This window comes from Heptranchias perlo, chromosome 1 (assembly GCF_035084215.1).
Source record: "Heptranchias perlo isolate sHepPer1 chromosome 1, sHepPer1.hap1, whole genome shotgun sequence".
Taxonomy (NCBI): Eukaryota; Metazoa; Chordata; class Chondrichthyes; order Hexanchiformes; family Hexanchidae; genus Heptranchias; species Heptranchias perlo.
In genome coordinates this window covers 8,611,879-8,756,057 of record NC_090325.1, presented here as the reverse complement: position 1 = coordinate 8,756,057, position 144,179 = coordinate 8,611,879, and the positions used below count along the sequence as shown (strand labels likewise).

Sequence of the window (144,179 nt, the reverse complement as noted above, 5' to 3'; positions counted from 1 at the left end):
AGTTGATTTATCCCTGGCAATTGAACCTATATAATTTGCATTCACTTACTCCATGGATCTAACATTATTGATGAGCCAGCCAGGAGACAATGAAATTAACATTATCTTTGGACCAGGATCAGCCATCCTGCTAGACTGAAGAGATATTGACAAGGGAGAAAATCGGGAGTGATATCATGGAGACGTTAGGAGAATATGTAGATGGAGGGGGGCACAGTCTAAAAATTAGAGCCAGACCTTTCAGGAGCGAGATTAGAAAACATTTCTACACACAAAGGGTGGTAGAAGTTTGGAACTCTCTTCCGCAAACGGCAATTGATACTAGCTCAATTGCTAAATTTAAATCTGAGATAGATAGCTTTTTGGCAACCAAAGGTATTAAGGGATATGGGCCAAAGGCAGGTATATGGAGTTAGATCACAGATCAGCCATGATCTTATCAAATGGCGGAGCAGGCATGAGGGCCTGAATGGCCTACTCCTGTTCCTATGTTCCTATGATATTTGAACCAACACTAAGGCTCCCCACTGAAAGTTGGACAACTGTTAGGGGCTACAGAACCAGCGTTAGCGCTGGTCGGGATTCTGGGAAAGGATTTTTTCCAGCATTGCCAAAGCTAAGAAGAATAAAATTAAGGCTGCTGTACTGGAAAGGGTTGTTTATGGCAGTGAAAGAGTTAACTGATCAAAAAGTGGAGCAAAATATGAACTGTATTACATGGATCGAAGGGAAAGGCGCTATATGAATGCACGTTGTTGTGTAAAGAAAGAATGTATTCCCTAATCGGTTACAACAATTTGCATTTGGTTTAACGTAGTAAAATGACCCAAAGTACTTCACAGGAGCATAATCAGATAAAATTTGACACCAAGCCATATAAGGAGATATTAGGACAGGTGACCAAAGGATTGGTCAAAGAGGTAGGTTTTAAGGAGTGCCTGAAAAGAGGAGAGATGGGTGGAGAAGTTTACGGAGGAAATTTCAGGGCTTAGGGACTAGGTGGCTGAAGGCACGGCCGCCAATGGTGGGGGCAAAGGAAATCGAGGATGGACAAGAGGCCAGAAATGGAGGAGTGCAGAGAACTGAGAGGGTTGTAGGGCTGGAGGAGGTTACAGAGATAGGTAGGAGCGAAGCAATGGAGGGATTTGAACACAAGGATGAGAATTTTTAAATTTGAGGCATTACTGGACCAGAAGCCAAAGTAGATCAACGGGCTCAGGGGTGATAGGAGAATGGGACTTTTGTGCGAGTCAGTATACGGTCAGCAGGATTTAATCATCTTAAAGCCACATCTGCTTGGTTCGGTGGATGTTAATGAGGCTGAACCAGACTGTTGGCAACCTTGGTGTCTTATTTGACCTGGTGATGAGCTTCTAACCACATATCCGCTCCATCACCAAGACTGCCTACTTTCACCTCCGTAACATTGCCCGTATCCATCCCTGCCTCAGCTCATATGCTACTGAAACCCTCATCCATGCCTTTGTTACCTCTAGACTTGACTATTCCAATGCTCTCCTGGCCGGCCTCCCATCTTCCACCCTCCATAAACTTGAGCTCATCCAAAACTCTGCTGCCCGTATCCTAACTCGCACCAAGTCCCGTTCACCCATCACCCCTGTGTTCGCTGACCTACATTGGCTCTCAGTCCGGAAACGCATCAATTTTAAAATTCTCATCCTTGTTTTCAAATCCCTCCATGGCCTCGCCGCTCCCTATCTCTGTAACCTCCTCCAACCCTACAATGCTCCGAGATCTCTTCACTCTTCCAATTCTTGCCTCTTGCGCAGCCCTGATTTTCTTCACTCCACCATTGGCTGCCGTGCCTTCAGCCGCTCTGGAATTCCCTCCCTAAACCTCTCCGACTCTCTACCTCTCTCCCCTCCTTTAAGACGCTCCTTAAAGCCTACCTCTTTGACCAAGCTTTTGGTCACCTGTCCTAATATCTCCTTATGTGACTCGGTGTCAGATTTTGTTTGTTAACACTCTTGTGAAGTGCCTTGGGATGTTTCACTATGTTAAAGGTTCTAGATTAATGTAAGTTGTTGTTGTTGTTAAAGACCCCATGACACTACTTGAAAAAGAGTAGGGAGTTCCCCCAACAATCTTCCCTCGACCAGAAGATTAACCAGGCGTTCACCTCATTCGCTGTTTGTGACACACTTATGAGGTGTTTAAGATGATTAAAGGAGTTGATAGCGTAGATAGAGAGAAACGATTTCCACTGATGGGGGAATCCAGAACAAGAGGTCATATCCTTAAAATTAGGGGTGATGGCACACAAAGGGTAGTGGAAATCTGGAACTCTCTTCCCCACAAAGCTGTTGAGGCTGGGGATCAATTGAAAATTTCAAAACTGAGATTGATAGATTTTTATTAGGCATGGGTATTAAGGGATATGGAACCAAGGCGGGTAAATGGAGTTAAGATACAGATCAGCCATGATCTAATCGAATGATGGAACAGGCTTGAGGGGCTGAATGGCCGACCTGACGTTCCTATCCGAGCTAGTCGGCAGCCCCTTTTTCGCTTCTCCTGATTTTTATTTAAATTGAAGTCAATGGAAATAAAAATTGGGAGAGACGTAAAATGAGCGGCTGATTCACAACCAACCATTTTACACTATCGCACAAGGTCAAAATTACCCCCAACATGTCTTGACGTTGGTTGGTATTTTCCTGGTAGGGTGTGATGTTTATAACGGTGCAAACAGATAAGAAATAAACGTCACACACATTGCAGTGAGAATGGTGTGTACGTGGTACAACATTGCTATCTGCTGGAGTAGTAGCATATGACACATAGAGATCACATGACAATAATCTCAGAATTGAATGTTCAGAGCAAGTCATCTGACACTGTTCATCGAGGTGTATAAATAGGTTGACTTTCAGTAATTCTTTGGTATTCTGTGCTGGTAACTCACCTGGATTGGTTAGTAGATTGTAAACCAATGGATATCCTACTTGTAAGTATATAGATGTATGAACATGTTCGTACCTTCTGTCAATATTAATAAAACCAACAAGTTGATTTATCTCTAGCGTCCGAACCTAAATAATATCAATTAATCTGCTTGATCCAACAACACAGCAACACAAACTGTACAACTACAGAAATCAGACCCCACACCAATTATACAATTACAGAAATCAGACCGACACCAATTATACAATTACAGAAATAAGACTCACAGCAATTATACAATTACAGAAATCAGACCCCACACCAATTATACAATTATAGAAATAAGACTCACAGCAATTATACAATTACAGAAATCAGACCCCCACACCAATTATACAATTATAGAAATAAGACTCACAGCAATTATACAATTACAGAAATAAGACCCACACCAATTATACAATTACAGAAATCAGACCCCCACACCAATTATACAATTACAGAAATCAGACCCCACACCAATTATACAATTACAGAAATCAGACCCCACACCAATTATACAATTACAGAAATAAGACCCCACACCAATTATACAATTACAGAAATCAGACCCCACACCAATTATACAATTACAGAAATCAGACCCCACACCAATTATACAATTACAGAAATCAGAGCCTGCCACTACCACCCCCCGTCCCCCCACCTCAGTAACTTGGCAAGTATAAAAATCAGATGCCCTTAAGCACCAACATTTCTAACTCCATTAGCAATATTTCTAGCTCCAGTAGCTAATCCTGGGCCACTGCCACTGCACTGTCAGTCCAGCAAACTCCAAGAGCAATCGGCAATAAAACAGCCAGGCGGCCTTGTGTAAAAACCCATGGTAGACTTGCTGGTAATGGTTGCACTAAAAATGGAGCCAATTATAAAGCCAATGCTCCTAATGCCTTTTTAACAGATTGATCAATTTCTGGTCTTAAGTGTCAACATGCTGTGAGCAACACCCGGGAGAATGATCACAGGTGCAATAAAAAAGTGTGGGTTCATGCCGTGGCAGTGGCCCAGAATTAGCAGTTGCTTACTGAGCAAGTGTGGAGAAAACACTTTAAACTCTTGCACATGGCAACATCAGCCACCGTCTTGTTTTAAAAATGTTGTCTGTTTCAAGATCTCTAGGAACCCGTAACATGATGCAGAGAAAATGTTTGGATCGGACCAAGGGTCAAGGTGGAAGGTCGTACAAACACGGCATGGGTGAGTGAAGAAACAGAAGCATTGGGCCAACTTCACGCCAAATTGCTTTCAAGATCTCAAGAGACAAGCTCTTGGTTGGGGGACAGAGGAGAACACGGACTTAAAAAGGGAGCATGATAGTCAGATCTCCTTCAAACAAAAGTGTGCCAGTCGTGCGCACTGGTGACTGTGGAACTGAGGCACAGTTTTGTTCCCCAGTATTAGCTGGACAAGGTTGCCAACTCTGGTTGGACATATTCCTGGATGTGTCATCACTTGACCTCACGCCTCCAATTGCCCCGCCCCCACACTCCTGCCATTGGTCACGCTCGCGATGCCCCTGCTTTCCCAAGCCAATTGGAAAGCAAATAGACTCTTTATTACCCGATTGAACGATTCGTGACTGTCAGTCAAACAGCCTTTTTTTCCCATGTCCAATATTTTTATAACTAATAAATAAAAGGGTTCAAAGAAAATTTAAAAAGAAACCCACAATTTTTTATTGCCCCTGTGATCTTTCTCCCGCGTGTTGCTCACAGCATGTTGACCCTTAAGACCAGAAATTGATCAATCTGATAAAAAGGCATACAGGAGCATTGGGTTTATAAATAGAGGCATAGAGTACAAAAGCAAGGAGGTTATGCTAAATCTTTAAAAATCACTGGTTAGGCCTCAGCTGGAGTATTGTGTCCATTTCTGGCCACCACACTTTAGGAAAGATGTCAGGATCTTGGAGAGGGTGCAGTGGAGATTTACTAGAATGGTACCAGGGAAAATAATCAAATAATCAATAAGGCTAATGGAATGCTGGCCTTTATATCTAGAGGACGAGAGTACAAGGGGGCAGAAGTTATGCTGCAGCTATACAAAACCTTGGTTAGACCACACCTGGAGTTCTGTGAGCAGTTCTGGGCACCGCACCTTCGGAAGGACATATTGGCCTTGGAGGCAGCGCAGCGTAGGTTTACTAGAATGATACCCGGACTTCAAGCGTTAAGTTACGAGGAGATATTACACAAATTGGGGTTGTATTCTCTAGAGTTTCGAAGGTTAAGGGGTGATCTGATCGAAGTTTATAAGATATTAAGGGGAACGGATAGGGTGGATAGAGAGAAACTATTTCCGCTGGTTGGGGATTCTAGGAGTAGGGGGCACAGTCTAAAAATTAGAGCCAGACCTTTCAGGAGCGAGATTAGAAAACATTTCTACACACAAAGGATGGTAGAAGTTTGGAACTCTCTTCCACAAATGGCAATTGCTACTAGCTCAATTGCTAAATTTAAATGTGAGATAGATAGCTTTTTGGCAATCAAAGGTATTAAGGGATATGGGCCAAAGGCAGGTATATGGAGTTAGATCACAGATCAGCCATGATCTTATCAAATGGCGGAGTAGGCACGAGGGGCTGAATGGCCTACTCCTGTTCTTATGTTCCTATAAAGGACTTCAGTTATGTGAAGAGACTGGAGATGCTGAGGTAGTTCTCCTTAGAGCAGAGAAGTGCAGTGCTAAGAGGAGATTTAATAGAAGTGTTCAAAATTATGAGGGGTTTTGACAGAGTAAATGGGGAAAAGCTGTTTCCACTGGATGGTGTCATCAGGGCCCGACTGCAATTTTAACCAGTGGCCTGAGGAACTAGGAAGCCATTTTGGGTTTCCCACCAGGCCAACATTGCAGGGAGAGGAGTCGGGGCCAGAAGAGGCCCAAAAGAGGCAAGTATTTAAATTTTTTTTTGTGACTTTCCTTGTTGGGCCGGGTGGAGTAGGGAGGTGTACCTCCAGGCCCCGCAAGGAAGGTTTGAGCCTCGCCTGCCCCTCGCTTCCTTTCTCTGGCAGGAGACCACCAGAAACCACTGGAAAACAGCAGGGACCTTGTTTTGCTGGGTTTCCGCCATTTCTGTGATTTTCTGGCATGCTTTGTAAAGGGCTTAACCTCTGCCCACCCCTTAGACGGGATATTCATGGGCATGGGGATCAAATCATGTGTTGTTGGGGGGACGGGGGTGGGGTCGAAGCCAGGGTTGGGATCTTCCTATGCCGGGAGTTCCTGCTTCCCCAGCTCATTCGGGACTTGGTGCAGTACTTGATGGTGGCACACCAAGCGAGACGAGATGTACCAGCCTCCAGGCGGGTATGATTGGGTGGGGTTATCTCTCCATGCTCTCTTCCCTTTCCCATGTCTCTTTCTGGTTTCCCTATCAAATTTTTATTTTACTGATACCTTTCTCTCTTTTGTACTCCTCGTTCTCTTTTTTCTTCCATCTCCTTTTTGCCCTGATATTTCTAAACCTGCTTTTTTTTTCCCCCTGTTAAGCTCGTCTCATTCCTTTCTTTCTCTTCCCCTCTGTCTGTCTCTCTTCCTGTTTTCTCTCTTTTCCTTCCTCTCTCTGTCTCTCTTTTATCCTCCCTCTGGTCCTGTCGCTTTCACTCTGTGTCTTTTCATCGCGTTCTTTGGTTCTCTGTCTCTCTCATTCTGTGTGGCTTTGTCACCTCCTTCGGGCATGTCAGCTGTGTCTCAGTGGGCAGCACTCTTGCCTCTGAGGCAGAAGGTCGTGGGTTCAAGTCCCACTCCAGAGACTTAAGCACACAATCCAGGCTGACACTCCCAGTGCAGTACTTAGGGAATGCTACACTGTCAGAGGTGCTGACTTTCAGATCTACCATTAAACTGAGGTCTCAGATGGGCATAACAGATCCCATGGCACTATATGGAAGAAGAACAGGGGAGCTTTTCCTGGCAACTATTTTTCCATCAACCAACATCACAAAAACAGGTTATCTGGTCATTAACACGTTACTGTTTGTGGGATCTTGCTGTGCGCAAATTGGCTGTCACGTTTCCCACATTACAACAGTGACCACACTCCAAAAGTACTTCATTGGCTGTAAAGCGCTTTGGGGCGTGCTGAGGTTGTGAATGGCGTCATATAAATGCAAGTCTTTCTTTTCTTTAGTCTCCCCTTGTCTTTCTCTCTCCCGAATGTTTGATACCTCCCGAGTGATAAGGTGCTGACTAAGTGTCCTGATTGATATTTATTTTGCGGGCGAGTTTATCTCTCTCTGTAATCCGAGTCATGTGAACCTGTTTCATCTAATGGAGCAGGATGTATTATCAGGACAGACCGGGGTAGGGGGGGAGGGCGGTGGAGGGGAGAGGGGGAGGGGGATCTGGTTAAGCTTGAATCCTGTTTACTGTAAATATAGGCCCACAGACGATTGGCGATGCCTGGTTTTGTGTGTGGCTAGATTAAAAGAACTCGGGAAGATCATCAATTAAAACCGGTAAAGTGTTCCGCAGAGATAAGCCATCTGACTCTCCAGGTAGATGATCTCAGGCCTCGCTGTCTGAACGTCATTAACCCTTTCCCTGCCACGCAACAATAGCTCATTTTCTGACTGCGGTTTAGGTTTTGAGAGAGTGAGCTGAGTGCCCTGCTCCTCTGCAGTTACCAGTGGATAGTTTTGTTTCATTATTCATTATTGGGTGATGTAGGCATCGCTAGCAAAGCCAACATTTATTGCCCATCCCTAGTTGCCCCTTGAGAAGGTGGTGGTGGGCCTTCTTATTGAACCGCTGCAGTCCGTGTGGTGAAGGTTCTCCCATTAAAGGCTGGAATTGGAGGAGCGCAGAGTTTTTGGAGGGTTGTCGGGCTGGAGCAGGTTACAGAGATAGGGAGGGGCGAGGCCAACGAGGGATGTTAACATAAGGATGAGGATTTTAAATTCGAGATGTTAGTTGGCGACCACAGGAGCGATGGGTGAACTTGGCATGATTAGTTTACAGAGAGATCATCCCTCCCCCAAATTATTGGCCATTCACATTGACAGCTGAGGACATAATGATATGTTCACAATACAAGCTGTGAGACAATTAATTCATATTATAAGGCACAGAATGTGTTTAAAATAGTCTCAAGTTAGCGCACCATATTTTCAACCCTAGAGCCCATTTCCAATCCAACTCGAACTGATGCGCTGAAATTCTCATCTCCACACTGGTTCCAAGTGAAATGAGTTGGGGGCAGACTCAATCCATATCTGAGGGTCATTTTCCATTAATCCACACAAACTGCCACTAAACTGGGATTCTCAGGACGTCAGCGATGGACACATTATGCTGGGTACATTTATAGGGTGCTCTTTTGACATTGGAGTTAAGATACGTATTACATATACATATACAGCACAGAAACAGGTCATTCAGTCCAACTGGTCTATGCCGGTGTTTATGCTCCACACGAGCCTCCTCCCACCCTACTTCATCTCATCCCATCAGCATATCCTTCTATTCCTTTCTCCCTCATACTTATCTAGCTTCCCCTCAAATGCATCTATGCTATTCGCCTCAACCACTCCCTGTGGTAGAAAATTCCACATTCTTACCACTCTCTGGGTAAAGAAGTTTCTCCTGAATTCCTTATTGGATTTATTAGTGACTATCTTATTTATGACCTCTGGTTTTGGTCTCCCCCACAAGTAGAAACATCTTCTCTACGTCCATCTTAACAAACCTCTTCATAATTTTAAAGACTTCTCTTAGGTCACCCCTCAGCCTTCTCTTTTCTCGAGAAAAGAGCCCCAGTCTGTTCAGCCTTTCCTCTCAGTTCTGGTGTCATCCGTGTGAATCTTTTTTGTACCTTCTCCAGTGCCTCTATATCCTTTTTATAATATGGAGGCCAGAACTGTTTACCGTACTCTAAGTGTGCTCTAACCAAGGTTCAATACAAGTTTAACATAATCTCTCTGCTTTTCAATTCTATTCCTCTAGGACTGAACCATAGTGCTTGGTTTTACTTTTTTATGGCCTTATTAACCTGCTTTGCTACATTTAATGATTTGTGTATCTATACCTCTAGATCCCTCTGCTCCTCTACCCCATTTAGACTCTTATTATCCAAGCAACATGTGGCCCCCTTATTCTTCCTACCAAAATGTAACACCTCACGTTTAGCTATATTGAAATTCAATTGCTAATGACACACTCATTCCGCAGGTTTATTAATGTCTTCTTGCATTTTGTTGCAATCTTCCTCAGTATTAACTACACCTCCCAATTTGATGTCGTCCACAAATTTTGAAATTGTACTTCTGATTCCCGATTCCAAATCGTTTATGTAAATGGTGAACAACAGTGGTCCCAGCACCGATCCCTGTGGAACACCACTTCCCACCTTTTGCCAGTCTGAGTAGTTACCCTTAGCCCCGTTCTGTAGCCAACTTGGGGTTATCCATTCTGCTATTTGTCCCCGAACTCCACATGACCTTAGCCATGAGTCTACAATATGATACTTTATCGAAGATCTTTTGAAAATCCAAATATATTACACCTACTACATTGCCCTTGTCTGTTCTTTCTGTCACTTCTTCAATGAATTCAATAAGGTTGTTCAGGCATGGCCTCCTCTTTTGAAATCTGTGCTGACTATTCTTTATTATATTTTCGGTTTCTAGATGTTTTTCTATTACATCTTTCAGTAAAGATTCCATTATCGTTCCTACCACCGATGTTAAGCTAATTGGTCGATAGTTCCCTGGACTTGTTCCATCTCACATTTTAAATATGGGAATCACATTAGCTGTCCGCCAGTCCTCTGGCACTATTCCCTTTTCTGATGAATTTTTATATATATGTAATAGTGCCTCTGTCATCTCTTCCCTAACCTCTATTAATATGCACGGATGCAATCCATCCGGACCAAGGGTTTTATCTTCTCTAAGTTTGATTAGTTTATCAATTGCCTCCCCCTTTCTATCTTAAATGTCTTTATATCTTTTTTTGATCTCTTCTTCTTCTGTCATGCCCACCATATTAGTCTCCCTGGTAAATACTGAGGCACAGCAACTGTTCAATACTTCTGCCATTTCGCTGTCATTACCTGTGAGTTTATCTTGTGTATCCCTTAGTGGCCCTAGCCCTATCCTGATTTTTCATTAATTATTTATATGTCTGAGAATATTTTACTATTTCTTTTCATATTCCATGATAATTTAACTTCGTAGTTCCTCTTAGCTTTCCGAAATGATTTTTTTACTTCTTTCATAACCTCTTCGTATCCCCTTTTGTCAGCCTGTCCTTTGTTGTATCTAACCCGTGCTGTACCTGCCCTGGGAGCGATTGATGGGACAGTGTAGAGGGAGCGTTACTCTGTATCTAACTCGTGCTGTACCTGCCCTGGGAGTGACTGATGGGACAGTGTAGAGGGAGCTTTAATCTGTATCTAACCTGTGCTGTACCTGCGCTGGGAGCGCTTGATAGAACACTATGGTAGGGAGCTTTATTTTGTATCTGACACATGCTGTACCTGCACCGGGAGTGTTTGATGGGACAATGTAGAGGGAGTTTTACTCTGTATCTAATCCGTATTTAGCTATACAAAACCCTGGTTAGACCGCACCTGGAGTACTGTGAGCAGTTCTGAGCACCACACCTTCGGAAGGACATATTGGCCTTGGAGGGAGTGCAGCGTAGGTTTACTAGAATGATACCCGGACTTCAAGGGTTAAGTTACGAGGAGAGATTACACAAATTGGGGTTGTATTCTCTAGAGTTTCGAAGGTTAAGGGGTGATCTGATTGAAGTTTAAAAGATATTAAGGGGAACGGATAGGATGGATAGAGAGAAACTATCTCCGCTGGTTGGGGATTCTAGGAGTAGGGGGCACAGTCTAAAAATTAGAGCCAGACCTTTCAGGAGCGAGATTAGAAAACATTTCTACACACAAAGGGTGGTAGAAGTTTGGAACTCTCTTCCGCAAACGGCAATTGATACTAGCTCAATTACTGAATTTAAATGTGAGATAGATAGCTTTTTGGCAACCAAAGGTATTAAGGGATATGGGCCAAAGGCAGGTATATGGAGTTAGATCACAGATCAGCCATGATCTTATCAAATGGTGGAGCAGGCACGAGGGGCTGAATGGCCGACTCCTGTTCCTATGTTCCAATGTATTGTACCTGCCCTGGGACTGTTTGATGGACCAGTGTAGAATCATGAAGTCATAGAATCCTAGAAAGGTTACTGCATGGAAGGAAGTCATTCGGCGCCAGCTCTCTGCAAGAGCAATCCAGCAAGTCCCACTCCCCCGCCCTATCCCCATAGCCCTGCAAATTTTTCCTTTCAAGTACATATCCACTTCCCTTTTGAAGGTCACTGGGCTGATGGGACAGTGTAGAGGGAGCTTTACTCTGTATCGAACCTGTGCTTTACCTGCACCGGGAGTGTTTAATGGGACAGTGTGGAGGGAGCTTTACTCTGTATCTAACCCATACTGTACCTGCCCTGGGAATATTTGATGGGACAGTGTTGAGGGAGCTTTAATCTGTATCTAACCCATGCTGTACCTAGCCTGGGAGTGTTTGATGGGACAGTGTTGAGGGAGATTTACTCTGTATCTAACCCGTGCTGTACCTGCCCTGGGAATATTTGATGGGACAGTGTTATAAGAACATAAGAAATAGGAGCAGGAGTAGGCCAATCGGCCCTTCGAGCCTGCTCCGCCATTCAATAAGATCATGGCTGATCTGATCCTAACCTCAAATCTAAATTCATGTCCAATTTCCTGCCCGTTCCCCGTAACCCCTAATTCCCTTTACTTCTAGGAAACTGTCTATTTCTGTTTTAAATTTATTTAATGATGTAGCTTCCACAGCTTCCTGGGGCAGCAAATTCCACAGACCTACTACCCTATGAGTGAAGAAGTTTCTCCTCATCTCAGTTTTGAAAGAGCAGCCCCTTATTCTAAGATTATGTCCCTAGTTCTAGTTTCACCCATCCTTGGGAACATCCTTACCGCATACACCCGATCAAGCCCCTTCACAATCTTATATGTTTCAATAAGATCGCCTCTCATTCTTCTGAACTCCAATGAATAGAGTCCCAATCTACTCAACCTCTCCTCATATGTCCGCCCCCTCATCCCCGGGATTAACCGAGTGAACCTTCTTTGTACTGCCTCGAGAGCAAGTATGTCTTTTCTTAAGTATGGACACCAAAACTGTATGCAGTATTCCAGGTGCGGTCTCACCAATACCTTATATAACTGCAGCAATACCTCCCTGTTTTTATATTCTATCTCCCCAGCGATAAACGCCAACATTCCGTTGGCCTTCTTGATCACCTGCTGCACCTGCATACTAACTTTTTGATTTTTTTGCACTCGGACCCCCAGATCCCTTTGTACTGCAGTACTTTCCAGTTTCTTGCCATTAAGATAATAACTAGCTCTCTGACTTTTCCTGCCAAAGTGCATAACCTCACATTTTCCAATATTGTATTGCATCTGCCAAATCTCCGCCCACTCACCCAGCCTGTCTATATGCCCCTGTAGGTTTTTTATGTCCTCCTCACTCTCCACTTTCCCTCCCATCTTTGTATCATCTGCAAACTTTGATATGTTACTCTCGCTCCCCTCCTCCAAATCGTTAATATAGATTGTAAAGAGTTGGGGACCCAGCACCGACCCCTGCAGAACACCACTGGCTACTGGTTGCCAGTCCGAGAATGAACCATTTATCCCAACTCTCTGCTTCCTGTTAGATAACCAATCCTCCACCCATGCCTGAATATTACCCCCAATCCAGTGATTCTTTATCTTGAGCAATAATCTTTTATGTGGCACCTTGTCGAATGCCTTCTGGAAGTCTAAATACACTACGTCCACTGGTTCCCCTTTATCCACCCTGTACATTATGTCCTCAAAGAACTCAAGCAAATTTGTCAGACATGACTTCCCCTTCATAAAGCCATGCTGACTTTGTCCTATTAAATTATGTTTATCCAAATGTTCCGCTACTGTCTCCTTAATAATAGACTCCAAAATTTTACCCACCACAGATGTTAGGCTAACTGGTCGATAATTTCCAGCCCTCTGCCTACTACCCTTTTTAAATAAGGGTGTTACATTAGCAGTTTTCCAATCTGCCGGGACCTTTGCCGAGTCCAGAGAATTTTGGAAAATTATTACCAAAGCATCCACAATCCCGACTGCCACTTCCCTCAAGATTGAGGATGTCAGCCATCAGGTCCTGCTGTACCTACGCTGGGAGTGTTTGATGGGACAGTGTAGAGGGAGCTTTACTCTGTATCTAACCCTGGGAGTGTTTGATTGGACAGTGTAAAGGGAGCTTTACTCTGTATCGAACCCTGGGAGTGTTTGGTGGGACAGTGTAGAGGGAGCTTTACTCTATCTAACCCTGGGAGTGTTTGACGGGACAGTGTAGAGGGAGCTTTACTCTGTATCTTACCCGTGCTGTACCTGCCCTGGGAGTGTTTGATGGGACAGTGTAGAGGGAGCTTTATTCTGTATCTAACCCGTGCTGTACCTGCCCCGGGAGTGTTTGATGGGACAGTGTTGAGGGAGCTTTACTCTGTATCTAACCCGTGCTGTACCTGCCCTGGGAGTGTTTGATGGGACAGTGTAGAGGGAGCTTTACTCTGTATCTTACCCGTGCTGTACCTGCCCTGGGAGTGTTTGATGGGACAGTGTAGAGGGAGCTTTATTCTGTATCTAACCCGTGCTGTACCTGCCCTGGGAGTGTTTGATGGGACAGTGTAGAGGGAGCTTTACTCTGTATCTTACCCGTGCTGTACCTGCCCTGGGAGTGTTTGATGGGACAGTGTGGAGGGAGCTTTATTCTGTATCTAACCCGTGCTGTACCTGCCCTGGGAGTGTTTGATTGGACAGTGTAGGGGGAGCTTTACTCTGTATCTAACCCGTGCTGTACATGTCCTGGGAGTGTTTGATGGGACAGTGTAGAGGGTGCTTTACTCTGTCTCTAACCCGTGCTGTACCTGCCCTTGGTGTGTTTGATGGGACAGTGTAGAGGGAGCTTTACTCTGTCTCTAACCCATGCTGTACCTGCCCTGGGAGTGTTTGATGGGACAGTGTAGAGGGAGCTTTACTCTGTATCTAACCCGTGCTGTACCTGCCCTGGGAGTGTTTGATGGGACAGTGTTCTTTACTCTATCTAACCCGTGCAGTACCTCCCCTGGGAGTTTTTGATGGGACAGTGTAGAGGGAGCTTTACTCTGTATCTAACCCGTGCTGTACCTGCCCTGGGAGTGTTTGATGGGACAGTGTAGAGGGAGCTTTACTCTGTATCTAACCCGTGCTGTACCTGCCCTGGGAGTGTTTGATGGGACAGTGTAGATGGAGCTTTACTCTGTATCTAACCCGTGCAGTACATCCCCTGGGAATGTTTGATGGGACAGTGTAGAGGGAGCTTTACTCTGTATCTAACCCGTGCTGTACCTGCCCTGGGAGTGTTTGATGGGACAGTGTAGAGGGAGCTTTACTCTGTATCTAACCCGTGCAGTACATCCCCTGGGAATGTTTGATGGGACAGTGTAGAGGGAGCTTTACTCTGTCTCTAACCCATGCTGTACCTGCCCTGGGAGTGTTTGATGGGACAGTGTAGAGGGAGCTTTACTCTGTGTCTAACCCGTGCTGTACCTGCCCTGGGAGTGTTTGATGGGACAGTGTAGGGGGAGCTTTACTCTGTATCTAACCCGTGCTGTACATGTCCTGGGAGTGTTTGATGGGACAGTGTAGAGGGAGCTTTACTCTGTCTCTAACCCATGCTGTACCTGCCCTGGGAGTGTTTGATGGGACAGTGTAGAGGGAGCTTTACTCTGTGTCTAACCCGTGCTGTACCTGCCCTGGGAGTGTTTGATGGGACAGTGTAGAGGGAGCTCTACTCTGTCTCTAACCCATGCTGGACCTGCCCTGGGAGTGTTTGATGGGACAGTGTAGAGGGAGCTTTACTCTGTATCTAACCCGTGCTGTACCTGCCCTGGGAGTGTTTGATGGGACAGTGTAGATGGAGCTTTACTCTGTATCTAACCCGTGCAGTACATCCCCTGGGAATGTTTGATGGGACAGTGTAGAGGGAGCTTTACTCTGTATCTAACCCGTGCTGTACCTGCCCTGGGAGTGTTTGATGGGACAGTGTAGAGGGAGCTTTACTCTGTATCTAACCCGTGCTGTACCTGCCCTGGGAGTGTTTGATGGGACAGTGTAGATGGAGCTTTACTCTGTATCTAACCCGTGCAGTACATCCCCTGGGAATGTTTGATGGGACAGTGTAGAGGGAGCTTTACTCTGTATCTAACCCGTGCTGTACCTGCCCTGGGAGTGTTTGATGGGACAGTGTCGAGGGAGCTTTACTCTGTATCTAACCCGTGCAGTACCTCCCCTGGGAGTGTTTGATGGGACAGTGTAGAGGGAGCTTTGCTCTGTATCTAACCCGTGCTGTACCTGCCCTGGGAGTGTTTGATGGGACAGTGTAGAGGGAGCTTTACTCTGTATCTAACCCGTGCTGTACCTGCCCTGGGAGTGTTTGATGGGACAGTGTGGAGGGAGCTTTACTCTGTATCTAACCCGTGCTGTACCTCCCCTGGGAGTGTTTGATGGGACAGTGTGGAGGGAGCTTTACTCTGTATCTAACCCGTGCTGTACCTGCCCTGGGAGTGTTTGATGGGACAGTGTGGAGGGAGCTTTACTCTGTATCTAACCCTGGGTGTGTTTGATGCTGACCCTGTTGCCTGAAATGGAAAGTGCTCCTTTTCTGTGTCTAAATGCGGAACTTGGCTATCAATTTCTGCTCGACGATTTTGCGTTGTCGTGTGTCTCGAAGGCCGCCTTGGAGTACGCTTACCCGAAGGTCGGTGGATGAATGTCCATGACTGCTGAAGTGTTCCCCGACTGGGAGGGAACCCTCCTGTCTGGCGATTGTTGCGCGGTGTCCGTTCATCCGTTGTCGCAGCGTCTGCATGGTCTCGCCAATGTACCATGCTCTGGGGCATCCTTTCCTGCAACGTTCCTCCTTTTCTGATCATCCCTCACCTTGATGTGCACAAATTCACATCACAATGCAAAATGTTAATGGGAAAATAACCAAGAAATGTGTTTGTTGATGAATCTCTGCTTTTGGTTCTCAAACAGTTAATCAAACAGAAATAAAAACAAACCATATCTTGCTGGAACGGTCCTACCTCACCAGACAACTGTTGCCTTCATGTGTAAATACTATTGCGCACGACACTCTCCAACCAGATGCAGGCTGGCAATGTCACGATGGTGGGGAGGATCTGACTCTCTTTGATTGGGAGCATTCCAGATATGATTAGGGACACTCAGCAGAATATTGTGAGCTTAGACGATGAATGAAAAGTTACAAACAGTTCAGTTTTGGACTGTAGCTGTGCAAACAGTAACATCATGATCTAAGAAAGCACCATTAATGTAGTAAAACGTCCCAAGGTGCTTCACAGGAGCGATTATCAAACAAAATTTGACACCGAGCCACATAAGGCGATATTAGAGACAGGCGACCAAAAGCTTGGTCAAAGAGGTAGGTTTTAAGGAGCGCCTTAAAGGAGGAGAGAGAGGTAGAGAGGCAGAGAGGTTTATGGAGGGAATTCCAGAGCTTCGGGCCTAGGCAGCTGAAGGCACGGCCGCCAATGGTGGAGCGCAGAAAATCAGGGATGCGCAAGAGGCCAGAATTGGAGGAGCGCAGAGATCTCAGAGGGTTGTAGGGCTGGAGGAGGTTACAGAGATAGGGAGGGGCGAGAGACCTGAAAGTTCGATGTAGCCTCCACCCCCCTCACAGTGACTGTCCCTGATGGAATGGGAGTAGGAAAACACTCTTTAAAGAGTTGGAAATAGGGCATGACTGAAGATTTGTCTTTAAAACAATTGCTAGCCCTGAGGTGTCTGCAATTTCCAGAGAACGCCCAGTGAAGCTATGGATTAATTTAACTCCCCAACACCTCCCTGACAGCATCCTTGGATTGTATTAAAGTTAACCCAACTCCTTCACACCAAGAGCTACCAACACTCCTGCTCAAGACCCACCCGGTGCCAACCAATCTTTTTCGGGGTTTGCTGGATTCAGGAGTGAGTCCGAAGGCCCATTCATGACTGGTCAGTGCCTGAATTCTAAGTTGGTTTCGGTCTCCGAGAAAGCTGTCAGCCATCTTCAATTCGAAGAGCACTGGGATCCAATACATGGGCGCTTGATCCATTAAAATGAGCCTGAGAATTAATCTACTAGATAGTGATGACAGCAACTCCCGCCCTGTCCCCAATGGCCTCTTGGAATATTAAACAGTCTGCAGATCTCTCTGCCTTCCCAGCTAACTAAATTCAGATACCTTGCAGGCACTGCCTGTCAAGTCTCACACATGAAGAATGACCATTTGGGTGAGATCGCCATAGGGTAAACAGGCTCCAGTGAAGCTGTACCTCAGCCTCAATTAGGCGTGCGGGGGCATGGCGGGGTGGGGGAGGCAGGGTCGGGGGCAAGTGGGAAGAAAAATGAAGAGAAAAAAACGTTTGGGCATCTTGCTTCTTTACAATAGTAAGAAATGATCTGGGAGGTAGTTGCCTCAGGCCTCAGCGAGGTTCTGTTGTCACTAAACTGATAGCCGTTGCCAAGTCAGCAGGGAGATGAGGCCTGAGATTCCTCGCTGAGTGTTATGGCTCTTAGACTTATGATGGATAGACCTGGTCACTAATGTTGGAATCTGATAAAAAAAATCTTTAAACTCGTTCGCCAGCCAGGCCCAGGCACGCCTGCACTCTCAGTTTCGTCACAAGCTTTGTGACGCTGTGAGGCTCATTTTGGCTCCGCCACCCCCCACCCCCCCACCTCCACCCCAAACCTTATAGAATCTTACAGCACAGAAGGAGGCCATTCGGCCCATCGTGCCTGTGCCGGCTCTTTGAAAGAGCGATCCAATTAGTCCCACTCCCCCTGCTCTTTCCCCATGGCCCTGCAATTTTTTCCCCTTCAAGTATTTATCCAATTCCTTTTTGAAAGTTACTATTGAATCTGCTTCCACCGCCCTTTCAGGCAGCACATTCCAGATCATCACAACTTGCTGCATAAAAAAAAATTCTCCTCATCTCCCCTCTGGTTCTTTTGCTAATTACCTTAAATCTGTGTCCTCTGGTTACCGACCCTGCTGTCAATGGAAACAGTTGCTCCTTATTTACTCTAAAACCTCTCATGATTTTGAACACCTCTATTAAATCTCCCCTTAACCTTCTCTGTTCTAAGGAGAACAATCCCAGCTTCTCCAGTCTCTCCACATAACTGAAGTGTCTCAATTTGCTGATACTAACAGATCTTGGGGGTCAATTTTAATTGGGGGCGTATTCCTCTTGCGCATCCCCGATTTTAATCGCTCCACCATTGGCCGCCGTGCCTTCAGTTACCTAGGCCCTGAGCTCCAGAATTCCCTCCCTAAACCTCCCTGCCTCACTAACTCTCTCTCCTCCTTTAAGATACTGCTTAAAACTTACTTCTTTGACCAAGCTTTTGGTCACTTGTCTTAATATCTCTGATGTGGCTCGGTGTCAAATTTTGAAGTGGCTTGGGACGATTCACAACGTTAAAGGTGCTATATAAATGCAAGTTGTTGTTGTTATTCTCGTTGCTCATTTATTGGTTCTGCCACACTCCAACTCACCCATTATGAATCGTGAGTTATTTCATCGATACAGGATGCTACTGAAGCTGTCTCATCGTAATTTTGTTAAGAATCTCAAAGGATATTTTCAGTTAGGTAGATACCTTTGAAATGCATCAGATATGAAGCAACTGATCAGATAAGGCCCTCATACACCACAAGTTCTTCCCAGGGAGATTTGCTGCTGTGTCTCACATTTCTTCTCCCATTCCCTCCCCCACCTCCCCTGTACAATTTTCTCCTCTCCTCTGAACTGACCAATGCTTGGACAACCAAAAACAAACCCTGAACCTGATCTGTGTCTCACCCGATGATAACACATGTTTAGGTGTCAGCCGTAGCACTCTCACCTCTGAGTCAAGAAAGGTTGTGGGTTCAAATCCCCACTCCAGAGACTTGAGCGCATAATGTAGGCTGACAGTCCGAGTGCAGTACTGAGGGAGTGCTGCGCTGTCGGAGGTGTGTTCTCAGTGTCCCGGCCAACCCAAAACTATCAAAAATCAAAACGCTGAGGTTGGCTGCCGGTTATATTGCACATCTCACGGGCGCTCTGGCCAAGGACAGTCAGGTCGGATAGGCGAAAGCTTTCAAAGCAGATCTGAAGAAAATGGACAGGAAAGGAAGGAAAACGCAAATGGGAAACAAATGGAGGTGCCATCTTAAATCATCTGCCCTCACAAGTGGACGTAAAAGATCCCACTATTCGAAGAAGAGCAACGGAGTTTTCCCCAGAATTCTGGCCAACATGTATCTCTCAACCAACATCACAAAAACAGGTTATCTGGTCACTTATCTCATTGCTGTTTGTGGGACATTTCTGTGCCCAAATACAACAGTAACTACACTTCTAAAGTACTTCATTAACTGAGGATGTGAAAGATGCTATAGAAATGCAAATCTTTCTTTCTTATGTGTATTTTCCAATAGGATGATGTGGAGATGCCGGTGATGGACTGGGGTGTACAAATGTAAGGAATCTTACAACACCAGGTTATAGTCCAACAGTTCGACTCACCTGACGAAGGAGAAAGCCTCCGAAAGCTTGTGATTTTCAAATAAAACTGTTGGACTATAACCTGGTGTTGTAAGATTCCTTACATTTCCAATAGGAGTTAGTGGGTCACGATCAGGAGCCGATCCCTTCCCACTCTGGGAGCACTGGGTCTGGCCAGATTGGCCGCACTGGTCTTTTCCAGTCCTGTACATTCCTACGTTCCACTGACTCCAGTTGTTGCCTCTCAACTGATGTCCTGGCTCAGACCACGACCGTAGGACGTCCCAAAGCGCTTTACAGCCAATGAAGTACTTTTTGAAGTGTAGTCACAGTTGTAATGTAGGACACACAGCAGCCAATTTGGGCTCAGCAAGATCCCGCAAGCAGCAATGAGATAAGTAACCAGATAATCTGTTTTAGTGATGTTGGCTGAGGGATAAATCTCGGCCAGGACGCCGGGGGAGAACTCTGCTATTCTTCTTCGAAATAGTGGTGGTGGGATATTTTACGTCCACCTGAGAGGGCAGACTGGGCCTTGGTTTAACGTCTCATCCGAAAGACATGGAGATGGTACTTCTGTATTATTCACTAACGCTGGGAAAATAAGGAGGGCAATGTTCATATTAACGCTGGAGCATAAAACCAGCGTTGAGAGTCAGGTGACCGTTATTAGAGCCCGCTCAATTTCCCTTTCAATCGAAATTCATGAAATGGAAGCCCGGGCGGCTTCTATAACACGCACGCAACTCGCAACGCTGGTTTTACGTCCCAGCAGTAAGTTGAAAATTACCCCCAAGGATTGCGAAGGCTTAATTTTCAATTCCATTCTTTTTTTTAATTTCCCTTTACCCCTCATCTCCTGAAGGAGAAGCTTAACCTTGGAGAGTTTCATGGGTGGCCGTGGCCAATGGTACCTCACCCAAGTGCCCATTCTTCAAAGAGCCGTATTTTTATGACCTTTGACAGAAATGCTCCAAATTTCTGTGCGGGAGGAGTAGAATCATAGAATCATAGAAGTTTACAACATGGAAACAGGCCCTTCGGCCCAACATGTCCATGTCGCCCAGTTTATACCACTAAGCTAGTCCCAATTGCCTGCACTTGGCCCATATCCCTCCATACCCATCTTACCCATGTAACTGTCCAAATGCTTTTTAAAAGACAAAATTGTACCCGCCTCTACTACTGCCTCTGGCAGCTCGATCCAGACACTCACCACCCTTTGAGTGAAAAAATTGCCCCTCTGGACCCTTTTGTATCTCTCCTCTCACACCTTAAATCTATGCCCCCTCGTTATAGACTCCCCTACCTTTGGGAAAAGATTTTGACTATCTACCTTATCTATGCCCCTCATTATTTTATAGACTTCTATAAGATCACCCCTAAACCTCCTACTCTCCAGGGAAAAAAGTCCCAGTCTATCCAACCTCTCCCTATAAGTCAAACCATCAAGTCCCGGTAGCATCCTAGTAAATCTTTTCTGCACTCTTTCTAGTTTAATAATATCCTTTCTATAATAGGGTGACCAGAACTGTACACGGTATTCCAAGTGTAGCCTTACTAATGACTTGTACAACTTCAACAAGACATCCCAACTCCTGTATTCAATGGAACACAGGCCCTGTGCTCAAGACTCTTCACAGGGTGAGCTCTTCATTCTTAAGTGTCCCATTGAAGACTTACCCTTTCACTTTTTGCTTTTGATGGCGGCTCGTCGGCTGAGGCAAGTGTGCATCCTCGCGAGGGAGGAGTCGATGTCAATGTCGCTGTCAGCACGCTGACGTGGAAAACCACCTCTTTTAAAGCCGCACGTTAATTTGGAATTGGCAAAATCGGAGCCGCGAGTATTGGGCAATGGCCAGAAAAATTGGATGGGATTTTATTGCCAGTATCTAGTAATGATGTTTTGACCCTCGCTGTCCACTTACACCTTTCTGCGCGTAATGCTGTCTTTACTGAACATCAAGAGTTTGGTTAGTCTCAGTCCTGTACCTAGTGAGGTGGACCCACCGCACAAAAACTCCCTCAATTAGCAACCTCACTCAGGGAAGCCCCACGAAGGCTGGTGTGGGAAATGGAAATAAGTCAGGCTGGTGTAGATGTTGTTTTAGGAACATAGGATCAGGAGTAGGCCATTCAGCCCCTCGTGCCTGCTCCGCCATTTGACAAGATCTGTGATCTAAGTCCATATAACTGCCTTTGGCCCATATCCCTTAATACCTTTGGTTGCCAAAAAGCTACCTATCTCAGATTTAAATTTAGCAATTGAGCTAGTATCAATTGCCGTTTGCGGAAGAGAGTTCCAAACTTCTACCACCCTTTGTGTGTAGAAATGTTTTCTAATCTCACTCCTGAAAGGTCTGGCTCTAATTTTTAGACTGTGCCCCCTACTCCTCTAATCCCCAACCAGCGGAAATAGTTTCTCTCTATCCACCCTCTCCGTTCCCCTTAATATCTTATAAACTTCAATCAAATCACCCCTTAACCTTCGAAACTCTAGAGAATACAACCCCAATTTGTGTAATCTCTCCTCGTAACTTAACCCTTGAAGTCCGGGTATCATTCTAGTAAACCTACGCTGCACTCCCTCCAAGGCCAATATGTCCTTCCGAAGGTGCGGTGCCCAGAACTGCTCACAGTGCTCCAGGTGTGGTCTAACCAGGGTTTTGTATAGCTGCAGCATAACTTCTGCCCCCTCGTACTCCAGTCCTCTCGATATAAAGGCCAGCATTCCATTAGCCTTATTGATTATTTTCTGCACCTGTTCATGACACTTCAATGATCTATGTACCTGAACCCCTAAGTCCCTTTGGACATCCACTGTTTTTAACTTTTTACCATTTAGAAAGTACCCTGTTCTATCCTTTTTTGATCCAAAGTGGATGACCTCACATTTGTCTACATTGAATTCCATTTGCCACAGTTTTGCCCATTCACCTAATCTATCAATATCGCTTTGTAATTTTATGTTTTCATCGACACTGCTTACAATGCCACCAATCTTTGTTGTGGAGATGCCGGTGATGGACTGGGGTTAACAATTGTAAACAATTTTACAACACCAAGTTATAGTCCAACGATTTTATTTTTAATCCCACAAGCTTTCGGGGGCTTTCCCCTTCCTCAGGCGGTGTGTTTTCCACACCGCCTGAGGAAGGGGAAAGCCCCCGAAAGCTTGTGGGATTAAAAATAAAATTGTTGGACTATAACTTGGTGTTGTAAAATTGTTTACAACCAATCTTTGTGTCATCGGCAAACTTAGATATGAGACTTTCTGTGCCTTCATCTAAGTCGTTAATAAATATTGTGAATAATTGAGGCCCCAAGACAGATCCCTACGGGACTCCACTAGTCACATCCTGCCAATGTGAGTACTTACCCATTATCCCTACTCTCTGTCGCCTTTCGCTCAGCCAATTTCCTAACCAAGTCCGTACTTTTCCCTTGATTCCATGGGCTTCCATCTGAGCTAACAGTCTCTTATGTGGGACCTTATCAAATGCCTTCTGGAAGTCCATATAAATAACATCCATTGACATTCCCCTATCCACTACTTTAGTCACCTCTTCAAAAAATTCAATCAGGTTTGTCAGGCACGACCTACCTTTCACAAATCCATGCTGGCTCTCTCTGATTAACTGAAAATTCTCGAGGTGTTCAGTCACCCTATCCTTAATTATAGACTCCAGCATTTTCACCACAACAGATGTTAGGCTAACTGGTCTATAATTCCCTGGTTTCCCTCTCTCTCCTTTCTTAAAAAGCGGAGTGACATGTGCAATTTTCCAATCTAGAGGGACAGTTCCTGAATCAGGAGAACTTTGAAAGATTATAGTTAGGGCATCTGCAATGTGTTCACCTACTTCCTTTAAAACCCTGGGATGGAAACCATCTGGTCCTGGGGATTTGTCACTCTTTCGTGCTATTATTTTCTTCATTACTGTTGCTTTACTTATATTAATTTTATCAAGTCCCTGTCCCCGATTCAATATTAGTTTTCTTGGGATTTCCGGCATTCTATCCTCTTTTTCTACTGTAAATACTGACGCAAAGCAATTGTTCAACATGTCCGCCATTTCCCCATTGTCAATGACAATATCCCCACTTTCAGTTTTTAAGGGGCCAACACTGCTCCTGACCACCCTCTATTTCCTAACATAACTATAAAAGTTCTTTGTATTGGTTTTGATATCCCTTGCAAGCTTCTTTTCATACTCTCTTTTTGTAGCTCTTACTATCTGTTTTGTGACCCTTTGTTGATCTTTGTATCTTTCCCATTCGCCAGGATCTGTGCCATTTTTTGCCTTTTTGTATGCCCTTTCCTTATGTCTTATACTGTCCCTTACCTCTTTAGTTGTCCATGGCTGTTTTCATATCATCACACTCTTCCCTCGGAATAGGATGGGCAGTCCTATACGGCGAGTGGATTTGATAGGCTCCCACAATCCATACGATGAGGGGAGGGGCCACCCACACCCACCGGAGATAAGCATCCTCATTGAATGTTAATCCGCAATTCAGAGCCAGAGCTCCGGTCTCCACTCGCCGGGACTGTCGGGAGCGGGGCTCGAACACTACACCTTCTAATTCAGAGGCGAGACCCTCTTACCAATAAGCCAAAGGCTCACTCACTCCACACTGGGGCATTCTACTGGGACTGAGGTACATTGTCGGGGAGGTGCTCTTTAGTGCCAGCCAGACGCAGTTGGTGGCTCTCGGATCTCTGAGTCAGAAGGCTGAGGGTTCAATCCACACCCAGGACTTGAGAATATAATCCAGGTTGACTGAGGGAGGGCTCAATTGTCAGAGGCGCCATCTTTCAATTGCAATGTCAAATTGAGACCAGTTCAGGTGAATGTAAAAGATTTCATGGCACTATGCAAAGAACTGAAGGGGTTTCTCCTGGTGCCCTGGCCCACATTCATCCCCCAGCAACTTGCTGTTTGTGGGGCCCTGCTAGGCACAAATTGGCTGCTGCGTTTGACTAAATAATAACAGTGACTACACTTCAATAACGATGTCCTGGGGATATGGAAGATGCTACACAAATGGAAGTCCTTTCTTACTTACCAAAAATCCCTTTCTATGCTGTACCTGCCCTGGGAGTGTTTGATGGGACAGTGTAGAGGGAGCTTTACTCTGTATCTAACCCGTGCTGTACCTGCCCTGGAAGTGTTTGATGGGACATTGTAGAGGGAGCTTTACTCTGTCTCTAACCTGTGCTGTACTTGCCCTGGAAGTGTTTGGTGGGACAGTGTAGAGGGAGCTTTACTCTGTATCTAACTCATGCTGTACCTGCCCTGGGAGTGTTTGATGGGACAGTGTAGAAGAAGCTTTACTCTGTATCTAACCCGTGCTGTACCTGCCCTGGGAGTGTTTGATGGGACAGTGTAGAGGGAGCTTTACTCTGTATCTAACCCGTGCTGTACCTGCCCTGGAAGTGTTTGATGGGACATTGTAGAGGGAGATTTACTCTGTATCTAACCCCGTGCTGTACCTGCCCTGGGAGTGTTTGATGGGACAGTGTAGAAGGAGCTTTACTCTGTATCTAACCCGTGCTGTACCTGCCCTGGGAGTGTTTGATGGGACAGTATAGAGGGAGCTTTACTCTGTATCTAACTCATGCTGTACCTGCCCTGGGAGTGTTTGATGGGACAGTGTAGAAGGAGCTTTACTCTGTATCTAACCCGTGCTGTACCTGCCCTGGGAGTGTTTGATGGGACAGTGTAGAGGGAGCTTTACTCTGTATCTAACCCGTGCTGTACCTGCCCTGGAAGTGTTTGAAGGGACATTGTAGAGGGAGATTTACTCTGTATCTAACCCGTGCTGTACTTGCCCTGGAAGTGTTTGATGGGACAGTGTAGAAGGAGCTTTACTCTGTATCTAACCCGTGCTGTACCTGCCCTGGGAGTGTTTGATGAGACAGTGTAGAGGGAGCTTTACTCTGTATCTAACCCGTGCTGTACCTGCCCTGGAAGTGTTTGATGGGACATTGTAGAGGGAGCTTTACTCTGTATCCAACCCGTGCTGTACCTGCCCTGGAAGTGTTTGATGGGACATTGTAGAGGGAGCTTTACTCTGTATCTAACCCGTGCTGTACCTGCCCTGGGAGTGTTTGATGGGACAGTATAGAGGGAGCTTTACTCTGTATCTAACTCATGCTGTACCTGCCCTGGGAGTGTTTGATGGGACAGTGTAGAAGGAGCTTTACTCTGTATCTAACCCGTGCTGTACCTGCCCTGGGAGTGTTTAATGGGACAGTGTAGAGGGAGCTTTACTCTGTATCTAACTCATGCTGTACCTGCTCTGGGAGTGTTTGATGGGACAGTGTAGAGGGAGCTTTACTCTGTATCTAACCCGTGCTGTACCTGCCCTGGGAGTGTTTGATGGGACAGTGTAGAGGGAGCTTTACTCTGTATCTAACCCGTGCTGTACCTGCCCTGGAAGTGTTTGATGGGACATTGTAGAGGGAGATTTACTCTGTATCTAACCCGTGCTGTACCTGCCCTGGAAGTGTTTGATGGGACATTGTAGAGGGAGATTTACTCTGTATCTAACCCGTGCTGTACCTGCCCTGGGAGTGTTTGATGGGACATTGTAGAGGGAGATTTACTCTGTATCTAACCCGTGCTGTACTTGCCCTGGGAGTGTGTGATGGGACAGTGTAGAGGGAGCTTTGCTCCGTATCTAACCTGTGCTGTATCTGCCCTGGGAGTACTTGATGGAGAGAGGGGTTTACCTGAAATCTCATTCCCCAACAGTTGATAAGCACAAACGAAACAAAACAAAAAAAAAAAAAATCACAACAACAAACAAAAATGTCAGAAACAATTCTGCCACCGTAGCTCTGTCAATTCTGAGCCGTTTGCGTCCCAAAAGAAAATACCGATTGCTTTCACAGCTGAATTTACACAAGGTGTTCACTGATGTTAACATTAATGTACTTTTATCCGGGGCCACTAACTTTGCCCTGGTTTTATTTGTGAGAAAAGATCTTCGAAAGCACATGGGTCAAACACTCGAGTGTGTGCTCAAGCATGTGAAAAACAAACAGTCAACATCCTAACCGCCCGTCTCTAACGCCGACCAGCTAAGTAAACCTATCCGTGGAATGTGATGCCTGTTCCTTTCGGGAGTGGTGCTGGCCCTCCAGAGGTTGTATAGGAATGTCGGGTTACAAAAAAAAATGCCACAAGATTAAAATAAAAGGATTAAGGAGGAATTCTGTTTGATGTTCAGAGTACTTTAACCTTCATACTCTCATCCAGGTGTTTGAACATTTCTTTTTCTTCTTACTTTAAACCAAATGCAATAAGATGAGTTCATCCCTGAGCACTTTACGAATCAAGCCATGTCTGTGAGACAAGGGGACCTAGGTGCGAACTCGTAAAAGTGCTCGGGATGAGGGCATAATCGAGGGGGCACTTCTTCACACAAAGGTTCATCATTAGCTGCAGTGGTCTCTGGGTAGGGTAGGGGGTATAATAAGTCATGGTGCTGCGATGGGAGGGAGGGTGAGGGGGTGTGCTAGATGGGTCAAATGACCTCCCTCATCTGTACTGATCTTTGTGTAATCATTTCACTTTTTTTTGATGAATGGCTCTGGGATTTTGAGTTTAGGCTTGCAAACCTTAACCAATGCAAAATTGGATGGGGCAGCGTAGAGACAGGATAGGGGCTGAGCGGGATTCAGGCTGGGCAGAGTAGAGGAAGGATAAGGGCGGGGCAGAGTAGAGGTGAGGCAGGATAGAGGGAGGATAGGGCTGGGGGTAGGATATGGGAGGGACAGGATAGGGGTGGGGCATGATTGTGGTAAGATATGGGCACGGCAGGATAGAGGGAGGATAGGGATGGGGGGGTAGGATGTAGATGGGCATAGGGTATGGGAGGGGCAAGATAGGGGTGGAGCAGGATAGAGCTGCTGCATGACAAGAGAGGATCAGAATAGGGGCCAGACAAAATATAGCAGGGCAGTGTAAAAGATGGATAGATACACAATAGGGGATGGGGCAGGATAAATGCAGGTCAGAATAGAGGATAGCTAGGTACAGGATAGGAGTCAGACAGGGTAGGTGTGGGGTAGGATAGGACAAGTCTGGATAAGGGCAGGATAGGATGGGGCAGGTAAAAGGATGACTATTAATCTTCCATGAATAATGTTGAAATAGGTGAAGATAAAGTTTAAAGAGACCCAGGGATCCAAATAGATTCAAAACAACATTCCTATTATCCAAGACACTGGTCCCTAGTGTCTGAGTATTGAGCTATGAGGAAAGAATGGGAAAACTTGAGCTTTTTCAGCTTTGGAAATGAGTTGACTGAGGTGAATAAGATAATGAGTGGGTGATTGAGTGTGTATGGGAATAACAGAGTGAGTGTGTGTAATAGAGGGTGAGTGGGTGATTGAGTGTGTATGGGAATAACAGAGTGAGTGTGTGTAATAGAGGGTGAGTGGGTGATTGAGTGTGTATGGGAATAAGAGTGAGTGTGAAAGAAACAACAACAACTTGCATTTATATAGCGCCTTTAACGTAGTAAAACTTTCCAAGGTGCTATGCAGGAACACAATCAGGCAAAATTTGACACCGAATCACATGAGGACCAAAGACCAAAGGAAATCAGGGACGCGGAAGAGGCCAGAATCAGAGGAGTGCTGAGATCTCGGTGGGTTGTAGGGCTGGAGGAGGTTACAGAGATAGGGAGGGGCGAGGACATGGAAGGATTTGAAAACAAGGTTGAGAATTTTAAAATCGAGGCGTTGCCGGACAGGGAGCCAGTGTAGGTCAGCGAGCACAGGGGGTGATGGGTGAACGGGACTTGGTGCGAGTTAGGATACGGGCAGTGGATGACGGAGTAACAGAGTGAGTGTGAGTTACGGGGGGAGAGATGTTGTAGTGTGTGTGTGTGTGTGTGTGTGTGTGTACCTATGTACCGGTGCGGTGTGAGTCTGAGTGTTAGTTATCACCTTCTGAGCCTCCACATGATGAACACACGGAGAAGCAAAGAAAGATTAAAGTGTGCCTGCATGCTGCGAGAAGATGAAAAGGAATGTAAAAATGAATTCAGTGACAGCGTGATCCATTATTGATGGACTACAAGATATGGGCTCCTTTAATCTGTCCTCAGAGATGGGCCCTGTGCACAAAGCGAGGAGAAAAAAAACGTTCTCGACAGCAATAACCCAGGAGAGCTTCAAAGGCGTCGTTATCTACCGCCGCTTCTTACAATTTATTTCGATGTTCGAGTTGCTTTTTATATTTTTCTGCCGTCTTATTAATCACTTCTGCTTTGATCTGCCGACAGTACTTAACAGAATTGGAGCCAGCGCTAAGTGGTTTCAGATACAATGGTATAAACTGCCCATGTCTTCAGCCTGCCATCGAGTTCATTGTTTGTTCCAGGAAACCCCCCCCCACCTCCCCCACCACCGAGTGCTGGCGGGTGCAGTCGCGTCTCCCTTGCCCTTTGAACCTGACCGCGGGAAAGATAAGGCACGAGAATTCTTGCATTCTGTACAGCGTCTTTATCACATCGTTTGGGAAGAATTAGGAACGGGAGTCGGCCATTCGGCCCCTCGAGCCTGCTCCGCCATTCAATTAGAACATGGAGGATCTGTATCTCAAATCCATTAGCTCCATATCCTTGATACCCTTCCTTACCCAACAAAAATCTATCGATCTCAGTCTTGCAAGCTCCAATTGCCCCCCCAAGCATTCACAGCGTTTTTGAGGGAATGTGTATCAGATTTTCACTTCTGAACGGCCGGCTCTAATTTTAAGATTCCGCCTCCTTGTTCTGGATTCCCCCACCAGAGGAAATAGTTTCTCTGTATCTACCCAATCGAATCCCTTTATCTTTTCAAACATCTCAATTAGATCACCCCTCAATCTTCTAAACTCAAGCGAACACAAGCCCAATCTATCACAATATAACCATTTTAGCCCTGGTATCAGTCTGGTGAATCTCCGCTGCACCCCCTCCAAGACCAAGATATCTTTCCTGAGGTGCTGTGCCCAAAACTTAACGGAGTACTCCAGATTCCACCAAGTCCTGACTTTGACCTATATCGGCCGTTCCTTCATTGTCGCTGGGTCAAAACCCTGAAACTCCCCGATTGACAGCACTGTGGGAGCACCCTCACCGCACGGACTGCAGCGGTTCAAGAAGAAGGCCCACCGCCACCTTCACTTCACCTGACGAAGGAGCAAAGCTCCGAAAGCTTGTGATTTCAAATAAAGCTGTTGGACAATAACCTGGTGTTGTGCGACTCCTTACATTTGTCCGCCCCAGTCCATCACCGGCATCTCCACATCATTCTCGAGGGCAATTAGGGATGGGCAATAAATGCCGGCCATGAATTGCCAGCGACGCCCACATCCCCACAATGAATAAGAAAATGTTTTTTTTTATATAAAGGTGGGGCCTGACCAAGGCTCTGTACAAGTGAAGCATCATTTCCTCCCCTTTGTATTCCAGCCCTCCTCGAGATAAAGCCCGACATTCCATTAGCCTTTTTGATTACTTTTGATTTGTTTAAACCGAGCCAACCTGAGACTCGTGGTGCCGCCTCCCCCTTAAAATCAGCAAGCTGCATCCGTCACATGGGCTACAGAGGAGAGAAAAGTGGTGTCAGTGTATCAATCCTCTCTTTCTTATTCTCTATTTCTCTCACTTATTTTTCTCTCTGTTTCCCCTTCTCCCTGCGCCCTCCCCCTCCCCCCTCCACTCCTCCTCCTCCACCTCCCATTCCCCATTGTGGAATTTTCTCTTTCTGGAGAGCAAGAGAAGCCAGAGAGGTGGCAGAAAGTTCCGGCACAATCCGTAGGCCCGGGGCATCGCAACCTGTGGGCGGGAAATGTTGAGGGAGCGGGAGCGGGGGTGGTGTGGGGGCAGTGAAATTACAAACTCTCTGTGAGAATAACCCCTCACTGTCAATCAGCTGGTAGATCGGGAACGAGCTGCACCCACAGTGACCATTCTTCATATGTGAGCCTGTATGGGGAGGGTTGATGGGCTATTAAACTGCGGGGGGGGGGGGGGGAAATTATCTTACCCTGTGGCATCGAACCCCAGCACCTTCATGAGGGGAGGGCACGGAATTGAGAAAGCAAAATTTAAAAGAAAATCCCCCACAAATATTTGCTCGTTCTTCCACATCCAGAGGCTCCAGCACAAAAAAAATCCAGGCTGACGCTCGCAGTGTCGGTAATGAGGGGGTGCTGCACTGTCGGAGGTGCCGTCTTTTCCGATTAGACGTTAAACCGAGGCCCCGTCTGCCCTCTCAGGTGGATATCAAAGGTCCCACGGCAGTATTTCAAAGAAGAGCAGGGGAGTTCTCACCAGTGTCCTGACCAATATTTATCAACATCATAAACCGACTATCTGGGCATTGTCAGATTGCTGTTTGTGGGATCTTGCTGTGCACAAATTGGCTGCCACGTTTCCTACATCACAACTGTGACCACACTTCAAAAGTGCTTCATTGGCTGAAAAACACTTTGGGACGTCCTGAGGTCGCGAACGGCACTATCTAAATGCAAGTTCTTTCTTTTCTTTCCTATTTATTGTTTTATATCCCCAATCTTTCTTTCCTCAGGTTTCCAAGGAATGCCAGGATTGAAGAGTTACTGAAAGCTCCCACTGGATGGCACTCTAACCACGCATTATAGAATTTGGTAGAACAAGTCTGACTCTTTCCGCCTAATTCTATCGGGCACCTCCCGCTCTTCATCCCTCCTCCCCCCCACCTGTATTAGCAGTCCTCTTGGAACTAAGAAATAAGGCAATCTGACAGGCTATTTATTCTGAACTGTCATTTCACGTCAGGAGTGAGAGGCAGAAAGTAAATGAAACCATTGTGTTTCAACACACTGCCCGTGAATCTCATTCCCTTCACCTTGAAAACTGGCGCCATCAGATGGTCTTCTGGGGAATAACAAAAACTCAGATATTTTCAGCCACAAGAAAGAAAGACTCACATTTATACAGCACCTTTCGCGACCTCAGGATGTCCCAAAGCACTTTACGGCCAATTAAGTACTTTCGAAGTTGTAATGTAGAAAATGTGACAGCCAATTTGCACACAGCAAGATCCCACAAACAGTAATGTGATAATGACCAGACCATCTAGTGATATTGATTGAGGGATGAATATTGGCCAGGACACCAGTGAGAACTCACCTGCTCTTCTTCAAATAGCGGCCGTGGGATCCATTACATCTACCTGAGAGGGCAGACGGGGCCTCGGTTCAACGTCTCATCCGAAAGACGGCACCTCAGGCAGTTCAGCACTCCCTCGGTACTGCACTGGGAGTGTCAGCCGATATTATGTGCTGATGTCTCTGGAGTGGGCCTTGAATCTGCTACCTCCTGACTCAGAGGCGAGAGAGTTACCCACTGAGCCAAGGCTGACATGTGCCGTCAATCTCTGCTTCTCCCTCTCGCAGTGACCAGGAAAGAAGAAATTGTGGGAGGGAGAGGGAACATTCAAAGGGAAGGGCTTTGAAGGTGGGGAGTGAGGTGAAGTATTTTGGGGAGTTTTCCAGAGGGCAGGGGTGCAGTGGCTGAAGGGTCAGCCTGCGAATGCAGGGGGACAAGCAAAGGTGTGGGGAGTGGATGTACAGTAGGATTCTACGGCCCATGCACAGTGGGGCGAGGAGAGGCTGTAGAAGAATTCATGGAGGAGGACAAGGAAGTCAACTCACCGTAGCACGGGGAATCAAAGGAGCTTAGGCAGGATGGGGACAGGGGGAGGGGGGCGATAGATGTGAGGGGCGGTAGCGCAATAGGGGGCGAGGGGCCGATAGGGTGAGAGATGTGAGGGGGCTATAGGGGTGAGGGGCTAAAGGGTTAGAAGTGAGGAGGTTTATAGGGTGAGGGGCAATAGGGTGAGATGTGAGGGGCTATAGGGGTGAGAGGGCAATAGGGTGAGAGATGTGAGGGGGGCTATAGGGTGAGGGGGCAATAGGGTGAGAGATGTGAGGGGGCTATAGGGTGAGAGGGCAATAGGGTGAGAGATGTGAGGGGGCTATAGGGTGAGGGGCAATAGGGTGAGAGATGTGAGGGGGCTATAGGGGTGAGAGGGCAATAGGGTGAGAGATGTGAGGAGGTTTATAGGGTGAGGGGCAATAGGGTGAGAGTTGTGAGGGGGTCTATAGGGTGAGAGGGCAATAGGGTGAGAGATGTGAGGGGGCTATAGGGTGAGAGGGCAATAGGGTGAGAGATGTGAGGGGGCTATAGGGTGAGAGGGCAATAGGGTGAGAGATGTGAGGGGGGCTATAGGGTGAGGGGCAATAGGGTGAGAGATGTGAGGGGCTATAGGGGTGAGAGGGCTATAGGGTGAGAGTTGTGAGGAGGTTTATAGGGTGAGGGGCAATAGGGTGAGAGATGTGAGGGGGTCGATAGGGTGAGAGGGCAATAGGGTGAGAGTTGTGAGGGGGTCTATAGGGTGAGAGGGCAATAGGGTGAGAGATGTGAGGGGGCTATAGGGGTGAGAGGGCAATAGGGTGAGAGATGTGAGGAGGTTTATAGGGTGAGGGGCAATAGGGTGAGAGATGTGAGGGGGTTTATAGGGTGAGAGGCAATAGGGTGAGAGATGTGAGGGGGTTTATAGGGTGAGAGGCAATAGGGTGAGAGTTGTGAGGAGGTTTATAGGGTGAGGGGCAATAGGGTGAGAGATGTGAGGGGGCTATAGGGTGAGGGGCAATAGGGTGAGAGTTGTGAGGAGGTTTATAGGGTGAGGGGCAATAGGGTGAGAGTTGTGAGGGGGGCTATAGGGTGAGGGGCAATAGGGTGAGAGTTGTGAGGAGGTTTATAGGGTGAGGGGCAATAGGGTGAGAGATGTGAGGGGGCTATAGGGTGAGGGGCAATAGGGTGAGAGTTGTGAGGAGGTTTATAGGGTGAGGGGCAATAGGGTGAGAGATGTGAGGGGGCTATAGGGTGAGGGGCAATAGGGTGAGAGTTGTGAGGAGGTTTATAGGGTGAGGGGCAATAGGGTGAGAGATGTGAGGGGGTTTATAGGGTGAGGGGCAATAGGGTGAGAGATGTGAGGGGGCTATAGGGTGAGAGGGCAATAGGGTGAGAGATGTGAGGGGGGCTATAGGGTGAGGGGCAATAGGGTGAGAGATGTGAGGGGGGCTATAGGGTGTTGGGCAATTGGGTGAGAGATGTGAGGGGGGCTATAGGGTGAGGGGCAATTGGGTGAGAGATGTGAGGGGGCTATAGGGTGAGAGGGCAATAGGGTGAGAGATGTGAGGGGGCTATAGGGGTGAGAGGGCAATAGGGTGAGAGATGTGAGGGGGCTATAGGGTGAGGGGCAATAGGGTGAGAGATGTGAGGGGGGCTATAGGGTGAGGGGCAATAGGGTGAGAGATGTGAGGGGCTATAGGGGTGAGAGGGCAATAGGGTGAGAGATGTGAGGGGGGCTATAGGGTGAGGGGCAATAGGGTGAGAGATGTGAGGGGGGCTATAGGGTGAGGGGCAATAGGGTGAGAGATGTGAGGGGCTATAGGGGTGAGAGGGCAATAGGGTGAGAGATGTGAGGGGGTCTATAGGGTGAGGGGCAATAGGGTGAGAGTTGTGAGGAGGTTTATAGGGTGAGGGGCAATAGGGTGAGAGATGTGAGGGGGCTATAGGGGTGAGAGGGCAATAGGGTGAGAGATGTGAGGGGGGCTATAGGGTATGGGGCAATAGGGTGAGAGATGTGAGGGGCTATAGGGGTGAGAGGGCAATAGGGTGAGAGATGTGAGGGGGGCTATAGGGTGAGAGGGCAATAGGGTGAGAGATGTGAGGGGGCTATAGGGTGAGTGGCAATAGGGTGAGAGATGTGAGGGGGGCTATAGGGGTGAGAGGGCAATAGGGTGAGAGATGTGAGGGGGCTATAGGGTGAGGGGCAATAGGGTGAGAGATGTGAGGGGGGCTATAGGGGTGAGAGGCAATAGGGTGAGAGATGTGAGGGGGCTATAGGGTGAGGGGCAATAGGGTGAGAGATGTGAGGGGAGCTATAGGGTGAGGGGCAATAGGGTGAGAGATGTGAGGGGGGCTATAGGGGTGAGAGGCAATAGGGTGAGAGATGTGAGGGGGGCTATAGGGTGAGAGGGCAATAGGGTGAGAGATGTGAGGGGGGCTATAGGGTGAGGGGCAATAGGGTGAGAGATGTGAGGGGGTTTATAGGGTGAGGGGCAATAGGGTGAGAGATGTGAGGGGCTATAGGGGTGAGAGGCAATAGGGTGAGAGATGTGAGGGGGGCTATAGGGTGAGAGGGCAATAGGGTGAGAGATGTGAGGGGGGCTATAAAGGTGAGAGGGCAATAGGGTGAGAGATGTGAGGGGGCTATAGGGTGAGGGGCAATAGGGTGAGAGATGTGAGGGGGCTATAGGGTGAGAGATGTGAGGGGGCTATAGGGTGAGGGGCAATAGGGTGAGAGATGTGAGGGGGCTATAGGGTGAGAGGGCAATAGGGTGAGAGATGTGAGGGGGGCTATAGGGTGAGGGGCAATAGGGTGAGAGATGTGAGGGGGGCTATAGGGTGTTGGGCAATTGGGTGAGAGATGTGAGGGGGGCTATAGGGTGAGGGGCAATTGGGTGAGAGATGTGAGGGGGCTATAGGGTGAGAGGGCAATAGGGTGAGAGATGTGAGGGGGCTATAGGGGTGAGAGGGCAATAGGGTGAGAGATGTGAGGGGGCTATAGGGTGAGGGGCAATAGGGTGAGAGATGTGAGGGGGGCTATAGGGTGAGGGGCAATAGGGTGAGAGATGTGAGGGGCTATAGGGGTGAGAGGGCAATAGGGTGAGAGATGTGAGGGGGGCTATAGGGTGAGGGGCAATAGGGTGAGAGATGTGAGGGGGCTATAGGGTGAGGGGCAATAGGGTGAGAGATGTGAGGGGCTATAGGGGTGAGAGGGCAATAGGGTGAGAGATGTGAGGGGGTCTATAGGGTGAGGGGCAATAGGGTGAGAGTTGTGAGGAGGTTTATAGGGTGAGGGGCAATAGGGTGAGAGATGTGAGGGGGCTATAGGGGTGAGAGGGCAATAGGGTGAGAGATGTGAGGGGGGCTATAGGGTATGGGGCAATAGGGTGAGAGATGTGAGGGGCTATAGGGGTGAGAGGGCAATAGGGTGAGAGATGTGATGAGGTTGATAGGGTGAGGGGGCAATAGGGTGAGAGATGTGAGGGGGCTATAGGGGTGAGAGGGCAATAGGGTGAGAGATGTGAGGGGGGCTATAGGGTGAGAGGGCAATAGGGTGAGAGATGTGAGGGGGCTATAGGGTGAGGGGCAATAGGGTGAGAGATGTGAGGGGGGCTATAGGGTTGAGAGGGCAATAGGGTGAGAGATGTGAGGGGGCTATAGGGTGAGGGGCAATAGGGTGAGAGATGTGAGGGGGGCTATAGGGGTGAGAGGGCAATAGGGTGAGAGATGTGAGGGGCTATAGGGGTGAGAGGCAATAGGGTGAGAGATGTGAGGGGGGCTATAGGGTGAGAGGGCAATAGGGTGAGAGATGTGAGGGGGGCTATAGGGTGAGGGGCAATAGGGTGAGAGATGTGAGAGGGGCTATAGGGGTGAGAGGCAATAGGGTGAGAGATGTGAGGGGGGCTATAGGGTGAGAGGGCAATAGGGTGAGAGATGTGAGGGGGGCTATAGGGTGAGGGGCAATAGGGTGAGAGATGTGAGGGGGTTTATAGGGTGAGGGGCAATAGGGTGAGAGATGTGAGGGGCTATAGGGGTGAGAGGCAATAGGGTGAGAGATGTGAGGGGGGCTATAGGGTGAGAGGGCAATAGGGTGAGAGATGTGAGGGGGGCTATAAAGGTGAGAGGGCAATAGGGTGAGAGATGTGAGGGGGCTATAGGGTGAGGGGCAATAGGGTGAGAGATGTGAGGGGGCTATAGGGTGAGAGGGCAATAGGGTGAGAGATGTGAGGGGGGCTATAGGGTGAGGGGCAATAGGGTGAGAGATGTGAGGGGGCTATAGGGTGAGGGGCAATAGGGTGAGAGATGTGAGGGGGGCTATAGGGTGAGAGGGCAATAGGGTGAGAGATGTGAGGGGGGCTATAGGGTGAGAGGGCAATAGGGTGAGAGATGTGAGGGGGGCTATAGGGTGAGAGGGCAATAGGGTGAGAGATGTGAGGGGGCTATAGGGGTGAGAGGCAATAGGGTGAGAGATGTGAGGGGGGCTATAGGGTGAGGGGCAATAGGGTGAGAGATGTGAGGGGCTATAGGGGTGAGAGGCAATAGGGTGAGAGATGTGAGGGGGGCTATAGGGTGAGAGGGCAATAGGGTGAGAGATGTGAGGGGGGCTATAGGGTGAGAGGGCAATAGGGTGAGAGATGTGAGGGGGCTATAGGGGTGAGAGGCAATAGGGTGAGAGATGTGAGGGGGGCTATAGGGTGAGGGGCAATAGGGTGAGAGATGTGAGGGGGGCTATAGGGTGAGGGTCAATAGGGTGAGAGATGTGAGGGGCTATAGGGTGAGGGGCAATAGGGTGAGAGATGTGAGGGGGTCTATAGGGTGAGGGGCAATAGGGTGAGAGATGTGAGGGGGTCTATAGGGTGAGGGGCAATAGGGTGAGCGAGATGTGAGGAGCCATAGGGCTGAGGTGGCAGTAGAATGAGAGATGTGAGAGGGCTATAGGGTCAGAGGGCAATAGGGGGAGATGTGAGGGGGCTATCGGGTGAGAGATGTGAGGGGCCGATAGATGTGAGGAGGCCATGGGTGTGAGGGGGCAATGGGCCGATTGATGACGGGATGACAGCTGTGAGAGGGCAATGGGCGAAAAGCATAAAGGGTCAATGGGCCTGAGAGGACGATAGAGGTGAGGGGGCAATAGGGGTGAGTGATAGGCATCAGGGGATTGGTGGAGGTGAAGAGATCAATGGGTATATGGAGATTTGGACAGGAGAACAAAGCCTGGCATTTACACGGCACCATAACGCATCTCAGTAACATCCAAAACTACTTCTGGAGCTGAGTGGTCCTGGCAGAACCCAAACTGAGCATCAGTGAACAGGTTATTGGTGAGTAAGTGCCACTTGATAGCACTGTCAATGACACCTTCCATCACTTTGCTGATGATTGAGAGTATGCTGATGGGGTGATAATTGGCTGGATTGGATTTGTCCTGCTTTTTGTGGACAGGACATACCTGGGCAATTTTCCACATTGTCAGGTAGATGCCAGTGTTGTAGCTGTACTGAAACAGCTTGGCTAGAGGCGCAGCTAGTTCTGGAGCACAAGTCTTCAGCACTACAGCCGGGATGTTGTCAGGGCCCATAGCCTTTGCTGTATCCAGTGCACTCAGCCGTTTCTTGATATCACGTGGAGTGAATCGAATTGACCGAAGACTGGCTTCTGTGATGGTGGGGATATCGGGAGGAGGCCGAAATGGATCATCCACTCAGCACTTCTGGCTGAAGATGGTTGCAAACGCTTCAGCCTTGGCTTTTGCACTCACGTGCTGGGCTCTGCCATCATTGAGGATGGGGATGTTCACAGAGCCTCCTCCTCCCGTTAGTTGTTTAATTGTCCACCACCATTTCACGACTGGATGTGGCAGGACTGCAGAGCTTTGATCTGATCCGTTGGTTGTGGAATCGCTTAGCTCTGTCTATAGCATGTTGCTTCCACTGTTTAGCATGCATGTAGTCCTGAGTTGTAGCTTCACCAGGTTGGCACCTCATTTTTAGGTACACCTGGTGCTGCTCCTGGCATGCTCTTCTACACTCCTCATTGAACCAGGGTTGATCCCCTGGCTTGTTGGTAATGGTAGAGTGAGGAATATGCCAGGCCATGAGGTTACAGATTGTGCCGGAATACAATTCTGCTGCTGCTGATAGCCCACAGCACCTCATGGATGCCCAGTTTTGAGCTGCTAGATCTGTTCTGAATCTATCCCATTTAGCACGGTGGTAGTGCCACACAACACGTTGGATGGTATCTTCAGTGCGAAGACGGGATACTGTCTCCACGAGGTCACTCCTACCAATAGCTGTCATGGACAGATGCATTTGCGACAAGTAGGTTAGTGAGGACGAGGTCAAGTAAGTTTTTCCCTCATGTTGGTTCACTCACCGCCTACCGCAGGCCCAGTCTGGCAGCTATGTCCTTCAGGCCTTGGCCAGCAGTGGTGCTGCTGAGCCACTCTTGGTGATGGACATCGAAGTCCCCCACTCAAAGTGCATTCTGTGCCTTGCTTCCTCCAAGTGGTGCTCAACATGGAGGAGGACCGATTCATCAGCTGAGGGAGGGTGGTAGGTGGTAATCAGCAGGAGGTTTCCTTGCCCATGCTTGACCTGATGCCATGAGATTTCATGGGATCCAGAGTCAATGTTGAGGACTCCCAGGGCCACTCCCTCCTGACTGTATCTCACTGTACCGCCACCTCTGGTCGGTCTGTCCAGCCTGTGGGACAGGACATACCCAGGGATGGTGATGGAAGAGTCTGGGACATTGGCTGAAAGGTATGATTTTGTGAGTATGGCTATGTCAGGCTGTTGCTTGACTAGTCTGGGACAGCTCTCCCAATTTTGGCACAAGTCCCCAGATGTTCGTGAGGAGGACTTTGCAGGGTCGACTGGGCTTGGTTTGACCTTTGTCGTGTCCGATGCCTAGTGGTCCGTCCGGTTTTATTCTTATTATGACTTTTTTTAGCGAGATTTTACAACTGAGTGGCTTGCTAGGCCATTTCAGAAGGCAATTAAGAGTCAACCACATTGCTGTGGTCTGGAGTCACATATAGACCAGACCGGGTAAGAACGGCAGGTTTTCTTCCCTCAAGGACATTAGTGAACCAGATGGCCACCATTACTGATACTGATATTTTAATTCCAGATTTTATTTAATTAATTGAATTTAAATTCCCCAGCTGCCGTGGCAGGATTATGAACCCATGACTCTAGATTATTAGTCCAGTAACATAACCACTATGCTACCGTACCCTTCTGTGCACGCAGAGGTCACTGAACAGCAACGTAGAGTGCAACCCATGGCTGGTTGTTCCCCTCCTTAGTACAAGGAACTCTGAAGCAAAATGTAGAGTCTGGTGATCACCTCCCTCCTGCACTCAGTCACCTCAAGTCGGTCGCCCAGATTCCAATCCGTGTTTTGTGAGTCAGAATGATACCAGTGCGTAGAGAATTAAATTATCAGGACAGATTGCATGGACTAGGCTTGTTTTCCCTAGAGTATAGAAGATTAAGGGGTGTTCTGATTTAGGTGTTTAAGCTGATTAAAGGATTTGATAGGGTAGATGGAGAGAAACTATTTCCTTTGGTGGGGGAATCAAGAATGAGGGGAAATAATCTTAAAATTACAGCTAGGCCATTCACGGGTGATGTCAGGAAGCACTTATTCACACAAAGTAGTGGAAATCTGGAACTCTCTCCCTCAAGCTGTTGAGGCTGGGGGTCAATTGAAAAATTCAAAATGAAAATTGATAGATTTTTGTTGGGTAAGGATATTAAGGGATATGGAACCAAGGCAGGTAAATGGAGTTAAGATACAGATCAGCCATGGCGGAAAAGGCCCGAGGGGCTGAATATCCTCCTCCTGTTCCTATGATTGATGCATCCATTCCATGGTTTTCTGAATGCTCCGGTCCATATTTTACAACAGATGCAATCAACCCGGGTGATTGAGACAGGAAGAAGCTGTTCAGAGAATGTGTGAGCTACAGCATGGATGAGGAAGTCCAGGTATCAGAGCGAGCACAGTATGTGGGAGCTGAACAGCAGTGTCAACCAAGCCCTTCATTGACTTCAAGTCCCTTTCCAAGGGCTACAGATGGAATGGTCCATTCTAAGTTTCCAAGTCCCATTAAAATCGCCCAAGAGGTCAGTATTATCAACATCCCAGTAATTTAGTTGGCAAGTATGATGGTTAAGGAATTAATTCAACTCTCCCCATCTACCTTTCACTAAATCCCTCCTCTCCAGAAGCACATTGAATTGCCTCTTGACCCCATATTTAATGTCCACTTCAATGTATTGAATGTTCCTCAAACTCCCTTGTTTTTAACTTGTGGTATTTGAACCCATCATCATAATAACCATCATTGATTTTCTTCCCATCTAACTAATAACCTCTTCCTGGAAATTTTTTGTCCCCGTTTGAAGCACTTTGCATTTCTTACATAGAATGTACAGCACAGAAACAGGCCATTCGGCCCAATGGATCCATGCCGGTTTTAATGCTCCACACCAACCTCCTCCCTCCCTACTTCATCTAAACCTATCAGCATATCTTTCTATTCCTTTCTCCCTCATGTGTTTATTCAGCTTCCCCTTAAAGTCATCTATGCTATTCGCCTCAACTGCTCCTTGTGGTAGCGAGTCCCACATTCTGACCACTCTCTGGTTAAAGAAGTTTCGCCTGAATTCCCCATTGGATTTATTAGTGACTATCTTACATTTATGGCCCGTAGTTTTGGTCTCCCCTGCGAGTGGGAACATCTTCTCTACGTCTACCCTTTCATAATCTGAAAGACACTCAATTAGGTCACCCCTCAGCCTTCTCTTTTCTAGAGGAAAGAGCCCCAGCCCGTTTAACCTTTCTTTACATGGAATTTCACTTGCCGCCTGCCTGCCCAATTCCCAAGTATATTCAAATCCTCCTGTAACTTAATCCTGTTCAGCTTTGGAGTTTACCACCTTCATAAGCTTTGTATCATCTGCACATTAGCCATTGTGCTTGTGACTCCTAGCTCCAGATCATTTATGAAGATATTAAACAAATAACGTCCCAAAACATATCCCTGTGGGTCTGTTTATGTAGGGCAGAGGACAGTGAGAGGGGCATCGAAAGAATTGAGTCTGGAGTTTCCACATGGGATGGATGAGGGTTTCAGCAACAGCAAATGGTATGTTGGCCTTTATTACGAGAGAATTAAGTACAGGAATAAAGATGTCTTACTGCAATTATACAGGGCCTTAGTGAGACCTGGAGTATTGTGTACAATTTTAGTCTCCTTACCTAAGAAAGGATACACTTGCCATAGAGGGAGTGTAAGAAAGGTTCACCAGACTGATTAGTGGGATTGTCATATCAGAGATTGAGTAGACCAGGCCTGTATTCTCTGGAGTTTAGAAGAATGAGAGGTGATCTCATTGAAACATACAAAATTCTTACAGGGCTCGACAGGGTAGATGCAGGGAGGATGTTTCCCCTGGCTGGGGAGTCTAGAACCAGGGGTCACAGTCTCAGAATAAAGGGTAGGTCATTTAGGACTGAGATGAGGAGAAATTTCTTCACTCAGAGGGTGGTGAATCTTTGGAATTCTCTACCCCAGAGGGCTGTGGAGGCTCAGTCATTGAGTACATTCAAAACAGAGATTGACAGATTTCTAGATATGAAAGGCATCAAGAGATATGGAGACGATGCAGGAAAATGGCATTGAGGTAGATCAGCCATGATCTTGTTGAATGGCAGCGCAGGCTCGAGGGGCCGGATGGCCTACTCCTGCTGCTATTTCTTATGTCCTTAGTAAGGATGAGATAGGGACAGAAACAGGTGATGTGTCGGAGGTGGAAGTAGGCAGTGTTGGTGCAGACTGAATGTGGGATTTGAAGCTCAGGTCAGGGTCTCAAAAGACACCAAGGTAATGTATCGCTACCACAAGGAGTAGTTGAGATGAATAGCATTGATGCACTGAAGGGAGAAAGGAATAGACAGGTATGCTGATAGGGTTAGATGAAGAGGGGTGGGAGGGGGCTCATGTGGAGCATTAATGCCAGTGTAGACCAGTTGGGCCGACTGGCCTGTTTCTGTGCTGTAAATTCTATGTAACTATTGGGCTGAGCTTGAGCAGGCATTGAGGGAGGGCAGGATCATGGGCTAGGGTGCAGAGATTTTGATGAAGGTTGAACAAGATGGCCTTAGTGCTGCTAACGTTAGAACCATAGAAATTTACAGCGCAGAAGGGGCCCGTTTAGCCCATTGTGACTGCTGGCTGTTTGCTAGAGCAATCCAAAATTAGTCCCTCAGCCCCACTCTCTCCACATCGCCTTATATCTTCCTCTGCTTCAATTATTCATCCAATTTGTCCTTAAAAGATGAAGTGATCTCTGCCTCAGCGTTCAATGGTCCAAAGATATCTCTCCTAACCTCATCACTCTCTTAATGACAATATTAAATTGATAATTCCTCATCACTGAATCCCCAAACAGCAGAAATAGGCTTTCCCTAGTAAAACCTTTCATGATTTGGATAAAGCTCCAACAAATCTCCTCTTGGGTCTTTGCTACTCCTCCCAGCATTGAGTCTCTCCTCGTAACTATAGTTTCCAACAGATGGTATCAACCTCGTGAATCTATGTTGTATATCTAATTCAATGATGCTAAGGTGCGATATATACAATTGTATAGTGCTGTATATCTAATTCTAGAGTGTTATGGTCCTGTATATCTCATTGCACCATTCTCCGATGCTGTGCCTGACTGCACTGAGCATCTGATTGCAACTTGCTCCAGTGCTGTACATCCAGTTGCACCCTCTTTTGTATGATTATGTGCAATTGCATTAGTACATTATGTCTCCTTGCATCTAAGGAGGGCAGGATCATGGTCTAGTGTGCAGAGTTTATTGGACGGAAGGAGCCCATTTGGCCCGTTGTGTCTGTGACAGCTCTTTCCTATATATCTGATTGCACCGTGCTTTTCATTAAAGAGTCAACTACTTTGGTGTGGGAGAGGAGTCACATATAGGCCAGACTGGGTAAGGACAGCAAGATTCCTTCCCAAAACAGCATTAATGAACCAGTTGCGTTTCTATGACAATCTGACAGCTTCATGGACACTTTTACTGATACCAGCTTTTTATGTCCGGATATTTTGATTGCACCGTGCGCCGCCTCCTGATTGCACCGTGCTCTATATCAAAGGCGAAATACTGCAGATGCTAGAAAGCTGAAATAAAAACAAAATATGCTGGAAAAGCTCAGCAAGTGAGGCAGCATCTGTGGAGAGAGAAACAGAGTTAACGTTTCAGGTCATAGAATCATAGAAAGGCTACAGGACGGAAGGAGGCCATTCGGCCCATTGAGTCCGCGCTGGATCTATGCAAGAGCAATCCAGCTTGTCCCTTTCCCCGTAGCCCTGCAAATTTTTTCCTTTCAAGTGCTTATTCAGTTCCCTTTTGAAGGCCACGATTGAATCTGCCTCCACCACCCCCTCAGACAGTGCATTCCAGATCCTAGTCACTCACTGTGTAAAAAAGTTTTTCATGATGTCACCTTTGGTTCTTTTGCCAATCACCTTAAATCTATGTCCTCTGGTTCTTGACCCTTCCGCCAATGGGAACAGTTTCTCTCTATCTACTCTGTCTAGACCCTTCATGATTTTGAATACCTCTCTCAAATCTCCTCACAACCATCTCTGTTCCAAGGAGAACAACCCCAGCTTCTCCTGCCTATCCACATAACTAAAGCCCCTCATCCCTGGAATCATTTTAGTAAATCTCTTCTACACCCTCTCTAAGGCCTTCACATTTTTCCTGAAGTGCAGTGCCCAGAACTTCACAATACTCCAGTTGTGGCCAAACCAGTGTTTTATAAAGGTTCATCATGACTTCCTTGCTTTTGTACTCTATGCCTCTATTTATAAAGCCCAGGATCCCGTATGCTTTTTTAACCACTTTCTCAACCTGCCCTGCCACCTTCAACAATTTATGCACATATATCCCCAGATCTCTCTGTTCCTGTCCCCCTTTTAGAGTTGTGCCCTCTAGTTTATATTGCCTCCTTGTTCTTCCTACCAAAATGTATCACTTCGTATTTTTCTGCGTTAAATTTCATCTGCCACGTGTCTGCTCATGCTACCAGCCTGTCTGTATCCTCTTGGAAGTCTATCACCATCCTCCTCACTGTTTACTACCCTTCCAAGTTTCTGCAATTATTGAAATTGGGCCCTGTACACCCAAATCCAAGTCATTCATATAAATCAAGGAAAGCAGTGGTCCCAGCACCGACCCCTGGGGAACATCACTGTACACCTCCCTCCAGTCTGAAAAACAACCGTTCACCACTACTCTGTATCCATGTTGCTACTGCCCCTTTTATTCCATTGGCCGCAATCTTGATAATAAGCCAACCGTGCGGCACTATATTAAACGCCTTTTGAAAGTCCATATACATCACATCAACTGCATTGCCCTCATCTACCCTCTCTGTTACCTCATCAAAAGACTCTATCGGGTTAGTTAAACACGATTTGCCTCTAACAAATCCATGCTGGCTTTCCCTAATCAATCCACCCTCATCCAAGTGACTGTTAATTCTGTCCCAGATTATCGTTTCTAAAAGTTTCCCCACCACTGAGGTTAAACTGGCCTGTAGTTGCTGGGTTTATCCTTAAACCTTTTTTTGAACAAGGGTGTAACATTTGCAATTCTCCAGTCCTCTGGCACCACCCCGGTATCTACGGATGTTTGGAAGATTATGGCCAGTACTTCAGCAATTTCCACCCTTACTTCCCTCAGCAACCTGGGACCCGGACCGGGTGATTTATCTATTTTAAGTACAGCTAGACTTTCAAGTACCCTTTAATAAAGCTGCGGACCAAGATAACTCTAAAATAGTGCTGCTGAAGAGAGAGGTCGAGAATGTGCATGTTACGCCGCATGGCGTTGAGTGTGGATCTCTTTAACATCTTCCAGTTCTGATGAAAGGTCATCGACCTGAAATGTTAACTCTGTTTCTTTCTCCACAGATGCTGCCTCACTTGCTGACCTTCTCCAGCATTTTATGATTTTATCTCTGGTGCTCTATGTCTGAATGCACCGTGCTCTGATGCTGTATTCCCCATTGTCCAGGCTCTGGTAATCTATGTCGCATTTTCACTGATTTTTTTTATTCGTTCATGGGATGTGGGCGTCGCTGGCAAGGCCAGTATTTACTGCCCATCCCTAATTGCCATTGAGAAGGTGGTGGTGAGCCACCTTCTTGAACCGCTGCTGTCCATTTGGTGACGGTTCTCCCACAGTGCTGTTAGGTAGGGAGTTCCAGGATTTTGACCCAGCGACGATGAAGGAACGGCGATATATTTCCAAGTCGGGATGGTGTGTGACTTGGAGGGGAACGTACAGCTGATGTTGTTCCCATGTGCCTGCTGCTCTTGTACTTCTAGGTGGTAGAGGTTGCGGGTTTGGGAGGTGCTATTGAAGAAGCCTTGGCGAGTTGCTGCAGTGCATCCTGTGGATGGTACACACTGCAGCCACGGTGCGCCGGTGGTGAAGGGAGTGAATGTTTAGGGTGGTAGATGGGGTGCCAATCAAGCGGGCTGCTTTGTCCTGGATGGTGTCGAGCTTCTTGAGTGTTGTTGGAGCTGCACTCATCCAGGCAAGTAGAGAGTATTACATCACACTCCTGACTTGTGCCTTGTAGATAGTGGAAAGGCTTTGGGGAGTCAGGAGGTGAGTCACTCGTCACAGAATACCCAGCCTCTGACCTGCTCTTGTAACCACAGTATTTATGTGGCTGGTCCAGTTAAGTTTCTGTTCAGTGGTGACCCCCAGGATTTTGACGGTGGGGCATTCGGCAATTGTAATGCCGTTGAATGTCAAGGGGAGGTGGTTAGACTCTCTCTTGTGGAGATAGTCATTGTCCAGCACTCGTCTGGCACGAATGTTACTTGCCACTTATGAGCCCAAACCTGGACGTTGTCTCCGTCTTGCTGCATGCAGGCACGGACTGCTTCATTATCTGAGGGGTTGCGAATGGAACTGAACAATGTGCAATCATCAGCGAACATCCCCATTTCTGACCTTACGATGGAGGGAAGGTCATTGATGAAGCAGCTGAAGATGGTTGGGCCTAAGACACTGCCTTGAGGAACTCCTGCAGCAATGTCCTGGGGCTGAGATGATTGGTCACCAACAACGACTACCATCTTCCTTTGTGCTAGGTATGACTCCAACCACTAGACAGTTTTCCCCGATTTCCATTGACTTCAATTTTACTAGGGCTCCTTGGTGCCACACTCGGTCAAATGCTGCCTTGATGTCAAGGGCAGTCACTCTCAATGGAGATTGTACCATACTGCTTTGCTGTTTTGGTGCTGGATACCTGCACCATGCTCTAATGCTCCATTCTGATGCTGAATATCTCATTGATGCATGATCTATGTTTGATTGCACCATGCTCTGGTGCTGTATGCCTGATTGCAAGAAAAAATACTTGCACTTATATAGTGCATTTCATGGCCCCAGGATGTCCCAAAGCACTTTGCAGTCCATGAAGTACTTTGGAAGTGCAGTCACTTGTAATGGTCGGAAACATGGCAGCTAATTTTCACAGCAAGATCCCACAAACAGCAATATGGTAACGACCAGATAATCTGTTTTAGTGATGTTGGTTGAGGACATATTGGGACAAGCGCCCCTGCTCTTTTTTGAAATAGTGCCGTGGGATCTTTTACGTCCATCTGAGAGAGCAGACAGGGGCCTCGGTTTAACGTCTCATCCGAAAGATACCTGACAGTGCAGCACTCCCTCACAACTGGAGTGGAGTTTGCACAGGGTTCTGATGCTGTCTATCTGTTGCTGTATGTCTAGATTGTAACATGCTATGCTATCCTGCTCTGTCCCTGATTACGATGGTGTTCTATATCTGATCTCACATTTACTAGTGGCTCTACCTGATTGCACCGTGCTCTGGCGCCCTGTGTCCGATTGCACAGTGCTCTGGCGCCCTGTGTCCGATTGCACAGTGCTCTGGGTGCCCTGTGTCCGATTGCACCGTGCTCTGGGTGCTCTGGTCTCTAATTGCACCGTGCTCTGGGTGCCCTGTGTCCGATTGCACCGTGCTCTGGGTGCCCTGTGTCCGATTGCACCGTGCCCTGGGTGCCCTGTGTCCGATTGCACCGTGCCCTGGGTGCCCTGTGTCCGATTGCACCGTGCCCTGGGTGCCCTGTGTCCGATTGCACCGTGCCCTGGGTGCCCTGTGTCCGATTGCACCGTGCCCTGTGTCCGATTGCACCGTGCCCTGGGTGCCCTGTGTCCGATTGCACCGTGCTCTGGTCTCTAATTGCACCGTGCTCTGGGTGCCCTGTGTCCGATTGCACCGTGCTCTGGGTGCCCTGTGTCCGATTGCACCGTGCTCTGGGTGCCCTGTGTCCGATTGCACCGTGCTCTGGGTGCCCTGTGTCCGATTGCACCGTGCTCTGGGTGCCCTGTGTCCGATTGCACCGTGCTCTGGGTGCCCTGTGTCCGATTGCACCGTGCTCTGGTCTCTAATTGCACCGTGCTCTGGGTGCCCTGTGTCCGATTGCACCGTGCCCTGGGTGCCCTGTGTCCGATTGCACCGTGCTCTGGGTGCCCTGTGTCCGATTGCACCGTGCTCTGGTCTCTAATTGCACCGTGCTCTGGGTGCCCTGTGTCCGATTGCACCGTGCTCTGGGTGCCCTGTGTCCGATTGCACCGTGCTCTGGTCTCTAATTGCACCGTGCCCTGGGTGCCCTGTGTCCGATTGCACCGTGCTCTGGGTGCCCTGTGTCCGATTGCACCGTGCTCTGGGTGCCCTGTGTCCGATTGCACCGTGCTCTGGGTGCCCTGTGTCCGATTGCACCGTGCTCTGGGTGCCCTGTGTCCGATTGCACCGTGCCCTGGGTGCCCTGTGTCCGATTGCACCGTGCTCTGGGTGCCCTGTGTCCGATTGCACCGTGCTCTGGTCTCTGAATGCACCGTCCCTTCCATTCCCAATCCCACAGCTGCTTTCGCGCGGCGCTCTGCAAGGCACGAGCGGTACGTGATGACGCACGGCTGCGGGGGGGGGGGGGGGGGGTGCAGGGTGACGCAGCGCGATGGCGGTTGACGCTCCGATGGCGAACGCGATGCGGCTCCGGAACCAACTGCAGACCGTCTACAAACTGGACCCGCTGCGGAACGAGGTGTGAGCGGGTGGCGGTGGTGGGTCAGTGTACAACAGAGCCGGAATCTGCGTTACCAAGTCTCCGGCGATCGGATCGGAGGCCGCCCGTCCGGTTCCGCTCCCCTCACGACCATCGTGATGAAGTGTGTTTGGAGAGGGGGGGGGGGGATTCTGGGAGAATGCGCATGCGCCGTTACCTGGGCAACTCGGTGCCCGGCCCGTAACGCGCATGCGCCTGGTCTCCAGCACTGGAACAGTGCCCATGCGCCGTTGGAAACAATGCGCATGCGGCTTCTTGGTATTGCAGCTGTTTATCTAGTAGCTGATTATCCAGTAGCAAACACAGCTGGAAGCAATGTGGGCTCTGAACAATCTGTGTAGTTTTTAACAAAAAAACCTGACGGCTGCATGCACTTCCTGCCCACTTTTCTGTTATACATTTATGTGCCCACATTTAGAATGACAATTGCCTATGTAAACTTGTCACGCTGCAATTACCTAATCCTGCCACTGTTGGCACTGCAGCACCTCCACTGGGGAAGCTGTAATTACGGCATGGAACACAGGAACAGGAGGAGGCCATTCAGCCCCTCGAGCCTGTTCCGCCGTTGGAACATAGGAAGAACACAGGAACAGGAGTAGGCCTTTCAGCCCCTCGAGCCTGTTCCGCCATTAGGAACATAGGAAGAACATAGGAACAGGAGTAGGCCATTCAGCCCCTCGAGCCTGTTCCGCCATTCAGTTTGATCACGGCTGATCTGTATCTTAACTCCATCTACCCGCCTTGGTTCTGTAACCATTGATACCCAACAAAAATCTATCAATCTCAGTTTTGAAATTTGCAATTGACCCCCAGCCTCAACAGCTTTTTGTGGGAGAGAGTTCCAGATTTCCACTACCCCTTGTCTGAAGAAGTGTTTGCTGACATCATCTCTGAATGGCCTAGCTCTAATTTTAAGGTTATGCCCCCTTGTTCCGGACTCTCCCAACCAGAGGAAATAGTTTCTCTCTATCTACCCTATCAAATCCTTTAATCATCTTAAACACCTCGATCGGATCACCCCTTAAACTTCTATATTCAAGGGAATACAAACCTGTCCTCATAATTTAACCCTTTTAGCCCCGGTATCATCTGGTGAATCTGATAAGGGTATATAAGTTGCCATTATAAATTTGGACATAGGAATTTGTAATGGAAATAAAATCTTTAAAATAGAGTATGACTTTAAAATAGAGACTGAATTATGTCTGCATGCCCTGGTCCAATCTTGGCCATGATGTGGGAGAATTTCTTACTCTTTTTGGAATAGTGCATAGGGATCGTTCCTGTCCAGCAGAACCAGGCAGCTTAGGCCTCAGTTTAATGTTTCACCCCCAATAGACTGCAACTCTGGCAATTCAGCACTCCCTCAGTATTGCCCTGGGAGTGTCAGTCTCAGATTATGTTTTCAAGTCCTGGTGAGTGGCTTCAACCCACAGTAGCTGAAAACTGGATCAAGATGATATAGTCCATGGAAAGGCCCTTCCCCACTGTTCTTTAGGGAAGGAAACCTTACCTAATCTGGCCTATATGTGACTCCAGTCCCACACCAACAGAGTTGAATCTTAACCAAATTGGCCTAGCAAGCCACTTCAGTTGTATCACAACCACTTGGGTAACTAGGGATGGGCAATAAATGTCGACCTTGCCAGCGACACCCACACCCCGAGAATGGAAAAAAATGTTATTTTGGCTATTACTTTCATGTCGCTGCCCTGAAAGACCTTCCCTTGATATCGGGGATGGTCTGCAGCCAGAATGGTAAAGTCAGAAACGCAAATGGCTGAGTTTGCACAAGACCTCACATGCACAGTCGTTTTAGTGGTGCTGTCTGTGTCTCAAACTACCCCACAGGCAGTATTCAGCAGAACTCCTGCTGCTGGGAAATAAATGCTGCATTGAGGAGAAGTCTCGAGGGGCATTTTTGGTGTCGTAGGCAGTCTGTGGTCTGAATTTCAAAATTCGTTCCCTGCGAGTCTCGTTATGGGTATTTTCTATTTTTTCATTAATCTTCTACCCTCCGCTGCTCTCCCTCGCAGAGGTGCAGTTCCTTGGACGCTGGGTGCCCTCCCCGAGGAGTCACTGTTCAGTGACAGCCTTAACAGTGAGTGGCGGTGGGCTATTTGACACTGGAGGCCATCACATTCGTGCTGATCCCCTATCCTGAGGGCACTGCCTCATGCTGGGGTGCGGCTCCATGGGCGCTCTCTGGTACCATGCCAAAGTGGTCATTCTTCACGTGTGAGTCTAGATCGCGAGCGTTGGAAAGGTGTTCCACCATGATTGATTCTGCCCTCACCTGATGTCCACTGCCAACAGGTTGGTGATCACGAGCATGAATCCTGGCTGGCTCGTCCTTTCCTAACCCGGGTGCTGCGGCCAGTTGTAGCACCCTTACCACCACTCCGGTCTGTGGTGTCATAAAAACATAGAATGATACAGCACAGAAGGCCATTCGGTCCACCGTGCCTATTCTATGTCTTTGAAAGAGCTCTCCAATTAGTCCCCCTCCCCTGCTCTTTCTATGCAAATTTTCCTTCTCAAATTCCCAATTCCCTTTTGAAACTTACCATTGAATCTGCTTCCACCACCCTCTCAGGCAGTGAGTTCCAGATCATAACAATTCGCAGCGTGAGAAGATTTCTCCTCATCTCCCCTCTGGTTCTTTTGCCAATTACCTTAAATCTGTGTCCTCTGGTTACCAACAGTTTCTCCTTGTTTACTCAATCAAAATCCCTCATGATTTTGAACGCCTCTGTTAAATCTCCTCTTAACCTTCTCTGCTCTAAGGAGAACAATCCCAGCTTCTCAAGTCTCTCCTCATGACTGGTGCTAACTAACTAAGACAGACTGGGGATCAAACCTAGGACCTCGTGGTCTGTTCGGCTCAGAGATGGGGACTTGAGCGCTGTGAATGCGATTGTTACGGTATTGGCCGATGAAAAGGTGATGGTTCACTTCTGGAGGATGGCAGTCTTCATACTGGGGAGTATGAAAATGAAGGTGCAAACTGAAGCTTTGAGAGAAGGCTGACTGCTGGCATCATTTGGGAGCGCCTGCTGTGTGTTTTATTCTGTGTGCCGTTCTGACGATTTGCTGCTGCCTGTGTGATTTGGGATTTCTGAATCTTAACAGCTCTGCAGCTTCCCCCTTTGTCCAGTATGGTGCTGAGGGAGGCTCCGAGTTCAGACCTTCACCCGTGCTGTTCTCAACTGGAGTGACAGTCGTGGCACTCCGACTGACCTCAACACACCTGGGGCAATGGAGAGGCAAACATCAGCTAGGCTCCTGGTAGTTATCCAGTGTCCCCCCGCACTAGTATATGCAGGTGCGCACACATTCGGTGAGAGACAGGGCCGGCTGTTATTTCCCCCTGCACCCCATAGTCACATTGATTGGCTCACAGACGGAGAATAGCCATTTCAACAAGGTACTAGAGTGAAGGCAGCACCTGAGGGGGGCTGTACCCGAGCACAGATCACCACCTTCAGGAGAGGAGGGGCACACTGCCAGCACCTGAGGGGGGCTGTACCCGAGCACAGATCACCACCTTCAGGAGAGGAGGGGCACACTGCCAGCACCTGAGGGGGGCTGTACCCGAGCACAGATCACCACCTTCAGGAGAGGAGGGGCACACTGCCAGCACCTGAGGGGGGCTGTACCCGAGCACAGATCACCACCTTCAGGAGAGATGGGGCACACTGCCAGCACCTGAGGGGGTCTGTACCCGAGCACAGATCACCACCTTCAGGAGAGGAGGGGCACACTGCCAGCACCTGAGGGGGGCTGTACCCGAGCACAGATCACCACCTTCAGGAGAGATGGGGCACACTGCCAGCACCTGAGGGGGTCTGTACCCGAGCACAGATCACCACCTTCAGGAGAGGAGGGGCACACTGCCAGCACCTGAGGGGGGCTGTACCCGAGCACAGATCACCACCTTCAGGAGAGATGGGGCACACTGCCAGCACCTGAGGGGGTCTGTACCCGAGCACAGATCACCACCTTCAGGAGAGGACAGGCACACTATGCATGTGCTCCCTTTCTCCGTTTCCTGGCACAAGGCCCTGCTAGGGGTGAGTCTGTGCGGGGGAACTGACTGGTCCAATTTCAGTACTCTGTGGCCTGGCTGGGCGGAGTGCATTTTGAGTGGGCTGGACCTGCCCGGTACCTGGGAAAGGCAGGGGTGGAGGGGGGAGGTTAAAGCCAGTAGAAAGTCTCACTCGCTATGTCTGGAGACGTCAGTGAGGAGGTGCTGGGAGAGCAAAGGTGAAAACATATTGCTGGTCTAGGCTGGGAGGTCAGCCCTCTCTTGGCCAAAGCCCAGATGGCATGTAGGAGTCGAGCGCGTGTATGAGATCCGGTTAAATCCATGGCCTCTGCTGGTAAGCTGGTCTCAGTTAACCAATCTCCTCTGCTGTTTTTAACTGTCGTCATAGAGTCATAAAATAATAGAAATGTACGGCACAGAAGGAGGCCATTCAGCCCCTCATGTCTGTGCCAGTCGAAAAAGAGCTACCCAGCCTAATCCCACTTTTCAGCTCTTGGTCCGTAACCTTGTAGGTCGCGGCACTTCAAGTGCATATCCAAGTACTTTTTAAAGGCAATGAGGGTTTCTGCCTCTACCACCCTCTCAGGCAGTGAGTTCCAGACCCCCACCACCCTCTGGGTGAAAAAATTTCTCCTCAACTCCCCTCTGATCCTCCTACCAATTACTTTAAATCCATGCCCCCTGGTCACTGACCCCTCTGCTAAGGGAAATAGGTCCTTCCTATCCATTCTATCTTGGCCCCTCATAATTTTATACACCTCAATTAAATCACCCCTCAGCCTCCTCTGTTCCAAAGAAAACAACCCCAGCCTATCCAATCTTTCCTCATAACTAAAATTCTCCAGTCCTGGCAACATCCTCGTAAATCTCCTCTGTACCCTCTCTCGTGCAATCATATCTTTCCTGTAATGAGGAGGGGGTAACACTGGCCTGCGATACGATCCGTCGCATGACTAGCGGTGCTGTGCTTTATCATTGGCAGGAAGAAGTGAAAGTGAAGATTAAAGACCTGAATGAGCACATCGTCTGTTATCTGTGCGCTGGCTACTTCATAGACGCGACCACTATCACAGAGTGTTTACATACATGTGAGTTTTTGAAGCGAGTACTTTTATACAGTGAGATGCTGCCTCGGTGGAACCTTAACATTAAAGGGTGTGATTAGAACCACCCACGAAACGTTGGCTGGAAAATCTCGGGAGAAGGGGGAAGAGGGGTGATGCAAAGAATCTTTCTGTTCACTCATTTTCAAGTGAGGGATACTGTGCCACTGTACTTACTGATCGCATCACCTGGTCAATGTTGAAGACTCGAATACTGCTCCCACGTCTGGGGATGTTCAACTGACACTTCTCTTGTACTCCTGTGTAGGCGACAGAAAGTCGCTTACAGCCTGCTAGTCATCTATCTCTCACCCCTCAAGCCTTTCTCCATCCCCTTCTCTCTCTCTCTCTTCCTCCTCCCTCCCCCCCCCTCCAATCATATCTTGTTTCTGTCCGTTTTATTATTCCACCACAGTCAATGCTTGTTCCTTCTAAGTTCCAAATCCCCCGTCCTACACACTCTTCCTCCTCCCAGTATTCTCAGTTTTGAAATCAAGACTCATTGCACTATCTTCTGCTCTAACCCGCTCTTCTCCAGGCCTTTAAAACAATGGAGCTCCTTATCTCCCTCAGTCTTCCCTTCCTGCTGCAACCTACAAACACTTGGGATGTCCTGAGGACTTGAGAGTCCCCATGTCAATAAAAGTTCTTTTTCTTTCTTTTAAGATTTAGGCCATGCAATCAGTAACTTATGACTTACCCTTTTTTTAAAAATTCATTCTCGGGATGTGGGCGTCACTGGCGAGGCCGGCATTTATTGTCCATCCCTAGTTGCCCTCCTTGAGAAGGTGGTGGTGAGCTGCCGCCTTGAACTGCTGCAGTCCGTGTGGTAAAGGTGCTCCCACAGTGCTGTCAGATCGGGAGTTCCAGGATTTTGACCCAGGCGGTGTTAGTTAGAGTGTGAGATGGTGCGATGAGTTTTGATTTAAACAGTGAGGATGTATGGAGGAGAGAGGTATGTAGAACATTGCAGTTGGAGCTTGGAGAGAGGAAATTTCACAGTTGTGCGTTTATGAATGCACTTTGATTTCAGAAAAATGTTTTTAAACACAATGGGGTTGAGTTTCTGCTTTGGGCGCAATCAGGAAATTGAGCCCAAACTGAGCCCGAAATTGCTGGTGACGTTAAAGTTTAGGTTTCCGCTAAAGGGTATTTGCATAACCACAAACGTAAAATCTTCCATGAACCAGTGCAATCGGGCAGGGTAATAGGACGAAATCGTTTCGTTTTTTTTCTTTGCATTAAAAAATATTCATTAATGTATTTGAGAGTGGTAACCTGGTGCAGTTTTATTAAATACAGCTGAAAATGGGTTTATCACAAACAATAAGCATTTTTAATAAGTGTGTCCAGTCCTCCACCTGTGAGTAACCCGATTTTAAATCACTGAAAATGACTTTAAAAAAACTATACTGAACCATTTACTAGTTTCGTTGGTGCACACTAGTCAGTTTCTTAGTAAATTAAACATTTTTTGTATGTAAAAACTTTAAAACGTGCCCACAAGTGCCTGAGCGCCTGAAAAAATTAGCGTAATTTGAAGAGCATTCCCCAACCAGCGCAATCAGCAGAATCTCGCAGTTTCCACCCGGGGGCTTGGCCAGTTTTGTGGGCGGGGCTTGATCCGGGCGAATTGAATCTTAAACAAGGGTAAAAGATCGAGGAAAACACGAGCGTAAGTGGTTTTGGGCGTAACTCACTTACGTTTAAAATTCCCCGATCTTTTGCGCTGGAATCTGGGCACGAAACAAGCGTCACTCGACCCCAGTCTATTCTTAACTCAAATGATCTGATAATTCAAATTATTTTTAGCATTGAGTTCCCACTTTGCTGTGTTATTTATGTTCTTAATTCAAATTATTGGATCATTCATTTTTTAGTACAAAAAAACCATTGAATCTATCAGACATAGGCTGTATAAAAAGAAGGGAAAGAAAGAACTTGCATTTACATAGCGCCTTTCATGACCTCAGGACGTCCCGAATATACGAATTAAGAGCAGGAGTAGGCCATTCGGCCCCTCGAGCCTGCTCTGCCATTTGATAAGATCATGGCTGATCTGATTGTGACCTCAACCCTACTTTCCCGTCTCCCTTGTTAATCAGGAATCTATCTAACTCGGCCTTAAAAATATTCAATGACCCTGCCTCCACCACAATCTGGGGAAGGGAGTTCCACAGACTCACGACCCTCTGAGAGAAAACATTTCTCCTCATCTCCGTCTTATATGGGAGGCCTCTTATTTTTAAACTGTGGCCCCTAGTTCTAGTCTCTCCCACAAGGGGAAACATCCTCTCAGCATCTACCCCTTCTAGTCCCCTCAGGATCTTATATGTTTCAATAAGATCACCTCTCATTCTTCTAAACTCCAATGTATACAGGCCCAACTTGTCCAACCTTTCCTCATAAGATAACCCCCTCATCCCAGGAATCAGTCGAGTGAACCTTCTCTGAACCACCTCTAAAACAATTATGTCATTTCTTAAATAAGGAGACCAAAACTGCACACAGTATTCTAGATGTGGTCTCACCAATGCCCTGTACAACTGTAGCAAAACATCTCTACTTTTATATTCCATTCTCCTTGCAATAAATGACAACATTCCATTTGCCTTCCTAATCACTTGCTGTACCTGCATACTAATTTTTTGTGATTCATGTACGAGGACACCCAGATCCCTCTGTACCTCAGAGTTCTGCAATCTGTCTCCATTTAAATAACATACTGCTTTTCTATTCCTCCTGCCAAAGTGGACAAGTTCACATTTTCCAACATTATACTCCATCTGCCAAATTTTTACCCACTCACTTAACTTATCTATATCCCTTTGCAGACTCCTTATGCCCTGTTCACAACTTACTTTCCTACCTACCTTTGTGTCATCAGCAAATTTAGCAACAATACATTCGGTCCCTTCATCCAAGTCATTGATATAGATTGTAAATAGTTGAGGCCCAAGCACTGATCCCTGTGGCACTCCACTCGTTACACCTTGCCAACCTAAAAATGACCCATTTATGCCTACTCTCTGTTTCCTGTTAGCTAACCAATCCTTTATTCATGTTAATATATTACCCCCTACACCATGAGCTCTTATTTTGTGTAGTAGCCTTTGATGTGGCACCTTGTCAAATGCCTTCTGGAAATCCAAGTACACAACATCCACAGGATCCCCTTTATCCAAGTTGCTTGTAACTTCCTCAAAGAACACTAATAAATTAGTCAAACCCGATTTCCCTTTCACAAAGCTGTGTTGACTCTGACTGATTGCATTGAGATTTTCTAAGTGCCCTGCTATAACCTCCTTTATAATAGATTCTAGCATTTTCCCTATGACAGATGTTGAGCTAACTGGCCTGTAGCTTCCTTCTTTCTGTCTCCCTCCTTTCTTGAATAGAGGAGTTACATTCGCTATTTTCCAATCTGATGGGACCCTTCCAGAATCTAGGGAATTAATACCAATGCGTCTACTATCTCTGCAGCCACTTCTTTTAAGACGCTAGGATGAAGGGTAATTAAGTACTTTTTAAGTGTAGTCGCTGTTGTAATGTGGGAAATGCAGCAGCCAATTTGTGCACAACAAGGTCACACAAACAGCAATGTGATAATGACCAGATAATCTGTTTTAGTGATGATGGTTGAGGGATAAATATTGGCCAGGACATTGGGGAGAACTCCCCTGCTCTTCTTCGAAATACGTCCACCTGAGAGGGCAGACGGGCAAGTTTGATTTAAAGTCTCATTCGAAAGACGGCACCTCCGACAGTGCAGCACTCCCTCAGTACTGCACTGGAATGTCAACCTAGATGTTGTGCACAAGTCTCTGGAGTGGAACTCAAACCCACAGCCCTCTGACTCGGAGACGAGAGTGCTACCCACTGAGCCACAGCTGGCATCGAATATATAGTTCATAATGCAATGAATAGAAGTCTCCAGTGTACCTAACATTTTAGAAACCACAGTTCTGTTGAGGGCACTGGGTGGCAAAGTGAACTTGACGATTGCTACTGCCTCTGGGACCTGGTACAAATTCAGCTCAGACTGATTAAGTTGCATCTGTATGCAAGGATCCTATGTGAAATGAGCTTGGGCAGTCTCAGACTAGTCCCCACTGGATTTGGTTCCATGGTACATAAGTGACCTTCATTTTGCCATCTCACGCACAGAGGTCAGAAGATGTCACACTGGTGTCTTAGAAGGCACCTTCTGAGGTTGGGACAGCTGGGGAAGAGTAGGCAAAACTGTGGCAGATGGATTTCAACGCAGGGAAGTGTGAGGCCATCCATTTTGGATTAAAAAAAGATAGATCCGAATATTTTTTAAATGGTGAAAAGTGAGGAACAGTGGACTTCCAAAGAGATTTAGGGGCTCATGTACACAGATCACTAAAATGTAATGGTTAGGTACAAAAAAAAATCAAAAAAGCTAGTGGAAGGATTGCTTTTATATCTAGAGGGCTAGAATATAAAGAGGTGGAAGTTTTGTTACAGCTATATAAAGCCCTGGTTAGACCACATCTGGATTATTGTGTACAGTTCTGGGCACCGCACCTTAGAAAGGATATATCGGGCTTGGAAGGAGTAAGAACGTAAGAACATAAGAAATAGCAGCAGGAGTAGGCCATCTGACCCCTCGAGCCTGCTCCGCCATTCAATAAGATCATGGCTGATCTTCTACCTCAACGTCATTTTCCTGCACTGTCCCCATGTCCCTTGATGCCTTTAATATCTAGAAATCTGTCAATCTCTGTTTTGAATGTACTCAATGACTGAGCCTCCACAGCCCTCTGGGGTAGAGAATTCCAAAGATTCACCACCCTCTGAGTGAAGAAATTTCTCCTCATCTCAGTCCAAAATGGCCTACCCTTTATTCTGAGACTGTGACCCCTGGTTCTAGACTCCCCAGCCAGGGGAAACATCCTCCCTGCACCTACCATGTCGAGCCCTGTAAGAATTTTGTATGTTTCAATGAGATCACCTCTCATTCTTCTAAACTCTAGAGAATGCAGGCCCAGTCTGCTCAATCTCTCCTCATACAACAATCCCGCCATCCCAGGAATCAGTCTGGTGAACCCTTTGAATATCAACATTTCCCAATCTCTCACCATTTAAAAAATACTTTGCATTTATGTTTTTCCTACCAAAGTGGATAACTTCACATTTTTCCACATTATATTCCATCTGCCATGTTCTTGCCTCACTTAGCCTGTCTATATCCCCTTGAAGCCTCTTTGCATCCTCCTCATAACTCACATTCCCACCTAGTTTTGTGTCATCAGCAAACTTGGAAATATTACATTTGGTCCCCTCATCCAAATCATTGATATAGATTATGAACAGCTGGGGCCTAAGCACCGATCCCTGCAGTACCCCACTAGTCACAGTCTGCCAACCTGAAAAAGACCCGTTTGTTCCTACTCTCTGTTTTCTGTCTGTTAACCAATTCTCAATCCATGCCTGTATATTACCCCCAATTCCATGTGCTTTAACTTTGTTCACCAACCTCCTGTGTGGGACTTTATCGAAAGCCTTCTGAAAATCCAAATACACCACATCCACCGGTTCCCCCTTATCTGTTCTACTAGTTACATCCTCAAAGAACTCCAATAGGTTTGTCAAACATGATTTCCCTTTCATAAATCCATGTTGACTCTACCAAACCCTATTATTATTTTCTAAGTGTCCTGTTATCACATCCTTTATAATAGATTCTAGCATTTTCCCTACTACTGATGTCAGGCTAACAGGTCTGTAGTTCCCTGTTTTCTCTCTCCCTCCTTTCTTAAATAATGGGGTTACATTTGCTCCCCTCCAATCTGCAGGAACCATTCGAGAATCTATAGAATTTTGGAAGATGACAATCAATGCATCCACTATATAGCCACCTCTTTCAAAACCCTGGGATGTAGATCATCGGGTCCTTGGGATTTATCGACTTAAGAACATAAGAACATAAGAAATTGGAGCAGGAGTAGGCCAATCGGCCCCTCGAGCCTGCTCCGCCATTTAATAAGATCATGGCTGATCTGATCCCAACCACAAATCTAAAGAACACAAGAAGTCGGAGCAGGACCCGGCCACATAGCCCCTGGGCCCTCTCCGCCACCCACAGGGCATTGACCGATCCGAACTCAGCTTCATGTCCAATTTCCTGCCCGCTCCCCATAACCCCTAATTCCCTTTACTTCGAGGAAACTGTCTATTTCTGTTTTAAATTTATCTAATGATGTAGCTTCCACAGCTTCCTGGGGCAGCATATTCCACAGACCTACCACCCTCTGAGTGAAGAAGTTTCTCCTCATCTCAGTTTTGAAAGAGCAGCCCCTTATTCTAAGATTATGCCCCCTAGTTCTAGTTTCACCCATCTTTGGGAACATCCTTACTGCATCCACCCGATCAAGACCCCTCACAATCTTATATGTTTCAATAAGATCGCCTCTCATTCTTCTGAACTCCAATGAGTAGAGTCCCAATCTACTCAACCTCTCCTCATATGTGCGCCCCCTCATCCCCGGGATTAACCGAGTGAACCTTCTTTGTACTGCCTCGAGAGCAAGTATGTCTTTTCTTAAGTATGGAGACCAAAACTGTATGCAGTATTCCAGGTGCGGTCTCACCAATACCTTATATAACTGCAGCAATACCTCCCTGTTTTTATATTCTATCCCCCTAGCAATAAAAGCCAACATTCCGTTGGCTTTCTTGATCACCTGCTGCACCTGCATACCAACTTTTTGATTTTCTTGCACTAGGACCCCCAGATCCCTTTGTACTGCAGTACTTTCCAGTCTCTCGCCATTAAGAAAATAACTTGCTCTCTGATTTTTCCTGCCAAAGTGCATAACCTCACATTTTCCAATATTATATTGCATCTGCCAAATCTCCGCCCACTCACCCAGCCTGTCTATATCCCCTTGCAGGTTTTTTATGTCCTCCTCACTCTCTACTTTCCCTCCCATCTTTGTATCATCTGCAAATTTTGATATGTTGCACTCGGTACCATTAATTTCTCTAGTACTATTTTTTTACTAATACTAATTTCTTTCAGTTCCTCATTCTCTCCAGACCCTTCTGGAAGGTTTTTTGTGTCTTCTTCCGTGAAGACAGACACAAAGTATTTATTTGTTTAATTTCCCTGCCATTTCCTTGTTCCCCATTATAATTTCTCCCGTCTCTGTCTGTAAGGGACCCACATTTGCCTTTGCCAGTCTTTTCCTTTTTACATACCTACAGAAGCTTTTACAGCGCAGATTTACCAGAATGTCACCAGCGCTCCAAAGGAGAGATTACATAAACTACGCTGGTATTCCCTGGAATATTGAGGTTAAGGGGTGATTTGATTGAGGTATTTAGGATTTTGAAAGGAATTGATAGGGTAGATGGAGAGAAACATTTTCCCGCTGGTGGGGGAATCTAGGACGGTGACATAAACTTAAAATCAGAACCAGGCCATTCAGGGAGAAGCTAGGAAACCCTTCTTCACACAAAGGATGGTAGAAATGTGGAACGCCAACGAAAAGCAGTAGATGCTAGCTCAATTATTAATTTTTAAATCTGAGATCGATAGCTTTTTTCTAGCCAAGGCCATTAAGGGATATGCAGCCAAGGCGGATTAATGGAGTTAGGATTCAGATCAGCCATGCTCTCATTGAATGGCGGAACAGGCTCGAGGGGCTGAATGGCCTCCTCCTGTTCCTATGTTCCTATGTTCCAATTACTCTTCAACTAACCGTGCAGAGTCCGACCTGAAAGTGCTTGGTATTGAGACTCATTGCTTCAAATGCAGTGTCTGTCCTCAGCACTAATGTCCCTCACCTTGTTGAGCACAAAAATTTCATGCAAACATTAAAAAAACTTTTCTGTAAATCAATTAATATGTTCTCCATATGTGAACTTAACCTCCCATATTAAATGCAGCTGATATTGTTATGTCTTAGCAGTAACTGAATACATTGTAAATCTTAATGTAATTGTGCCTTTTATTGGTGCACTTAAATCTCCATATTTTTCTATAGAAAAGAGATGACTGTAGCAGATTTTGGGAGAGTGGTTGTGAAATTTAATCATGGTCTGAGTTGTAGACTGTAAAAGTTCTTGTGGAGAAAACGCTGAGTAATGCTTCAAAAGAACTGTGTGGGAGAGTCCGGGGGCAGAGTTCCTGGGCCAGAGTGACAGTAGATGGGCCACAACTTGTTTCAACGCCCCCCCCTGAGTTAGCGGAGAAATCGGCCAGGGTTCCCGCTCGCGATTGCTATCAACTGAGCCCTGCGTGTGCACATTGGGTGAGGACAGGTCCGCGTTCAGCACAGACTTGTGACGTCACGATGCATGCACTAATACGTCAACACAGACTGCTGCCGCCTTTAAACGCGCGCGCACCCACACACACACACACACACACACACACTGTAAACAGCCTGCAAACACCACATCAATCTGTTACACCCCATCACCATAGCAACACCCGGAGCAACGATTGCCAAATGACTACATCACAGTTCCTGAATCGCCTGCCGCTAATCTGTCTAGGCTCGTACTTGGAAGAATGAACACTTGGGTGAAGCACTGGGAGGTTGCTGGTATTTATGTATCCCTAGCCCAGTAAAAGGGGATGAGAGAAAATTGGGGAGGTCGGGGGGGGGGGGGAGGAGACGATGTCTCTCCCTTTTTATTTGCCTTTCCCGCCCATCGTCCTTAACTGAGAATTCAGGCAGCCCAGCTCAGTACTCCAGCAGCGCTGTTGCCTGATGGTTAGACGAAGATTCATGAGACCGGACAGTGGTGACTGACTTAGAATAATAGGAGGTCATTTTAACCAAACTCGCTGGGCGGCACATCCACACAATGGGGACAATTTTAACCTAACCCGCCCTTCGGGAAACTGACGAGATCGGGTGCGTCACTGGCTTTATACCCCACCCGATTTTACTCTCCGTTGAAGCTGGTACGTTAGGTTAAAATTACCCCCATAGAGTCACAGAACATTCCAGGGCAGAAACGGACCTTTCGACACAGAGGTTTGCTCCATGTGAGCCACCAAGTCTAATCTCACTCACCCGCTCACTCCCCATACCCTTTCATATTTTTCTCTTACAGGCCAATATTTAATTCCCTATTAAAGGAATTTTTGGAGTCTGCCTCAATATGTTTGTGGCAGAGAATTCCACATTCTAACCACCCTCTGTTTAAAGACATTTTTTCTAGCCTGGTCTGTAATTCTGACTGGCCCCGATTAACTCAAGTCTCTCCAAAAGTTTAGTAATTTCACAGGAGCATAGGAATTGCTAGTCGAAAAAAGACCAAGGTCCATCTAGTTCGCCCTCTACCATCCTGGTAGTCGCATAAAGCAACGATAATGGAGTTGTTGACAAATCATAGCAATCAATCTCTATCAATTAGTCTATAACAGACTCAGAAATGACACAGGGAAAACCTTCCCAGTGCTGGAGAGCTTTGGGAACCATAGATCCAAAATCACCTTTTTCCTCTCAAGCCTGCTACACTTACCACACATTATGTCTCAAATTACTCGTACACTGTATCCCAGAATCCCATATTATAGACTCTAGTAGTTTATCAGAAGTAAGATTATCTGGCCTATAATTACCTGGCTGGTCCCTATTGTCCAGTTTGCTTATTTTTCTCCCTTGCCCTGGGAAAGGCAGCTTGGTCCCTGCTCCCCTTCTTACCCATGCCATGGCACTCTTCATGGAGACCGAAGGACACTGCATTTATGGGGACACGAGAAACAACGTACTGGATGGCTGCTCCGCGCAAAATGGCCGACCTCTACTTCGGGCCATCCAATCAACAGGACAGCTGATGAGGCGTTAAGGTTGACATCAGCGCCCCCCGGCCTACCTGGACATTAAGGACATAGTACCTCAAAAGTCTCTACACTCCACCTGGCCAGCACTGAAAACTAATACCCCTCATTGCCCACTCCCTCAAATATCTATCTAATTCTCCTGTCATTTTTTTGCACTGTTGCCCATATCAGCTGCCCGCATTAACCACCTTTTACGTAAAGTCTTTGGGGGTAATTTTGACTTCGGGCGATAGTGTAAAACGGGCGATATCAGATCAGCCGCCCGTTATCCATCTCTCCCGATCTCCCATTGAAGTCAATCGTCCGTTATCCATCTCTCCCGATCTCCCATTGAAGTCAATCCCCCGTCATCCATCTCTCTCGATCTCCCATTGAAGTCAATCCCCCGTCATCCATCTCTCCCGATCTCCCATTGAAGTCAATCGGCCGTTATCCATCTCTCCCGATCTCCCATTGAAGTCAATCGGCCGTTATCCATCTCTCCCGATTTCCCATTGAAGTCAATCGCCCGTTATCCATCTCTCCCGATCTCCCATTGAAGTCAATCGGCCGTTATCCATCTCTCCCGATTTCCCATTGAAATCAATCCCCCGTTATCCATCTCTCCCGATTTCCCATTGAAATCAATCCCCCGTTATCCATCTCTCCCGATCTCCCATTGAAGCCAAGCACCCGTTATCCATCTCTCCCGATCTCCCATTGAAGCCAAGCACCCTTTATCCATCCCTCCCGATCTCCCATTGAAGCCAAGCACCCTTTATCCATCTCTCCCGATCTCCCATTGAAGCCAAGCACCCGTTATCCATCTCTCCCGATCTCCCATTGAAGCCAAGCACCCTTTATCCATCCCTCCCGATCTCCCATTGAAGCCAAGCACCCGTTATCCATCTCTCCCGATCTCCCATTGAAGCCAAGCACCCGTTATCCATCTCTCCCGATCTCCCATTGAAGCCAAGCACCCGTTATCCATCTCTCCCGATCTCCCATTGAAGCCAAGCACCCGTTATCCATCTCTCCCGATCTCCCATTGAAGCCAAGCACCCTTTATCCATCCCTCCCGATCTCCCATTGAAGTCATTGGAAATGAAAATCGGGAGAGATGTGCAACGGGCGACTAATCCAATGGCCCTTTGTACAATATCGCCCGAAGTCAAAATGACACCCTTTAAATCTAAACTATCTGTGCACCATCGCTCTCCTAAACTTAAGCCCGCGCACCCTGATACTAGAGTGTATGACAATCTCAAACATATTGTTAGACGCGGGGGGAAATGAAAATCAGCCAGCGTTCCTGCTCCCCACTAGAAAGTGTGTGTGTTTGGACATGCAGCAAGGACTTGGTTGGGTTCAGCCTTACAGTCGAACAGCCAGCCCCTGCTCACCATCCGGGCTCATACATAAAGAACGACCACTAGAGGGTGCCCGGTACCCGCTGAGCTAGGCCTTCAGAAGAGTAGAGAAAGAATATTTAAAAAGCACTCTCTCAATAAAACTTTGATTCATGTTTAACAGCATTCATTGCGGAAGCCCAGTGAAATATGCTTTACAGGTGCATGGCATATGAGTGGGTGGAGAAGCGATACAGAGAAGGGCTCAAGTAAGGCACAGCTGTTCATTGTTCAATTGTTCTTAGTGCAAGGAGTGTTCTGTATACAATGGCAGAATTTCCCCCGGGACAGTTGCTAGCAATACAACACTGCTGTCTTACATCTGTGTGTCATTCCTACATTACAACAGTGACTACACTTCAAAAGTACTTCATTGGCTGTGAAGCACTTTGGGACATCCTAAGGTCATGAAAGGCACTGTATGAATGCAAGTTTTTTTCATTCTTTCTTTTGTATGATCCATTTGTACGATGGCTGTATTTTTCAGCAGCTGCCTGTCTGTACTGGGCAGCCCAGTGCCAAGTCTGGGCATCGTAGGGGTGAATTCTTAGGCTCGTCAAAGTGAGGGACGTTACTTCTGGGAAATGGCAAACCTTTGAGTCTCCTCTGAACAACTACAACATAGGTTAGACAGAAACTAACGCTCCCCCCTGTATTTATCTCCTCCAGAAACCACCCCCCCCTCCAGGTGAATGCAGAGTAAAGCTCCCTCTATACTGCACCAGCAACCACCTCCAGGTTAGGTCCAGCTTCCGTTAGATACAGAGTAATTATGAAATTATGAAGGGATTTAATAGGGTAAAAATATAATGTGAAACTGTACAAACGAGAGGAGAAAATCTCAGATCGGAAATAAACCGGAAATTCTGGAAATAGGCAGCAGGTCTATCAGCAGCTCAGAGAGAAAGGACACTATTTTATATGGAGACCCTTCCGGTTAGGAGCAGGGGTAGGGGTAGGCCATTCAGCCCCCCCCCGGGCCTGCTCCGCCATTCAATCAGATCATGGCTGAACTGCACGTACACTCCATTTTCCCGCCTTTGCTCCATCTCCCTTGGTCCCCTTACCTAACAGGCGGTTCTGACGAAGCATCCACCTGAAACATTAACGCATTATTCTTTCCTTCAGGTGCCGACTGATCTGCTTATATTTCCAGCATTTTCTGCTTCCCGTTTCCAGTATTCATGTGGTCTTTAAATTTCAGTTCTGGTTGCTTGCAGTTCTTGATGATGACACCGGGTGATGCTGTTTCTCCAGAAATGGTTTTGTTTTTACTGGTGCAAGAAGCAGAGGCGGATCGTGTCTGGGGCCAGGTTGCGGGTGTTGTACTAGGGCGGGGAGCGAGGGGCATTCGATCACCAATTCACTGTGCTGCACACAGGGAGTTTTGATCAAGCGCTTGGACAGGTGCTGCCATTCAGTGGCATTGGTCTTCCCCTAATGTCTTTTAAAATTATGATGGGGTTTGATAGGGTAGATGTAGAGAAGATGTTTCCACTTGTGGGGGAGACCAGAACTAGGGGCCATAAACATCAGATAGTCACTAATAAATCCAATAGGGAATTCAGGAGAAACTTCTTTACCCAGAGAGTGGTGAGAATGTGGAACTCGCTACCACAAGGAGTAGTTGAGGCGAATTGTATAGGTGCATTTAAGGGGAAGCTAGATAAACACATGAGAGAGAAAGGAATAGAAAGATATGCTGATAGGGTGAGATGAAGTAGGGAGTGAGGAGGCTCATGTGGAGCATAAACACCGGAATGGACCTGTGGGGCCGAATGGCCTGTTTCTGTGCTGTACATTCTATGTAATGTCTCAGCCTAGGTTGGTACTGAGTCATACAGGACACTTAGTCCCCGGTTCGATTCTAGGCCCACAGCCGAGTTAGTTGATCTCAGCCCCGCCGTAGGAAAGGCCTCGCAGTTGGTCTCAGTGCCCCCCCACCTCCCCACCACCCGACGAGGGGAGGACACGGTCAGAGTTCCAGCTCCTGACGACTGTTCATTTATCTGTGCTGGAAAGTCAGCGTGTGGATGCCAGACGGGGACAGGAGCCCGCTCGGCTGTGATGCCTTCCACAGTCTAACAACCTACGGGCGCTTGCTGTCGCGGCTCAGCTCTGGCGAGGGAAGAATGTTGGGGGGGCGGGGGGGGGGTGGGTACGGGAGGAAATGAGAAGCGGCGGTGGTTGACTGAGACCCTGACACCAGCTCTCCCGCCCCGTCTGGGGAATGGTGCAGAGCCGCAACAACCTGAGGAAAGAAAGATCGGGGGGGAAAGAAAATGATAAATATAAAAGAAAAGAAAGAACTTGCGTTTATATCACACCGTATCTACCTGTCCTGCTACCTTCAGGGATCTGTAGACATACACTCCAAGGTCCCTCTGTTCCTCTACCTCAGGGTGTCCCAAAGCGCTTTACAGTCAATGACGGACTTTTTGAAGTGTCGTCGCCGTTGTGATGCAGGAAACGCGGCAGACAATGTGCGCACAGCAAGATCCCACAAACAGCGATGTGATAATGATCAGATAATCTGTTTTTAGTGATGTTGGTTGAAGGATAAAGGTTGAAGAACTTCCCTGCTCTTCTTCGAAATAGTGCCGTGGGGTCTTTTACGCCTATTTAAGAGGGTAGATGGGGCCTCGGTTTAACATTTACAATCGTCAGGGAAAGGGTTCTGAAAAAAATATTAGAACTAAAAGCTGACAAGTCCCCAGATCCTGACGGACTTCATCCTAGGGTCTTAAAAGAAGTGGCTGCAGAGATTGTAGATGCATTGGTATCAATTTTCCAAAATTCCCTAGATCCTAGAAGGGTCCCTCTATTCAAGAAAGGAGGGAGACAGAAAGCAGGAAACTACAGGCCAGTGAGCTTAACATCTGTCATAGGGAAAATGCTAGAATCTATTATTAAGGAGGTTATAGCAGGGCACTTGGAAAATCTCAATGCAATCAGGCAGAGTCAACACGGCTTTGTGAAAGGGAAATCGGGTTTGACTAATTTATTAGTGTTCTTTGAGGAAGTAACAAGCAACGCGGATAAAGGGGATCCTGTGGATGTGGTGTACTTGGATTTCCGGAAGGCTTTTGACAAGGTGCCACATCAAAGGCTACTACACAAAATAAGAGCTCATGGTGTAGGGGGTAACATATTAGCATGGATAAAGGAAACAGAGAGTAGGCATAAATGGGTCATTTTCAGGTTGGCAAGATGTAACGAGTGGAGTGCCACAGGGATCAGGTTGGACAAGTTGGGCCTGTTTACACTGGAGTTTAGAAGAATGAGAGATGGTCTTATTGAAACATATAAGATCCTGAGGGGAACGGGTAGATGCTGAGAGGATGTTTCCCCTTGTGGGAGAGACTAGAACTAGGGGCCACAGTTTAAAAATAAGAGGCCTCCCATTTAAGACGGAGAGGAGGAGAAATTTTTCTCTCAGAGGGCCGTGAGTCTGGAACTCCCTTCCCCAGAGAGCGGTAGAGGCAGGGTCATTGAATATTTTTAAGGCTGAATTAGATAGATTCCTGATTAACAAGGGATCCAAAAGACTGTACCTCTGACAGTGCAGCACTCCCTCAGTATTGCACTGGGAGTGTCAGCCTAGATTACATGCTCAATTCCCGGAGTGGGACTTGAACCACGACTTTCTGACTCAGAGGCGAGAGTATTTACTGAGCCAAGGCCAATAGCACATCAGAAAACCCTCCATCATTCGCAAACGTCTCCCATTGTTAAAAATGAAATCGGTTAAGGTAAATTATCACCTATTAGAGGCCAACTGGCAGAGCACCAGGACAATTTCAAGCCCAGAACAATGAGCCTTGGCTGCCCTCGGAGACTTAACACTAGGCCTGCCTGTTCAGAGTACATCCGCAGGTGAGTGAATAATAGGACACAGGCAGGCGATGCAGCATTGGGCGCAGGGATTCGAGGCAGCAGCCAACAGCTGTCAAAGGATGAGAAATGAAGTGAAAATTAAAAGACCGAAAATGCTGGAAATGCACAGCAGGCCTGTTAGCATTTGGTACAGAGAAAGCAGAGAGTTCAGGCGAAGGGGTCTCCACCCAAAAACATTAACCCGTCTTTTCAGGTTCTGACAGATAGTGAGGAGGAAAGCTGTAGACTGCAGGAAGATATCAATGGACTGGTCAGGTGGGCAGAAAAGTGGCAAATGGAATTCAATCCAGAGAAACGTGAGGTAATGCATTTGGGGAGGGCAAACAGGGCAAGGGAGTACACAATAAATGGGAGGATACTGAGAGGTGTAGAGGAATAAAGGAACCTTGGAGTGCATGTCCACAGATCCCTGAAGGTAGCAGGACAGGTAGATAAGGTGGTTAAGAAGGCATACGGGATACTTTCCATTATTAGCCAAGGCACAGAATATAAGAGCAGGGAGGTTATGCTAGAACTGTATAAAACACTGGTCAGGCCACAGCTTGAGTACTGCATACAGTTCCGGTCACCACATTACAGGGAAGATGTGAATGCACTAGAGAGGATACAGAGGAGATTTACGAGGATGTTGCCAGGACTGGAGAATTTTAACTATGAGGAAAGATTGGATAGGCTGGGGTTGTTTTCTTTGGAACAGAGGAGGCTGAGGGGAGATTTAATTGAGGTGTATAAGATTATGAGGGGCCTAGGTAGAGTGGATAGGAAGGAGCTATTTCCCTTAGCAGAGAGGTCAAAAACCAGGGGGCATAGATTTAAAGTGATTGGTAGAAGGATTAGAGGGGAGCTGAGGAGAATTTTTTTCACCCGGAGGTTGGTGGGGGTCTGGAACTCACTGCCTGAAAGGGTGGTAGAGGCAGAAACCCTCAATGCATTTAAAAAGTACTTGGATATGCACTTGAAGTGCCCTAACCTACAGGGCTGTGGACCAAGAGCTGGAAAGGGGGATTAGGCTGCATGGCTCTTTTTCGGCCAGCACAGAACACAATGGGCCAAATGGCGGCCTCCTGTGCCGTAAATTTCTGTGATTCTAAGATCTGCTGTGTATTTCCAGCACTTTCCGTTTTTATTTCAAAAGTTGGGTATTGAGAATCACTCACAAAGTGATAATGCCTGTGGATGGAGTGACTTACCTCAGAGAGGGTGCAGAGGAGATTTACCAGAATGGTGCCAGGGATGAGGGACTTCAGTTATGTGGAGAGACTGGAGAAGCTGGGATTATTCTCCTTGGAGCAGAGAAGGCTAAGGTAAAATTTAATAGAGGTGTTCAAAATTATGAAGGGTTTTGATAGAGTAAATAAGAAGAAACTGTTTCAACTGGCAGGAGGGTCGGTAACCAGAGGACACAGATTTAAGACAAATGGCAAAAGAACCAGAGGGGAGTTGAGGATAATTTTTTTTACGCAGTGAGTTGTTATGATCTGGAATGCGCTGCCTGAAAGGGCGGTGGAAGCAGATTCAATAGTAAATTTCAAAAGGGAATTGGATAAATACATGAAAGGGAAAAGTTTGCAGGGCTATGGGGAAAGAACAGGGGAGTGGGATTAATTGGATAGCTCTTTCAAAGAGCTGGCACAGGCACGATGGGCCAAATGGCCTCACTTTGTGCTGTAAGATTCTATGCCTCATGAGCAGCTTTCACTGCGTGCTAGTCCTGTGTGTTCACTCTCTCTCCCACTGTCTCAAAATTACCCTTTCCTTTCCAGTCTGTAAGAGTTGCATCGTGAAGTACCTGCAGACCAGCAAATACTGCCCAATGTGCAATATAAAAATCCACGAGACACAGCCTCTTCTCAACCTGAAGCTCGATCGAGTGATGCAGGACATCGTTTACAAACTAGTGCCAGGTCTACAGGACAGTAAGTTCATTCACCAGCTAACCACTAGAGGATTGTGTATTTGAGCCCCTCCAACCTAGAGATCAGATGTTATGTCAGGGGGACCCTGGTTGAGATATATATATATATAAGACCATAAGAGATAGGAGCAGGAGTAGGCCATTCGGCCCCTCGAGCCTGCTCCGTCATTCAATGAGATCATGGCTGATCTGATTTCTACCTCAACTCCACTTTCCCGCCTTTTCCCCATATCCTTTGACTCCCTTGCTGATCAAAAATTTGTCTAACTCAGCCTTGAATGTATTCAATGACTCAGCCTCCACAGCTTTTTGGGGTAAAGAATTCCAAAGATTCACGACCCTCTGGGAGAAGAAATTCCTCCTCATTTCCGTCTTAAATGGGCGACCCCTTATTCTGAGACTATGCCCCCTAGTTTTAGATTCCCCCATGAGGGGTAACATCCTCTCAGCATCTACTCTATCGAGTCCCCTCAGAATCTTGTATGTTTCAATAAGATCTCCTCTCATTCTTCTAAACTCCAATGAGTATAGACCCAACCTGTTCAATCTTTCCTCATAAGACAACCCTTCCATACCCGGAATCAACCCAGTGAACCTTCTCTGAACTGCCTCCAATGCAAGTATGTCCTTCCTTAAATAAGGGCACCAGAACTGTACGCAGTACTCCAGGTGTGGTCTCACCAGCACCCTGTACAGTTGTAGCATGACTTCCCTGCTTTTAAAGTCCATCCCCCGAGAAATAAAGGCCAATATTCCATTTGCCTTCCGGATTACCTGCTGCACCTGTATGTTGACTTTTTGTGTTTCATGTATGAGGACACCCAGATCTCTCTTTACCGCAGCATTTTGTAGTATTTCTCCATTCAAATAATATTTTACTTTTTTATTTTTCCTCCCAAAGTGGATGACTTCACATTTTCCCACATTATATTCCATCTGCCAAATTTTTGCCCATTCGCTTAACCTGTCAATATCCCTTTGCAGACACTTTGTGTCCTCATCGCAACTTGCTTTTCCACCTGTCTTTGTATCATCAGCAAATTTGGCCACAAGACACTCTGTTCCTTCATCCAAGTCATTGATATATATTGTAAATAGTTGGGGTCCCAGCACTGAGCCCTGCGGCACCCCACTCGTTACAGATTGCCATTTTGAAAATGACCCTTTTATCCCGACTCTTTGTTTTCTGTTAATTAGCCAATCCTCTATCCATGCCAGTATATTACCCCCAACACCATGAGCTCTTATCTTGTGCAGTAATCTTTTATGTGGCACCTTATCGAACGCCTTTTGGAAATCCAAATATACTGCATCCATTGGTTCCCCTTTATCCACCCTGCCTGTTACTTCCTCAAAGAACTCTTAATAAATTTGTCAGACACTATTTCCCCTTCATAAAACCATGTTGACTCTCCTTGATTGTATTATGAGTCTCCAAATGTCCTGCTACTACTTCCTTAATAATGGATTCTAGCATTTTCCCAATAACAGATGTTAGGCTAACTGGTCGATATAAATTATGAAATGGCTTAGAGAGGGTAAATTCCGAATATTCGACCTCAAAACTAGCAGGATAATAGAGTCAGAGGTCGGAAGTATAAACCAGTGAAAAGTAATTTTCAATCAGATTTCAAAAGGAACTACATCATGCAAAGAGTGATAAATATCTGGAAGAATGGGCTGGGGAGAAGAGACCGAAGCCAATTTTACCGTCCCTCTCCCCCCTCCCATTGCCGGACAGGAATGGGGCGCCGGTCCCAAAATCCAGGAGCGGGGTGCCGGTCCTTTTTTATTGTTCATTCATGGGGTGTGGGCGTCGCTGGCGAGGCCGGCATTTATTGCCCATCCTTAATTGCCCTTGAGAAGGTGGTGGTGAGCCGCCTTCTTGAACCGCTGCAGTCTGTGTGGTGAAGGTTCTCCCACAGTGCTGTTAGGTAGGAAGTTCCAGGATTTTGACCCAGCGACAATGAAGGAACGGCGATATATTTCCAAGTCAGGGTGGTGTGTGACTTGGAGGGGAACGTGCAGGTGGTGGTGTTCCATGTGCCTGCTGCCCTTGTCCTTTTAGGCGGTAGATGGTGGAAAGGCTTTGGGGAGTCAGGAGACGAGTCACTCGCCCAGAATACCCAGCCTCTGACCTGCTCTTGTAGGGACAGTATTTATGTGGCTGGTCCAGCTAAACTGTTCCAGTACAGCTACAACGCTGGCATCTACCCAACAATGTGGAAAATTTCCCAGGTATGTCCTGTCCACAAAAAGCAGGACAAATCCAATCCGGACAATTACCGCCCCATCAGTCTACTCTCAATCATCAGCAAAGTGATGGAAGGTGTCGTCGACAGTGCTATCAAGTGGCACTTACTCACCAATAACCTGCTCACCGATGCTCAGGTTGGGTTCTGCCAGGACCACTCGGCTCCAGACCTCATTACAGCCTTGGTCCAAACATGGACAAAAGAGCTGAATTCCAGAGGTGAAGTGAGAGCGACTGCCCTTGACATCAAGGCAGCATTTGACCGAGTGTGGCACCAAGGAGCCCGAGTAAAATTGAAGTCAATGGGAATCAGGGGGAAAACTCTCCATTGGCTGGAGTCATACCTAGCACAGAGGAAGATGGTAGTGGCTGTTGGAGGCCAATCATCTCAGCCCCAGGACATTGCTGTAGGAGCTCCTCAGGGCAGTGTCCGAGGCCCAACCATCTTCAGCTGCTTCATCAATGGCCTTCCCTCCATCGTAAGGTCAGAAATGGGGATGTTCACTGATGATTGCACAGTGCTCAGTTCCATTCGCAACCCCTCAGATAATGCTGCATGCGGGCACGGACTGCTTCATGACCTGTACAACATCGAGGCTTGGGTTGATAAGTGGCAAGTAACATTCGTGCCAGACAAGTGCCAGGCAATGACCATCTCCAATAAGAGAGAGTCTAACCACCTCCCCTTGACATCCAACGGCATTACCATCGCCGAATCCCCCACCATCAACATCCTGGGGGTCACCATTGACCAGAAACTTAACTGGACCAGCCATATAAATACTGTGGCTACAAGAGCAGGTCAGAGGCTGGGTATTCTGTGGCGAGTGACTCACCCCCTGACTCCCCAAAGCCTTTCCACCATCTACAAGGCACAAGTCAGGAGTGTGATGGAATGCTCTCTACTTGCTTGGATGAATGCAGCACCAACAACACTCAAGAAGCTCAACACCATCCAGGACAAAGCAGCCTGCTTGATTGGCACCCCATCCACCACCCTAAACATTCACTCCCTTCACCACCAGTGCTGCAGTGTGTACCATCCACAGGATGCACTGCAGCAACTCACCAAGGCTTCTTTGACAGCACCTCCCAAACCTGTGACCTCGACCACCTAGAAGGACAAGAGCAGCAGGCACATGGGAACAACACCACGTGCACGTTCCCCTCCAAGTCACACATCATCCTGACTTGGAAATATATTGCTGTTCCTTCATTGTCGCTGGGTCAAAATCCTGGAACTCCCTACCTAACAGCACTGTGGGAGAACCGTCACCACATGGACTGCAGCGGTTCAAGAAGGCGGCTCACCACCACCTTCTCGAGGGCAATTAGGGATGGGCAATAAATGCTGGCCTCGCCAGCGACACCCACATCCCATGAATGAATTTTTTTTTTAAAGTTTCTGGTCAATGGTGACCCCCAGGATTTTGATGATGGGGGATTCGGCGATGGTAATGCCATTGAATGACAAGGGAAGGTGGTTAGACTCTCTCTTGTTGGAGATGGTCATTGCCTGGCACTAGTCTGGTGTGAATGTTACTTGCCACTTATCAGCCCAAGCCTGGATGTTGTCCAGGTCTTGCTGCATGCGGGCACGGACTGCTTCATTAACTGAGGAGCGGGGCGCGCGGTCCCAGTTCCAGGAGCGGGGCGCGCGGTCCCAGTTCCAGGAGCGGGGCGCGCCGGTCCCAGGTCCGGGAGCGGGGCGCGCCGGTCCCAGGTCCAAGAGCGGGGCGCGCGGTCCCAGTTCCAGGAGCGGGGCGCGCGGTCCCAGGTCCAAGAGCGGGGCGCGCGGTCCCAGTTCCAGGAGCGGGGCGCGCGGTCCCAGTTCCAGGAGCGGGGCGCGCCGGTCCCAGGTCCGGGAGCGGGGCGCGCGGTCCCAGTTCCGGGAGCGGGGCGCGCCGGTCCCAGGTCCGGGAGCGGGGCGCGGCGGTCCCAGGTCCGGGAGCGGGGCGCGGCGGTCCCAGGTCCGGGAGCGGGGCGCGGCGGTCCCAGGTCCGGGAGCGGGGCGCGGCGGTCCCAGTTCCGGGAGCGGGGCGCGGCGGTCCCAGGTCCGGGAGCGGGGCGCGCCGGTCCCAGGTCCGGGAGCGGGGCGCGCCGGTCCCAGGTCCGGGAGCAGCTCTATTTCCCGTTCCGGGCCATCAATACGGCCTGGGGGTCACCCCAGCACAGGCCAAACCACCTGGCAGGGCCTAATGTCACCAAAAAGGGAAGGCCAGCAGCTGCGTTCCCAGCTGACGACCTTGGGGTCTTCTCGCAATGCAGGCCCATCTCTGCTCCCCTCCCTCGGGACAATGGAAGGGGGCGGTTGTGGGCAGAGATCCAGGAATAAGGTAAAGTTCAAATCACTGTGTGGATGCTGATCTGGGAGAGTCGGTATACTGGAGGAGAGAGCTTTGTCCGACTCCATGGCCTTTTCACTTCTCTAATTATCACCGTCTGATTAAATTTGCCGTGTTGACTCCCTCTATCCTCCTCCCCCTGTGGGGTTGGGGAGGTACCACAAGCAGTGCCATTAATATCTCTTAAGATTCTTGGTCTCTCCTCTGCACAGACACTGATTCCCTTGAGAGGTGGGGGGGGGGGGTTTCAGTTCCCCCCCTCCCCCCCACTTGGTGAGAATGCTGCCTCGTTTATATTCCGTAAATCGGCATTAATCTCCCACCCCTAATTCCGCAATACTGCTTAAACTGCGTGAAATGTGTTCCCTTTCGCAGGTGAGGAGAAGCGAATTCGAGAATTCTATCAGTCTCGAGGGCTGGACAGGGTCATTCAACCAGTTAATGAAGGTATGGGAACTAGAGAAACGGATTGCGGATGCTTTTGCTGCGCAGGGCTTGGCCCAGAGTAGGGCGTGCGCGCACTCACGGTCAAATGTTGGGATATACCTGGGGACTCATTCACCTCGATGGGCAGTGCTGCCTTGTGTTTTGTTTTTTTCCCCCCCCCCCCAGGGTTGGGTCTGTGGTTCTTTTTTTCTCCCCCCTCCTTTCCCGGAGGTGCTGACTCTTGATCGGACGCAGCTACACCTACGTCGGTACCTCTTTGGTCCGCTGGCACTGGCTTCGAAGATGCAGGGGCTCGATTTTAAAAGTAAAAAATGGGCGGGGAGGGGCATTGAAAATTGCCACCATTTCAGACCCCACCACCCAACCCACCTCCAACCCGCCCATTTCCGGTTTTCACAGGGACAGGACGAGGGGCGGGCGGCCAACCCGCTCGCAGGAGGCGGGGTCGGGCCTTAAGACCTTTCAAGGAGGCTTCAGGCCTCCACTTTTAATTAATTCCCCATTTCAACCCCGGGGGGCCGGGATTTCCGGGCCTTCTGTTTTACGCCTCGAGAAGGCCCGAGACTAACAGGTAGGTGCCTAGAAAGGCACAGCTTGTGGGCCTGGAATGCTTCCCCCAGGCCCAACAAGGCTACCAGCTCCAACCAACCCCCCCCCCCCCCACCCCGAACACGGACCCCCGATCCTACGACCCTCTCCCTCAACGGTTGTGGACCCCTACGATGATCCCCGATCCCGCCTCCCCCCAATGACTGCCCCCCGATCCCATCCCCCATGACTCGCGACCCCCATGCCCACCCGTGGCCCTATCCACCCATGCTCCCCGCACCCCCCCCTCCACCCCCCACCCCCCCCGAATCCATACAAACAAAGACTTACCTGCAGACTTACCTGCAGATGTCCTCTCCCTGGCCGGTCCTCCGTCTGACTGAGACCAGCCTGTCAATCAGGCCGCTCAGTCGGACGGGAAACCGACAAAAAAAAATAAAAGACGTCCTTATGTCAAAATCAAAAGGAGGTCCGGGAACCCGTACTAATTGGTTTCCTGATCTCAATTTGACCCCCCACCCCTTCCCAGCTCCATTTGAAAATTGAGCCCCAGGTGAGGATTAGGGGGCCAACTCTACAGGATTGTCCTGGAATCTCCGTGAATTAGAGATTAATCTCCTGCTCACTGCTGCCAGCGACACCCGGGAGAAAAACCATTGAACAAAAATAGTGTGGGGTATTTTTTTTTTCATTTTCTTTTGAGCACTTTCATTTATTAGTTATAAAAATATTTGAGTCGGCGTAAAAGGTCGTTTGACTGGGCGGGGCGGTTGGTGGCGGGAGGTTATGTGATAAAACCTCCAGGAACTCCGAGTTGCCAACCCTAGGTGAGGACTGGATGGGGGGATCAGCCGTGCTCTCCCCGCAGTTGAAAAGCCCCATTCCCCGCCCCCCCCCTCCTCCGTCGACACGCCCTGTCTGGGATTTCACGTGAAGAACAGGCCACAAACGGCAGCAACCGCTGGAACAATAACCCAGCAAGGTCGGCACCTTCAGGAGCAAAACTGGGACGAAGGAGGTGAAAATGTTCAGAAGGGGACAGAGTGCGTGCACCAAAGCAGGGTGTACGGTGGCAGGGTGGGAAATGCCCGGGCGTGTGAGTGACCAGAAAACACGAAAAAAAAACACCAAGGCAATAACAGCAGGCTTTTCAATATTGAAGGAAGGCCCAGGGGAGGGCTGAGGAAAACTGCGTCCATTCATCGTTTTAAAAAAAAAATAGCTTGCTATCTGAGGGGAGCAGCGCGCTCTCCCAGGACAGTCTCAGGACTGGAGTAAGGGGAGAGCGGGGGTTGGGTTGAGTGTGCGGGAGGTAGGGGGAGGTGTTAAGTGCTAGACTTTGTGCACCGGTTGTTGTTATCTAAAGAAAGAAAGGCTGGCATATTTATACAGCACCTTTCACGACCTCAGGACGCTTTACAACCAATGAAGTACTTTTTTTTAAAGTGTAGTTACTGTTGTAATTGGAGATGGTAGGGTCGCCAACTCTGGTTGGACTTACTCCTGGAGGTTTCAACACATGACCACCCACCCTGTCAAACAGCCTTTGTTTTCTCCCCCCGCGCCCCCCCCCTTTTTATACCTAATAAATAAAGAAAATGAAATAAAAAGCACAATTTTTTTTAATGCCCCCTCTACGATTTTCGTCCTGGGTTGGTCGCAGCAGTGTCCAGGAGAAGAATCTTAAATTCCTGGAGACTCCAGGGCAATCCTGGAGGGTTGGCAACCCTAGGAGTTGGGGGGGAGGGAGGCATAGTTAAGCTCAGAATGTGACCGCAGGGAGGCACTTCCTCTCCAGGTCGGTCTCCTTTAACGCGCTGGCCGAAGAATGAAATGTGGTACTTTTATTTTAAAACTAAAGTAAAAGAACAGAAACTTCTGGAAGCGCGCAGCAGGACAGTCAGCATCCGAGAGAGAAAAGGCAGCTTAACGTATCGGCTGGAACCCCTCGGGCATCCTGATGGGCCGTCCCACTCGGAAATGTTAACCTGCCTTTTTTGTTTTCAGGTGTGGGGGTGACCTGCTGTGCTTTTCCAGCAATTTCTCTTTTTAAAAAAAAACCTAAATATTGGACTTTAGTGGCTGCCAAATACCAGGGTGGGGCTTACAGGCTTAGTGACTCCCGCCCCCACCACACAGAGTATGCATTTAAATCTAAAACTGAACAATTAGCCATGAAGGCTTTGAGAATTTACTGTGGGTGTATGTGTGTTTGTGTACATATGTGTGCATGTGTATGTGTGCATATGTATGTGTAGGTATGTGTGCATGTGTATATATGTGTATGTATCTGTGTATATATGTGTGTGCATATCTATGTGTATATATGTATCTGTGTATATTTGTGCGTGTATCTGTGTATTTGTGCATGTGCATCTGTGTATATATACATATATATGTATCTGTGTGTATATATTTGTGTGTATTTGTGCATGTGTCTATGTGTATATATATATATGTGTGTGTGTGTGTGTCTGTGCCTATTTGATCAATTTTTGCTCGTGTCTGTAAAGGTGATGTAAACCTTTTTCTGATTTTCCTTTCCTCCTTTAGCTCTGACACCGGATCTGGCCAGTTCTCCCTACACGACCTTCGATCACTCCAAAGCCCACTACTACAGATACGATGAGCAGGTTTCGCTATGTTTGGAGAGACATGGGTGAGCTTTTGAAAGGATTCACTGATAATAGGATCCCACCTCTTTCTTTTTCCTTTCCCACCATATCAGCAGGGAACATTTTTACTTGGGAGATGGTGAAATGGGTGACGTGGGGTGAGGTGCAGTTTGCCTGCCGCTCCTCCTGAGGAGTCGATCTAGCCTGGCGAGGCTTTTCTCCTGCCAGCCTCAGAAACCACCCGTGTGAACATAAGAACATAAGAAATAGGAGCAGGAGTAGGCCAATCGGCCCCTCGAGCCTGCTCCGCCATTCAATAAGATCATGGCTGATCTGATCCTAACCTCAAATTTAAATTCATGTCCAATTTCCTGCCCGCTCCCCGTAACCCCTAATTCCCTTTACTTCGAGGAAACTGTCTATTTCTGTTTTAAATTTATTTAATGATGTAGCTTCCACAGCTTCCTGGGGCAGCAAATTCCACAGACCTACTACCCCCTGAGTGAAGAAGTTTCTCCTCATCTCAGTTTTGAAAGAGCAGCCCCTTATTCTAAGATTATGCCCCCTAGTTCTAGTTTCACCCATCCTTGGGAACATCCTTACCGCATCCACCCGATCAAGACCCTTCACAATCTTATATGTTTCAATAAGATCGCCTCTCATTCTTCTGATCTCCAATGAGTAGAGTCCCAATCTACTCAACCTCTCCTCATATGTCCGCCCCCTCATCCCCGGGATTAACCGAGTGAACCTTCTTTGTACTGCCTCGAGAGCAAGTATGTCTTTTCTTAAGTATGGACACCAAAACTGTATGCAGTATTCCAGGTGCGGTCTCACCAAAGGTGAATGCACCTGGGAACTCCCCATTGTGCCAAGTTGGGATAGGGCTGACTGTACCGGGGAGACTTACGACGAGAAGCAGTCCTGTTTCCAGGCTCATGCAGTCTGTTATTAATGGCGGAGGCCTTTCCTTCGCGAGGGGGAGAATCTGTGAAGGGCAGCGTTTGCTGGGAGGCTCTGGTTTCAAGTATCCGTCCTGGATCGTGGAGAGGGGCCAGATTGCAGGACACGATTCGGATTTGGGCCGTGGATTAGAAACCCCAAGAAACGCTGGAAATACGCAGCAGGTCGGTCATTGTTTGTAAAGAGAAACAACAGGGTTAGTGTTTCGGGCACAACAGTCTTGCTGAGAATGAAGAACAGGTTCCACCCCAAACTTTACCCTGTCTGTTCTTGCTTAATAGTAATGCTCAGTTACATTCTGCCAAATGGAAACCACAGAACAAGAGTCACTCGTTGCCACCAGTTTAAAGTAAAGATTCCGGTGACAGCGCCCCCCGTGGCTCAGTGAGTAAAGGCACCGCCCTGTGCAGCGGTAAACTATTCCTGGCCGGCACTAAATTGGCTGATCTTAGCCAAGGTATCAGTCTGAAGTGTTGCCAAGGGTCTCAACAGCCCCTGGGCTTCGGACGGCTAAAAAAAAAATTCAGCCATATTCCCCCTGACTGATCACTAGCCACTTACCTCTACTGGAAGGTGAACAAATGTGGATTCTGGGTCACCGACAGGGTCATGCTGCACTGTGATGTTCCCTAAGGTCGAAAAGCTCACCACCACTCACAGGCTGGGCTCTCACACAAGGAGCGGGTACTTGGATGAAACGGCAGAAGATTGCTGGCCCCCATGGAACTGGACCCCAGCACAAGCCAGTGTACCCAGGAAAGCACTGGCATTACTCCCCTCAACATGGTTATCACCTGCACTGGCATTATTTCCCTCAACATGGCTATCACCTGCACTGGCATTACTCCCCTCAACATGGTTATCACCTGCACTGGCATTACTCCCCTCAACATGGTTATCACCTGCACTGGCATTACTCCCCTCAACATGGTTATCACCTGCACTGGCATTACTCCCCTCAACATGGTTATCACCTGCACTGGCATTACTCCCCTCAACATGGTTATCACCTGCACTGGCATTACTCCCCTTAACATGGCTATCACCTGCACTGGCATTACTCCCCTCAACATGGCTATCACCTGCACTGGCATTACTCCCCTCAACGTGGCTATCACCTGCACTGGCATTACTTCCCTCAACATGGCTATCAACTGCACTGCCATTACTCCCCTCAACGTGGCTATCACCTGCACTGGCATTACTCCCCTCAACATGGTTATCACCTGCACTGGCATTACTCCCCTCAACATGGTTATCACCTGCACTGGCATTACTCCCCTCAACATGGTTATCACCTGCACTGGCATTACTCCCCTCAACATGGTTATCACCTGCACTGGCATTACTCCCCTCAACATGGTTATCACCTGCACTGGCATTACTCCCCTCAACATGGCTATCACCTGCACTGGCATTACTCCCCTGCACTGGCATTACTCCCCTCAACATGGCTATCACCTGCACTGGCATTACTCCCCTCAACGTGGCTATCACCTGCACTGGCATTACTCCCCTCAACATGGCTATCACCTGCACTGGCATTACTCCCCTCAACGTGGCTATCACCTGCACTGGCATTACTCCCCTCAACGTGGCTATCACCTGCACTGGCATTACTTCCCTCAACGTGGCTATCACCTGCACTGGCATTACTCCCCTCAACGTGGCTATCACCTGCACTGGCATTACTCCCCTCAACGTGGCTATCACCTGCACTGGCATTACTTCCCTCAACGTGGCTATCACCTGCACTGGCATTACTCCCCTCAACGTGGCTATCACCTGCACTGGCATTACTCCCCTCAACATGGCTATCACCTGCACTGGCATTACTCCCCTCAACATGGCTATCACCTGCACTGGCATTACTCCCCTCAACGTGGCTATCACCTGCACTGGCATTACTTCCCTCAACATGGCTATCAACTGCACTGGCATTACTCCCCTCAACATGGCTATCACCTGCACTGGCATTACTTCCCTCAACGTGGCTATCACCTGCATTTGCATTACTCCCCTCAACATGGCTATCAACTGCACTGGCATTACTTCCCTCAACATGGCTATCACCTGCACTGGCATTACTCCCCTCAACATGGTTATCACCTGCACTGGCATTACTCCCCTCAACATGGTTATCACCTGTACTGACATTACTCCCCTCAACATGGCTATCACCTGCACTGGCATTACTTCCCTCAACATGGCTATCACATGCACTGGTATTACTCCCCTCAACATGGCTATTACCTGCACTGACATTACTCCCCTCAACGTGGCTATCACCTGTACTGACATTACTCCCCTCAACGTGGTTATCACCTGCACTGGCATTACTTCCCTCAACATGGCTATCACTTGTACTGACATTACTCCCCTCAACATGGCTATTACCTGCACTGACATTACTCCCCTCAACGTGGCTATTACCTGCACTGACATTACTCCCCTCAACGTGGCTATCACCTGTACTGACATTACTCCCCTCAACATGGCTATTACCTGTACTGACATTACTCCCCTCAACATGGTTATCACCTGTACTGACATTACTCCCCTCAACGTGGCTATCACCTGTACTGACATTACTCCCCTCAACGTGGCTATCACCTGTACTGACATTACTCCCCTCAACGTGGCTATCACCTGTACTGACATTACTCCCCTCAACATGGTTATCACCTGTACTGACATTACTCCCCTCAACATGGTTATCACCTGTACTGACATTACTCCCCTCAACGTGGCTATCACCTGCACTGGTATTACTTACCTCAACATGGCTATCACCTGCATTTGCATTACTCCCCTCAACGTGGCTATCACCTGTACTGACATTACTCCCCTCAACGTGGCTATCACCTGAACTGACATTACTCCCCTCAACGTGGCTATCACCTGAACTGACATTACTCCCCTCAACGTGGCTATCACCTGCACTGGCATTACTCCCCTCAACATGGTTATCACCTGCACTGGCATTACTCCCCTCAACATGGTTATCACCTGCACTGGCATTACTCCCCTCAACATGGTTATCACCTGCACTGGCATTACTCCCCTCAACATGGTTATCACCTGCACTGGCATTACTCCCCTCAACATGGTTATCACCTGCACTGGCATTACTCCCCTCAACATGGCTATCACCTGCACTGGCATTACTCCCCTGCACTGGCATTACTCCCCTCAACATGGCTATCACCTGCACTGGCATTACTCCCCTCAATGTGGCTATCACCTGCACTGGCATTACTCCCCTCAACATGGCTATCACCTGCACTGGCATTACTCCCCTCAACGTGGCTATCACCTGCACTGGCATTACTCCCCTCAACGTGGCTATCACCTGCACTGGCATTACTTCCCTCAACGTGGCTATCACCTGCACTGGCATTACTCCCCTCAACGTGGCTATCACCTGCACTGGCATTACTCCCCTCAACGTGGCTATCACCTGCACTGGCATTACTTCCCTCAACGTGGCTATCACCTGCACTGGCATTACTCCCCTCAACGTGGCTATCACCTGCACTGGCATTACTCCCCTCAACATGGCTATCACCTGCACTGGCATTACTCCCCTCAACATGGCTATCACCTGCACTGGCATTACTCCCCTCAACGTGGCTATCACCTGCACTGGCATTACTTCCCTCAACATGGCTATCAACTGCACTGGCATTACTCCCCTCAACATGGCTATCACCTGCACTGGCATTACTTCCCTCAACGTGGCTATCACCTGCATTTGCATTACTCCCCTCAACATGGCTATCAACTGCACTGGCATTACTTCCCTCAACATGGCTATCACCTGCACTGGCATTACTCCCCTCAACATGGTTATCACCTGCACTGGCATTACTCCCCTCAACATGGTTATCACCTGTACTGACATTACTCCCCTCAACATGGCTATCACCTGCACTGGCATTACTTCCCTCAACATGGCTATCACCTGCACTGGTATTACTCCCCTCAACATGGCTATTACCTGCACTGACATTACTCCCCTCAACGTGGCTATCACCTGTACTGACATTACTCCCCTCAACGTGGTTATCACCTGCACTGGCATTACTTCCCTCAACATGGCTATCACTTGTACTGACATTACTCCCCTCAACATGGCTATTACCTGCACTGACATTACTCCCCTCAACGTGGCTATTACCTGCACTGACATTACTCCCCTCAACGTGGCTATCACCTGTACTGACATTACTCCCCTCAACATGGCTATTACCTGTACTGACATTACTCCCCTCAACATGGTTATCACCTGTACTGACATTACTCCCCTCAACGTGGCTATCACCTGTACTGACATTACTCCCCTCAACGTGGCTATCACCTGTACTGACATTACTCCCCTCAACGTGGCTATCACCTGTACTGACATTACTCCCCTCAACGTGGCTATCACCTGTACTGACATTACTCCCCTCAACATGGTTATCACCTGTACTGACATTACTCCCCTCAACATGGTTATCACCTGTACTGACATTACTCCCCTCAACGTGGCTATCACCTGCACTGGTATTACTTACCTCAACATGGCTATCACCTGCATTTGCATTACTCCCCTCAACGTGGCTATCACCTGTACTGACATTACTCCCCTCAACGTGGCTATCACCTGAACTGACATTACTCCCCTCAACGTGGCTATCACCTGAACTGACATTACTCCCCTCAACGTGGCTATCACCTGCACTGGCATTACTCCCCTCAACGTGGCTATCACCTGCATTGATTTTAATTACTACATGAAGCACTTGCGGTGTGTTACCTTGACAGCAGCGAGTGGATGGGGAAGAGAGAGAATGGTGAGCTGGCTTTGTACAGTGCAGAAGGCAGAGAGCATGTTCAATCAATACACCAAGGGGAAAAAATGAAAAATTCCTATCGAGCGGCTTGTCTGAGTCCAGATTCATCACTCAATCTGGTGAATTTGCAGCAGCTGGAAGGCACTGGGGTCGATACTAATTTTAAAGCAATTAGTTTGGATGTGTTGCTATCAGCAAAGCTCTCGCACAAAGCTGTTGGAAACTCTTATAAACAGTTTACCAGCAGTGTTTAAGGAGGCTGGTCCTTTTTCTGCTTGCCTGCCAATAATTTTAAAATTTGTTTTTCTCTTTCCTTTTGGAGGGGAGAAAAACTGATCCCATTGAACGTCCTCTAAAATAGCGCAGCCTTCCTCAAAATCAATTAATTACCAGTTTTCCTCATGTGTAAGATGAGCCGGGTTAGAAGAATCCCCTCTTCATCTCCCCCGCGCCTGCCATTTTCAGTCAAAAACCTGGAGAAAGAAAATGTCCAACGTGCATCGCCCTCCGCAACCCCACAGGGTGTGGGAAATTAGTTTCAATGCATTGCAGATTGTTCGACATACTTCCAACCCGAGACAAGAGCAGAGGATTGGGAGCTGGAAAGAATGGAACAGCAAACTGGGAGCGGGCGAGAGGGGGGAGTGTGGGAGCGGGCGAGAGGGGGGAGTGTGGGAGCGGGCGAGAGGGGGGAGTGTGGGAGCGGGCGAGAGGGGGGAGTGTGGGAGCGGGCGAGAGGGGGGAGTGTGGGAGCGGGCGAGAGGGGGAAGTGTGGGAGCGGGCGAGAGGGGGGAAGTGTGGGAGCGGGCGAGAGGGGGGAGTGTGGGAGCGGGCGAGAGGGGGGGGGTGTGGGAGCGGGCGAGAGGGGGGAGTGTGGGAGCGGGCGAGAGGGGGGGGGGTGTGGGAGCGGGCGAGAGGGGGGAGTGTGGGAGCGGGCGAGAGGGGGGGGTGTGGGAGCGGGCGAGAGGGAGGGGTGTGGGAGCGTAGAAAAGGAGAGTAGCCCGGGAGCCAAAGGGAGGGAAGTGATGCTGGAGTGCCCAAAATGTAAAAGAGGGCAGGACCAGGTGAGTGTGCTCCCCAGAGCGACATGCAGCACAATGATTTGCATTTCAGACCTTTCAATACATAAACAGTGATCTTCATTTCCAGTCTTCTGTGAGGGTACATACAACAATTCCTTTGCTGTTTTAATACAAAGGCTGGATTGTGACGCATGCTGACAATTGCTGAGGATAGGGTTCCACAGGTTCGACGTAGAAGCGGGAGGGAGCGTAGGAGCGGGAGAGAGAGGTGGAGCGTAGGAGCGGGAGAGAGAGGTGGAGCGTAGGAGCGGGAGAGAGAGGTGGAGCGTAGGAGCGGGAGAGAGAGGTGGAGCGTAGGAGCGGGAGAGAGAAAGGACTTAGATTTCTATATCTTCTTTCACAACCTCAGGACGTCCCAAAGCGCTTTATAGCCAATGAAATACTTTTGAAGTGCAGTCCCTGTTGTAATGTAGGAAATGCAGGCAGCCAATTTGCATACAGCTCCCACAAACAGCAATAAGATAATGGCCAGATAATTTTTTTTTAAGTGATGTCGGTTGAGGGGTAAATATTGACCAGGACACCGGGGAGAACTCCCCTGCTTTTCTTCAAATAGTGGCCGTGGGATCTTTTACGTCCACCTGAAAGGACAGACGGGGTCTCGGTTTAACGTCTCATCTGAAGGATGGATGTCCATTCTTCATGTCTGAGCACAGACATGCAGGCCCATTCCCCTCCAAGTCACACACCATCCCGACTTGGAAATATATCGCCGTTCCTTCATCGTCGCTGGGTCAAAATCCTGGAACTCCCTTCCTAACAGCACTGTGGGAGAACCTTCACCACACGGACTGCAGCGGTTCAAGAAGGCAGCTCACCACCACCTTCTCAAGGGCAAATAGGGATGGGCAATAAATGCTGGCCTTGCCAGCGTCGCCCACATGCCATGAAGGAATTAAAAAAATAAGACAGCACGTGTCAACAGGCTATTGGTCTACGGACAGCATCACAGCTGAGACTTATCCTCTTCTCACCTGCTGTTCAAACACGTGCATTTTCCAGTAGGGTCACTGGTGCAGGAATCCTGGCTGAATTTTTAATATATATATCCCACCTAGCCCAGGAGCACTGAGGCCAGTTATAGTGGCCCCTGGCTGAGCAACTAACTCAACACAGACTGATCTGTATGCCTTAGTATCACACTTGGTGGTGCATTTACCTACTGAACTATGGATGGGACACAGGATCTGTGTTTCCTCCACTCGGTGACTGTCTCAGTTCTTAGCTGTCATTTTGTTGCTGTGCCTCGATCCTTAAACTTGTTTTGGATTTTGATAGAAGGCAAAAGCACCAGAGGGAAGATGAGGAGAATTTTTTTTTACGCAGCGAGTTGTGATCTGGAATGCACTGCCTGAAAGGGTGGTTGAAGCAGATTCAGAAGTAACTTTCAAAAGAGAATTGGATAAATACTTGAAAAGGACAAGTTTGCAGGGCTGCGGGGAAAGAGCGGGGGGGAACTGGGACTAATTGGATAGCTCTTTCAAAGAGCCGGCACAGGCACGATGGGCCGAATGGCCTCCTGTGCTGTAAGATTCTATGAATTAGGGTGCTGTCCTCAAGAGAGAAAATCGGCCTTTGACTTGCTGCAGTTTTCAACCAGCGATTTACATTACCTCTTCCAAACCCGATCTTGCTTCCTGCAAATCAGTTTCAAGTCTTTAAGGGATGCCCCCCCACCCCACGAAAGTACTGTGCACTTTTGGCCTTGAATTGCCAAAGATCGCGTTTACACTGCTGAGACTCTCACTTCCACTGTTATTTTCTAAAAATATGTATTTTTTTTTCTTGAGATGTGGACCACACGACAAAGCAGTATTTAATACCCATCCTTGTTTATCCTGAGGGTATTAAGAGTCTACCACATATATGGGACTGGAGAAGCGTGTAGACCAGGTCAGGGTTAGCAGGTCCCTCCCTGTGGGACATTAATAAACCAGTTGGGTTTATACATTGCAACGGTGACTACACTTCAAAAAGTACTTTGTTGGCTGTAAAGCTCTTTGGGACATCCTGAGGTTGTGAAAGGCACGATATAAATGCAAGTTCTTATTTTTATACGACAATCCAGCAGTTTTCATGGTCATTTTTCTAGTGCCAACTGCCAAGTTACCAGATTTATTGAATTCAGTTTCATAGCTTGCCTTGGTGGGATTTGGACTCACAACCTATGGGTTGCTCGTCCAATAACCATAACCACTACATTACCGTACCCACAATCTGTAGTCAAATAAAGAAAGTAGTGCATTTCTATAGCGCCTTTCACGACCTCAGGACATCCCAAACGTTTTACAGCCAATGAAGTACTTTTGAAGTGTAGTCACTGTTGTAATGTAGGAAAGGCGGCAGCCAATTTACACACAGCAAGCTCCCACAAACAGCAATGAGATAACAACCAGATAATCTGTTTTTTTTTAGTGATTTTGGTTGAGGGATAAATATTGGCCAGGACGCTGGGGAGAACTCCCCTGCCCTTCTTCGAAACAGTGCCGTGGGATCTTTTACGTCCACCTGAGGGAGCCTCGGTTTAATGTCTCATCCAAAAAAAGAATCCTTGTTCACAGGCCAGCCTGCTTCGCTGTGGTGCTGAAGTTGTGAGCCTTGGCTCAGTCTCAGCTTTGGTTTAGTGGTAGTCAGAAGGTCAAAGCTCCACTTTCTTTCTTTCTTTCTTTCTTAAAGTTAGCGTGTAAATGTACCCTTGATTCCATCCAGATGCCACAGCCAACTAGCACAAACAAAAGCACGGGTTATAAGGGGTTGATAAGCGCGGAAGTGAGGGAATAGCTCAGTACCAAATTTCATCAAAGATATCGAGTTAACACTTCGACCGAAATAATGAGAATTGATGCTGGCTGTTTTATTCATGAAATCGGGTAACCTTGTTCCGACTCAGACATTCTGATGTAAATCTGCTTATTATTCAACCATTGCACATGGGATAAAATTTTAGTGCAAAAAAAACAATTAGGGGGTCACCGTGGTCTGTCTGATCAGCCGCATTCTGAGTTTATTGTGAGTGTATTAAGAAAATAATTCACTTTGTAACCGTTTCTGCTGCAGGTGCTGCACCAGGAGGTGAACCTCATTTGAATTTTTCTCCTTCTTCCCTAGGCGCGCGACGATTGCAGCCTGACAGAGTGACCCAGCTTTCAAGCCGCTGCTTTCTTAATTTTTTTTTTGTGTGCATTTTTAAACCTCCCGCCCCCCCCCCCAACCCCGACTCTGATTTTCTCCCTTATTTTTGCTCCCGAAAATGCCATCTATTACCTGGGATGCGTTCCCCCACTGAGTGCCAGCAGCCTCGCACGAGTGTCCATTAGACCTACGCACAGCGCATCGTTACCCGGGCGCTCCCGATCCGCTGCCGGGACCGGGAGCTCCTCGTCTGCCTTGTAAAACGTACTGGTTTCGTGGGTTAGCATTAAATCGTGATGCAAAGTAGCACCGAAATGTGCAGATGCACGGGACCTGCTCGGCTTCAAGATTTCCAGGCACACCAGCAGTGCCAGCATTAGGGACTCGTGCACATGCAGGGGCAGCAGGTTTTTAATCAGACGCTGGTCTAGACCCCATAACCCCAGGGCACCTGCGCACGTAGATCACTCTCCGAAGACCCAGACACACCTCAGTGCCAGTCAGATTGTCCTGGTGGATGCTTAGAACGTACAGCTTGCTAAAGGTGTGGGACTTTTGTTTGTATTGAGTGCAGTAGTGCAGTCCCTTGAAAGGCGCTGTGCTATTATGAACGATGTGACCTGCACGTTTACTGATGTGTTTTTTCCTTTTTGGATCCTGCAGCTCTTCCCTGGGAAAAGAGAAGGGGAAGCTGGTATTACAGGTAAGACACCGAGCTTACTTCAACTGGTCCCCATTCAGAGTTGGACCGTACCCTTGTGTGCTGCATTTACCTCACATCGAACTCGCACCAAGTTCCACTCACCCATCACCCCTGTGCTCGCCAACCGACACTTGCTCCCGGTCTGGCAATGCCTCATATCATAGTATAATAATAGGTACAGCACAGGAGGAGGTCATTCGGCCCATCGTGCCTGTGCCGGCTCTTTGAAAGAGCTATCCAATCAGTCCCACTCCCCTGCTCTTTCCCCATAGCCCTGTAAATATTTTCCCTACAAGTATTTATCCAGTCTCCTTTTGAAAGTTACTATTGAATCTGCTTCCACCGCCCTTTCAGGCAGTGCGTTCCAGATCATTACAACTCTTTACGTTAAAAAAAAATTCCTGATGTTGCCTCTGGCTCTTTTGCCGATCACCTTAAATCTGTGTCCTCTGGTTACCAACACTTCTGCCACTGGAAACAGTTTCTCCTTAATTACTCTATCAAAACCATTCACAATTTTGAACTCCTCTTCACCTTCATAGAAATTTACGGCACAGAAGGAGGCCATTCGGCCCATCATGTCTGTGCCGGCTGAAAAAGAGCCATCCAGCCTAATCCCACTTTCCAGCTCTTAGTCCGTAGCCTTGTAGGTCATGGCACTTCAAGTGCATGTCCAGGTACTTTTTAAATGCGTGAGGGTTTCTGCCTGTACCACCTTTCAGGCAGTGAGTTCCAGATCCCCACCAACCTCTGGGTGAAAACGTTTCTCCTCAGCTCCCCTTTAATCTTTCTACCAATTACTTTAAATCTATGCCCTCTGGTTATTGACCCCTCTGCTAAGGGAAATAGGTCCTCCCTATCCACTCTATCTAGGCCCCTCATCATTTTATACATCTCAAAACTCCCCTCAGCCTCCGCTGTTCCAAAGAAAACAACCCCAGTCTATCCAATCTTTCCTCATAGCTAAAATTCTCCAGTCCTGGCAACATCCTCGTAAATCTCTTCTGTACCCTCTCTAGTGCAATCACATCTTTTGTGTAATGTGGTGACCAGAACTGTACACGGTACTCAAGCTGTGGCCTAACTAGTGTTTTATACAGTTCCAGCATAACATCCCTGCTTTTATTCTCTGCCTCAGCTAATAAATGAAAGTATCCTGTATGCCTTCTTAACCGCCTTATCTACCTGTCCTGCTACCTTCAGGGATCTGTGGACATGCACTCCAAGGTCCAAGGTCCCTCTGTTCCTCTACACTTCTCATTTATTGTGTACTTCCTTGCCTTGTTTGCTCTCCCCAAATGCATTGCCTCACACTTCTCTGCTCTAAGGAGGACAACCCCAGATTCTCCAGTCTTTCGATATAACAGAAATCCCTCATCCCTGGTATCATTTTAGTAAATCTCCTCTGCACCCTCTTTAAGGCCTTGACATCTTTCCTAAAGTGTGGTGCCCAGAATTGAACACAGTACTCCAGCTGTCGCCTAACCGCACGTACGTTTACGGTCTCGAATTAAAACATTTAATCCTTGCGTTCGTATCCGCCCATGGCTTTGCCCCTCCCTACCTCTGTAACCTCCTCCAGCTCTACAACCTTCCGAGATCTCTGCGCTCTTCCAATTCTGGCCATTGCGCATCCCCGATTTCCTTCACTCCACCTTTGGCGGCAGTGCCTTCAAGCTGCCTAAACTCCACACTCTGGCATTCTCTCCCAAAACCTCTCCGCCTCTCTACCTCTCTCCTCTCCTTAAAACCAACCTCTTGGTCACCTGTCCTAACATCTTTACGTGGTTCGATTTCAAAGTTTGTTTGATAACCCTCCTGCGAAGCGCCTTGGGAAGTTTTATTACATTAAGGGCGCTATCTAAATGCAAGTTGTCGTCGTTGTACATTGCCAGCAGTCGGCCTACTGGGAGCAACAGTGCTGCAGGTTAATTGAGGTTGAGCCTGGTAACCTTCCTGGTCGGCATGGCTCAGTATTGGAGCAGGTGGTGCATTTACCAACTGATCCATCGGAGGATGGGTTAAGTGTATTTTTGTGAGGCGGTTTGTGGCTGACTACCGTTAGTACCTTAGACAGCTAGTGAGGGCTCTGTACTATCCTAATAGTCTAATTAGTGGCTAAGGGCACTCTGCTGTATTGACCATCTCATGTACTGAGGAGAAATGTATACTCGGAAGATCCCCTGTATTGCTATCAGCCAAGCATTGGCGGGGGCGGGGGGGTTGCACTGGTTTAGAAAGAGGAGGTGGGGGGGAGAGGAAAATCAGCCCAGGTTCTTCCTCCTAAGAGGCTGTTCATTGACCCCCCTTGGGCATCAATGGTTCATTCTCGGACTGGCAACCAGTAGCCAGTGGTGTTCCGCAGGGGTCGGTGCTGGGCCCCCAACTCTTTACAATCTATATTAACGATTTGGAGGAGGGGACCGAGTGTAACATATCAAAGTTTGCAGATGATACAAAGATGGGAGGGAAAGTAGAGAGTGAGGAGGACATAAAAAACCTACAAGGGGATATAGACAGGCTGGGTGAGTGGGCGGGGATTTGGCAGATGCAATACAATATTGGAAAATGTGAGGTTATGCACTTTGGCAGGAAAAATCAGAGAGCAAGTTATTATCTTAATGGCAAGAAACTGGAAAGTACTGCAGTACAAAGGGATCTGGGGGTCCTAGTGCAAGAAAATCAAAAAGTTAGTATGCAGGTGCAGCAGGTGATCAAGAAGGCCAACGGAATGTTGGCTTTTATTGCTCGGGGGATAGAATATAAAAACAGGGAGGTATTACTGCAGTTATATAAGGTATTGGTGAGACCGCACCTGGAATACTGCATATTTAAGAAAAGACATACTTGCTCTCGAGGCAGTACAAAGAAGGTTCACTCGGTTAATCCCGGGGATGAGGGGGCGGACATATGAGGAGAGATTGAGTAGATTGGGACTCTACTCATTGGAGTTCAGAAGAATGAGAGGCGATCTTATTGAAACATATAAGATTGTGAAGGGGCTTGATCGGGTGGATGCGGTAAGGATGTTCCCAAGGATGGGTGAAACTAGAACTAGGGGGCATAATCTTAGAATAAGGGGCTGCTCTTTCAAAACTGAGATGAGGAGAAACTTCTTCACTCAGAGGGTGATAGGTCTGTGGAATTTGCTGCCCCAGGAAGCTGTGGAAGCTACATCATTGAATAAATTTAAAACAGAAATAGACAGTTTCCTAGAAGTAAAGGGAATTAGGGGTTACGGGGAGCGGGCAGGAAATTGGACATGAATTTAGATTTGAGGTTAGGATCAGATCAGCCATGATCTTATTGAATGGCGGAGCAGGCTCGAGGGGCCTATTGGCCTACTCCTGCTCCTATTTCTTATGTTCTTATCAAGTGAGATCAGTGCCACGACTGACTAGCCTTCTGAGGCTCCCTCTCTAGAGTGGCCACTTTATTCATGGGATGTGGGTGACACTGGCAAGGCCAGAGTTATTGCCCACCCCTAGTTGCCCTGAGAAGGTGGTGGTGATTGATTGTCTTCTTGATAGTAATTGTCCTTACAACTGAGTGGCTTACTAGGCTGCTTTCTAAGCACATTCTAAGATCAAATTCAGTTTCACAACTTGCTAAGAGTGGGATTTTGAACTCACAACCTCTGGGTTGCTAGTCCAACACCATAACCACTAAACTACCCGTACCCTTCGAAGTCAGTGCCTTCTGGTGGGTGAGTGGCGGAGGGGGCATGGGGGGATGGTGGGGGTGATTAACCAGATGGCTGATTTAGTTTTAATGCAACCCTCTCTGTAATCAGACTCTGTTTTTAGAGCATTCAGAGTGTCCGCTCCTCTGACACAATTCCCAGATGCACAAGGCGTTTTTTTTGTGTGAGTGCGTGTGTGTGTGTGTCTGTTCTAATAGCCAGACCCTCAGTAAATCCGAAACATATTTAACATGAAGTAGATACAAAGCCTGCAGTTAATGTGAGGGCTCAAGGGTCACGAATCATTTCACATCGCTACACTGCAGCAGATGGGGTCTATTGATTTTTTTTTTTGTCCTGTGTTCTCAGATCATTGAAGTAAAATTCAATTATTCCCACTCTTGTCAGAAAGCAGTCTGAGCCCCCCGTCCCCCTCCCCCCTGCAGTGGGCACGTGCGTAGAGTAAATAACATGGGAGCTGCTAAATCATGCAGCACGGTGTCAGGTGGAATTCAGACATCACCTGCTTCTTGTTGGTAAATGTCAAGGTTGTAAAACTTTTCTTTTTAATTTGTTGCAAAACTTTTTTTTTCCTCTCCAAAATCTGTAATCCAGTCACGTGCCTTCAAAGTGTAAATTGAGACTGCTGCGTTGCAAGCAATTTTAAAAAAGACTGAGCTCTCTTTCCCATCCCCCCACCACCCCCACCACGCTCTCTCCCCCCTCCGTTGGCACCACACAATGTACAACTAAGCTGCAGCTCAGTCTCACAATCAGTCTCAGTCTCACTCTCGCCTCTGAGTCAGAAGGTCGTGGGTTCAAGTCCTAGGTTCAAAATCCAGGCTGACAACTCCCAGTGCAGTGCTGAGGGAGTGCCGAACTGTCGGAGGTGCCGTCTTTCTGATGAGACGTTAAACCGAGGCCCCGTCTGCCCTCTCAGGTGGATGTAAAAGATCCCATGGCACCATTGGGAGAAGAACAGGGGAGTTCTCCCCGGTGTCCTGGCCTACATTTATCCCTCAACCAACATCAATAAAACAGATTATCTGGTCATTATCACATTGCTATCTGTGGGACCTTGCTGTGTGTAAATTACATTACAACACCAGGTTATAGTCCAACAAATTTATTTTAAAATCACAAGCTTTCGGAGATTATCCCCTTCGTCAGGTGACGAAGGGGATAATCTCCGAAAGCTTGTGATTTTAAAATAAATTTGTTGGACTATAACCTGGTGTTGTAAGACTCCTTACATTTGTCTACCCCAGTCCATCACCGGCATCTCCACATCATAAATTACATTACAACTGTGACTACACTTGAAAAGTAGTTCATTGGCCGTAAAGCATTTTGATACGTCCTGAGGTGGTGAAAGACTCGGTATAAATGCAAGTGTTTCTTTCTATAACAGAGCAGGAAGGTCCTGGGTTCCGTCCCCGGACTGTGCTCACTTAGCTTGAAGAGAATCGTAAAAGGCACAGAAGGAGGCCATTTGGCCCGTGCTGACTCCCTGAAAGACCTGTCCACTTAGTCCCATTCCCCTCCTCCTTCCCTCCATACCCGTTTATGTTTTTTGTTCAGTTACTGTTGTGGGGTCTACAAATTCCCTGGACATGACAGGGGGGGGCAGGTTTGGGGAGATGGGGAGGGAAATCAGCCTTGGTTCCCGCTCCCGATCGCCGTCTATCCAGGGTCACCCGTGAAGACTGGCACTTGAGTGAGGTTCTGAAGGGCAGCCAACGCTCACCCCAGCAAAAGGGAACAAAAACCAAAGCAAAATACAACATTGGCAAATGTACAAAGTTCAGCACAGAAGGAGGCCATTAAAAAATTCCTTCACATGTGTGTGTGGTTCCCCCTCCTGGGGTGGTGGGGTGGGGGGGGGAGCTTCTAGAATATTCTCTACTTTTTATCCTCCTTTCCTGACGGTAGTGACTGCTTGCCTGAAATATTGTTTCACAGGCACTGATTGCCCACCCCCGCGTGACCGCCATTCCCACATGGGTCTAGATGGTTCGTATGGGCAGGGTGTGTGATCACAGAGGGGCACCACAGCTCACCCCCCCATTCGGTACTCGCCCACTGCGCAATTGTATGTCTGTGTGTGTGGAGGAGGGGTTCTCACTGAATAATGATCAGGAGCGAGAGCTGCAGTTTATCTATTATGGCCTCAAGATTCCTGGGCCTGGAGGACGATGCAAGTCCGGCCTGGGGAGTGGGAGGAATTTGGGTTGGGACCTGGTCCTCAGTTTCAGCCTCTATTTTTAGCATCTGGCGGGGAGGGGGCAGGTGCTTCTTGTGCCCCCCCCCCCCCCCCTCCTTTCCACCCTGACATCATCGAAAGAGGTGGGACTGGCAGGAACTGCCTTTACCACTGCCAACTTATCGTGCGCCTGCATGAAGCAGAGGTACTCACTGCACCAGTGTGGTGCCAGGGGTCCAGTGCTGACTTCCCTGGTCGAATGCCACTGAGAAAGTGGCAACGGAGTATTACTAGCAGCTTTGGTCCCCCGCCTCCCCCGCCCCCCCCCCCCCCCCCTCCTTTCCACCCTGACATCATCGAAAGAGGTGGGACTGGCAGGAACTGCCTTTACCACTGCCAACTTATCGTGCGCCTGCATGAAGCAGAGGTACTCACTGCACCAGTGTGGTGCCAGGGGTCCAGTGCTGACTTCCCTGGTCGAATGCCACTGAGAAAGTGGCAACGGAGTATTACTAGCAGCTTTGGTCCCCCGCCCCCCCCCCCCCCCCCCCCCGATGGAGCAGCAAGGTGCCGCTCCGAAATTCTTGGCTCCCTACGGTCACGGATGCCGTAAATGACGCGAGTGCCCCCCACCACCCTAATGCTAACGAAACGACTCCCTCCTTGGGATTAGGGACGGGGTCAATGACGCGACTCGCTGGCGGTCAAAAGCCTCGTCCAGCTGCACCTCAGGCGGCACCGTGCAGCCTGACGAGTTCGGGCCCCGACGTATTTTCCCTCCCTTTTCCTAACCCGGAGGTTTGGAGTGAGCCAGCACCGGGCCATCAGCTCACTCAACACAGCCGAGCGGTCAAACCCGGGACCTTCCAGAGCGAATAGCTCAGCGTGTTTGAATCACTGACAGAGTTTTTTGAATTGAAGGGTGTTGAGTGTGGGTCTAGTGCAGAACTGATCAACACCCCCTTTAAAAAAAAATTGTTTATTTTTTTAACCCTTGCAGCAAAAATATGTTCGATGTTCAGTCCGAGCAGAGATCAGGCATTTAAGGAGGGTTCTGTGCCACAGAATTAATGTGCTGGATCAGCAACAGGTAAGCTGGGATGTGGTGGGGGGGGGTGTTGTTGTTGGTGGGGGGGCGCGGTGGTGGTAGGGGGCCCAGGGGAGACAAGTACTGCATCTGTTTGTTGCTTTTGGAGAGCTTTGTGGAAATATAATGGGTGTTCTTTCCGCAGGTACAAATACTGTTTGACAACGAGCCTCTACCGGAGCACATGACCATGAAACAGCTCTGGCTCTCGAGATGGTACGGCAAGGTGAGTGATGAGTGCGCAAGTAGCTGGATAAGTACATGAGGGAGAAAGGTATGTTGATGGGTTGAGATGAAGAGGGGTGGGAGGAGGCTCATGTGGAGCATAAACACCGGCACAGACTTGTTGGGCCGAATGGCCTGTTTCTGTGCTGTAAGAACTATGTAATTCTATGTCATGTAGCTGCAAATTTTTTTTTTTCCCTTTCACTTTTTTTTTACCATTTATCACAGAATCAATCATACAGCACAGGAGGCCATTCAGCCCATCGTTCCTGCACTGGCTCTTTCAAAGGACTATCCAATTAGTTCCACTGCCCTGCTCTTTCCTCATAGCGCTGGAACTTTTTTCCTTTTCAAGTATTTATCCAATCCCTTTTTGAAAGTTATTATTGAATCTGCTTCCACCACCCTTTCCGACAGTGCATTCCAGATCATAACAACTCGCTGTGTAAAAAAATTTCTCATCTCCCCTCTGGTTCTTTTGCCAATTATCTTAAATCTGTGTCCTCTGGTTAGCGACCCTCCTGCCAGTTTCTCCTTATTTACTCTATCAAAACCCTTCATAATTTTGAACACCTCTATTAAATCTCCTCTCAACCTTCTCTGCCCTAAGGAGAACAACCCCAGCTTCTCCAGTCTCTCCATGTAACTGAAGTCCTTCATCCCTGGTACCATTCTAGTAAATCTCCTCTGCACCCTTTCTAAGGCCTTAACATCCTTCCTAAAGTTTGGTGCCCAGAATTGGACACAATACTCCAGCTGAGGCCTAACCAGTGATTTATAAAGGTTTAGAATAATTTCCTTGCTTTTGTACTCTATTTATAAAGCCAATGATCCCGTATGCTTTTTTAACAGCCTTCTTAACTTGTCCTTCCACCTTCAAAGATTTGTATACATAAACCCCCAGGTCTCTCTGTTTCTGCACCCCCTTTAAAACTGTACCATTTAGTTTATATTGCCTGTCCTCATTCTTCCCGCCACCCCCCCCCCCCACCAAAATGCATCATGCCCGTGTCAGCTGTGGCTCAGTGGGTAGCACTTTTGTCAGAAGGTCATGGGTTCAAGTTCCGCTCCAGAGACTTGAGCACATAATCCAGGCTGACACTCCCAGCGCAGTACTGAGGGAGGTGCTGCACTGTCAGTACTGTCGGAGATGCTGTCTTTTGGATAAGACGTTAAACCGAGGGCCCATCTGCCCTCTCAGGTGGATGTAAAAGATCCCCTGGCACTATTTAGAAGAAGAGCAGGGGAGTTCTTCCCGGTGCCCCGGCCAATATTTATCCCCCAACCAACATCACCAAAACAGATTATCTGATCATTATCACATTGCTGTTTGTGGGATCTTGCTGTGCACAAATTGGCTGCTGCGTTTCCTACATCACAACAGTGACTACACTTCAAAAGGACATCATTGGCTGTAAAGTGCTTTGGGACGTCTTGAGGTTGTGAAAGGAGCTATATGAATGCAAGCCTTTCCTTTTGAGAAGAATAGCTCAGTCAGGAAGAATGGCCACGTGGGCGAGATACCGAGAACATTCCCAGCAAGGACCAGCCTTCAGCAGAGGGGGGGAGAAAATTCCTTTATCATTCTGGTAACTCTCCTCTGCACCTTCTCCAAGGCCTTGACGCCTTGACATGCAGTCCAGACGTAAAGAAGAGGAGAACCAATTGGAAAATGAATCTAGAACCCAGATTAACAGAAATGTACAGTAACATAGCAAATTTAAAGATCATTCCTGCTACAGGTTTGTGGAATAGATAAGGCCTCAAAGGAATTTACTCCCCACCTCTGCTGAAGTCCGGTCTTCAGTGGGATACGGTTCCGCAGGCATTGTCACTCCTCGGTACCTCACCCAAGTGCTTCATTCTCCCTGACTGAGCTATTCTTCACGGGAGGGCATCACAGCAGAGCCTGTCCTTGTCCAACATTCACACGTGTCCGTGGGAAACCAGTGATAATTCCCTCCCGCACTGGTCATAACCCTGTCCCGAGGTAGCTCTACACCGACTGCCGATCACGAACACGGGGCATTCTGCTCTGTACGGCTTAGTGCCTTCAAACACTCGGACACTTTTGCAAGTGAGGAGCGAGGAAGTGAGGCGGCCAGGTTCAGAGTGTGGGGTGCAATGGTTGAAGGCTGTGCTTCGTCACACTTTGTAATGAGTCACCCAATTTTTGGAACAGTGAGCAGCATATGTTGAGAAGCCTGGATAGTGACATTGATGAATAACTATAGGAGTTATATTTTCTGTTATTTTGCATTATACGCGTCGAGCCAGTGTTTTCAGAGAACGAGTACGATCATTATCAAAATGTAACTTCCTCTGACGGCTCACAGTTTCTCTGGGGGAGAGAAGGTTTGCATTAGTAACTGGCACCGTATTGCAAAAGGACTCCCACCAGTAATTATGCAACTCACTGCAGCTGCTCCCCATTCACTTTAGTGAGAGCTGGCATGACTCAGTTTCTATAGTAGCTCCTGCTGCTAGGTATTTTTATAACCTTCCTTATCCGTCTCAGTCTCTCCAAGCTCTTACAATCTTCAACAACAACAACTTGCATTTATATGAACGCCTTTAACGTAGTAAAACGTCCCCAAGTCGCTTCACAGGTGCGTAAATCAGATGAGATTTGACACCGGGCCACGTAAGGAGGTATTAGGACAGGTGACCAAAAGCTTGGCCAAAGAGGCAGGTTTTCAGGAGCGTCTTAAAGGAGGGGAGAGAGGTAGAGAGGCGGATAAGATTTAGGGAGGGAATTCCAAAACTTAGGGCCTAGGCAGCTGAAGGCACGGCCGCCAGTGGTGAGGTGAAGGAAATTGGGGTTGCACAAAAGGCCAGAATTGGAGCTCTCAGAGGGTTGTAGGGCTGGAGGAGGATACAGAGATCAGGGAGAGTTGTAGGGCTGGAGGAGGATACAGAGATAGAGAGGGTCGAGGCCATGGAGGGATTTGAACAAAGGATTTTAAAACCCAATCTTGGCGTCACCTAGTCACCTCGTCTTTTCTTTCTTACTTTTCTCAACTTTGGTGGTGTCCTGCACTATGGGCCCTGGCCCGTTACCCAGGTTGCTTAATTCCAAAAAGCAAGTGCAGAGGAGTTACACCCAATATAACCCTGTTTGGACAGGAGCATTATACTCGTGTAACATGGTGTGGTTACATGCGGGAATATTCTATGCACATAACACTCAATGTGGCATTATATGTTATGTACATGAGTGTTACCGTTTCATATGACGGGGCCTAGCCTTCACACAGCACTTCATGTTGCCTTTATTCCCATGAAAGCATTGCTAAGAACAGATCTTGTTATCTGGAGACTAATGGACAGAACACGAGCAGTCTGCTTTTCAGTTCCCCATCTCCATGCTGCTTAAACAGGTATTCTTGCTCCGCTGATGGGCCAGCTACTAGGGCAGTGATACAAGAGCTATAGAGAGACCAGGACTGCCACTGCTTCCAACCCCACAGTGTGTTGATTTAGCCGTTTGTTTCAGCAACAGGAGTGCTGTGGATGGCCTCAGCCCTGCCAGAAGAGGGAGGGGAAGATAGACCAGGGCTCCTGTGTCCTATGCAGTGACCCCTCGCAGGAGTGAGTGTGTGGATACGCTGCATGTACAGGATCAGGCTCAACTGTGATGTCCACTTCATGGTCGAATAGTCTGCAGGCACTGCCAACATAGAATTTACTGCACAGATGCAGGCTCCACATGAGCCTCCACCCACTCTATTTACTTCATCTCACCCTATCAACATATCCTTCTATTCCTTTCTCCCTCATGTGTTTATCCAGCTTCCCCTTAAATGCATCTCTGCTAATCGCCTCAACTACTCCTTGTGGTAGCGAGTTCCACATTCTAACTTTCTCAAGTTTCTCTTGAATTTCCTATTGGATTTATTAATGACTATCTTATACTTATGGCCCCTGGCTTTGGACTCCCCCACAACAACAACAACTTGCATTTATATAGCGTCTTTAACGTAGTAAAACATCCCAAGGCCCTTCACAGGAGCTTTGTAAGACAAAATTTGACACCAAGCCACATAAGGAGATATTAGGACAGGTGACCAAAAGCTTGGTCAAAGAGGTAGGTTTTAAGGAACGTCTTAAAGGAGGAGAGAGAGGTGGAGAGGTTTAGGGAGGGAATTCCAGAGCTTGGCAGTTGAAGGCACAGCCACCAATGGTGGAGCAATTAAAATCGGGGATGTGCAAGAGGCAAGAATTGGAGGAGCGCAGAGATCTCGGGAGGTTGTAGGGCTGGAGGAGGTTACAGAGATAGGGAGGGGCGAGGCCATGGAGGGATTTGAAAACCAGGATAAGAATTTTTAAAGCGAGGCATTCCCAGACCGGGAGCCAATGTAGGTCAGCAAGCACAGGGGTGATGGGTGATCGGGACTTGGTGCGAATTAGGATACGGGCAGCAGAGTTTTGGGTTTTGGATGAGTTCAAGTTTATGGAGGGTACGAGATGGGAGGCCGGCCAGGCGAGCATTGGAATAGTCCAGTCTAGAGGTAACAACAGCATTAATGAGGGTTTCAACAGATGAGCTGAAGCACGGGTGGAGGCCGACGATGTTACTGAGGTGGAAGTAGGCGGTCTTGGTGATGGAGCGGATATGTGGTCGGAAGCTCATCTCGGGGTCAAATAGGACACCAAAGTTTCAAACGGTCTGATTCAGCCTCAGACAGTGGCCATGGAGAGGGATGGAGTCGGTGGCTAGGGAACAGAGTTTGTGGTGGGGACAAAAGACAATGGCTTCCGTCTTCCCAATATTTCGTTGGAGGAAATTTTTGCTCGTCCATTACTGGATGTCGGACAAGCAGTGTGACAAATGAGAGACAGTGGAGGAGTTGAGAGAGGTGGTGGTGAGGTAAAGCTGGGTGTCATCAGCGTACATGTGCAATCTGCCGTTGTGTTTTCGGATGATGTCACCAAGGGACAGCATATAGATGAGAAATAGGAGAGGGCCAAGGATAGATCCTTGGGGGACTCCAGAGGTAACAGTGTGGGAGCGGGACGAGAACCATTGCAGGTGGAAACATCTTCTCTACTTCTACCCTATCGAACCCCTTCATAATTTTAAAGACCTCTATCGGGTCGCCTCTCGGTCTTCTCTGACAGGGTCTAGGCTCACACAAGAGGAATGGGCACTGAGGCGAGATGTCGGAGGGCACCGTACTGCAGCAGGGATCACCACCTTCAGGGGCGGAGGGGAGACATTCTGAATTAGGAAGGACGAGGGAGGAGAAAGTCCTTTCCTCCCATCATCAGCAGAAGTGCTGAAATCTACATTCATAAAAACTATATATAGGAATATAGAATGGCATTATACTTGAGGAAAGATTTTTTCTTTGTCCTTACCCTCTGGCAGTACTTCCTGGCTGCTCACGTTGGTCTTTTTTTCTCTACTGCACTTCTTACTAAGTGGGTTAGAGTTATTTTGTGTTGACAGCAGTGTATTCCTGGAACGATTCCACTTTTCCTCTGCATTCCTCCCTTCTAAAAGTCTGGTCCATTCTGTCTCACTCAGTTCCCCCTTCATTCCCTCAAAATCCACTTTCTGAAAATTAAGAGTTTATGTAGAATGCCTCTCCTTCTCTAACACAGATCCAACACTGAACTCTACCTTATTGTGGTCCCTATCTGCAACCAGCGCTTGTGCAGTAACCTGCTCCAGTATAACTTGGTTACTACACGGTATCAAGTCCAATGTCGCCTCCCCCTCTGTAGGTTCCTCAATCATTTGGATCATGTAATCATGAAGTGTAGTCACTGTTGTAATGTAGGACACGCTACAGCCACTTTGCATACACCAAGATCCCTCAAACAGCAACAGGAGAATTTTTTTACATAGTGTGTTGTTATGATCTGGAATGCACTGCCTGGAGGGGTACATAGGAACAGAGGAACAGGAGTAGGCCATTCAGCCCCTCGTGCCTGCTCCGCCATTTGATAAGATCATGGCTGATCTGTGATCTAACTCCATATACCTGCCTTTGGCCCATATCCCTTAATACCTTTGATTGCCAAAAGCTATCTATCTCAGATTTAAATTTAGCAATTGAGCTAGTATCAATTGCCGTTTGCGGAAGAGAGTTACAAACTTCGACCACCCTTTGTGTGTAGAAATGTTTTCTAATCTCGCTCCTGAAAGGTCTGGCTCTAATTTTTAGACTGTGCCCCCTACTCCTAAAATCCCCAACCAGCGGAAATAGTTTCTCTCTATCCACCCTATCTGTTCCCCTTAATATCTTATAAACTTCTATCAGATCACCCCTTAACCTTCAAAACTCTAGAGAACAAACCCCAATTTGTGTAATAGTGGTGGAAGCCGATTCAATAATAACTTTAGAAAGGGAATTAGATAAATACTTGAAGGGAAAAAAATTACAAAGCTATGGGGAAAGGGATTAATTGTATAGCTTTTTCAAAGAGCCGGCACAGGCACGATGGGCCAAATCCCATGTTGTACTTGCTATGATAATGACCAGATCATCTTTTGTTTTTGGTGATGTTGGTTGAGGGATAAATATTGGCCCAGGACACAAGGGAGAACTCCCCTGCACTTCTTTGAAATAGTGCCATGGGGTCTTTTACGTCCACCTGAGAGGGCAGACAGGGCCTCAGTTTAACCTTTCATCAGGAAGACGGCACCTCCAACAGTGCAGCACTCCCTCAGTATTGCATTGGGAGCGTCAGCTTGAATTTGGTATTTAATTCTCTGGAGTGGGAATTGAACCCAAGACCTTCTGCCTCTAAGGCAAGAGTGCAGCCCACTGAGCCACAGCTGACATAGATAATAGGATTAGAGGAGACAGCTCCAGTGTGGAGCTAACATGGGCACCGTAGCCCGAAATTTCTTCAGCTCTGTGAATGGATAAGTAACGGCCCTAGGGTCAGTATTGATCTCAGAACCAATAATAATAGATAATCAAGGGGCAAAGGGGAGGGAGGAACTAAAAACAATCACTATCACTAGAGAAAAAGTACTAGGTAAACTAATGGGTCTAAAGGCTGACAAGTCCCCTGGACCTGATGGCTTGCATCCGAACTTCTTAAAGGAAGTGGCTACAGAGATAGTGGATGCATTGGTTGTAATCTTCCAGAATTCACTAGATTCTGGAAAGGTCCCAGCAGATTGGAAAACCGCAAACGTAACACCCCTAATTCAAGAAGGGAGTGAGACAGAGAGCAGGTAACTATAGACCAGTTAGCCTAACGCCTGTCATTGGGAAAATGCTAGAATCCATTATTAAGGCAGTAGTAGCAGGACATTTGGAGACTCATAATACAATCAAGGAAAGTCAACATGGAAATCGTTTCTGACAAATTTAGAGTTCTTTGAGGAAGTAACGGGCATGGTGGATAAAGGGGAACCAATGGATGCAGTATATTTGGATTTCCAAAAGGCATTCGATAAGGTGGCACATAAAAGATTACTGCACAAGATAAGAGCTCATGATGTTGGGGGTAATATACTGGCATGGATAGAGGATTGGCTAACTAACAGAAAACAAAGAGTTGGGATAAAAGGGTCATTTTCAAAATGGCAATCTGTAACTAGTGGGGTGCCGCAGGGATCAGTGCTGGGGCCTCAACTATTTACAATATATATCAATGACTTGGATGAAGGAACAGAGTGTATTGTGGTCAAATTTGCTGATGATACCAAGATAGGTGGAAAAGCAAGTTGCGATGAGGACACACAGTGTCTGCAAAGGGATAGTGACAGGTTAAGCGAATGGGCAAAAATTTGGCAGATGGAGTATAAAAAGTGGGAAAATGTGAAGTCATCCACTTTGGGAGGAAAAATAAAAAAGCAAAATATTACTTGAATGGAGAAATACTACAAAATGCTGCGGTACAGAGGGATCTGGGTGTCCTCGTACATGAAACACAAAAAGTCAACATACAGGTGCAGCAGGTAATCCGGAAGGCAAATGGAATATTGGCCTTTATTTCTAGGGGGATGGAGTATAAAAGCAGGGAAGTCATGCTACAACTGTACAGGCTGCTGGTGAGACCACACCTGGAGTACTGCGTACAGTTCTGGTGCCCTTATTTAAGGAAGGACATACTTGCATTGGAGGCAGTTCAGAGAAGGTTCACTAGGTTGATTCCGGGTATGGAAGGGCTGTCTTAATGAGGAAAGATTGAACAGGTTGGGTCTATACTCATTGGAGTTTAGAAGAATGAGAGGAGACCTTATTGAAACATACAAGATTCTGAGGGGACTCGATAGGGTAGATGCTGAGAGGATGTTACCCCTCATGGGGGAATCTAAAACTAGGGGGCATAGTCTCAGAATAAGGGGTCACCCGTTTAAGATGGAAATGAGGAGGAATTTCTTCTCCCAGAGGGTCGTGAATCTTTGGAATTCTTTACACCAAAAGGTTGTGGAGGCTGAGTCATTGAATACATTCAAGGCTGAGTTAGACAAATTTTTGATCGGCAAGGGAGTCAAAGGATATGGGGAAAAGGCAGGAAAGTGGAGTTGAGGTAAAAATCAGATCAGCCATGATCTCATTGAATGGCGGAGCAGGCTCAAGGGGCCGAATGGCCTACTCCTGCTCCTATCTCTTATGGTCTTATGGACCGCCCTCTCCTCCGCTCACCCCAAGCATCGTCTGACCTTCCCGTTTTTTTGTTTTCCCCTCCAGCCCACCCCGATGGTCCTCCAGTACAGCGTGAAGGAGAAGCGAGGAAGGTGAAAGGGCGAGGCGAGCGAGACGGACTCATCCGGCGCAACGAATCGCGCCGTCGCGCAGATCTTTAAAAAGAGGCGGGCGTGGCGGGGACGTTGATTCCTTCTCACAGCGTACAGTCCCAGAGTATCTCCACCTCCCGAATAGACTGTGTAAAACCAGCTTCGATCTGCAGCAACGCTAGTAACTTTAAAGCAGCCCCTTCTCCGTATTCTGGCGGCAGCATGTTAAAGAGCCAAGCCCGCTGCTATTGTTGCTGTGCCTTTCCCCTCCCCCCTCCCCCCTCCCCTCCCGAAGGTGCTAACTCTCGACGGGTGTTCGGCCCCGGCACCCGGCAATCCTCTGATCAGCGTCCGCAGCGACTACTGGCCGGCCATTTGATCAACGGAGAGAGGATTAAAGCTGAACCCTTCCCCCTTTACACACGCAGACGTCCCAGCTCACCTCGTGTCCATCCCTCCCCAAAAAAAACTAGCCCCCCCCCACTACTGCGGGGAACTCCCCCCCCCCCCCCCCACCCCCCCCTGCACAAGGCAATCACATCAGCTGATGCAGCGCGGACCGGTGGGGGTTGGGGTCGGGTGATGGAACCTGGGGCCTGTCCTGCTCTATGTGGCTCAATGCAAAAAGCCATCAAGGGGAGTCTGCCCCAGCTCCTGAAATACAGGACGGCTGGTTTACTCACTTATTTATTTCCTTATTTGTGGGGTGTCAATGAAACTTTGTGAGATTTGCACGAACAGAATGATAAAAGGTGATACTCGATATGAAATGGATATCTGCATTCGAGTCCTGAGCAGGTGTTGGGTTCCACGGCGTTCTGTTTAAGGGGAGGGAATACAAACGTGATTTTAAAACCCCCTGCTACGGGTGGAAGCTGAAAGCTGTTTCTTTTGCCTCCAACACAGTTACATTTTTGCAAGTTTTGCAATATCGATAGTCGCTCCACTTCAGTATATTCCTTTATTTTTAAAGGGCATTGAGGAATGTGTGCTTTTGTGATTCGTGTAAAGGTTTGCTTTGTATTGTAAAGTTCCTTGAAGCGTTCAGTGCCTCCATGCAAACGGCAAAAGTAAAAATGGAATCGACCTCATAATCTAACGGATGGAGCTGTGAGTCTCATTTTCTTCCCAGCCTCTCCTCCCTGACCGACCAACCACCGCCCCCCCCACCCCCCCTCAAACTGGGACGCTGACTCCAGCCGAAATATGGCCAGACACACACGGTAAATGGTCATTCTTCAAAGGTGCACCTTCGCAGTTAGAGAGTGTCGGCACAGGACTGAACTACCGGGGGGGGGGGGGGCGATGGTGACGGAGGGGGAGGGGGAGGGGGAGGGGGAGGGGGGCGATGATGACGGGGTGGGAGGGGGAGGGGGAGGGGGAGGGGGGCGATGATGACGGGGTGGGAGGGGGAGGGGGGGCGATGATGACGGGGTGGGAGGGGGAGGGGGAGGGGGGGCGATGATGACGGGGTGGGAGGGGGAGGGGGAGGGGGGGCGATGATGACGGGGTGGGAGGGGGAGTGGGCGATGATGTGGGAGGGGGAGGGGGCGATGGTGACGGGGTGGGAGGGGGAGTGGGCGATGAGGGGGAGGGGGGCGATGGTGACTGGGTGGGAGGGGGAGGGGGGTGACGGGGTGCGAGGGGGAGGGGGGCGATGGTGACGGAGAGCGAGGGGTAGGGGGGGCGATGGTGACTGGGTGGGAGGGGGAGGGGGGCGATGGTGACGGGGGGGAGGGGGCGATGGTGACGGGGGGGAGGGGGGCGATGATGACGGGGTGGGGGGGAGGGGGGGCGATGATGACGGGGTGGGAGGGGGCGATGATGACGGAGGGGGAGGGGGTTGGCGATGATGACGGGGTGGGAGGGGGCGATGATGACGGGGTGGGAGGGGGAGTGGGCGATGATGGGGGAGGGGGAGGGGGCGATGATGACGGGGTGGGAGGGGGAGGGGTGGGGGGCGATGGTGACGGAAGGGGAGGGGGTTGGCGATGATGACGGGGTGGGAGGGGGCGATGGTGATGGGTTGGGAGGGGGAGGGGGCGATGGTGATGGGTTGGGAGGGGGAGGGGGCGATGGTGACGGGGTGGGAGGGGGAGGGGGCGATGGTGACGGGGTGGGAGGGGGAGGGGGAGGGGGCGATGGTGACGGAGGGGGAGGGGGGCGATGGTGACGGGGTGGGAGGGGGAGGGGGCGATGATGGGGAAGGGGGAGGGGGCGATGGTGACGGGGTGGGAGGGGGAGGGGGCGATGGTGACGGGGTGGGAGGGGGAGGGGGCGATGGTGACGGGGTGGGAGGGGGAGGGGGAGGGGGGCGATGGTGACGGAGGGGGAGGGGGGCGATGGTGACGGGGTGGGAGGGGGAGGGGGCGATGATGACGGGGTGGGAGGGGGAGGGGGGCGATGGTGACGGGGGGAGGGGGCGATGATGACGGGGTGGGAGGGGGAGGGGGTGATGGGGTGGGAGGGGGAGGAGGCGATGGGGTGGGAGGGGGAGGGGTGGGGGCGATGGTGACGGGGTGGGAGGGGGAGGAGGGGCAATGGTGACGGGGTGGGAGGGGCAATGATGACGGAGGGGGAGGGGCGATGATGATGGGGTGGGAGAGGGAGGGGGTGATAATGGGGTGGGAGATGGAGGGGGTGATGATGGGGTGGGAGAGGGAGGGGGTGATGATGGGGTGGGAGAGGGAGGGGGGTGATGATGGGGTGGGAGAGGGAGGGGGGTGATGATGGGGTGGGAGAGGGAGGGGGTGATGATGGGGTGGGAGAGGGAGGGGGTGATGATGGGGTGGGAGAGGGAGGGGGTGATGATGGGGTGGGAGAGGGAGGGGGGTGATGATGGGGTGGGAGAGGGAGGGGGGTGATGATGACGGATGGGGAGGGGGTGATGGGGTGATGATGACGGGGTGGGAGGGGGGCAATGATGATGGGGTGGGAGAGGGAGGGGGGTGATGATGGGGTGGGAGATGGAGGGGGGTGATGATGGGGTGGGAGAGGGAGGGGGGTGATGATGGGGTGGGAGAGGGAGAGGGGGTGATGATGGGGTGGGAGAGGGAGGGCGATGATGATGGGGTGGGAGAGGGAGGGGGGTGATGATGGGGTGGGAGAGGGAGGGGGGTGATGATGACGGAGGGGGAGGGGGTGATGGGGTGATGATGACGGGGTGGGAGGGGGGCAATGATGATGGGGTGGGAGAGGGAGGGGGGTGATGATGGGGTGGGAGATGGAGGGGGGTGATGATGGGGTGGGAGAGGGAGGGGGGTGATGATGGGGTGGGAGAGGGAGAGGGGGTGATGATGGGGTGGGAGAGGGAGGGGGGCGATGATGGGGTGGGAGAGGGAGGGGGGCGATGATGGGGTGGGAGAGGGAGGGGGGCAATGATGGGGTGGGAGGGGGCGATGATGGGGTGGGAGAGGGAGGGGGGCGATGATGGGGTGGGAGAGGGAGGGGGGCGATGATGGGGTGGGAGAGGGAGGGGGGCGATGACGGGGTGGGAGATGGAGGGGGGCGATGATGATGGGGTGGGAGAGGGAGGGGGGCGATGATGGGGTGGGAGAGGGAGGGGGGCGATGATGGGGTGGGAGAGGGAGGGGGGCGATGATGGGGTGGGAGAGGGTGGGGGTGATGATGGGGTGGGAGATGGAGGGGGGCGATGATGGGGTGGGAGAGGGAGGGGGGCGATGATGGGGTGGGAGAGGGAGGGGGTGATGATGGGGTGGGAGAGGGAGGGGGGCGATGATGGGGTGGGAGAGGGAGGGGGGCGATGATGGGGTGGGAGAGGTGGGGGTGATGATGGGGTGGGAGATGGAGGGGGGCGATGATGGGGTGGGAGAGGGAGGGGGGCGATGATGGGGTGGGAGAGGGAGGGGGGCGATGATGGGGTGGGAGAGGGAGGGGGGCGATGATGGGGTGGGAGAGGGAGGGGGGCGATGATGGGGTGGGAGAGGGAGGGGGGCGATGATGGGGTGGGAGAGGGAGGGGGGCGATGATGGGGTGGGAGAGGGAGGGGGGCGATGATGGGGTGGGAGAGGGAGGGGGGCGATGATGGGGTGGAGAGGGAGGGGGGCAATGATGGGGTGGGAGGGGGCGATGATGACGGGGTGGGAGATGGAGGGGGGTGATGATGGGGTGGGAGAGGGAGGGGGGGTGATGACGGGGTGGGAGATGGAGGGGGGCGATGATGATGGGGTGGGAGGGGGGTGATGATGACGGAGGGGGAGGGGGGTGATGGGGCGATGATGACGGGGTGGGAGGGGGCCAATGATGATGGATGGGGAGGGGCGATGATGATGGGGTGGGGGGGGGTGTGATGATGATGGGGTGGGAGATGGAGGGGGGTGATGATGGGGTGGGAGGGGCGATGATGATGGGGTGGGTGAGGGAGGGGTGTGATCGGGTGGGCAGGTAGTTGGGATGGGGGGGTGCGGGGTCGTTCTAGCCGAGCCCGATGCTGTGCCCCTGCTGTCCACATCCCGTGACCTTTCAAGTAGGGTCACTGGATAATGATTAGCACAACAACAACAACAACTTGCATTTATATAGCGCCTTTAAAGTAGTGAAACGTCCCAAGGTCCTTCACAGGAGCGATTTTCAAACAAAAATTGACGAACGAGGAAATAACATTGAAATAGAAGCCCATGAGATGCTGCCTGTTGATTTTAAGAACCAACTTTTCTTGCAAGCCCCCTACGTGAAACTTCGGGGCAAGTCCTGGACGGTTTGGTGCCGTGGATTCATGCGCTCTGTGGCCTGGGTTGAACTGCCCCTGGATTCATTTTACCCACGACCATCATAGTTGGAAGAGTCTGGCCTGGATTCGACCGGAGGACACAGTGTGATAACAAGAACAACAACTTGCATTTATATAGCATCTTTAACGTAGTAAAACGCCACCAAGGCCCTTCACAGGAGCGTAATCAGACAAAAATTGACACCAAGCCAAAGAATATTAGGACAGGTGACCAAACGCTTGGTCAAAGAGGTAGGTTTTAAGGGGCATCTTAAAGGAGGAGAGAGAGGTGGAGAGGTTTAGGGAGGGAATTCCAGAGCTTAGGGCCTTGGCAGCTGAAGACACGGCCACCAATGGTGGGGGATGCAGAAGAGGCAGAATTGGAGTAATGATGTGATTATAGAAAATAATAATAGGATTTGGCAGAGTCAACATGGATTTATGAAAGGGATATCATGTTTGACAAACCCATTGGAGTAACATTGTAACTAGTAGAATAGATAAGGGGGAACCAGTGGATGTGGTGTATTTAGATTTTCAGAAGGCTTTCGATAAGGTCCCACACAGGAGGTTGGTGAACAAAGTTAGAGCACATGGGATTGGGGGTAATATACAGGCATGGATTGAGAATTGGTTAACAGACAGAAAACAGAGAGTAGGAACAAACAGGCCTTTTTCAGGTTGGCAGACTGTGACTAGTGGGGTACCGCAGGGATCAGTGCTTGGGCCCCAGCTATTCACAATATATATCAATGATTTGGATGAGGGGACCAAATGTAATATTTCCAAATTTGCTGATGACACAAAACTAGGTGGGAATGTGAGTTGTGAGGAGGATGCAAAGAGGCTTCAAGGGGATACAGACAGGCGAAGTGAGTGGGCAAGAACATGGCAGATGGAAAAATGTGAAGTTATCCACTATGGTAGGAAAAACAGAAATGCAGGGTATTTTTTAAATGGTGAGAGATTGGGAATGTTGATGTTCAAAGGGACCTGGGTGTTCTTGTACATGAGTCACTGAAAGCTAACATACAGGTGCAGCAAGCAATTAGGAAGGCAAATGGTATGTTGGGCTTTATTATAAGAGGATTTGAGTACAGGAGTAAAGATGTCTTACTGCAATTATATAGGGCCTTGGTGAGACCACACCTGGAGTATTGTGTACAATTTTGGTCTCCTTACCTAAGAAAGGATATACTTGCCATAGAGGGAGTGCAACAAAGGTTCACCAGACTGATTCCTGTCGTATGAGGAGAGATTGAGTAGACTGGGCCTGTATTCTCTAGAGTTTAGAAGAATGAGAGGTGATCTCATTGAAACATGCAAAATTCTTACAGGGCCCGACAGGGTAGATGCAGGGAGGATGTTTCCCCTGGCTGGGGAGTCTAGAACCAGGGGTCACAGTCTCAGAATAAAGGGTAGGCCATTTAGGACTGAGATGAGGAGAAATTTCTTCACTCAGAGAGTGGTGAATCTTTGGAATTCTCTACCCCAGAGGGCTGTGGAGGCTCAGTCATTGAGTACATTCAAAACAGAGATCGATAGATTTCTAGATATTAAAGGCATCAAGGGATATGGGGATAGTGTAGGAAAATGGCGTTGAGGTAGAAGATCAGCCATGATCTTGTTGAATGATGGAGCAGGCTCAAGGGGCCGGATGGCCTACTCCTGCATCTATTTCCTATGTTCTTATCTCGGAGGGTCATAGAACTGGAGGAGATTACGGAGACAGGGAGATGGCGGTGGGGGTTGGAAGTTGCTTTTGATTGGGCTTCATAGGGTGCCGGATTCTGATGACGCAGTGGTCACGTGTAGCCCCAGAATAAACTTGCCAGATTCATCAACGTAGGGTCTCCACTCCCCCGACCCCCCCGCCCCCCCCCAGATCGTGAAGGGAGCCTGAGAAAGTACACTCGGAGCACGGCATAGCGCAGGCTACAAGAAGAGCAACGCCATTTTATTATTGGGTGGTCAAGAATGTACGTTCTCATTTTATGTAGTTATTATACATCTAGATATTTTATAAAGTCATTGTATTTTTAGGCCGCTCCACGAAGGCGCCCAATCCCCCTCCCGAATCCTGGTGCTTCTGCCCCCAGATAGGTGTAACCCCCTCAGCAGAGGCCAGGGAGCCCACCTCTCATGTTAATGACCCCGGGGTCGGACTTACAGCTAGGGGTCAGAGGGGCATCTCTGGGGTGTGGCCAGAAGTCCCACCCTGCTGGAGATGATGGACAGCAATTCTTGGGAGGCGGGAGAGTGTGATGGAAAGACAAGGCCACCAGCTCCTGTCAGCAGGAAGACCCCGTTTAAAAACCATGTCGAAAAGCAGCTACTTGTGTCTGGAGAGGGTATTGTGAGCTGCACTACACTGGGTGAGGGTGAAGTACAATTGGGTATGGGTCTGTCACTCGGGGAGGCAGTGGTGGGAGCAATTTGAGGCAATGAATTAGGAGAGGAGCCCAAAGCCCATCTTTACAGCGATTATTTTATTGAGTGTTTCTCTGTGCTCATCAAGGTTAGTGCTGGGCAATGGAACACTATTTTTGGCACAAAGCGTCAACACCAAACACTCCCAGGGTTAGATACAGAGTAAAGCTCCCTCTACACTGTCCCATCAAACAGTCCCAGGGCAGGGACAGCAAGGGTTAGATACAGAGTAAAGCTCCCTCTACACTGTCCCATCAAACACTCCCAGGGCAGGTACAGCACGGGTTAGATACAGAGTAAAGCTCCCTCTACACTGTCCCATCAAACACTCCCGGGGCAGGTACAGCACAGGTTAGATACCGAGTAAATGTTGCCTCTACACTGTCCCATTAAACACTCCCAGGGCAGGTACAGCACGGGTTAGATACAGAGATAAAGCTCCCTCTACACTGTCCCATCAAACACTCCCAGGGCAGGTACAGCACGGGTTAGATACAGAGTAAAGCTCCCTCTACACTGTCCCATCAAACACTCCCAGGGCAGGTACAGCACGGGTTAGATACAGAGTAAAGCTCCCTCTACACTGTCCCATCACACACTCCCAGGGCAGGTACAGCACGGGTTAGATACAGAGTAAAGCTCCCTCTACACTGTCCCATCACACACTCCCAGGGCAGGTACAGCACGGGTTAGATACAGAGTAATGCTCCCTCTACACTGTCCCATCAAACACTCCCAGGGCAGGTACAGCACGGGTTAGATACAGAGTAAAGCTCCCTCTACACTGGCCCATCAAACACTCCCAGGGCAGGTATAGCACAGGTTAGATACAGAGTAAAGCTCCCTCTACACTGTCCCATCAAACACTCCCAGGGCAGGTACAGCACGGGTTAGATACAGAGTAAAGCTCCCTCTGCACTGTCCCATCAAACACTCCCAGGGCAGGTACAGCACGGGTTAGATACAGAGTAAAGCTCCCTCTGCACTGTCCCATCAAACACTCCCAGGGCAGGTACAGCACGGGTTCGATACAGAGTAAAGCTCCCTCTACACTGTCCCATCAAACACTCCCAGGGCAGGTACAGCACGGGTTAGATACAGAGTAAAGCTCCCTCTACACTGTCCCATCAAACACTCCCAGAGCAGGTACAGCACGGGTTAGATACAGAGTAAAGCTCCCTCTGCACTGTCCCATCAAACACTCCCAGGGCAGGTACAGCACGGGTTAGATACAGAGTAAAGCTCCCTCTGCACTGTCCCATCAAACACTCCCAGGGCAGGTACAGCACGGGTTAGATACAGAGTAAAGCTCCATCTACACTGTCCCATCAAACACTCCCAGGGCAGGTACAGCACGGGTTAGATACAGAGTAAAGCTCCCTCTACACTGTCCCATCAAACACTCCCAGGGCAGGTACAGCACGGGTTAGATACAGAGTAAAGCTCCCTCTACACTGTCCCATCAAACACTCCCAGGGCAGGTACAGCACGGGTTGGATACAGAGTAAAGCTCCCTCTACACTGTCCCATCAAACACTCCCAGAGCAGGTACAGCACGGGTTAGATACAGAGTAAAGCTCCCTCTACACTGTCCCATCAAACACTCGCAGGGCAGGTACAGCACGGGTTAGATACAGAGTAAAGCTCCCTCTACACTGTCCCATCAAACACTCCCAGGGCAGGTACAGCACGGGTTAGATACAGAGTAAAGCTCCCTCTACACTGTCCCATCAAACACTCCCAGAGCAGGTACAGCACGGGTTAGATACAGAGTAAAGCTCCCTCTACACTGTCCCATCAAACACTCCCAGGGCAGGTACAGCACGGGGTTAGATACAGAGTAAAGCTCCCTCTACACTGTCCCATCAAACACTCCCAGAGCAGGTACAGCACGGGTTAGATACAGAGTAAAGCTCCCTCTACACTGTCCCATCAAACACTCCCAGAGCAGGTACAGCACGGGTTAGATACAGAGTAAAGCTCCCTCTACACTGTCCCATCAAACACTCCCAGAGCAGGTACAGCACGGGTTATATACAGAGTAAAGCTCCCTCTACACTGTCCCATCAAACACTCTCAGAGCAGGTACAGCATGGGTTAGATACAGAGTAAAGCTCCCTCTGCACTGTCCCATCAAACACTCCCAGAGCAGGTACAGCATGGGTGAGATACAGAGTAAAGCTCCCTCTACACTGTCCCATCAAACACTCCCAGGGCAGGTACAGCATGGGTTAGATACAGAGCAAAGCTCCCTCTACACTGTCCCATCAAACACTCCCAGAGCAGGTACAGCATGGGTTAGATACAGAGTAAAGCTCCCTCTACACTGTCCCATCAAACACTCCCAGGGCAGGTACAGCATGGGTTAGATACAGAGTAAAGCTCCCTCTACACTGTCCCATCAAACACTCCCGGGGCAGGTACAGTACGGGTTAGATACAGAGTAAAGCTCCCTCTACACTGTCCCATCAAACACTCCCGGGGCAGGTACAGTACGGGTTAGATACAGAGTAAAGCTCCCTCCACACTGTCCCATCAAACACTCCCGGGGCAGGTACAGTACGGGTTAGATACAGAGTAAAGCTCCCTCTACACTGTCCCATCAAACACTCCCAGGGCAGGTACAGCACGGGTTAGATACAGAGTAAAGCTCCCTCCACACTGTCCCATCAAACACTCCCAGGGCAGGTACAGCACGGGTTAGATACAGAGTAAAGCTCCCTCCACACTGTCCCATCAAACACTCCCAGGGCAGGTACAGCATGGGTTAGATACAGAGTAAAGCTCCCTCTGCACTGTCCCATCAAACACTCCCAGGGTAGGTACAGCACAGGTTAGATACAGAGTAAAGCTCCCTCTACACTGTCCCATCAAACACTCCCAGGGCAGGTACAGCATGGGTTAGATACAGAGTAAAGCTCCCTCTGCACTGTCCCATCAAACACTCCCAGGGTAGGTACAGCACAGGTTAGATACAGAGTAAAGCTCCCTCTACACTGTCCCATCAAACACTCCCAGGGCAGGTACAGCACGGGTTAGATACAGAGTAAAGCTCCCTCTGCACTGTCCCATCAAACACTCCCAGGGCAGGTACAGCATGGGTTAGATACAGAGTAAAGCTCCCTCTACACTGTCCCATCAAACTCTCCCAGGGCAGGTACAGCATGGGTTAGATACAGAGTAAAGCTCCCTCTACACTGTCCCATCAAACACTCCCGGGGCAGGTACAGCACGGGTTAGATACAGAGTAAAGCTCCCTCTACACTGTCCCATCAAACACTCCCGGGGCAGGTACAGCACGGGTTAGATACAGAGTAAAGCTCCCTCTACACTGTCCCATCAAACACTCCCGGGGCAGGTACAGCACGGGTTAGATACAGAGTAAAGCTCCCTCTCCACTGTCCCATCAAACACTCCCAGGGCAGGTACAGCACGGGTTAGATACAGAGTAAAGCTCCCTCTACACTGTCCCATCAAACACTCCCAGGGCAGGTACAGCACGGGTTAGATACAGAGTAAAGCTCCCTCCACACTGTCCCATCAAACACTCCCAGGGCAGGTACAGCACGGGTTCGATACAGAGTAAAGCTCCCTCTACACTGTCCCATCAAACACTCCCAGGGCAGGTACAGCACGGGTTGGATACACAGTAAAGCTCCCTCTACACTGTCCCATCAAACACTCCCAGAGCAGGTACAGCACGGGTTAGATACAGAGTAAAGCTCCCTCTACACTGTCCCATCAAACACTCCCAGGGCAGGTACAGCACGGGTTAGATACAGAGTAAAGCTCCCTCTACACTGTCCCATCAAACACTCCCAGGGCAGGTACAGCACGGGTTAGATACAGAGTAAAGCTCCCTCCACACTGTCCCATCAAACACTCGCAGGGCAGGTACAGCACGGGTTAGATACAGAGTAAAGCTCCCTCTACACTGTCCCATCAAACACTCCCAGGGCAGGTACAGCACGGGTTAGATACAGAGTAAAGCTCCCTCTACACTGTCCCATCAAACACTCCCAGAGCAGGTACAGCACGGGTTAGATACAGAGTAAAGCTCCCTCTACACTGTCCCATCAAACACTCCCAGGGCAGGTACAGCACGGGGTTAGATACAGAGTAAAGCTCCCTCTACACTGTCCCATCAAACACTCCCAGAGCAGGTACAGCACGGGTTAGATACAGAGTAAAGCTCCCTCTACACTGTCCCATCAAACACTCCCAGAGCAGGTACAGCACGGGTTAGATACAGAGTAAAGCTCCCTCTACACTGTCCCATCAAACACTCCCAGAGCAGGTACAGCACGGGTTATATACAGAGTGAAGCTCCCTCTACACTGTCCCATCAAACACTCTCAGAGCAGGTACAGCATGGGTTAGATACAGAGTAAAGCTCCCTCTGCACTGTCCCATCAAACACTCCCAGAGCAGGTACAGCATGGGTTAGATACAGAGTAAAGCTCCCTCTACACTGTCCCATCAAACACTCCCAGAGCAGGTACAGCATGGGTTAGATACAGAGTAAAGCTCCCTCTACACTGTCCCATCAAACACTCCCAGGGCAGGTACAGCATGGGTTAGATACAGAGTAAAGCTCCCTCTACACTGTCCCATCAAACACTCCCGGGGCAGGTACAGTACGGGTTAGATACAGAGTAAAGCTCCCTCTACACTGTCCCATCAAACACTCCCGGGGCAGGTACAGTACGGGTTAGATACAGAGTAAAGCTCCCTCCACACTGTCCCATCAAACACTCCCAGGGCAGGTACAGCATGGGTTAGATACAGAGTAAAGCTCCCTCCACACTGTCCCATCAAACACTCCCAGGGCAGGTACAGCACGGGTTAGATACAGAGTAAAGCTCCCTCCACACTGTCCCATCAAACACTCCCAGGGCAGGTACAGCATGGGTTAGATACAGAGTAAAGCTCCCTCCACACTGTCCCATCAAACACTCCCAGGGCAGGTACAGCACGGGTTAGATACAGAGTAAAGCTCCCTCCACACTGTCCCATCAAACACTCCCAGGGCAGGTACAGCACGGGTTAGATACAGAGTAAAGCTCCCTCTACACTGTCCCATCAAACACTCCCAGGGCAGGTACAGCACGGGTTAGATACAGAGTAAAGCTCCCTCTACACTGTCCCATCAAACACTCCCAGGGCAGGTACAGCACGGGTTAGATACAGAGTAAAGCTCCCTCTACACTGTCCCATCAAACACTCCCAGGGCAGGTACAGCACGGGTTAGATACAGAGTAAAGCTCCCTCTACACTGTCCCATCAAACACTCCCGGGGCAGGTACAGCACAGGTTAGATACCGAGTAAATGTTGCCTCTACACTGTCCCATTAAACACTCCCAGGGCAGGTACAGCACGGGTTAGATACAGAGATAAAGCTCCCTCTACACTGTCCCATCAAACAGTCCCAGGGCAGGGACAGCAAGGGTTAGATACAGAGTAAAGCTCCCTCTACACTGTCCCATCAAACACTCCCAGGGCAGGTACAGCACGGGTTAGATACAGAGTAAAGCTCCCTCTACACTGTCCCATCAAACACTCGCGGGGCAGGTACAGCACAGGTTAGATACCGAGTAAATGTTGCCTCTACACTGTCCCATTAAACACTCCCAGGGCAGGTACAGCACGGGTTAGATACAGAGATAAAGCTCCCTCTACACTGTCCCATCAAACACTCCCAGGGCAGGTACAGCACGGGTTAGATACAGAGTAAAGCTCCCTCTACACTGTCCCATCAAACACTCCCAGGGCAGGTACAGCACGGGTTAGATACAGAGTAAAGCTCCCTCTACACTGTCCCATCACACACTCCCAGGGCAGGTACAGCACGGGTTAGATACAGAGTAAAGCTCCCTCTACACTGTCCCATCACACACTCCCAGGGCAGGTACAGCACGGGTTAGATACAGAGTAATGCTCCCTCTACACTGTCCCATCAAACACTCCCAGGGCAGGTACAGCACGGGTTAGATACAGAGTAAAGCTCCCTCTACACTGGCCCATCAAACACTCCCAGGGCAGGTATAGCACAGGTTAGATACAGAGTAAAGCTCCCTCTACACTGTCCCATCAAACACTCCCAGGGCAGGTACAGCACGGGTTAGATACAGAGTAAAGCTCCCTCTGCACTGTCCCATCAAACACTCCCAGGGCAGGTACAGCACGGGTTAGATACAGAGTAAAGCTCCCTCTGCACTGTCCCATCAAACACTCCCAGGGCAGGTACAGCACGGGTTCGATACAGAGTAAAGCTCCCTCTACACTGTCCCATCAAACACTCCCAGGGCAGGTACAGCACGGGTTAGATACAGAGTAAAGCTCCCTCTACACTGTCCCATCAAACACTCCCAGAGCAGGTACAGCACGGGTTAGATACAGAGTAAAGCTCCCTCTGCACTGTCCCATCAAACACTCCCAGGGCAGGTACAGCACGGGTTAGATACAGAGTAAAGCTCCCTCTGCACTGTCCCATCAAACACTCCCAGGGCAGGTACAGCACGGGTTAGATACAGAGTAAAGCTCCCTCTACACTGTCCCATCAAACACTCCCAGGGCAGGTACAGCACGGGTTAGATACAGAGTAAAGCTCCCTCTACACTGTCCCATCAAACACTCCCAGGGCAGGTACAGCACGGGTTGGATACAGAGTAAAGCTCCCTCTACACTGTCCCATCAAACACTCCCAGAGCAGGTACAGCACGGGTTAGATACAGAGTAAAGCTCCCTCTACACTGTCCCATCAAACACTCGCAGGGCAGGTACAGCACGGGTTAGATACAGAGTAAAGCTCCCTCTACACTGTCCCATCAAACACTCCCAGGGCAGGTACAGCACGGGTTAGATACAGAGTAAAGTTCCCTCTACACTGTCCCATCAAACACTCCCAGAGCAGGTACAGCACGGGTTAGATACAGAGTAAAGCTCCCTCTACACTGTCCCATCAAACACTCCCAGGGCAGGTACAGCACGGGGTTAGATACAGAGTAAAGCTCCCTCTACACTGTCCCATCAAACACTCCCAGAGCAGGTACAGCACGGGTTAGATACAGAGTAAAGCTCCCTCTACACTGTCCCATCAAACACTCCCAGAGCAGGTACAGCACGGGTTAGATACAGAGTAAAGCTCCCTCTACACTGTCCCATCAAACACTCCCAGAGCAGGTACAGCACGGGTTATATACAGAGTAAAGCTCCCTCTACACTGTCCCATCAAACACTCTCAGAGCAGGTACAGCATGGGTTAGATACAGAGTAAAGCTCCCTCTGCACTGTCCCATCAAACACTCCCAGAGCAGGTACAGCATGGGTTAGATACAGAGTAAAGCTCCCTCTACACTGTCCCATCAAACACTCCCAGAGCAGGTACAGCATGGGTTAGATACAGAGTAAAGCTCCCTCTACACTGTCCCATCAAACACTCCCAGGGCAGGTACAGCATGGGTTAGATACAGAGTAAAGCTCCCTCTACACTGTCCCATCAAACACTCCCGGGGCAGGTACAGTACGGGTTAGATACAGAGTAAAGCTCCCTCTACACTGTCCCATCAAACACTCCCGGGGCAGGTACAGTACGGGTTAGATACAGAGTAAAGCTCCCTCCACACTGTCCCATCAAACACTCCCGGGGCAGGTACAGTACGGGTTAGATACAGAGTAAAGCTCCCTCTACACTGTCCCATCAAACACTCCCAGGGCAGGTACAGCACGGGTTAGATACAGAGTAAAGCTCCCTCCACACTGTCCCATCAAACACTCCCAGGGCAGGTACAGCACGGGTTAGATACAGAGTAAAGCTCCCTCCACACTGTCCCATCAAACACTCCCAGGGCAGGTACAGCATGGGTTAGATACAGAGTAAAGCTCCCTCTGCACTGTCCCATCAAACACTCCCAGGGTAGGTACAGCACAGGTTAGATACAGAGTAAAGCTCCCTCTACACTGTCCCATCAAACACTCCCAGGGCAGGTACAGCATGGGTTAGATACAGAGTAAAGCTCCCTCTGCACTGTCCCATCAAACACTCCCAGGGTAGGTACAGCACAGGTTAGATACAGAGTAAAGCTCCCTCTATACTGTCCCATCAAACACTCCCAGGGCAGGTACAGCACGGGTTAGATACAGAGTAAAGCTCCCTCTGCACTGTCCCATCAAACACTCCCAGGGCAGGTACAGCATGGGTTAGATACAGAGTAAAGCTCCCTCTACACTGTCCCATCAAACTCTCCCAGGGCAGGTACAGCATGGGTTAGATACAGAGTAAAGCTCCCTCTACACTGTCCCATCAAACACTCCCGGGGCAGGTACAGCACGGGTTAGATACAGAGTAAAGCTCCCTCTACACTGTCCCATCAAACACTCCCGGGGCAGGTACAGCACGGGTTAGATACAGAGTAAAGCTCCCTCTACACTGTCCCATCAAACACTCCCGGGGCAGGTACAGCACGGGTTAGATACAGAGTAAAGCTCCCTCTCCACTGTCCCATCAAACACTCCCAGGGCAGGTACAGCACGGGTTAGATACAGAGTAAAGCTCCCTCTACACTGTCCCATCAAACACTCCCAGGGCAGGTACAGCACGGGTTAGATACAGAGTAAAGCTCCCTCCACACTGTCCCATCAAACACTCCCAGGGCAGGTACAGCACGGGTTCGATACAGAGTAAAGCTCCCTCTACACTGTCCCATCAAACACTCCCAGGGCAGGTACAGCACGGGTTGGATACACAGTAAAGCTCCCTCTACACTGTCCCATCAAACACTCCCAGAGCAGGTACAGCACGGGTTAGATACAGAGTAAAGCTCCCTCTACACTGTCCCATCAAACACTCGCAGGGCAGGTACAGCACGGGTTAGATACAGAGTAAAGCTCCCTCTACACTGTCCCATCAAACACTCCCAGGGCAGGTACAGCACGGGTTAGATACAGAGTAAAGCTCCCTCTACACTGTCCCATCAAACACTCCCAGAGCAGGTACAGCACGGGTTAGATACAGAGTAAAGCTCCCTCTACACTGTCCCATCAAACACTCCCAGGGCAGGTACAGCACGGGTTAGATACAGAGTAAAGCTCCCTCTACACTGTCCCATCAAACACTCCCAGAGCAGGTACAGCACGGGTTAGATACAGAGTAAAGCTCCCTCTACACTGTCCCATCAAACACTCCCAGAGCAGGTACAGCACGGGTTATATACAGAGTGAAGCTCCCTCTACACTGTCCCATCAAACACTCTCAGAGCAGGTACAGCATGGGTTAGATACAGAGTAAAGCTCCCTCTGCACTGTCCCATCAAACACTCCCAGAGCAGGTACAGCATGGGTTAGATACAGAGTAAAGCTCCCTCTACACTGTCCCATCAAACACTCCCAGAGCAGGTACAGCATGGGTTAGATACAGAGTAAAGCTCCCTCTACACTGTCCCATCAAACACTCCCAGGGCAGGTACAGCATGGGTTAGATACAGAGTAAAGCTCCCTCTACACTGTCCCATCAAACACTCCCGGGGCAGGTACAGTACGGGTTAGATACAGAGTAAAGCTCCCTCCACACTGTCCCATCAAACACTCCCGGGGCAGGTACAGTACGGGTTAGATACAGAGTAAAGCTCCCTCTGCACTGTCCCATCAAACACTCCCAGGGCAGGTACAGCATGGGTTAGATACAGAGTAAAGCTCCCTCCACACTGTCCCATCAAACACTCCCAGGGCAGGTACAGCACGGGTTAGATACAGAGTAAAGCTCCCTCCACACTGTCCCATCAAACACTCCCAGGGCAGGTACAGCATGGGTTAGATACAGAGTAAAGCTCCCTCCACACTGTCCCATCAAACACTCCCAGGGCAGGTACAGCACGGGTTAGATACAGAGTAAAGCTCCCTCCACACTGTCCCATCAAACACTCCCAGGGCAGGTACAGCACGGGTTAGATACAGAGTAAAGCTCCCTCTACACTGTCCCATCAAACACTCCCAGGGCAGGTACAGCACGGGTTAGATACAGAGTAAAGCTCCCTCTACACTGTCCCATCAAACACTCCCAGGGCAGGTACAGCACGGGTTAGATACAGAGTAAAGCTCCCTCCACACTGTCCCATCAAACACTCCCAGGGCAGGTACAGCACGGGTTAGAGACAGAGTAAAGCTCCCTCTACACTGTCCCATCAAACACTCCCAGGGCAGGTACAGCACGGGTTAGATACAGAGTAAAGCTCCCTCTACACTGTCCCATCAAACACTCCCAGGGCAGGTACAGCACGGGTTAGATACAGAGTAAAGCTCCCTCTGCACTGTCCCAATGATGTGCCTCAGCCCAAACCTTAGAAGAGCGCCCCCTACTGCACCAGGGTGACATTATATCCTGTGGCTTGTTGGAAAGAGGTTGCCAATTGGTGCCCAAATTAACTCTGGCACTGTGGATTCATGCTCACTCGCAGCTGGACTGAGACTGCCGATAGAGACAAGGGTGAAATGGTCAGAACGATCAGGAGCAGGGCGTTCGGCCGATTTTCCTTCCCTTCCCTTTCTTGCCCGGAGGTTCTGCTGCCTATTGTTGCTCGGGTGGAATGGGATTTATTCATTCACAGTAAATCAGTGACACCACTGCTGAAAAATATTACAGTCCCAAATAGGGTTGCCAACCCTCCAGGATTGTCCTGGACTCTCCAGGAATTAAAGATTAATCTCCAGGATGCTGCTTTGAGCAACACCCAGGAGAAAAATCATGGGGGCAATAGAAATTGTATCCTTTTTAAAGAAAAATAAATTCTTTGAACACTTTTGTTTATTATCGGACGTGGGGATAAAAGGCTGTTTGACTGACAGTCAAGAAACATCGGAACGAAGGGTCGGTTTGTTTCCCAATTGGCCATGGGAAGGCGGAGCCCTGTGAGAATGGACATGTTGGACGACCAATGGCAGGAATGTGGGAGACAGGATGGTTGGAGGCGGGGAGTCATGTGATGAAACCTCCAGGAATACGTCTGACCAGAGTCGACCCTCGTCCCAAATGATGCCCTGAACCAATTAATAATCTGAAATGTTCTAAAAACTCTGTGTACGTGCAGTTCTGGGCTGCCACATGTCAGGTGACGCACACCGCCTCATGCAAATATCCATGTTACACTGGACAAAAGAAAGTATAAAGAAACAGAGGCAGCATTAGAAAGGTGCAGACCAAACTCATCGAGAGCAGGCAATAAGGGAGCCACAGTGTGCGGCCCTCCGACTGACCTGTGCATGAATTCACCCAATGTTAGACTTTGTAAAAAGAAGAAATGATTTGCATTTATTTGGCGCTTTTCACGGCCTCAGGACGTCCCAAAGCGCTTTAGAACCAACAAAGAATTTTTGTGGTGTAGTCACTGTTATAATGTAGGAAACACGGCACAGCAAGATCCCATAAACAGCTACGTGATAACGACCAGATAATCTTTTCTTTGTTGATGTTGGTTGAGGAATAAATATCGGCCGGGACACCGGGGAGAACTCCCCTGCTCTTCTTCAAAATATCGCCATGGGGTCATTTCCGTCCATCTGAGAGGGCAGATGGGGCCTCGGTTTAATGTCTCACCTGAAAGACGGCACCTCTGACAGTGCAGCACCTCCCTCAGTACTGCACTGGGAGTGTCAGCCTAGATTATGCGCTCGAGTCTCTGGAGTAGGACTTGAACCCATGACCTTCTGACTCAGAGGGGAGAGTGCTACCCACTGAGACAAGGCCGACACACACCTGCATGTTAGCTGAACCTGGGACCTTCCTGCCCTGGATGGCTCTGTCCTGCACCGGGCAATGTCCTCTAACATTGCTGGTTAATTGTAAGGAGTCTCACAACACCAGGTTACAGTCCAACAGCTGTCCACCCCAGTCCATCACCGGCATCTCCACATCATTGCTGGTTGACATAGCTGTCAATGAGAGTTTCGAGCTTAGATCCTTAATGGGAAACTGTTACCAACAATAAGCACGGTGCTCCTTCTTCGTTTCATAAAAAGCAGAAGCAGAAAGAAACAAAGAAACGGGCAGTCTGTGGTTTATTGGTGCCCAGGTATTATTTCATTGTTTTGCTTATGATGCTTCCAAGTGCACAGAACCCACACGTGGCCTGCTGGACAGCAGCGCCATCTGGTGGACAGGCAAAACTTCAGTGTGTGACATCTTACTCTTCAAAAGTTACTTTTAAGGCAATTATTTCCCTTCATATTCTCTTTTCCTCTCTAATAACAATTATATAATACATAGCCACTGTCTATTTAACTTATAGTAACACTATCTGTACAATGGATACTGTGTACATGTAATCACTGTTTATATAACAGATGTAAGGAATCTTACAACACCAGGTTATAGTCCAACAAATTTATTTTAAAATCACAAGCTTTCGGAGATTATCCCCTTCGTCAGGTGAATGAGTGAAAAGGTTCTCAAATCGCATATCTTATACTAGGCTGGGACAGCATCACACCAATCAAAAGGTGTCGTTGTTATTCAAACAGGCCAGTCACGGAGAACAGCACGTCCCAGTACACTGGATATACATTGTGTCAATTACACAGGCAGGCAGAAAGAAACCCAAAATGGCAGAGAGAGAGAGAGAATATTAAAAAACATAATTTTTTCCCCCCTTTTTGCTGGTGGGGTTACGTGTAGCGTGACATGAACCCAAGATCCCGGTTGAGGCCGTCCTCATGGGTGCGGAACTTGGCTATCAACTTCTGCTCGACGATTTTGCGTTGTCGTGTGTCTCGAAGGCCGCCTTGGAGAACGCTTACCCGAAGATCGGTGGCTGAATGTCTTTGACTGCTGAAGTGTTCCCCGACTGGGAGGGAACCCTCCTGTCTGGCGATTGTTGCGCGGTGTCCGTTCATCCGTTGTCGCAGTGTCTGCATGGTCTCGCCAATGTACCATGCTCCGGGGCATCCTTTCCTGCAACGTATGAGGTAGACAACGTTGGCCGAGTCACAGGAGTATGAACCATGCACCTGGTGGGTGGTGTCCTCTCGTGTGATGGTGGTGTCTGTGTCGATGATCTGGCATGTCTTGCAGAGGTTACCGTGGCAGGGTTGTGTGGTGTCGTGGACGCTGTTCTCCTGAAAGCTGGGTAATTTGCTGCGAACGATGGTCTGTTTGAGGTTGGGTGGCTGTTTGAAGGCGAGTAGTGGAGGCGTGGGGATGGCCATAGCGAGGTGTTCGTCGTCATCGATGACATGTTGAAGGCTGCGGAGAACATGGTGTAGTTTCTCCACTCCCGGTACAGCAACCGAAGAGGAAAGAGTCAAACTGGACTCCTCCGGAGGGTCGCTGCCCTCAGCTTGACATGTATGCCCAAGCTGACAGGAAATGCGTCAATGCCAGATTCATCAGGCGCACTCAGAAGACAGTCCAGAATGTCACCCAAGCACAACGCAACGCCATCAAAGCTCTCGACCAACCGCAACACCGTCATCAAACCAGCGGACAGAGGAGGAGCCATCGTCATACAGAACAGAACGGATTATTGCAAAGAAGCATACCGACAACTGGACAACCAGGAACACTACAGACGGTTACCCGCAGATCCAACCAAAGAACACACCCACCAGCTCAACAAACTGATCAAGACCTTCGATCCAGACCTTCAAAGCATCCTACGCACTCTCATCCCACATACTCCCCGTGTGGGAGACTTCTACTGCCTCCCAAAGATACACAAAGCCAACACACCCGGACGTCCTATCGTATCAGGCAACGGAACCCTGTGTGAGAACCTCTCTGGATACATCGAGGGCATCCTGAAACCCATCGTACAGGGAACCCCCAGCTTCTGTCGCGACACTACAGACTTCCTACAAAAACTCAGCACCCACGGACCAGTTGAACCAGGAACACTTCTCACCACGATGGACGTCTCGGCACTATACACCAGTATCCCCCACGATGACGGCATCGCTGCGACAGCATCAATACTCAACACCAACAACAGCCAATCTCCAGACGCCATCCTACAACTCATCCGCTTCATCCTGGATCACAATGTCTTCACCTTCAATAACCAGTTCTTTACCCAAACACACGGAACAGCCATGGGGACCAAATTCACACCCCAATACGCCAACATTTTCATGCACAAGTTCGAGCACGACTTCTTCACTGCACAGGACCTCCAACCAACACTATACACCAGATACATCGACGACATTTTCTTCCTATGGACCCACGGCGAAGAATCACTGAAGAGACTACACGATAACATCAACAAGTTCCATCCCACCATCAAACTCACCATGGACTACTCCTCAGAATCGGTTTCTTTCTTGGACACACAAATCTCCATCAAAGACGGGCACCTCAGCACCTCACTCTACCGCAAGCCCACGGACAACCTCACGATGCTCCACTTTTCCAGCTTCCACCCCAACCACGTCAAAGAGGCCATCCCCTATGGACAGGCCCTGCGAATACACAGGGTCTGCTCAGACGAGGAGGAACGCGATGGACACCTACAGACACTGAAAGACACCCTCGTAAGAATGGGATATGATGCTCGACTTGTCGATCGACAGTTCCGACGGGCCACAGCGAAGAATCACATAGACCTCCTCAGAAGACAAACACGGGACGCAACCAACAGAGTACCCTTCGTCGTCCAGTACTTCCCCGGAGCGGAGAAACTATGCCATGTTCTCCGCAGCCTTCAACATGTCATCGATAACGACGAACACCTCGCTAAGGCCATCCCCACGCCTCCACTACTCGCCTTTAAACAGCCACCCAACCTCAAACAGACCATCGTTCGCAGCAAGTTACCCAGCTTTCAGGAGAACAGCATCCACGACACCACACAACCCTGCCACGGCAACCTCTGCAAGACATGCCAGATCATCGACACGGATACCACCATCACACGAGAGGACACCACCCACCAGGTACATGGTTCATACTCCTGTGACTCAGCCAACGTTGTCTACCTCATACGTTGCAGGAAAGGATGCCCCGGAGCATGGTACATTGGCGAGACCATGCAGACGCTGCGACAACGGATGAACGGACACCGCGCAACAATCGCCAGACAGGAGGGTTCCCTCCCAGTCGGGGAACACTTTAGCAGTCAAGGACATTCAGCCACCGATCTTCGGGTAAGCGTTCTCCAAGGCGGCCTTCGAGACACACGACAACGCAAAATCGTCGAGCAGAAGTTGATAGCCAAGTTCCGCACCCATGAGGACGGCCTCAACCGGGATCTTGGGTTCATGTCATGCTACACGTAACCCCACCAGCAAAAAGGGGGAAAAAAATTATGTTTTTTAATATTCTCTCTCTCTCTCTCTCTCTGCCATTTTGGGTTTCTTTCTGCCTGTCTGTGTAATTGACACAATGTATATCCAGTGTACTGGGACGTGCTGTTCTCCGTGACTGGCCTGTTTGAATAACAACGACACCTTTTGATTGGTGTGATGCTGTCCCAGCCTAGTATAAGATATGCGATTTGAGAACCTTTTCACTCATTCACCTGACGAAGGGGATAATCTCCGAAAGCTTGTGATTTTAAAATAAATTTGTTGGACTATAACCTGGTGTTGTAAGATTCCTTACATTTGTCCACCCCAGTCCATCACCGGCATCTCCACATCATATATAACAGATAACGCACTGTACTGTGACAGAATGTATACAATATGTAATCAGTGTGTACATATTACACAGTAACACTGTCACTGTACAGTGATCTCTCTCTTACCTCTCTCATTTTTCCTTGTGTTGTTTCTCAATATTGATCACTGTTTCTGTTTTTTGTCGTCGTCTTTCTCTTGTCTTTCACTTTTGACTCTTCGTTCACTGCAGTACTGAGGGAGTGCTGCACTGTTGGATGTACTGTCTTTCGGATGAGGCTTAAAACCGAGGCCCCGTCTGCTCTCTCAGGTGGATGTAAAAGATCCCAAGGCATTATTCGAAGGAGAGCAGGGGAGTTCGCCCTGGTGTCCTGGGCCAATATTTACCCCTCAACCAACATCACTAAATCAGATTTTCTGGTCATTATCACATTGCTGTTTGTGGGATCTTGCTGTGCGCTTCCTACATTACAACAGTGACTACACTTCAAAAAGTACTTCATTGGCTGTAAAGCGCTTTGGGACGTCCTGAGGTTATGCTAGGTGCTGTGTAAATGCAAGTCTTTCTTTTTTACCTCATATTTAGGACATGGGAGGGGCATAGAGTGCCATCCGTTCCTGCTGCTACCCCACTCCCCGTTTCCTCTTCCTCTTCCCATTCGTGCTTTTCCTCTCCCATAGAACCGTGAAAACATAGAATCTTACAGCACAGAAGGAGATCATTCGGCCCATCGTGCCAGTGCTGGCTCTTTGAATGAGCGATCCAATTAATTCCACTCCCCCTGCTCTTTCCCCATGGGCCTGCAATTTTCTCCCCTTCAAGTATTTATCCAATTTCCTTTTTGAAAGTTACTATTGAATCTGCTTCCACCGCCCTTTCAGGCAGCGCATTCCAGGTCATTACAACTCGCTGCGTAAAAAAAATTCTCCTCATCTCCCCTCTGGTTCTTTTGCCAAATACCTTAAATCTGTGTCCTCTGGTTACCGACCCTCCAACAGTGGAAACAGTTTCTCCTTATTTATGCTATCAAAACCCTTCTTGATTTTGAACACCTCTAAAAAATCTGCTCTTAGGAGAACAACCCCAGCTTCTCTAGTCTCTCCGCATAACTGGTACCATTCTAGTAATCTCTTCTGCACCCTCTCCAAGGCCTTAACGTCCTTCCTAAAGTGTGGTGCCCAGAATTGGACACAATACTCCAGCTGAGGCCTAACCAGTGTTTTATAAAGGTTTAGCATAACTTCCTTGCTATTGTACTCTATGCCTCTATTAATAAAGACCAGGATCCCATATGTTTTTTTAACAGCCTTCTCAACTTGTCCTGCCATCTTCAATAGATAGAATCATAGAATCATAGAAGTTTACAACATGGAAACAGGCCCTTCAGCCCAACATGTCCATGTCGCCCAGTTTATACCACTAAGCTAGTCCCAATTGCCTGCACTTGGCCCATATCCCTCTATACCCATCTTACCCATGTAACTGTCCAAATGCTTTTTAAAAGACAAAATTGTACCAGCCTCTACTACTGCCTCTGGCAGCTCGTTCCAGACACTCACCACCCTTTGAGTGAAAAAATTGCCCCTCTGGACCCTTTTGTATCTCTCCCCTCACCTTAAATCTATGCCCCCTCGTTATAGACTCCCCTACCTTTGGGAAAAGATTTTGACTATCTACGTTATCTATGCCCCTCAATGATTTGTGTATGTGCACCCCCAGGTCTCTCTGTTCCTGAACCCCCTTAAAAATTGTACCATTTAGTTTATATTGCCTCTCCTCATTCTTCCTGCCAAAATGCATCACTTCACACTTCTCTGCGTTAAATTTCATCTGCCATGTGTCTGCCCATTTCACCAGTCTGTCTCTGTCCTCCTGAAGTCTGTTACTATCCTCCACATTGTTTACTACATTTCCAAGTTTCGTGATGTAGAAGTTTACAACACAGGAGGAGACCTTCGGCCCATCTTTGCTGGCTCTTTTCTGGTGCATAAGAAAAACGCCACATAACTCAGTGCTGGGAGAGCGGTGGAGGCGACAGCATCGGGCAGGGAGGCGATGGCGACAGGAAGCGTGCAGGTGGGCCCCAGGGAGGGCAGAGACCTATAGTCCCGAGAAGCAGGCAGAGCCTGGAGAACCTGGTGAGACCAAGAGTAGGAGGATGCTTGGGGGGGGAGGGGAGGGGAGGGGAGGTCTGTGGTGGCAATGGGCATTGGGCAAGGAAACCTAGAATCTCCTCTGATTTCACTACTGAATGGCCTCGCTCTAATTTTAAGACTGTGCCCTTCTGGTTCTGGATTCCTCCACCTGTGTTGGTCGATACTCATTAAATAGTTAGCCGGGGGCCGATGGGGGGGGGGGTGGGCAGCAGGGGGTGATGGGGTGTATAGTTTCTTCTGAGGTTCTCCTCCTGGTCTACGGGTATTTTGGCAGAAGAACCACGGCAACCCCGGTGAAATGGGGGTAAACACCAAGGTCACGCCAACATGAAACCACCGCAGAAATTCGCCCCCCCTCAAATGTCAAAGTCTGGGGGAGTGGGTGTTGGGTACAAAGGTGCAGAGGTCTCTCCTGAGCTGGAGAACCAGAGCTGTGACCCATCGGTTTAAACAGGACACTGCCTTTCTAAAACCCACACCGAACAAATACGGTCATCGACTGAAAACCATCTCCTTCTCGAGGTTTCCCATCACTGATTTTTTTTTTTTGGTCGTACTGTGCTCGCAGAGAGTTTCATGTTTATGGTGCTTTTTGAAAAGCATTTCCTGGTAACATATAGGATCTGAAGCCAGGAGGATACTGCACTCACGGTGGGGTTGCCAACCCTCCAGGATTGTCTCTGGAGTCTCCTGGAATCAATGATCTATCTCCTGGACACTAGCTGCGAGCAACACCTGGGGTGGGGGGGGGCGGGGAAATCACATGGGCGTTGTGATTGTGTGTTTTTTCATTTTCTTCGAACGCTTCTGTTTAAAAAATATTGGAAATGGGGAAAAAGAAAGGCTGTTTGACCGGTCGAGGCGGTTGGAATGCAGGAGTTAAGAACATAAGAAATAGGAGCAGGAGTAGGCCATTCGGCCCCTCGAGCCTGCTCCGCCATTCACTGAGATCTTGGCTCATCTTCAACCTCAACTCCACTTTCCCGCCCAATCCCCATATCCCTTGATTCCCTTAGTGTCCAAATATCTATCGATCTCGGTCTTGAATATACTCAACGACTGAGCCTCCACAGCCCTCTGGAGTAGAGAATTCCAAAGATTCACAATCCTCTGAACAAGGTTTTCCTCATCTCGGTCTTAAATGGCCAATCCCTTATCCTCAGACTATGCCCCCTAGTTCTAGACTCTCCAGCCAGAGGAAAAAAACCTCTCAGCATCTACCCTGTTAAGCCCTCTAAGAATTTTATACATTTCAATGAGATCACCTCCCATTCTTCTAAACTGCAGAGAGTATCGGCCCATTCTACGCAATCTCTCCTCATAGGACAACCCTCTCATCCCAGGAATCAATCTAGTGAACCTTCGTTGCACCCCCTTTAAGGCAAGTATATCCTTCCTTCGATAAAGAGACCAAAACTGTACACAGTACTCCAGGTGTGGTCTCACCAGAGCCCTATATAATTGCAGCAAGACCTCCTTACTCTTATACTCCAACCCTCTTGCAGTAAAGGCTAACAAACCATTTGCCTTCCTAATTGCTTGATGTACCTGCATGTTAACTTTCTATGATTCGTGTACAAGCGACACCCAATTCCCTTTGACTACCAACATTTCTTAGTTTTGCAGCTTTTAAAAAATATTCTGCTTTTCTATTCTTCCTACCAAAGTGGATAATTTCATATTTCCACACATTATACTCCATCTGCCACCTTCTTGCCCACTCTCTTAATCTGTCGATAACCCTTTGCAGACTCTTTGTGTCCTCCTCACAGCTTACTTTCCCACCTAGCTTTGTATCATCAGCAAACTTGGATACTTTACACTCGGTCCCTTCATCTAAGATTGTAAACAGCTGAGGCCCAATCACTGATCCCTGCGGCACCCCACTAGTTACAAACTGCCAACCCGAAAATGACCCGTTTATTCCTACTCTCTGTTTTCTGTCTGTTAACCAATCCTCCATCACACTAATATATCACCCCCAATCCCATGAGCCCTAATCTTGTGTAACCACCTTTTGTGTGGCACCTTATCGAAAGCCTTTTGAAAATCCAAATATACTACATCCACTGGTTCCTCTTTATCTACCCTGCTAGTTACATCCTCAAAAAACTCTAATAGATTTGACAAACATGATTTCCCTTTCATAAAACCGTGCTGACTTTGCCTAACCATATTCTGATTTTTATTAAGTGCCCTGTTACTACGTCCTTAATAATAGACTCTAGCATTTTCCCTACTACTAATGTCAGGCTAACTGGTCTGTTTTCTCTCTCCCTCCTTTCTTGAATAGTGGGGTTACATTTGCTACCTTTCAATCCACGGGGACCGTTCTAGAAGCTAGGGAACTTTGGAAGATCAAAACCAATGCATCCACTATCTCTGTAGCCACCTCTTTTAAAACCCGAGGATGTAGGCCATCAGGTCCAGGTGATTTGTCGGCTTTTAGTCCCATTACTTTCTCCATTACTTTTTCTTTACTAATAAAATTACTTTAAGTTCCTCACTCTCGTTAAATCCTTGCTTCCCCACTATTTCCAGCATGTTTTTTGTGTCTTCTACTGTGAAGACAGATACAAAATATTTATTTAACGTCACTGCCATTTCCTAATTCCCCATTATAATTTCTCCTGTCTCAGCCTCTAAGAGACCAATGTTTACTTTCGCTAACATACTTCTAGAAGTTATTACAATCCGTTTTTATATTTCTTGCTAGTTTACTTTCATATTCTATTTTCTCCCTCTTTATCAATTTCTTTGTCATCCTTTGTTGTTTCTAAAACCTTCCCAATCCTCAGGCTTAATTCTCTTTTTGGCAACATTGTAAGGCTCTTCTTTTAATCTAATACTATCCTTAACTTCTCCAATTAGCCACGGTTGGATCATTTTTCCCACGGAATTTTTATTCCTCAAGGGAATGTATATTCGTTGAGAATTATGAATTATTTCTTTAAATGTTTGCCATTGCTTATCTGCTATTATATCTTTTAATCTAATTTCCCAATCTACCTTCACCAACTCGCCCCTCATACCTACACAATTGACTTTGTTTAAATTTAAGACCCTGGTTTCGGACTTAACTACATCACTCTCAAACTCAATATGAAATTCTTTCTTATTTTTGCTCTTGTGATGAAATCTCCAGGAATACGTCCAACTGGAGTTGGCAACCAAAACTCGCAATACAAAAACAATTGGGATTGCAATAACTTTTGTCACTGTGCCCGAGGGCCAAGGGGGTAGCGTCAATCTCCCGCCAACAGAGGGAGCACTTGCACCATGTAAGTATGAGCTTTGTGCCGTAATTGTTGTGAACGGCACTGATTAGGTTTTAATGACTCACGGCCCTGTGTAAGTTACTTACGCCCGGAATTTCCTCGGGGATTGTCCCGGCCGACCACCGTCACTTCAGCGGAAGATCCCGTTTACGCCATTTATCCGGGGGGGGGTGGTTCTGCCGAAGTTACGGTGGCTGATCGGGATGACCTATTGCCGAGATAAGCTTCAGTCTCTTTCTTTCTCTCGCACTCTCCGCCTACCCTCCTGTTATGTTTGTGGCTTCTCCGTAATTTTGTCACTTTCTGCTCAGCGGGCAGCGCACTCGCCTCTGAGTTAGAAGGTCGTGGGTTCGCGTCCCCACTCCAGAGACCTGAGCGCAATATCTAGTGCTGACACTCCCGGTACTGAGGGAGTGCTGCACTGTCAGGGGTGCCGGATAAGATGTCAAACCGAGGCCCCGTTTGCCCTCTCAGGTGGACATGGGGGTGGTGGGGGTGCTGCACAAGGTCACAAAGCTGGAGGAACGCAGAGTTCTCGGAGGGTGGTAGGGCTGGAGGGCGTTAAAGCAGCTGCATGTGGCCTCTCTTCATGGCTGAGGAGGAGAAAAAAATTAGCTAGGATTGGTGCTTCTGATCGCTATTCAGTGACTCTGCAGATAGAGATGTCGGGTGAGGGCACGATGAGACTGGGCTGTGATACCCACAACTTGACTAGCCCGTCAATCTACTGTCTAGGTTCACTAGAATGCTGCCTGGTGTGAGGAAATACAAACAAAACATCTGATGCATTAGGTCAGAGGAAATGATGGGCTGATTTGACAAGCGGTGTTTTAAATTATGAAGGGATGGGATAGAAACAGACTGTTTCCAGTGTTTGAGAGGTCGAGAACGAGGAGCTATAGGTATAAGATATATTACACACCATCTCGACTTGGAAATATATCGCCGTTCCTTCATCGTCGCTGGGTCAAAATCCTGGAACTCCCTTCCTAACAGCACTGTGGGAGAACCTTCACCACACGGACTGCAGCGGTTCAAGAAGGCGGCTCACCACCACCTTCTCAAGGGCAATTAGGGATGGGCAATAAATGCCGGCCTTGCCAGCGATGCCCACATCCCATGAACAAATGAAAAAAAAAGATTCAAAATGTAAGAGATTTAGAACAGAGAGTAGGAGAAATATTTATGACACAGTCGTTTGTGAGGCTGTGGAATGTACTATGAGCGTTAATGATTGAAGCAGAGACCATGAATAGGGTAGATAGGTGGTTGAAGAAAAAGGAAGGTGAACGGACAGAGGAACAGGGCAGGCACATGGGAGACAAGCGGTGATTCAGTGTAATCGGACCAGAAGCTGAGGGAGTGATCAATGGTAATCCAGTGTGATAGGACCAGAGGGTGTGGGTGTGATGAATGGTAATCCAGTGTCAGGAGCAGAGGGTGAGAACATAAGAACATAAGAAATGAGAGCAGGAGTAGGCCACACGGCCCCTCGAGCCTGCTCCGCCATTCAATAAGATCATGGCTGATCTTCGACCTCAACTCCACTTTCCCGCCTGATCCCCATATCCCTTGATTCCCTTAGAGTCCAATAATCTATCGATCTCAATCTTGAATATACTCAACGACTGAGCATCCACACTGGATTTCCATTCATCGCTCCCTCACTGCAGAGTGTCTAGCCCATTCTACTCAATGTCTCCTCATTGGTCAACCTTCTCATCCCAGGAATCAATCTAGAGAACCTTTGTTGCACCACCTCTAAAGCAAGTATATCCTTCCTTAGATAAGGAGTTAAATCATCATTATATGATTAGGCAGAGTCAGCATGGTTTTATGAAAGGGAAATCGTGTTTGACAAATTTATTAGAGTTTTTTGAGGTTGTAACTAATAGGGTAGATAAAAGGGAACCAGTGGATGTAGTATATTTGGAATTTCAAAAAGCATTGGATAAGGTGCCACATAAAAGGTTGTTACACAAGATAAGGGCTCATGGGATTGGGGGTAATATATTAGCATGGATTGAGGACTGGTTAACGGACAGAAAGGAGAGTAGGGATAAATGGGTCATTTTCAGGTTGGCAGGCTGTAACTAGTGAGGTACTGCAAGGATCAGTGCTTGGGCCTCAGCTATTTACAGTCTATATTAACGACTTAGATGAAGGGACCGAGTGTAACGTATCCAAGTTTGCTGATGATACAAAGCTAGGTGGGAAAGTAAGCTGTGAGGAGGACACAAAGAGTCTGCAAAGGGATAGAGACAGGTTAAGTGAGTGGGCAAGAAGGTGGCAGATGAAGTATAATGTGGGGAAATGTGAGGTTATTCACTTTGGTAGGAAGAATAGAAAAACAGAATATTTTTTAAATGGTGAGAAACTATTAAATGTTCGTGTCCAGAGAGACTTGGGTGTCCTTGTACACGAAACACAAAAAGTTAGTATTCAGGTACAGCAGGCAATTAGGAAGGCAAATGGTATGTTGGCCTTTGTTGCAAGGGGGGTGGAATACAAGAGTAAGGAAGTTTTACTACAATTGTCCAGGGCTTTGGTGAGACCTCACCTGGAGTACTGTGTACAGTTTTGGTCTCCTTATCTAAGGAAGGATATACTTAACTTAGAGGCGGTGCAATGAAGGTTCACTAGATTGATTCCTGGGTTGAGAGGATTGTCCTAAGAGGAGAGGTTGAGTAGAATGGGCTTATACTCTCTGGAGTTTAGAAGAAGGAGAGGTGATCACATTGAAACATATAAGATTATGAGGGGGCTTGACAGGGTAGATGCTGAGAGGTTTTTTCCCCTGGCTGGAGAGTCTAGAACTAGAGGACATAGTCGCACAATAAGGGGTCGGCCATTTAAGACTGAGATGAGGAGGAATTTCTTCACTCAGAGGGTTGTGAATCTTTGGAATTCTGTACCCCAGAGGACTGTGGATGCTCAGTCATTGGATATATTCAAGGCTGAGATCGATAGATTTTTGGACTCTAGGGGAATAAAGGGATATGGGGATCGGGCGGGAAAGTGGAGTTGACGTTGAAGATCAGCCATGATCTAATTGAATGGCGGAGCAGGCTCGAGGGGCGGTGTGGCCTACTCCTGCTCCTATTTCTTGTGTTCTTATGTTCTTAAAATAACCTGTTCCCTGGATGGTTCCATGACGTACTGTTCTAGGAAACTGTCTCAAATACATTCCATGAATTCATCGTCCAAACTACCTTTGCCAATTTGATTTGTCCAGTCTATATGAAGATTAAAGGACCCCCCGATTATTGCATTTCCTTTGTTACAAGCTCCTATTATTTCTTGATTAATACTCTGTCCAATGGTATAGCTACTGTTAGGGGATCTATGAACCCATCAATGTTTTCTGCCCCTTATTATTTCTTATCTTCACCCAGACTGATTCCACATCCTGATCTTCCGAGCCAAGATCCTTTCTCACCACTGTCCTTGTGTCATCCTTTATTATTAGGGCTACACCCCCTCCTTTCCCATTCTGCCTGTCTTTTCAAAATGTCAAGTACCCTGGAATATTTAGTTCCCAACCTTGGTCATCTTGCAACCACGTCTCAATAATGCCTATTAGGTCAAACCCATTTATCTCTATTTGTGCAACTAATCCATTTATCTTGTTACGAATGCTTCACCTATTCAGATAAAGTGCCTTTAATCTTAACTTTTTACCATTTTTCCCTACTTTGACCTTGTTCACTGATGCACTATTACCGTTAAACTCTCTGTCCCTTCCTGACACACTCTGCTTATCTTTACTCAAATCGCTACACTGCTCTGTTGCCTTGACTTTTCTCTTTAGATTTCTAAATTTCCCCTCACCTGACCTGCCCCCCGTTTTTAGTTTAAAGCCCCGTCTACAGCCCTAATTATTCGATTCACCAGGACACTGGTCCCAGCCTGGTCAAGTGGAGCCCGTCCCAACGGAACAGCTCCCTCTTTCCCCAGTACTAGTGCCAGTGCCCCATGAATCTAAACCCATCTCCCACACCACTCTTTGAGCCACGCATTTAACTCTCTGTTCTGTTTGTCCCTACGCCAATTTGCGTGTTGCTCAGGTAGTAATCTGGTGATTATTAACTTTGAGGTTCTGCTTATTAATTTAGACCCTAGCTCCTCAAACTCCCTCAGCAGAACCTCATTCTTAGTTCTACCAATGTCGCTGATTCCTACATTTACCACGACAAGTGGATCCTCCCCCTCAGGGAGTGATGATTGATAATCCAGTGTCACAGGACCAGAGTGTGAGGGAGTGACGAATGGTAATCCAGTGTCACATGACCAGAGGTGTGAGAGTGATGCATGGTAATCCAGTGCCACAGGACCAGAGGGTGAGGGAGTGATGATTGGTAATCCAGTGTGGGAGGACCAGAGGGCGTGGGAGTGATGATTGGTAATCCAGTGTGGGAAGACCAGAGGGTGAGGGAGTGATGATTGGTAATCCAGTGTGGGAAGACCAGAGGGTGAGGGAGTGATGATTGGTAATCCAGTGTGGGAGGACCAGAGGGTGTGGGAGTGATGATTGGTAATCCAGTGTGGGAGGACCAGAGGGTGTGGGAGTGATGATTGGTAATCCAGTGTGGGAAGACCAGAGGTTGAGGGAGTGATGATTGGTAATCCAGTGTGGGAGGACCAGAGGGTGAGGGAGTGATGATTGGTAATCCAGTGTGGGAGGACCAGAGGGTATGGGAATGATGATTGGTAATCCAGTGTGGTAGAAAAGGTGAAGGCTGTGATTTACAGTTGTAAGTGATTTGCTCAGTCAAAGCCATGGGGTGATTTGAATACACGGGCACTGACCTTGGAGATAATACACTGAGGGAAGAGGTTGTTGAGAACAATGCCGATAGGTGTTCAGGACTTAGTGCGGGAGAGGACTCGAGTCGCAGAGACCTGGGCGAAGGGTGGAGGCTGGGAGTTTGGTGATGAAAGCATTGGACAAATTGTAAATACAGAGATCTGTTTACAAACAGAGAAATGTGTCTCTGACTGCAATTATACTTCAAAATCGGTGTTAATTTGAATGATCCTCCAGTTTGTAGATGTAATCTTCCCGACTGTGTCTCTTTCCCATTCCACCCCCCCACCCCCGACATCACACCTTCATCAGGAGTGCAGGCCATCAACTAGAATTTGATTAATATGCAAATTCCCGGCAATAGCAGCTCAAGAGGAGGGTAATTAATCACTAGTTAAAACAAATTAATACATACATCAGTTTTGTCAGAAACATGCTTTGGGTTAATCGTCCGTAAAATTGGAAGTCCAAAGGATGAGGTGTGGAATAATGTTGTGAATAACGTATTCAAATCCCACCCCTCTCTTTCTCTATTCCCTGATCAGTCACACTTCAGCCGTTCACTTATTACAGACACAGAGACAGACACACACTGAGAGAGAGAGAGAGACACAGGCAGACCCGCACACTGCAATCTGCACCACAGGACAGGATTTTCTGTTGACACTGGCAGCCTCCTCAGCCTGGCTGTAGGAATACATCAGGGCATTGTCAGTGTAACCTCATCACCGAGCTCTTTAATGTCTATTTAGCTTCCATTTAAAGAGAGTTTCAGGTGTGTAATTATCATGCTATCTATTCATTTACCTATTTATCTATCTAACCCTCTGTGTCACACTGACTCTATCCCTCTAGATCTGTCTATTCACAGCTCTATCTATGCCTCTGTGCATATGTTTCTATCCCTGTGTGTCTGGCTCTCGACCCTGCAGTGTGGCTATCTGCCCCTCTCTCTACCTATATATATATATATATTTAAATACCCGAGAGGGCAGACAGGGCCTCGGTTTAACGTTTCATTCAAAAGGCGGCCCCTCCAACAATGCAGCACTCCCTCAGTACTGCACTAGGAGTGTTAGCCTAGATTCTAGAGCAGGACTTGAACCCACAACCATTCTGACTCGGAGGTGAGAGTGTTCCCCCACTGAGCCACGGCTGACACCGTATACTCAGTACAATCGAGTGTCAGTTTAGTTCAGTTTTTAGCATTTTTGCCTCAGGTCAGAAAGTTGTGGTTTCAAACCGAACTCCTGGACTTCAGCGCATGATCTCCACTGGATGGAGGTGTTGAAGGAGCTGCCTTCTACATAAGACAGTGAACCGAGGCCATGCCTGGGGCACCAGGTTGGTGTGAAAGATCCTGTGGCATTTTCAAAGATGAGGAGGGGGCTTCCCCGAAGGTCCTGAACATTCCTCCTTCAACCAAAAAAAAACAAATTCACCAGCCATTCATCTCATTCACTGTTTGTGGGTCCTTGCTGTATGTAAATTAGTTGCCATGTTTGCCAAGTAAACCCATTACCTCACCCTCATTATATCTCAAAGCACTTCATGACTGTAATTCATCGACCATGAAGTACTTTGAGATATAACGAGGGTGTGATAAGGGGATTACTTTGTCACACATGGAACACACAAAGGTTTAAAACCGATCATGTAGATCACACCCATCAGTTTCTGTGCCTGCCGGTGAATTTACACTCACAAAATGTTATTAATCATCTGAAATTAGGCAAGAGACTGGACGTCAGAGTGGGTCACACGCTGGACTTTCACCTCTAAGGTCCAGACTGATAGGATAATTCTCAACAAATAACTTCACTTAGTAGTAAGAGGAGGGGTGGGGCCGATTAGGGACCAAAAAGGAGATCTACTCACGGAGGCAGAGGGAATGGCCGAGTTACTAAATGAGTACTTTGCATCTGTCTTTACCAAGGAAGAAGATGCTGCCAGAGTCTCAGTAAAAGAGGAGGTAGTTGAGATACTGAATGGGCTAGAAGTTGATAAAGAGGAGGTACTAGAAAGGCTGGCTGTACTTAAAGTAGAAAAGTCACCCGGTCCAGATGGGATGCATCCTAGGTCACTGAGGGAAGTAAGGGTGGAAATTGCGCAGGTACTGGCCATAATCTTCCAAACATCCTTAGATACGGGGATGGTGCCAGAGGACTGGAGAATTGCAAATATTACACCCTTGTTCAAAAAAGGGTGTAAGGATAAACCCAGCAACTACAGGCCAGTTAGTTTAACCTCAGTGACGGGGAAACTTTTAGAAACGATAATTTGGGACAGAATTAACAGTCACTTGGACAAGTGTGGATTGATTAGGGAAAGCCAGCACGGATTTGTTAAAGGCAAATTGTGTTTAACTAAACTAATTGTGTTTAACTAACCTGATAGAGTTTTTTCATGAGGTATCAGAGTGGGTAGATGAGGGCAATGCAGTTGATGTTGTGTATATGGACTTTCAAAAGGTATTTGATAAAGTGCCACATAATAGGCTTGTCAGCAAAGTTGAATCCCATGGAATAAAAGGGGCAGTGGCAGCATGGATACGAAATTGGCTAAGTGACAGGAAACAGAGAGTAGTGGTGAACGGTTGTTTTTCAGATTGGAGGGAGGTGTACAGTGGTGTTCCCCAGGGGTCAGTGCTGGGACCACTGCTTTTCTTGATATATATTAATGACTTGGACTTGGATGTTCAGGGCACAATTTCAAAATTTGCAGATGACACAAAACTTGGAAGTGTAGTGAACAGTGAGGAGGATAGTGATAGACTTCAAGAGGACATAGACAGGCTGGTGGCAGATGAAATTTAACGTAGGGAAGTGCGAAGTGATACATTTTGGTAGGAAGAATGAGGAGAGGCAATATAAACTAGAGGGCACAACTCTAAAAGGGGGTGCAGGAACAGAGAGATCTGGGGGTATATGTGCATAAATCGCTGAAGGTGGCAGGGCAGGTTGAGAAAGCGGTTAAAAAGCATAAGGGATCTCGGGCTTTATAATTAGAGGCATAGAGTACAAAAGCAAGGAAATCATGATGAACCTTTACAAAACGGGAGGGGGGGAGGTGGTGGAGGCAGATTCAATCATGGCCTTCAAAGGGGAACTGGATAAGTACTTGAAGGGAAAAAATTGCAGGGCTACGGGGATAGCTCGGGGGAGTGGGACTAGCTGGATTGCTCTTGCATATTGCCAGCACAGACTTGATAGGCCGAATGGCCTCCTTCTGTGCTGTAACCTTTCTATGATTCTATGAACACTGGTTCAGCCACAACTGGAGTATTGTGTCCAGTTCTGGGCAATGCACTTTAGGAAGGATGTGAAGGCCTTGGAGAGGGTGCAGAAAAGATTTACTAGAATGGTTCCAGGGATGAGGGACTCCAGTTATGTGGAGAGACTGGAGAAGCTGGGATTGTTCTCCTTAGAGCAGAGAAGGTTGAGAGCAGATTTGGTAGAGGTATTCAAAATCATGAGGGGTCTAGACAGAGTAGATGGAGAGAAACTGTTCTCATTGGGGACTAGCTGGATTGCTCTTGCAGAGAGCCGGCATGGACTCGATGGTCCGAATGGCCTCCTTCTGTGCGATAACCATTCTATGATTCTATGATTCTACTTATGTAGTGCCTCTAAGGTAGCAATATATCCCAAGCCTCTTCACAGGAGATGGAGGAAAATCAGACACCAACTGGGAATTAGGAAAAGAGTTGGAGGAGGTGACTGAAGTTGACATCTCCTCTGTCTGTTGGGTGAATGGGTCGTATAAGAAATGTGTTTGGTTAGCCTGAACCCAGTCACTGGCAAGGCATAGGCGACGCTTGGTATTGTATTGACCTTGGTAGTCTCATTCAGACTCGACTATTCCAATACTCTCCTGGCCGGCCACCCATCTTCCACCCTCCATAAACTTGAGCTTATCCAAAACTCTACTGCCCAAATCCCAACTTGCACCAAGTCCCATTCACCCATCACCCCTGTGCTCACTGACCTACATTGGCTCCCAGTCCGGCCATGCCTCGATTTTAAAATTCTCATTCCTGTGTTCAAATCCCTCCATGGCCTCGCCCCTCCCTCTCTCTGTAACCTCCTCCAGCCCTACAACCACCCCCCCCACCCCCGAGATCTCTGCGCTCTTCCTATTCTGGCCTCTTGCACATCTCCAATTTTCATCACTCCTCCAGCCTTCAGCTGCCTAGGCCCTAAGCTCTGGAATTCCCTCCCTATAACCTCTCCACCTCTCTCTCCTCCTTTAAGACGCTCCTTAAAGCCTACCTCTTTGACCAAGCTTTTGGTCACCTGTCCTAATATCTCCTTATGTGGCTCAGTGTCAAATGTTGTTTGATAATCGCTCCTGTGAGGTGCTCTGGGGCGTTTTACTACGTTAAAGGCTCGATATAAATGCAAGTTGTTGTTGTTGTTGAAGTCATAGGATGACTGGAGAGTCCTCGTGGTACAGCAGGTTGCTGGACTAATAATCCAGAGGTCGTTGAGTTCAAATCCCACGGCGGCAGTTTGAGAATTTCAATTCAGTTTTTAAAAAAATTTGGAAATAAAAAGTTGATCTCAGTAAAAGTGACCATGAAGCTGTCGGATTGTTGTAAAAATCCAACTGGTTCACTAATGTCCTTTAGGGAAGGAAACATGCCGTCCTTACCCGGTCTGGACCTATAGGTGACTCCAGTCCTCACACCAACATGGTTGACTCGTAGCTGCCCTCTGGTGGCCTTAGGGATGGGCAATAAATGCCGGCCTTGCTAGCGATGCCCACATTGTGAGAATGAATTAAAAAAAACTTTTAAGTCCAAAGAGGGGGAGTGCAATTTTGGGAATGGTATAAAACCAATTAGAAACAGCAGCCATTATGATTCGCCACAGATGCCAGTCTTCAGCCAATTCAATTCACTGCACGTGATATCAAGAAATGGCTGAGTGCCCTAGACACAGGAAAGGCTACAGGTCCCAATAACATCCCGGCTGTAGTGCTGAAGACCTGTGATCCAGAACTAGCCACGCCCAGTACAGCTGCAATACTAACATCTAGCCAACAAGGTGGAAAATTGCCCAGGTGTGTCCTGTCCACAAATAGCAGGGCAAATCCAACCGGGCCAATTACTGTCCTATTAATCTACTCCCAATCATCAGCAGAGTGACGGAAGGAGTCATCAACAGTGTTACCAGTGGCACTTACTCACTTGCTCACCGATGCTCAGTTTGGGTTCCGCCAGGACCACTTGGCTCTAGGCTTCATTACAGCTTTGGTCCAATCATGGACAAAAGAGCTGAATTCCAGAGGTGAGGTGAGAGTGACTGCCCTTGACATCAAGGCAGCATTTGACCAAGTGTGGCACCAAGGAGCCCTAGTAAAATTGAAGTCAATGGGAATCAGAGGGAAAACTCTCCAGTGGCTGGAGTCATAACGAGCACAAAGGAAGATGGTTGTATGGTTGTAGTTACTGGAGGCCAATCATCTCAGCCCCAGGGCATCACTGCAGGAGTTCCTTGGGGTAACATCCTAGGCCCAACTATCTTCAGCTGCTTCATCAATGACCTTCCCTCCATAAGGTCAGAAGTGGGGATGTTCGCTGATGATTGCAAAGTGTTCAGTTCCATTCGCATCTCCTCAGATTATGAAGCAGTCCGTGCCCGCATGCAGCAAGACCTG

General features: G+C 48.4%; 1 protein-coding gene across 1 annotated transcript; it reads left to right on the top strand.

The window, feature by feature from the left end:
- Positions 1–48,367: 48,367 nt before the first annotated feature.
- On the top strand, positions 48,368–106,612 carry pcgf1 (polycomb group ring finger 1). The gene is made up of 9 exons (XM_067980103.1): positions 48,368–48,477; positions 53,532–53,637; positions 70,530–70,682; positions 75,656–75,727; positions 78,830–78,935; positions 89,570–89,609; positions 96,495–96,584; positions 96,727–96,807; positions 105,467–106,612. Exons 1-9 carry the CDS (start codon positions 48,391–48,393, stop codon positions 105,515–105,517), a joined length of 786 nt encoding a protein of 261 aa, XP_067836204.1. The 5' UTR covers positions 48,368–48,390; the 3' UTR covers positions 105,518–106,612.
- The last annotated feature ends 37,567 nt before the right edge of the window (positions 106,613–144,179 follow it).

What these genes read in the sequence shown, in the direction of transcription:
- pcgf1 (XM_067980103.1), top strand. Translation starts at nt 48,391, where the DNA reads ATGGCGGTTGACGCTCCGATGGCGAACGCGATGCGGCTCCGGAACCAA. An exon ending in AGTGCCAGGTCTACAGGACA is followed by an intron (nt 70,683 to 75,655) that starts GTAAGTTCATTC and finishes TCCCTTTCGCAG; the next exon opens with GTGAGGAGAAGCGAATTCGA. An exon ending in ATGTGCTGGATCAGCAACAG is followed by an intron (nt 96,585 to 96,726) that starts GTAAGCTGGGAT and finishes TTCTTTCCGCAG; the next exon opens with GTACAAATACTGTTTGACAA.